The following is a 144179-nucleotide window of genomic DNA, read 5'->3' as shown; positions in this document are numbered from 1 at the left end:
TATTAAGCATGTTTCAGCTGAAAGGCCTTTGTGTAGGTGCTTTGACTCTCAGAGAAAGGTAGTCATTGTTTGTCTCTAGTATTTGAAGATGACCTCACCGATAGGGTTGTATCTCCAAGTGACTGAAATGGCTATGGTCTCAGAGGTGTGTGGGAAGGCTTTTCTTTGGTTTGTGGTGAGAGTCTGTTTGCAGGGCCTGGTATTTGTAGCACAACCTTTCTTTAGGCTGCTTGTCAAGATGAGTTGGCTCATGTCTGTTAGCTGCACACCAGGTTCCTCTGTTAGTGGGTGTTCTATTCCAGAATTCCATAGTTATCGAGAAATGGACTATGTCAACACAAGGTTTTATTGTGTTTTGAAGCACTTTGGGGCCTCTGACAGCTGCTCTCATTTTTCAGAGCAAACTGCTGCTGAAGGTTTGGCAAAGGTTAATTTTTAAATGGATTCTATGCTGCTATATGTGGCATCTCCCTCGGTATTTGAATCATTCAGCACATAACCCCACTGTTAAGTCATTTTTGTTTTTTGAAATTTTTGTTGGTCACCTTTAAAGCTGCATCAATCTTGGTAATGGAAAAAAAGTCGATGTAATGATCTGCTTTGAAAATAAACAGTATAACTTGACTTTGGCGTCGAGAGCCTATTATCATGTGGTAACATCATTCTATTCCAATGACATTATCTGCTAAGGATATTATGATGGTGGAAAATATTTCAATTTTGTTATCGGAACAATGAAGCTGTGATATTTAATTATAGAGAAGTGTGCTTAATTTGGGGAATCTGGTATGTTGACTGTCAACAGTTTACTTATAAGAAGCTTGGGCAGTGGTAATCAAATTTGAATACAATATTATTGGGTGACCCACCCATGTTATGCATTCAACACTTTTTCTCACTTTCTGAAGTCTTATCCTTTGAAATTTGAGTTCTTTCATTGTTTGCTGATTATCAAATTAATTAATGAGCTCATTTACAAACTGTAATGGTGGGTAGTGATGAATAGCTAAGGAGTAGAGAGTAACATGTCACCAGTTTTTATTCTGTGAGGGTGAAACCTATATAAATGACACGGCAAGAAATGTATTTGCAAACTGAAATGTTAAAAAATTAGGGAAAGTGCATTCTCTCTCTCCATATAGGCACACACACACACATACACACGCACTCTCTCTCACAGAATGGTGAGGAAATTAAAAATAAAACAGAGTCCTACAACTACATTGATTAAACTGTTACGTGATGAATAAAAGTTGTCTTTAAAATGGTGGTAAAGGTAGCATTGGGAAAAAATTTGAAAGGCAGTTCAGGGTACCTCCTGTTCTGTGGTAACTTTCCCGCTGACAGTCAGTTGTGCCACTCTATGCCTTATTGAAATATTAGTTGACTCACAATTTTAGTTTCAGGTGTACCACACAGTGGGCTTCCCTGGTGGCTCGTACAGTAAAGCATCTGCCTGCAATGCAGGAGACCCAAGTTCGATCCCTGGGTTGGGAAGATCCCCTGGGGAAGGACATGGCAACTCACTCCAATATTCCTGCCTGGAGAATTCCATGGACGGAGGAGCCTGGCGGGCTACAGCCTATGGGGTCACAAAGAGTCACACACAACTGAGCAACTCACACACACAGACAACATGGTGATTTGATATTTTTGTGTACTACACACCATAGTGAAAGAGTGACAATATTTGTTGCTCAGCCATATCCTACTCTTTGAGACCCAGTGAACTGTAACCTTCCAGGCTCCTCAGTCCATGAGATTCTTCAGGCCAGAATACTCGAGTGGGTTGCTATTCCCTTCTCCATGGGATCTTCCTGACACAGGGATCAAATCTGGGTCTCCTGCAAGGCAGGCAGATTCTTTACTGTCTGAGCCACCAGGGAAATCCCATAAAAAGTTATTAAAATAATACTGACTATTTTTTCTGAATAATATTTGAATATTGAAAAGTATTGAATAATATTGAAAAATATTGAATACTATTTCAATAATATTGACTGTTTTTCCTCTTGATTACCTTCACTATTTCACTCATCCTCCCATCCCTCTCCCCTTTGGCAACTATTAGTTTGTTCCTGTATCTTTAAGTCTGCTTCATTTGTTCACTTGCTTCAGTTTTCATATTTTACATATAAATAAAAATGTGTAGTATTTGTCTTTCTCTGACATTTCACTAAACATAATACCCTCTAGGTCCATCCAAGTTGTCAAAAATTAAAATTGTGATATTCTGTTTCTACATGCACAAGAGCACGTGCACATACACACACAATTTCTTTATTCATTCATCTGTTGATGGACACTTAGGTTGCTTTCATATCTTGGCTATTGTAAATAATGTTGCAATGAATATTGGGATGCACATATTTTTTCATTTTTTTCCTTTTTTGGCTGTGCCATGTAGCTTGTAGGATCTTAGTTCCTCGACCAGGGCACTCAGCAGTGAAAATGTGGAGACCTAACCATTGGACAGGGAATTCCTGGAAGGTAATCTTTTCAAATTAGTGTTTCTATATTCTTTGCATAAATACCCAAATGTAGACTTGCTGGTTTTTATGGATGTTTTTTAGACTCCATGTGTTTTGTTTTTCTTAAATTTTTTCTTTTTAGAACTGATTTCTATTTTTATATATTGTGGTTTGATAAAGATGCTTACTATGAGTTCAATCTTCTTAAAATTATTAAGACTTGTTTTATGGTTTAGCATGTGATCTATCCTGGAGAATGTTTCATATGCACTTGAAAAAAATGATGTGTATTCTGCTGTTTTTGGTTGGGATGTTCTGTAGATATCTATTAGGTTCAATATGACATTTAAGGCCATTGTTTCCTTATTGATTTTTCTGTTTGGAATGATGTAAGTAGGGGTATTATATTTGTATTACTGTCAATTTCTCCTTTTATGTCTATTTGTATTTGCTTTATATATTTAGATGCTCCTATGTTGGGTGCATATATATTTACAAATATTCTATTGTCTCTTGCATTGACCACTTTTGTTATTTGATGTTCCTTTTTTATGTTTTGTTAATAGCCTTTGTCTTAAGTATATTTTTTCTAATATGAGTTTTGCTGAAGCTTTTTGTTTGTTTCCATTTGCATGAACTATCTTTTCACTTTCAGTCTTTGTGTGTCTTTAGCTCTGAAGTGAGTCTCTTGTAGGGGGTATATATATGTGTGTCTTGTTTGTTGTTTTTTTATACAGCCATTCTTTGTCTTTCGATTAGAGCAATTTGTCCATTTATATTTAAAATGATTGTTGATAGGTATGTACATTTTGTTGATTGTTTTCTGGTTTCTTTTTTGTTTTTGCAGTTCTTATGTGTTTCCTCTGCTAGTCAATTTTTGTTTGATGATTTTCTTTTGTGCTGTGTTTGGGTTCCTTTGTCTTTATTTTTTGTGTGTCTATTGTAGGTCTTTGGTTTGTGGTTTTCATGAAGTTCATATATGTTGACCTATGTATATAGCTATTTGTATTAAGTTGTTTGGTTATTTAAGTTCAAACACACTGTAAAAGCTCTACATTTTTAAAATCCTCCCCTTCAATTTTTAAAAAAAATTTTATTGGAGTATATTTGATTTATAATATTGTGTGAGTTTTAGGTGTACAGCAAAGTGAATCAGTTATACATATGCATATATTAACTCTTTTTTAGATTCTTTCCCCATATAGGTCATTATAGAGTATTGAGTAGAGTTCTCTGTGCTATACAGTAGGTCCTTATCAGTTATCTATTTTATACATAGTAGTGTGTATATGTCACCCTAGTCTCCCAGTTTATCCTTCCTCCCTTTCCCCCCCGGTAAACATTTTATGTTTTTGACAGCATATTTTACATTTTTTTATTTTGTGTATCCCTTAACCATTTATTATAGTTATGGTTGGTTTATGTCTTTTGTCCTTTAACCTTCATATTAGCATTTTAAGTGGTTGATCCACTTCCTTTGTATACATTTGACTTTACCACTGAGATGTTTGGTTTTTTCCCCCATATAGTTCTTATTTCTAGTTATGGCATTTTCTTTTCTTTTCTTTTTTTTTTTTTAAATGAAGACTCTTTAGCATTTCTTATAAGTCTGCTTTAGTGGTGATGAACTCTTTTGTTTTTGCTTGTCTGGGAAACTCTATCTCTCCTTCAGTTCTGAATGATCAACTTGCCTGGTAGAATATCCTTGATTTTAGGCTTTTTTCTTTCAATGCTTTAAATATATCATGCCACTCCCTTCTGGCTGGCAAAGTTTCTGGTAAAAAATCAGTTGATAGCCTTTTGGCAATTTCCTTGTGTGTGACTTGTTTTTCTCTTGCTGCCTTAAAAATTCTCTGTTTTTAATTTTTGGGCCTGGTTATCCTGGACCTGGATATCTCTTTCCTTTCCCAGGCTAGGGAGGTTTTCAGCCATTATTTAATCAGATGCATTTTCTGACCCTTTCTCTCTTCTGCTTCTGAGACCCCTATCATGCAAATGGTGGTATACTTGGTGTTGTTCCAGATGTCCCTTAAACTATCCTCATTTTTTAAAATTAATTTTTAATGCTCTTCTGATTGGGTCATTTCCATCATTCTATCTTCCAGATCACTTATACAGTTTTCAGTATCATTTAATCTGCTGTTGACTCTAATGTATTTCTCATTTCAGTTGTTCTGTTCTCCTACTCTGGTTGTTTTAAAAAATATTTTCTAAACCTATTGAAGTTCTCACTGTGTTTCTCTTTTGCTGAGTTTAGTGTGCATCATTAGGACCATAACTTTGAACTCTTTATCAGATAAATTACTTATCACCATTTCATTAGGATTTTTCTTAGGTTTTATCTTATTCTTTCATTTGAAACTAATTTCTTATTTTGTTTGATTTTTCTGTTTCTATGAGTTGGGTAAAGCAGTTACCTCTATTGGTCTTGAAGGTGTGACTTTGTGTAGGCCACTCATATGCAGAAAGCATGTGCTTTAATGGGAGGGCTGAAGTGAGCACAGGCCAGGGCTTTTGTGGGAGACACCAGGTGCTGCCATCTTGGTGGGAGGACTGGAACTGAATTTTATATGGTTTGGGGATTTTCTAGGGTGAGATAGGGGCTGCTGACTTGGTGGGTTTGTTGGAGCTAGAACCAGGTGTGGGCCAGGGGGCTGCTGATACATTCTTGACAGGATAGCTAGAGTGCCAGGTGCTATTCAATCTGCTGCTTCTGTACCAGAACCTGGAGGAAATGAATTTGTGTTCAACCCCTTTAAGAGCAAAATATTTGTTTCCTACAGCTCTTATGGCCTTAAGCCCTGCTCATATTCAGCCAGTTATGGGAGCTCACCTTCCTGGTGTCGGACCCTAGGGATGTGGTGCCCACTATGAGGCAAACCTTTACTTTTTAGAGAGGACCTTTGAGTTTGTGATATCCCTTCTTTTTTGTGGGTCCCTGTGCTGGGGATGTAGGTACTGTCTAGATTACTACTCTGCCCCTGCTACTCATTCCAATATGGTTTTAAAAACGTACTTAATTGTAGAGTGGTTGTTCTGCCAGTCTTCAGATCATTCTTAGAGTTGTTCTGTGTGTAGTTGTAATTTTGATGTTTCCCTGGAAGGAGATGTGCTCGGGATCTTGCTATTCCACCATCTTGATTCTGTGCAGCCATCCTGCCTTCTTAAATGGTCTTCAGTTATAGCCATTGGTTGGCAAGAAATAGTTGAGCCTCTTTTGCTGAGTATCTAGTATGTGTAAGGCATCATGCCCGATCTAAAAGGAATGTAGAAATGGATAAGGCACACATTATCCTCAAGGAGCTTTATATTTCATGGGAGACAGACACAACAAATAGCTGTGCTTGGTGTTCACGTGTGATCAGGGATAGGGAAAGGGTCATTAGAAATGGGAAATAGTGAAGAAGGCCCCACCACATTTACTCCTGTCTAACTGGTACATTAGCAAGGACTGGTTAATCATAAAATCAGAAAATTCTCTAATTCCTGAGCTATAGGAAACTCATAAAACATCAAGTCCATCTTACTTCAACAAATGAACCTGCTAAACACCTGGGGGTTACAATGGTTTCCCCAAGGTCACAGGGCAAGGTGATGGCAGAACTAGCCAAAGAGCCTAGTCTCCTGGCCACTGTTCTGCCTATTATGTAAAATTCCTTCCAAAGTTCTATTTCTAGCTTGAGGTCAAGAAGATTGGAATTCTGATGTTGAAGGAGTTGTAGGGGGAGACTTGATCTACTTCCAATTTTCCTTGGTCACAAGTCCTGATGTGAAATTTTGTTTTCTTCTAGTTTACCAGGGGGAAAAAGATAGATTCCAGAGGTAACCTGGCTAATGGCAGGCTGTTTCTGCATCTGGGCCCTAGGTGTTCAGAGCCCTGATTTTGGCTGTTGAAACATTCTGAGTCACTATTTGGCATGTCCCCAGATTTACAAAAGTGCCACAGGGACCACAAAACAGAACCTTTGTGTATATGGAGGGCTGGAAGGAATAGAGAGAGTTGTATTGAGGGCTACCACCAAATTCACATGGAGTTGTATTCTCAAACAGAATATAAGAAGAAAAAAATATCTTTTGTTTCTGGCAGGGGTCCACAATCAGCCTCAAGTCTGGTGACAGTAAACTGTGAAGAAAAGTAGCTCAGGCTACATTTGAGTTGGCACTGAGAAATTTGGACAGTTGACAGAAATATGACCTTTCTTGCTTGTACTTCTCTACTTCAGCTCCATGTCTTTTGTAGGCTCTTTTAGTATATACAGCAAACTGAAAGCTCTTCTTTCATGGACTTCTATGGTATTAAGAGAATGTGTATCTGAAAGAAACCATTCAAGAACTGATTTTACATAACCCACATGTTTGATTATAGGTGGGTGGTAAGTAAATATTGGTGTTGTTAAATTTTAAAGGGAATCTTTACCTTGATAATTCTTTATGACTTCATTTTTAAAACACCAATTCATAGAATTGTCTCTAATAATGAAAGAGTCCTCACTCAAAACCAAAACAACCAAAGCTAATCACAAAAGCATGTGCATCACTGGTAATTCTTTATAGGAAACAAAATGAGAAATAAATATAGGTCTGGTTACCACAAGCTCATTTCAGGTCAACACATGGCTTTGTGACACAGAAATCAGTATATAGGTCAAAAATGCTTTGGAAAAATACAGACTCTTTAAATATAGAATACATAGTACTTAATCCAGTCAGCAACATTTTTATATTGATGTGTGAATGTTTTATGTTTGCATCTATTTAGGAGGCAGCATGTTGAAAGTAAGGCATGTGAGTCAGACCTATGAAGGTTAGGATCCTTATTCAAGCCCTGGGAAGGTTACTTAATCTTTTGAATCTCAGTTTTCTCATTGGCAAAAGGAGAAATTTGCTCATGTAAGAGTCTTGGCATAGTACGTTTTGCATTATGGGCACTTTGTAAGTTTTAGTCCAATTTTCCCTCTTTATTCCTGTCAAAATAAACCACTGGGGACATGATTTTGGAAGCTCTCATTAACTATCCTCTTTTTTCATACCCAGTAAATTGCTCTCTTACAGTTGGGTATCTTGGTGGGCATATCTCGAATTTATTATAAACGTCTAACAAAGAGACTGATGTTGAGGCTGAAACTTCAATACTTTGGCCACCTGATGCGAAGAGCTGACTCATTGGAAAAGATACTGATGCTGGGAAAGATTGAGAGCAGGAGAAGAAGGGGATGACAGAGGATGAGATGGTTGGATGGCATCATCGACTTAATGGACATGGGTTTGGGTGGACTCTGGGAGTTGGTGATGGACAGGGAGGCCTGGCGTGCTGCGGTTCATGGGGTCGCAAAGAGTCGGACACGACTGAGTGACTGAACTGAACAAAGAGAAGCTGTCAGAGGACCAACTTAGAAGGGAAGCCCCAAGAAAGGCTGTAGTCACATGTGACAAGGAAAGGAAAATCAGCTGAGGGCAACATTGTGGAGAGAAAGAAAGAAACCAAGACACATTTTTATCTTTTGTGGTATCAATCAGTGTTCCAAAGGCAGGGTCATCCTATTTTTTATTAATAAAACTGGGATGCTTTTGAGTATGAAAAAGGACAGGGGAAAAATCCCATATCAGATGGAATAGGCATCCATGTGGACTGTCCAGAGTAAACCAGGATGTGTGGTCTCCTTGTCTCTAGGAGTCCTGTGGACCTCGAGCAGTGTGGTATCACACAGACCTCGGCCAGAATCCCCGCTGGGTTGTTAGACACACCATGATCAGTTGTGCAACCTCCCTGAGCCTCAGCTTATTAATTCAGGGAGTACTTGGTACAAGATGGTGTGCAGAAAATAGGGATTGTTATTTTAAGTATATAAGAAGTACAGAAAGCCTGCATGGAAAGGACCTGAGAATACAAGTAAATCTCTCAAGGAAAGAATCTCCCTTGTCCCTGACTCAAATGTTACAAAACTTGGAACATGGGCCAATGGGAAAGAGAAAGAAATTTACCAGCATCTTATGCTGGTTTCTGTTAATTTTGGACTTTGTTAGCCAACTTCACTAAGTATTTTTGTTGGATATATTAACTGTCATATTGTTTTTCAATTTAATTAATAATACTAATATATTTTTAAAAATGTGTATAGATCAGGTATCAAGAGAGAGGAGATGTATTTGAGGGAAGAACTATTGACCCATGTGTGGAGTGCTGGCAGTGAATTGCCATAGGTTAAGACAGTTCAACTGTAAAGGTTTGGGATTAATTGCTTCCCTTCTCTAGAAGCTCCAGAACCTGGCCACACGTGTTATAGAGCTTCCTTTTGAGGAGAGTAGCAGTTCTCTCCTTTGCCCATCTCTTCTACAAGTAGGAAAAAAGCTTTCCATTTATGGATAAGTAAGCACACACATCTCACACACACACAAAAACAGATACTTTTTTAATTTCAAATTTTATTGCCATTTTTTCTGTTGTTACTGAATAAACAAGTTGTTTAAGCCTTATACATGCTAATTTTACTTCTTTAAAAATTCAAGCTCATTTTTCATATTCTTTTCTTAAGTATATTAATATTTATATTCACAAGTACTACTTTTGATTCATTTTTTCAAGCCATCCAGGCAGCACTTTTAAAAAACAGCATTTGTTGAGACTGCTAAGCCTTGCATAGATATCCAAATCCTGCTGAGTATAATTGTCATTATCTCAGACATCACCCTGCTGAAAAGCAGTAGTTGTAAAATAATGGGGGAGTTCAGTCAGACATGTCTGACTCTTTATGACCCCATGAACTGCAGCACGCCAGGCTTCCCTGTCCATCACCAACTCCCGGAGCTTGCTCAAACCCATGTCCATTGAGGTGGTGAGGCCATCTGAACATCTCATCCTCTGTCATCCCTTTCTCCTCCTGCCTTCAATCTTTCCCAGCATCAGAGTCTTTTTCAGTGAGTCAGTTCTTTTCATCAGGTGGCCAAAGTACTGGAATTTCAACATCAGCATCAGTCCTTCCAATGAATATTCAGGACTGATTTCCTTTAGGATTGACTGGTTGGGTCTCCCTGCAGTCCAAGGGACTCTCAAGAGTCTTCTCCACACCACAGTTCAAAAGCATTAATTCTTCGGCATTCAGCTTTCTTTATAGTTCAACTCTCACATCCATACATGACCACTGGAAAAACCATAGCCTTGACCAGATGGACCTTTGTTGGCAAAGTAATGTCTCTGCTTTTTAAAATGCTGTCTAGGTTGGTCATAGCTTTTCTTCCAAGGAGCAAGCATCTTTTAATTTCATGGATGCCGTCACGTTACCATCTGCAGTGATTTTTGAGCCCCCCCAAAATAAAGTCTGTCACTGTTTCCATTGTTTTCCCATCTATTTGCCATGAAGTTATGGGACTGGTTGCCATGATTTTAGTTTTTTGAATGTTGAGCTTTAAGCCAACTTTTTCACTCTCCTCTTTCACTTTCATCAAGAGGCCCTTTAGTAGTTCTTCACTTTCTGCCCTAAGAGTGGTGTCATCTGCATATCTGAAGTTATCAACATTTCTCCCAGCAATCTTGATTCCAGCTTGTGCTTCATCCAGCCCAGCATTTCACATGATGTACTCTGTGTATAAGTTAAATAAGCAGGGTGACTATAGCCTTATTGTACTCCTTTCTCAATTTGGAACCAGCCTATTGTTCTATGTCCGGTTATAACTGTTGCTTCTTGACCTGCATACAGATTTCTCAGGAGACAGGTAAAGTAGCCTGGTATTCCCAGGAGGATATGCTAAATAGTATGTCATGCATGACTGCGTGACCATTGCTATAAAAATGTATGTTCACTTTTGCTGTATTTGTATTAGCAAGCTAAAGAAGACATTCAAATCTGGAATGTTTTAATTGCTTTGGTGGATACAAGTTGGATTATGAATAGTTACTGAAATGAGACTGCAGTACATTTGTATTTAGAACCACATAGTTTACATGAGGTCCTGCACTTGGTGACCTACTTACTGACATTTTGTCTTAATGCCAAAACACTTCTAAAGACCTGACTTGTGTTCCCTAATGTCCATGGCTGATTCATGTCAATGTATGGCAAAAACCACTACAATATTGTAAAGTAATTAGCCTCCAACTAATAAAAATAAATGGAAAAATAAATAAATAAATAAAGTAAAAAAAAAAAGACCTGACTTTCGTGAGGGTGCGTATTTTCTACCTGCTGTTCAAGAAATAGTCTTTTGTTTTTTCATTTCATTATTTTTACTCTGATAAACAACTTATTTCTCCTAGGGTTGTTGAGTATTTTCATCTTAAGACTAAATCAACTTTTATTTATATTTTTGTTGAGACTTTATGTATTATTTCAGTAAAGACATGATATAATATTACCAACCCATATACATGACCAAGGTACAGGTTTTCTGGGCATTTCTTCTCCCAAATTTGCCCTTTAGGTAGTCATGATATATCTAAAAAATGCCTAGTTTTGTGGTCTTTATAATGGTAAAGTTAACTTTGAAATCAGAATTGAGCAATAAATTGAGGTCTTTATTTCCCAAAAGAAACAACATTCAGTTTGACGTATTTAAATCAGCAATAGGTAAGTGCTCCATTCCCTTGGTAGGAAGGAAAATCATCCCAATCCCATATAAATACTACCTTGTAATTGGTAGGGCTTGGTTTGGCAATTAAGCTTGCCAAGAATAACGGAACCTGGCTTCTCTGAGTGGGCTTTTTTTTTTTTTTGGCAGTTCTTATCCTGGCAAATTTTTTGGAAGTTCTTTTGTAATTCTTGGAGAACACCTTCAGTAATGTGCTGGTGTGATTAAGAGACACATCGTGGCTAGACAACTTAATACATGTCTGGTCAGACAATCTAGCATGGCTAGAAGTTGTTGGCAAGCTATTGTCTATTACGAGAAAGTAAAGGGAGTGAATAAGAAATTTCCCAACCACTTCCCCCTCCTCTATTTTATTTTAATTTTTGATTAACAAAGTAAAATTGATCTTTTGGTGAGCAAATGAATTTTACTGTATGCATAGATTTGTATAACTATCACCACAATCAGTATACAGAACTGTTCCATTGCCCCCAGACTCTTTCGTACTATCCCCGATAGTCACTTTCACCTCATCCCTAACTCCTGGCAGCCACATCTGTTCTCTATCATTATAGTTTTATCATTTCAAGAATGTCCTATAAATGGAATCATATGATATGTGACCTTTTCAGATTGTCTCCTTTCACTTAATGTAAAGCCTCTGAAATTTATCCAAGTTGTATGCTGCTGTTGTTCAGTTCTTAGTCATGTTGGACTCGTTGCGACCCCATGGAATGCAGCACGCCAGGCTTCCCTGTCCTTCACCAGTTCCCAGAGCTTGCTCAAACTGGTGTTCATTGAGTGGGTGATGTCATCCAACCATCTCGACCTCTGTCGTCCCCTTCTTTTCCTGCCTTCAATCTTTCGCAGCATCAGGGTCTTTTCCAGTGAGTCGGCTTTTCACATCCGTTGTTTATTTCTTTTTATTGCTAAGTAGTATTCCATTATACAGATGTGCTGCAGGATGTTTATCCATTGAAGGACATTGAATTCCTTCCGGTTTTGACAATTATTAATTTGCTATAAACATTAATGTACAGGCTTTTGTGTGAATATAAAATTTCTCAAGGGTAAATAGTGAGGAGTGGGTTTGCTGTGTCATATGGTTAGTATGCGTTATTTACATTTCGAAGTGTGAGAGTTTCTGGAGAAGGAAATGGCAACCCACTCCAGTATTCTAGCCTGGAGAATCCCATGGACAGAGGAGCCTGGTCGGCCACAGTCCATGGGGTTGCAAGGAGTCAGACACAACTGAAGCAACTTCGTACGAGAGTTTCATTTGTTCTGTAATCTTGACAACTCTTTGTATATCCATATTTCTAATTTTATTTTATTTTTTAAAAATTATTTATGTATTTGGCTGCACTGGGTCTTTGTAGCTACACACAGGTTTTCTCTAATTGTGGGGACTGAGGGCTACTCTTTGTTGTAGTGCAAGAGCTTCTCATTGTGGCAGCTTGTTGCAGAGCACAGGCTCTAGAGCACAAGGGCTTCCATGATCATGGTGCACAGGCTCAGCAGTTGCAGCCCATGAGCTCCAGATAGCAGGCTCAGTAGTCAAAGCCCATGGGCTTAGTTACCTCATGATATGTGGGGTCTTCCTGGACCAAGGATCAGACCATGTCCCTGCTTTGGCATGTGGATTCTTAACCGCTGGACCACCAGGGAAATCCTATATTTCTAATTTTAGTCATTCTAAATGTGTGTACTGGTATCTCACTTTGATTTTAATTTGCATTTCTTTAATGGCTAATGATGTTGAACATCATTATGACGCTTACTTGTCTCTCTTATATTCTCTTTGATGAAGTTTTTGTTCAAATCTTTTGCACATTTTTCATTTTTTTTTTATTAGTTGGAGGCTAATTACTTCACAACATTTCAGTGGGTTTTGTCATACATTGATATGAATCAGCCATAGAGTTACACGTATTCCCCATCCCGATCCCCCCTCCCACCTCCCTCTCCACCCGATTCCTCTGGGTCTTCCCAGTGCACCAGGCCCGAGCACTTGTCTCATGCATCCCACCTGGGCTGGTGATCTGTTTCACAATAGATAATATACATGCTGTTCTTTCAAAACATCCCACCCTCACCTTCTCCCACAGAGTTCAAAACTCTGTTCTCTATTTCTGTGTCTCTTTTTCTGTTTTGCATATAGGTTTATCGTTACCATCTTTCTAGATTCCATATATATGTGTTAGTATGCTGTAATGTTCTTTATCTTTCTGGCTTACTTCACTCTGTATAATGGGCTCCAGTTTCATCCATCTCATTAGAACTGATTCAAATGAATTCTTTTTAATGGCTGAGTAATATTCCATGGTGTATATGTACCACAGCTTCCTTATCCATTCATCTGCTGATGGGCATCTAGGTTGCTTCCATGTCCTGGCTATTATAAAAAGTGCTGTGATGAACATTGGGGTGCATGTGTCTCTTTCAGATCTGGTTTCCTCAGTGTGTATGCCCAGAAGTGGGATTGCTGGGTCATATGGCAGTTCTATTTCCAGTTTTTTAAGAAATCTCCACACTGTTTTCCATAGTGGCTGTACTAGTTTGCATTCCCACCAACAGTGTAAGAGGGTTCCCTTTTCTCCACACCCTCTCCAGCATTTATTGCTTGTAGACTTTTGGATAGCAGCCATCCTGACTGGCGTGTAATGGTACCTCATTGTGGTTTTGATTTGCATTTCTCTGATAATGAGTGATGTTGAGCATCTTTTCATGTGTTTGTTAGCCATCTGTATGTCTTCTTTGGAGAAATGTCTGTTTAGTTCTTTGGCCCATTTTTTGATTGGGTCATTTATTTTTCTGGAATTGAGCTTCAGGAGTTGCTTGTATATTTTTGAGATTAATCCTTTGTCTGTTTCTTCATTTGCTATTATTTTCTCCCAATCTGAGGGCTGTCTTTTCACCTTACTTATAGTTTCCTTTGTAGTGCAAAAGCTTTTAAGTTTCATTAGGTCCCATTTGTTTAGTTTTGCTTTTATTTCCAGTATTCTGGGAGGTGGGTCATAGAGGATCTTGCTGTGATTTATGTCGGAGAGTGTTTTGCCTATGTTCTCCTCTAGGAGTTTTATAGTTTCTGGTCTTACATTTAGATCTTTAATCCATTGAGTTTATTTTTGTGTATGGTGTTAGAAAGTGTTCTAGTTTCATTCTTTTACAAGTGGTTGACCAGTTTTCCCAGCACCACTTGTTAAAGAGGTTGTCTTTTTTCCATTGTATATCCACTCTCACCAGTACTATTCAACATAGTGTTGGAAGTTTTGGCCACAGCAATCAGAGCAGAAAAAGAAGTAAAAGGAATCCAGATAGGAAAAGAAGAAGTGAAACTCTCGCTGTTTGCAGATGACATGATCCTCTACATAGAAAACCCTAAAGACTCTTCCAGAAAATTACTAGAGCTAATCAATGAATGTAGTAAAGTTGCAGGATATAAAATTAACACACAGAAATCCCTTGCATTCCTATATACTAACAATGAAAAAACAGACAGAGAAATTAAGGAAACAATACCGTTCACCATTGCAACAAAAAGAATAAAATACTTAGGAGTATATCTACCTAAAGAAACAAAGGATCTATACATAGAAAACTATAAAACACTGATGAAAGAAATCAAAGAGGACACAAACAGATGGAGAAACATACCGTGTTCATGGATTGGAAGAATCAATATTCTCAAAATGGCTATTCTACCCAAAGCAGTCTATAGATTCAATGCACTCCCTATCAAGCTACCAACGGTATTTTTCACAGAACTAGACCAAAGAATTTCACAATTTGTATGGAAATACAAAAAACCTCGAATAGCCAAAGTAATCTTGAGAAAGAAGAATGGAGCTGGAGGAATCAACCTGCCTGACTTCAGACTCTACTACAAAGCCACAGTCATCAAGACAGTATGGTACTGGCACAAAGACAGAAATATAGATCAATGGAACAGAATAGAAAGCCCAGAGATAAATCCACGAATCTATGGACACCTTATCTTTGACAAAGGATGCACATTTTTCAAATTGAGCTATTTGATACTTTAGTACATGAGAATTCTTTTTATATTCTGGATAAAAGTTATTTGTTAAGTATGTGATTTACAAATATTTTAAATATTTACCCCAGTCTGTAGCTTCTCTTCACTTTCTTAAGAGTATCTTTTGGAGGGCAAATATTTTTATTATTGATAAAGTCCAATTTATTAATTTTTATTTTATGAACTGTGCTTTTGGTCTTACATCTAACAACTCTTTGCTTAACCCAAGATCAAAAAGACTTTCTTGTTTGTTTTTGTCTTGGACATTTATAGTTTTATGTTCTACATTTAAATCTATTAACATGATCCATTTAGAGGTAATTTTTGTACAAGGAGTGATGTTTAGAGTAAAGTTCATTTTTGTTTCTGCATATATATTTCTGAATTTGTAATACCACTTATTGAAATGATTATCTTTGCAAAAATAAACTGGTTGTATCTGTGAAGGTCTATTTCTAGACTTCATTGTACACACTGACCTATGTGTGTATCTTGTTAACAACACCACACTGTTATGATTACTGTAGCTTTATAGAAATTTTAATTTTGAGTAGTGAGATATTTTGATTTTATTCCTATTTCTCAAAATTGCTTTAGCTGTTTAGTTTCTTTTTAAAATATAAGTTTTAAGATAGATTTGTCTATTGCTACAAAAATTGCTGGGATTTAGTTAAGATTGCATTAACTCTGTAGATCAATTTGGGAAGAATTAACATCTTTACTATTGTTGAGTCCTGCAATCCATGAATATGGATATCTGTTAGGTCTTTTATTCATTTATTTTTCAAATTGTTTTTTCTTTCATCAGCGTTTGTAGTTTTGGAAAATAGACATTGTATATTTTGTTAGATTTGTATTGAAGTACCTCATTTTTAAGCTATTATAAATGACCTTGTGTTTTAATTTTGATTTCCAGTTCTTTATTGCTTGTACAGTGTATAGGAATACCATTGATTTTTGAGTTTTACTTTTTATGCTGTGAACTTGCTAAACTCAAAAGTTCAAAAAGTTACTTTTTTGGTAGACTTCTTGGGATTTTATATATAGAAAAACATGTTGTCAGTAAATAGGGATGGTTTTATTTACTTTCCAATCTGTATGCCTTTTATATAGTCTTTATTGTACTAGCTAAGACTTCCAGTGTGATATTGAATAGGAGTGGTGAGAGTTGACATCCTTTTATTGTTTCCAGTTTTATGAAGTTTTCCCTATTCTCTCTGAGTGTTAGGGAACCCCTTTTCTGCTCCTTGATACAGAGCTAGAGGGCCTCTCTTCTAGCTTTCTCTTTCCACAGTAAAGCTCCTTGTAGGTTTCAAATTGCCTTGTGTCCAGAACAGGTCATAGCAGAAAAAAATGAAATTGTGAACCCACTACTAGTTTGGTGATACTTTGAATTCTGGTGTTTTTCCTCCAAATCCTATATTCTTTTACAAGTTTTCAAGTAGTTGCTCCAACTGTGCTGTCCAGGTTTTATAGCTGCATTCAGTGGAAGGGACAGGATCAAGTGTGCTTCCTCCATTTTACTTGGAACCAGAATCATTTTATGTTTCTAAGAATAAGAGATTTTTTTTGTTTGTTTCTAGACATGCTTTTTAACTTCAAATTTTGGGAGTAATTTTTATAAGAATTTTCTGGGGGAATGTTTAAATTCTGAAAATAAGAAGGGTATTTTTAAAAAATTTTTCTCCTCTTTGCTTTCCTTTCTCTGTGCATTTGTTGAAGTGTAGGGCTTTATATGTTTTATTTCTTAATATTTAAGACAAGTGAGATTATAGGCTGCAGCTGTAAAACAACTTTTTCTTCTTACCACTTAATGCCAAATAGACACACTTAGAGTGCCTAATTCTTTCCTTGTCTATCAATCAGATCTTGGGCAGGCCTCCTTTGTTATCTGGTTCCTCTTAGATTAAAAAAAAAAAATGTCCCCCACACTATACAAATAGGACTTGTAAAGTGGTAGTGTGTGTCTCTTGGGTGTGAGTCATACCATGGGTGTGAGTATGATCTCTTGGGTGTGAGTAAGTCTCTTGGGTGTGAGTCATACCCTTAATCTACTGTATCAAGGGTAATCTACTGATTAAGGGGTCTAGTATCCCCTTAATCATTCAAGTTTTCTTGAGTCTTTCTGGATTAGCTTCACACCTGGTGGGTCTCATAGCATATCAACAATTCTCACCAAAGAAAGACTATAATTTCCTGCTAACTTGCCCCAGACTCCTCAGACTGTTTTATAGAGTAAAGATTAATGAGGACGTCACAGAATGGTTTTCCACCACTTTACAAGCCCTATTTGTATAGTGTAGCAACTGGCCGTGGAATGTGAGTAGGTGGCCTAACCAAAACCAAGAGGGAGGAAGAATTCCTTTTGAACACCCTATTACATGTATAAATGACCCTTTTGAGTTTTATATGCCTGATATCATGTATTAGCTGAAAGAAGACAAGTCATGTATCAAAAGTAGCTGGTGACTTAGCAGAGAGGCAAACTCGCTGTATCCATATAACAGTACTAGTTAGATTCTTTTACCATGAATTTTTTTTTTCTATTTAAAAAATTTATCTATTTTTCTTTGGAAGATAATTTCTTTACAGTACTGTGTTGGTTTCTGCCATACATCAACATGAATCAGCCATAGGTATACATATATCCTCTCTCTCTTAAACCTCCCTCTTAACCTCCTACCCCATTCCACCCCTCTAGGCTGTCCCAGAGTACTAGATTTGAGCCCCCTGAATCATACAGCACATTTCCACTGACTATCCAGTTTTGCATTTGGTAATGTATATGTTTCAATGCTCCTCTCTCAATCCATCCCACCCTCTTCTTCCCCGCTCGGTGTCCACAAGTCTGTTCTCTATGTCTGCACGTCCATTGCTGTCTTGTATCTGTAACATCTTTCTAGATTCCATATACATGCATTAATATAGGATATTTGTCTTTCTCTTTCTGATTTACTTCACTCTGTTTAATAGGCTCTAGGTTCATATACCTCATTAGAACTGAATCAAATACATTCCTTTTCATGGCTGAGTAATATTCCATTGTATATACGTACCAAAACTTCTTTATCCATTCATCTGTCAATGGACATCTAGGTTGTTTCCATGTCCTGGCTATTTTAAATAGTACTGTGATGAACATTGGGTTACATGTGTCTTTTTCAATTATGGTTTTCTCAGGGTATATGCTCAGGAGTGGGAATCCTGGGTCATATTTACCATATATTTTATAATTCTAACGGATCCAGGAGTGAGGACTTTCTGCCTTCATTGTCCTTAGGATTAGATGTTACTGCAGAAATGAAGAGAGAAAGCCTTTTGAAGGTTTCAGCCTTTTACATGGGAGAAGGAAATGGCAACCCACTCCAGTATTCTTACCTAGAGAATCCTGTGGATGGAGGAGCCTGGTGGGCTGCTGTCCATAGGGTCATACAGAGTCAGACACAACTGAAGCGACTTAGCATGCATGCATGCATTGGAGAAGGAAATGGCAACCCACTCCAGTATTCTTGCCTGGAGAATCCCAGGAACAGAGGAGCCTGGTAGCCTGCTGTCTATGGGATCACACAGAATCGGACACGACTAAAGCGACTTAGCAGCAGCAGCAGCAGCAGCGGCAGCAGCAGCAGCAGCAGCGGCAGCAGCAGCAGCAGCAGCGGCAGCAGCAGCAGCAGCAGCAGCCTTTTACATCATTCACCAAAATGTGGGTAAATGCCTATTGATACATAAATGATTTTCCCACCATGCAGAGAGGCAAGAGAGAGAAACTAGATAAGAATAGGAGACATAAGAAAGGAGGTTTGGGAGAAGGTGAAGGGATCACATGACTCCCTCTATCCAAATCTGGCTTAGAAGATAAACTATAGATCAATTTTGGGGACCCAAAAGCAGAGATTTGTGTCTTACTCTGAAGGAAGGACATGGGAAGTTCTGTCCATCTTTTAGACAGAATAGAGCAGTGGTTGGAATAGTAAAGCAAATAGGTAGGGGATATAAAGACCTGTTATAAGCCCCTAAACTCTAGTGATATGGGACAACATTCAACATTTTCCCATGGTCATGAGAGGGAAAAGTGACAGATGGTTCAGAAGAGCCTTGCAGGACACAGACTCTGTATCTCTGATCTTGGATGCCATGCAGCCCCATAAGTATCAGCAGCTTCCAGAAACAGTGGGTCCAGAGGCTAGCAGCCATGACCAAACAGGAAACATTAAATCTCAGCAGGGAGGTCAGATGATTACTACAGACTGGGAATGGACCATCTGTCCCAACTGTCCATCTGTCCCAACCCCACAAGTTCCAGGATACCAAGGTATCTGAGCTTCCTTCAAAACCAGACAGCGGCCAAAAGAAGGGAAAGGATAAGCAGAGTAAGATTCCCGAATTAACTGACTTGTTAACAACAATGATGTGTGTGTGTGTGCGCGCGCGCGTGTGTGCACGCGTGCTCAGTTGTGTCCAACCCTGCCACCCCATGGGCTGTAACCCACCAGACTCCTCTGACATGGGATTTTCCAGGCAAGAATATTGGAGTGGGTTGCCATTTCTTACTCCAGGGGATCTTTCCTAATAACAATGATACTAATCTAGAAAGAAACTAGAAGTTCTAACTAGAAATATCTCAAATTGGCAAGATTAAGCTTTCCACTGCTGAACTGGATCCAGTTTTGCACAACTGAATCTATGACTGTGAAGTTAAAATCCACTTATACATGTATACTTGTTCACTAAATTGTGAACAATGTGAGGGCAGAATCCAGTTTCAATAGATTATTTTATCCCTGCGACCTAGTAAAGTTGCCTGAAATGGTAAAAATTGAGGAAGCAGGTATCATATTAAATTAATATGAAAGAAATAAAACTCTTAATTTGTAAACTGGTTAGTTGTCCCCTGTCCTAGTCAATGTAATTGCTACCACTTAATGAACATTTCAGCTCTCCAGGTTCTTTCCATCTGAGATTGGGTATGATCTCCTTTTCATGATAGCAGGTGAGCTTCTGTGATAATTTCTCTGATAAAATGTTTTTCTTGCTGTATTTTTTTCCAGTCTATTATTTGAAGGTGAGAGTCACATCCATGGCTCATCCCTCTCTCTTATTATAAACGCTTAACAGAGGAATGGAGGAAAGAGAGTCAAAAGCAGAAAAAAAAAAAAAACACACACATACACAGGAAAAGGGCTTGACAAAAGGAAATTACAGTAATTCATTGCTATAAAAAGTCTCTCATAAAAATGTGTTTGTGCTATAACATGATTCTTCCATTAGCATTTGGAAATAGTTTCCACATATAGAAGATAAACCTCTCCTAGATATTTCTGAACAAGCAACAAAACTTTGCTGCCATGTCAGGAAACCATTTTTCAGTGCCACTGATTAGTGATTTCTCTTTCACCTCAGTTATCTCTTTTCTGAGAAAGAATGGAAACAACTGGCAGGAGACAGAATTCCACATTAATCTTTGATAAGACAGCTTGTTAAGTAATAATTTCCTACTAAGTGCTTAATTCTAAGTGTAATTGTTAGAAAACCAAGATTTCATTGACAGCAGGACTGGTTAATTCAAGAGCTGTCTTTCGCTTTTTTTTTTTTTTCTTTTTTTTTTTAACCAAAGCTGAGAATCTTCAAAAACCTAAGTTACCAAAGAGTATTTCCAAAGTGTTGCCTAGGTTTACTGGACTTCTCTAGTGGCTCAGGCATAAAGAATCTGCCTGCAGTACAGGAGACCTGGATTTTATCCCTAGGTCAGGAAGGTCCCCTGGAGAGGGGAATGGCTACCTGCTCCAGTATTCTTGCCTGGAGAATTTCATGGACAGAGGACTAAAATGTTTCTTGCAGAGTTTTTTTTTTTTTTTTTTTAAATATAGCTTGCATAATTCTGAGCATGAAAGTTGATTAAACATTAATTACCTGGAATTTCTTCATTCAGAGAAAATTTGATGGAAGTATACAGGAATGCCCTGGTACTCAGATTTTCTTCCAATTAGGAAAAAGACAAAATAGATTAGATTTAAATTAGGAAGTTGTACTTCTTTATCAAACAAAAGCAAGCAACAAAAATCCAAAGAATTGTAAAACTGCTGTAGTTTGTAGAAAACCTAAAAGTAGGCTGCAGAGATGGTAGCAATGATGGTAAATTTTAGTGCTTTTTTTCTTTTCTTTCCTTTTTTTTTTTTTTACTCTTTATGCCTTTGAAGTTGTAGGTTAATGATATGACACTGCTCACCTTAGATGGACAAGTACTTCCTAATAATGAGAATAGAAAGATAATTCTCTACACTGAGGGGAAGTTTAAAAAAATAATGAAAATGTCAGCTCTAAAACTGGACTGCCATGGTTGGAATCCAGTTCCTGTGCTTTTCAGTGATGTGGCCCTGAAAGTGAAAGTGTTGGCCATTCAGTCATGTCCAACTCTTTGTAAATTCATAGACTATAGCCCATCAGGATCCTCTGTCCACAGAATAGGGAAGCTGGATGTGACCTTGTGTGTGATGTGCGCTCGGTCATGTCTGACTCTTTGCAACCCCACGGACTATAGCCCTCCAGGCCCTCTGCCCATGGGATTTCCCAGGCAAGAATACTGGAGTGGGTTCCTCCTCCAGAGGATCTTCTCAACCCATGGGTCTAACCAAAGTCTTTTGCATCTCCTGCATTGGCAGGCAGATCCTTTACCACTCTACCACCTAGGAAGCCCGATGAGACCTTAAGCAAGTGAAATAATCTCACAATACTTGAGTTTCCTTATGTGTATCATGGAGATAGTAACTTACCTCAAGAGTTGTGAGGAATTAGTTAAAATACGTAAAGACATTAGAACAGAGCTTGGCACATTGTAAACCACCACCAATACCAGTCATTTTGACTAATTACTGATGAGTGGATTTTATCATTGTGTCCTAGCAATAACCCCCTATTCAGTTAGTCTTTCTATGTATTATTGCCAGAAAGGATAGTTTAAGATCAGTACTCTGATATACAAATAATCTAAGCTGAGAGGTGTCAAGTGATATTTAATTGGTTTATATCCAATGGTTCAACACAACAAGATAAGACATTTATTTACCCCTGGGGTACAGAAAATTTATCTCAAAAACTACATGCATATAACTGTATTTTCCAAAATTAGAAGCCATCTTTATAATGAATCATTAGAATTGACTTTCTATTGTTTTGGGAGATGATTGGCAATTCCTACCTAAAAATTTCCAAGTTAAAATTCTTATATGAAAGTCACTCAATTGTGTCCAACTCTTTGGGACCCTTTGGACTATACAGTCCATGGAATTCTCCAGGCCAGAATATTGGAATGGGTAGCCTTTCCTTTCTTCAGGGTATCTTCCCAACCCAGGGATCAAACCCGGGTCTCCTGCATTGCAGGCAGCTTCTTTACCAGCTGAGTCACAAGGGAAGCCCAAGAATACTGGAGTGGGTAGCCTATCCCTTATCCAGGGTAACTTCCCAACCCAGGAATTGAACCAGGGTCTCCTGCATTGCAGGCGGATTCTTTACCAACTGAACTATCAGGGGAGCCCTATAAAATTCTTATAGTTGCCATATAGATCTTGAGGTTTGAGGTTTGATTGGCCATTCATCCATCTGCAGCTTAAAATCAAGCCTGCTATCAGAGGAAAATGTAAGTAAGTTGGCACTGCATGTAAGTAACTTTTTGGCCATCCAAGTGAAGTGGCCCTTCATTCAGATATGTATCTTGATTAGATTTTTCATAAGAAAATGTTAGCTTTATTTTCTGCCTGGTTGGTTGTTAAATATGTAATGATATTTGTGTTGAATGCTTCCTCTGGGGATTGTTCTTTGAACCTTTTAATGACTAGCAATTATTCAAGAAAGAAAATTCCTTTGTGATAATATTTATGAAAAACTACCCAAAGCACATGAAGTATTCAAGATCAGCCACATTTTCTCTTAGATTAAGTAACAACACCAAAAAGAGCACTAACACTATATTGTTTGAAGTCATTATAAAACTGATATTATTGAATAGCACTTCACTAAATTTATATTGTGTTTACCATAGGTACATTGTTAAAGGCATTATCCACTACATAAAAGAGAACACAGGAAAAATTATTCTCAGGTTTCACAGAGAAAATTATGATTCCTCTATCATAACAAATCTTTTTTTTTTTTTTTTTTTAAAATCTTGTTCTGGGTTCTTATTTACTTTGGTCACAAGGAATCTTGTTTTTACCTAGCAACTTCTAAGGTACTATGTTTCTAAACCTTTATCAGGTTATACACAGAAAGCAAATGCTAATATTTATATGGTATACTGAAGAAAAGAGAAGAGGTAGCCAGCCTAGGATTAGAACTTCCAACCACCCCTGGCTTCCCTGAAGGCCAAGAGTTCAGGATGTTTGCCTACCAGAAAATCATTCTTGGCATGCCACTGGAAAATCTTTCACATTGTATGAATGATTGAAATCAACCTTAAAATCTTTGTATAAGGAGACGAGAAATAAAAAATGAAGTAATCAGATCACTGATTAAAAGCTGAGAAGTAGAGGATACCCAAGGAGTGCCAAGATTATAGTAATATAGAACAGAGGTTTAGCAGCAGTCAGGCTGTCAGCATTTTGCAGAGGACTCTAAAGAGAAAGAAGTCTCCTCAGAAATCCTGGGTCTTGGTATACAAGTGAACTAGGGTCCAAAGCACAGACAAAACCTAAGACATATCTGAATTGCAAGGGCCATGATATGACAAGACAATTTCCAGTGCATAGTAGTAGGGAAAAGACTAGGGAGATGAACAAGCAAGTTTTCAGAAACTGGAAAACACAAGGAGAAATGCACACTATAACCTACTTTCTTAGGCATAACTAGATAAAGGTTTTCACAAATGTTATAAGGAGACACTAGAAACTGACATCAGAAACCCACTAATGATTTACTGATATAAAATTATCTTTGAAATCTACATTTGAGTCAGCATTGTAGTAAAATATAAGTAATATTCAATATATAATATGTTTTTCATCATTTAAAATTATTTTTTGTTATAATCTTTAAGTACAAAACTGAAGGATCCTTCACTCTCTTAAAGCAGGATTCTTGAATCCAAGATGGAATAAAATCAGGCCATTTATACTCCTTAGAAAATGTTTTAAAAGTCTTCTCTCTCCCTCAGGAGATGATGCACAGCATAATTTCAACAAACAAATAGATTCTGCCATCTATCTGCTGACAATTCCCACATTCACATCTTTAGCCAGATGAAAGTCTAAATTTGTATGTACAATTTTCTACTCAATATCTCCACACTTGGATATCTTTTTAGACATTCTAATTTATAAGTGTCAAAAATGATCTCTAGATCTTGCTCCCACCCCTCTTTCATCCAGAAACTTCCTTATCCTAGTTGATAATACCAGCTTTCCAGATGATCAGATCCCAAGTTTAGGAATCTCTTTGTCTCTTAAATCATTATATTTAATTCATCATAAAACCTTTTGGCTTTACATTAGAAATATATCCAGAATTTAACCCTTTTTCTTTATCACCACCATGGTCCCAGCCACACTTATCTCCCACTGGATAACTGTAATAGCCCTTGTCTCCCTCCTGTCACCCATCCCCCCGACCTTATAGTCTATTTCCGACAGAACAACCAGAGTAATCCTTTAACATGGAAGCCAAATGATATCACTCTTGATTATTATTGCATTATATTTCTGAAAGCTTCTAGAACAGTGCCTGCTATATATTTTGTGCTTGGGACTGAACACATGAAAATCCATTCTTAGAGGAGAATACTAACAGAAAATAACTTACTTGCTCAATATCTCATAGACAGTAGCAGAATTTAACTCAGGTGTTTGAATTCCACACTGCTGTTCTTTTCACTGTGCTATGTCTCCTCCTAGATGTGTTGCTAGAATCCTCATAATGGATATCAGGATTTTCCTGAGGAAGAGTGTTGAACTGGTGGGAGTCTGAGTTCAAGTCCTGACTCTGCTGCTAAGCAGGAAGAATCTGAGTACAACAGCTTCTGGCTTGCAGAAAGAAGTTGAACTAGATCATTCCTAGGGTTCATTCTAGAGCCAAATAAGTTCAGTGACATTGTAAAAGTTTCCCATTTTTTCATCATCAGTTGAGAGTATCAGCAGGACAAGAGCGCCTACCAGATGTGCCAATCTGATTCTTAGATTTTCAAGGACAGCCAGAAGTAGTAATCTTGTTGAATGAGACAGGGTTTCCCAGGGCTGGTTGCTAACACAGTGACATTTGGCTCAGTGTGCACTCTCAGTGGTGATGCAAATGTGGATTATTTGTGTAAAACTGAGTGTGACATCGATCTATTTACTTATTTATTTAATGTATTTATTATGTGAAATCAAACCCACATCCAAATTCATGGTGTGATGCCTTAGAGTTTATAACAAGCCTTTGTGTGGTTTTTCTAGCTCGTTAGGTTAAAGTTCATTGTATACATATTTGTACATGTATTTGTGTTTATTCCTTTACCTCAAATGTAACAAGATTTGTCTCAAAGTACACTTTCCCAACCCCAAGCATCTCTTTATTCCAGCCAAGACAGTTTTCCTACAATTTTTTCTTTAATCTCCCTTTTATTTGAGCCTTTTCGTTTGTCTTACTTCCTCCGTCCCTCCCTTCGTCCCTCCCTCTTTCTTTCTTTTCTTTCTCTCCTTTTCTTTTCTTTCTTTCTGGCTTATTTTCTCCACCACTTTGGCTCAGAATATTTTTCTTAAAATGTGTTTTATCCATGCAGGATACAAGATGAATTTTAGTTAAATTGAATGGAATAAGATATTAGTTTCTGATTTTTAGCTTTAGGGTCCTATGTTTCTGTTTATGTGCTTTAGGATTTGAGGGAGTTTGCTGATGTGTGCTACATAGGGAACTAGACAGTCTATCTTAAGGTTTTAAGTTAGAATATTGCTATTATCTCTTGGGTCTTATCCTCACCCACTAAACTGGAAGTTCTTTAAGGTCAACACTATGTCCTATTCATCTTTATTTTCCTACAGCTATAGTACCTGGGACACTTTATGTACCCAATAAATATTGAATACCCAACCCTCTGTAGTAGAGTTTCTATGCACATGGAACCACTTCTTCTGTTAATCTAATTCTGATTTGACCACACTGGGAATTTGAAGTCAAAACAGGCTATTGCAGCTTCCCAGAATCTCGAGGAAAAATTTGGCTCCTTAGGATTATTTGTCCAATTGCATTTTGGGTGAATCTTTCTATGCCTGAATCAACCCACTGAAGCTTCCCTATTTACACTGACTTACCTGTAGTTTTAGGAATTGCTGATGATAGAATTTTTTTCCAAAGTTCTTGAAATCAAATATATTTTACTGAAACATTTCTGGATATGGAATGAATCAGAAACATGTGGATTAAATCTCCCTGAAAGTTTCTTTGGTTATAAAAATTAAGGGGAAAAAGTGTTTGGCAAGAAGCATTATGGGTGATGCCAAACTCAAATTGTTTGAAAAATGTGTGTGCTGGTTAGATAAACAAACAAACAAGTTTTATTTCCCTCTTGCCTTGTAAAATCTCACACTCATTATAAAAAATCTCAGGTCAGGTCACAGCCAAGTTTTATAAAGTTTTTTGAGAAGTCTGTATTTTTCTACTTTGCTTCATCACTGAAGGCAAATAGCTATATAGGTGAATGTTCTTGAGAATGCAAGTATGCAATGCTGATGTTTCTCAATAGATTTTAATGGATTGAGTGATGTAATATGTATTTGTAATATTTATTTGATTTCTGAATGTTAACTGCGGAGTTAATCTGAAATAGTTACTTTGTAAGAGAAGCAGTTAACTTGTTCAACTTAAACTGTTCAAAATTTTTGACATCACATGACTTGTGAAAAGAAAAAAATGCCTTTATCACTCAAAAAACAAACTTTAAAGTAAATTAGTCCCCAAATCCTGCTTAGTAAAAGGAATTGTTTTAGGTTCAAAACACATTTTATTGTAATGTCCTTATCATTCTTTTCATCCTCTTCATCAAAAAGCCATCAAATAATTTGTTAAGTAACTATGCCCCTGTACCAAGCACAGTTTAAGGAGAATCACATAAATATGGTCTATGGTTAGATATAGATTAGATATACATGGATATGTATACCTTAGTATAGCAGAAGAAAGACATTAAGAAATTAATGGGCCATAAAATATTTCTGTCGATGGCTCTTACATGTAAGACTGAATTATTATCACCTGGAAAGGTTATTAAAAATTCAGGTTGCAAAAGTCTCCTTCTCAGCACAGAGGTTTTGACTGAACCAAGGATCAGGAGTCTTCATTTTCATCATAGATCCAAGTGGATTCTAATGGTGATTATCCAAGTAGTACAAACATGGATTTAGATGAAGAAAAAGCTTGAGGTTGATATCAGGCAGAAGCACTAAGGAAATTCTACTTCAAGACATAGGAAGACAAGGACAGTTACATCACCTAATCAGCACCCGTTTGTAGACATTTTTAGACTATAATTATGAATTTCCAGTAATGCATCTGTTCATTTAATACATATTTATTAAATGGCCAGGTAAGTTTTTTTAAAAAATAAAAATACAAATCCATGTCTTCATGAATTTTACATTCTAGTTGGGGGACACATTCTATAAAAACTAAATAAAATAGCTTGTATATCAATCAGGTAATGGTAAGTGTTAAGAAGAAAAAGTAAGGCTAGAGTTGAAATTTTTAGGAAGAATGGAGAGAAAAGGCCTTGTTAAGAAGGTGATATTTGAGTGAAACTTAAAGGAGGCAAGGAAACAGGGAATAGTCACTGGAATACCCTAGAAGGAAAGCTTCCAATATGAGGGAACAGCAACTGCAAAGGTCTTGAATTGGAAGCATGACTGGTGTAGTTGGAATGCAGTGGTCTCAGAGAGTAGACAACAAAAAAGTGAGAGAATGTAATGGGGAAGGAGGTTTAAAGAAGATTTTGGCTTCTCTGAGAAGTATGGGATGACATGAAAGGGTTTGAACTGAGGAAAAAACAATACAAAAATGTTTTCACTGTAAATGAAATGGAAATAAAGTGACAGCTTACTTCTTCACTCTGCAGTGCTTTCAGAGATAGCAGTGTGTAGTATTTGTGTTGTGGGGCTATTTGGATGGATGATGGCATCCACTCTTATCACTTCATGGCAAATAAATGGTAAAACAATGGAAACGGTGACAGACTTTATATTCTCGGGCTCCAAAATCACTGCAGATATTGACTGCAGCCATGAAATTAAAAGACGCTTGCTCCTTGGAAGAAAATCTATGCCAAACCTAGACAACATATTACAAAGTAGAGACAGGCACCTTGCTGACAAAGGTCCATCTAATCAAAGCTATGGTTTTTCCAGTAGTCATGTATGGATATGAGAGTTGAACCATAAAGAAAGCTGAGCACCGAAGAATTGATGCTTTTGAACTGTGGCGTTGGAGAAGACTCTTGAGAGTCCCTTGGGCTGCAAGGAGATCAAATCAGTCAATCCTAAAGGGAATCAACCTTGAATATTCATTGGAATGACTGATGCTGAAGCTGCAGCTGCAATACTTTGGCCACCTGATGCAAAGAACTGACTCACTGGAAAAGACTCTGAAGCTGGGAAAGATTGAGGGCAAGAGGAAAAGGGGGAAACAGAGGATGAGATGGTTGGATGGCGTCACTGACTCAATAGACATGAGTTGAGCAAACCCTGGGAGATAGTGAAGGTCAGGTAAGCCTGAAATGCTGTAGTTCATGGGGTCACAAAGAGTTGGACATGACTTAGCAACTGAACAATAACATCTTCAAATATTTGTTCATGACTGATATATATTATTTCTTGGGAACTGAATCTTGGATTTTAAAGTCCATACTATTTCTATGATAAAGAAAATGAGATTAAAGATACTGTCCATATTTCATAGTTTATGGATGTTAAAGATACTGGACCTACTTAACATTATTCTAGCTCAAGGAATGTTAAATAATATATAAAAATTTTATAAAGGGTCATAAGTATAATGAATAGTGAGTATTTGGGAATCAAATATTAGAAGTATAAGGATTAGTCTCATTTTCCAGATAAGGAAATGAAACTAAGTTAGCTTGCTGATTTTTACATAGCTACCAATATTAGAGCTAGGTCAAGCTCTAACAGTTTATCTCACTTTCAGCATTGGGCTCTGGAATGTTCTACAAGATTAGAGATAATTCTAACAAGAATTGCCTAAGAATTGGTGGATGCTATCTATGATTCATTACTTAAAGCCCCTACTCAAGATAAGTGATCTGTCTAGTTCCATGCATCCATTTAACATAAAATAGGATCATAGAATGTTAAAATGAGAAGGCACAGTGGAGATGGTAGTCCAACTCTCTCATTTTTAAGATAAGAAATGTGTTCTGTGAGATTTTTGTTCTTCAGCTGTGTCCTCCGTCTAGTTCATTTCTTTTTCAAGCTGATGCTATTTTCTAACTCAGTGCTCCTCTGTAAACCACTGCAACTGGATTTGCCTAACATGATTATTTGAATTATGCCCGTTTATTCTCTTCATTGGCAGCAAAATAAAAATGTCTAGGTCTTCTTTTTTTTTAAGTTAAGTTTTCTGGTAGCAATCTCAAAATCTTTGACTATGTGCCACTTCTGCTGCTTTGCTAACCAGCCATTTAGAAAATAAACTTTTGGATCAGAAATATAAGGAATTCAAAGAAAAAGAAGTAATACTTGGTTGAGTTGGCTTGGCTTTCTTTGCTTCTTTAGTATTCAAGTGGACAATTTGTACAATTTCCCTTGCTTTGATCTTAGCTGCCCACACTACCAAGTTGTAGGCACAATTACTTGCCCATCTCTACATCCACAGACTTTGAAGGACATGGAAAAAACACCCAGTGTGAAACGTTCAGACTAAAAGTGCCTGTAGTTGCTGCTGGTGATGATTTGGGCCGTATGAGGTGAGACAGTGCTGGCCAGGCCTGCCCCAAAGCCACCTACACTGCCAAACCTCTCTGTCTTGCCAACATCGTTTCCTGAATGATGAAGTGCCCCAAAGTGTGTCCCCTGACATGCCCTTGGAAGAGCAGGAATGCCCAATCAGGAATTAATTAATGGGAAGAAGAAGGCAAGAAAGAGTTTTCTATTTAACTTGGAACCATAATAACCACGAAATGGCTCTTGGTATGTTGTGAATCAGATTGCTGTCAAATCCGTGTATTTTTTGATTTGGATACACTTCAGTGATTGTACTGTTTTTTGGTAAGAACTATTTGATGTTCATGACTTTGAAGTCATTTAGACTATGTTCTTTCCCCCTTTTCAAATAGAAGTTTTCATTTTGTCCACCACATAGAAAATGTAAATGCCAAAAGGTCTGAGTTCACTTTGAAAGTCCAAACCCACAAGCTCTTATTGGCTTCTATACTTGGACAGACTATCCTTCAGAGTTCCAGACCTTACATCGAATGGGACAGTATGATGTCACAATGAATACTACATACTGTGGAGCAGACTACCCAAATTCAAACCCCTCAAAGGTATCTTCAAGGAAATTACCTCATTTTGTTTAGCCTGTTTACTTCTTCCAATGTGGTAGTAAAAGTACCAAGTTCCTTGTCATACTGTACACTGAGCATTTGGGAGCCTGACACACATTAAGTAATTTATGAGAAGACTGGGACGAACTAATTTTTGGTAAGGTTTATTTGCATTTTAGTATTTCCTTTTCATGCAGATGATTTGAAATGAATTCCTTATTGATAAAGGAAACTAAGTAAGCAATTACACAATGTTACAGACTGTTAGTTTTTAAAATATAATTTTAAAATATCTTAAATAGGTATTGGGCTTCACCAGTGGCTCAACAGTAAAAAATCTGCTTGAAATGCCAGAGGCACAGAAGATACAGATTCAATCCCTGGGTGGGGAAGATCCCCTAAAGGAGGAAATGCCCACCCATTCCATTATTTTGCCAGGAAAATCCCATGGGCAGTGGAGCCTGGTAGGCTGCTTGTTCACAGGATCACAAAGAGTTGGCCATGACTGAGTGACTGAATAAATAGGTATAATTTATATAACAACTTCTGTCCAACATATTGAAATACTGCTACTTATTATTTTCCTCTCTTCTTTTGTAATGCTTAAGCCCAAACTAAAGTCTTTTTGTATTTTTACTAAACCCAAATAAATATTTCCCTCTATTTCCCTTCATCTCCATACCCCTGACTATATACTAAGGGCATTTGACATTATCTTAGTTTGATTTTAAGAATATTTTCTGGATAAAATTCACTAAGAGTGGCCAGAGATAAAAAGGGAATAGGAATGCAATTGCAAAGATAAGAAGGCAAGAGGAAACGAGGAGGAATAGGTCCAGAGAAGCAAAAATAATATGCTAGAAAGTCCAATTATAAAAATTCTTGTAAAAAAGAGGGAAGAGGTATCAAATTTACCTATCAGCTGAATGCTAGTATATTAGGTGCCACAATTTTAGTTTTATTCACATAGCTCATCATGATAAATGAGATGTATAATTATGGAGGTTTTTGCAGAAAATGCAGAACAGAACTTTAGTAGCAACCAGGCTGTCAGCACTTTGCACAGAGACCCTAGCGAGAAGGAAAGCCCTCTGTGATATTGAGACTTGGTATGTAACAGCGAACCCTCAGTTGATTATTGTAAATAAAGATAGCTGGAATTGGTCAACTTCATCTGACTATTGGAGAAGGAAATGTCACCCACTCCAGTATTCTTGCCTGGAGAATCCTGTGGACAGAGGAGCCTGGTGGGCTGCTGTCCATAGGGTTGCACAGAGTCGGACACGACAGAAGCGACTTAGCATGCGTGCATGCATTGGAGAAGGAAATGGCAACCCACTCCAGTATTCTTGCCTGGAGAATCCCAGGGACAGAGGAGCCTGGTAGGCTGCCGTCTATGGGGTCGCACAGAGTCGGACATGATTGAAGCGACTTAGCAGCAGCAGCAGCATCTAACTATATGTATTTATATAGAGCGATAGAACAGAGAGATTTAGAGTAGAATGAGGTGATCTATTCTGGGCACTTGAGAACTCTTTCCTGATTCAGTATCACTTGAGCACTGACGGAAAAGTAGGAATCAGTGAGGCAAATGTGGGGACTGATGGGGAGCATTTAGAAGAGCACTTCAGGTAAAAGAAGGCATGTGCAAAGGACTTGAGATAGGAAGGAGCAGATGAAGGCGACATTTACTTTCTTCTGTCTTTAGTCTGAAGCTTAACAATTCAGAGCATAAATGTCACCAAGTCCTATGGATTATCTTCCGTATGTCCTTTAATTCTGGTGGAGTCAGTCGTAATATTACCAAGGTCCTTTTTGTTTTAAAGTAAGTCCTGCAAATGGAGAAGCTAACATAGAAGCAGCTGCTTTCACATGTGATCTTGATTTGGGAGTGTCAGAAACCCTGCCCCCCCTTGCCCCACACTGTCTGAAAGGTACCTGCTATTTGATTAGTATTAGATCACCTAAAATTCAACTGGTTGACTTTTGATGACCTCTTGGTTTTATAGAGAGTCATTATTTAAAAAGTAGGCATCCTGAGGGGCATTATAGTTAAGCAGGAATTTAATTTTCTTACATATGATCTAACAGAAAGAGCCTGGACCTCTTGAAAATGGATGCAAAGAGCCCTGGAGGGAGGGAGAAAGTGGAGATGGGAAACCAGATCCTCAGGGAGGGAATGAAAAAGTGTAACAGAAAAAATTTATCTACTTGATAATTCAGCCTCAGAACTTTTATTACAAGGAAAATGTCACTGCTGATTTCTAAAGTCTTTCACACTTGGGTTCTCCCAGATCTTATATTGGGAGCACTGTTAGTATAGAGCGACAGGAGAGAGTCTCAGCAATAAGGAGAATCTTATGAATTAACTTCACAGTCATGTTCCTGGGAGAGACTGTGGGCACATCATTGTATGTGTCATGATGCCAAGATTTGTAGTAAAATGAAAGGAATGCCCCCTGCATTCCTGTTTTTACTGCTTTGAAAAAGGCTAAAGAGAAACTGGCATCAAGTGACAAGCTTCTGTCCTCCATACTCGAGTTTCCAGAATTGATGGTAGTGAATGATCCAGGCACACACTCCACTCTCCCTCGTGTGCCTGTTGTCCTCAATATACTCCATGAATCTTGCATCAACTGTAGAGTCTATAGTTTGAAAGTAACTCACATATTGTTTATAAAATGTATGATGCATTTCATTGTTTGAATACTTTGGAGCAGTGGTAATAAGTGAAAAGGCTTTGATGGTGGAGATCTAGACCAATTGCTAGATTTTATATATTCTCATGGACATAATTCCCTTTGTACATGTTTACTTGATCGTGGTTTTGAAACTAGCTTTGTTAATGGGAAATCAATTTCATTACAGCTTGATCTCTCTGTTCCTTAGTTTCATCATCTGTGACCTAAGGAACCAAAGGATGGACTCATGAAAGCTCTTCTGTTCCAGCTTGAACATGTTATAGCTCTTGTTCTCTCCCATGGTAGTTCTGTCACTGGCTATCAGTGCTGGTTGGAGTACTATAAAGGTTTGCTTCTGTTTGAAGCTGCTCAGTGAATCTATCCACTACCATGAAGTCTGTCCCTACAGGCTAAAAATGCACTGAAAATACTACATATTCACTGAAACAGCCCAGGAAGTGCCATGGTAATTGAAATGCCACTCACCTTTTCAGCTCTGAGAGGAGTTACATTTGCTATTTTTTGCTGAAATGGGAAAGAATGGTTTCTGATTTTGTGCAATGGTTTGATTTTTAGATGGATTAATGTCACAAAACAGACACAATAGAGAAGTTTTAGTAACCACCCAAACAGTTTCACCCAGGCAGCAAAATGTAAGCCATGATCATGAATCATAATTGTTGGTACCATTGTCCAGGGTTTATAAAGATGATAATGCCATGGGCAGCCGAGCGTCACATCAGAGAACACAGTAAACCATCATCTCCCTTTGGCAAGTGTTCATTTCTAAGAAAGAAAATTGTTATATATTTGTTATCAGTTCTAATTCTATAGGTGAAGAAATTGAGGCATAGAGAGCTTATACAGTTATCAAGTGGCAGAGTAAGTATTCAAATCCAGAAGTTATAGTTCTACTTAACAAATGTTGCTACCTCTATAAAACACTGCTTCCCAGGAATAAAAACTAGCTAACAGAAACTAGGAACTCTGAGTAATAATTAAAAAACATCCAAAACTAAGCACAGTAGCTTAAAAAAAAAAGCAGTTATTGAAGGTTGGAGGTCTGGGAGTATTGACTTTCTGAATGTTCTAGACTTCTCTGAATCCCATATGCATGTACAGATATTGCATTGATCATGTAACTTGGCATGAGAGCTGAGACCTGTCCACTCTCCACAACTTCATCACTAAAGAAGTGAGTGGTCCACCACGATGTAAGCATTAAGTTGCAGTGCAAGTTGGATGTTGGATGAGCCAGTGTCACAGCTCCCTATGCTTTTTGTCTGTCTCTGTGGAATGGATAACTTTATGGGTGGGCATCCTCCCTGGCTTTCTAGTCAGATCTTAAATTTAGGTCTTGCCCTGAGAAAGTTGAAGTTCTAAGAATTAAAGGCAGTTTCAGGTTCCGAAAGAGCAGTTATTCCCATACATGTATGCTCTTCTAGTTTAAAGCTAGATTAGTCTGCTAAATTAGTCAAAACATTATGAAGTGCACTTATGTTCAAAACTTGTTTTTGCTAATCCTCTAAACGTCACACCTTTGTTAGGGACCACATGACTCCATGGGAGAAATGTGAAAGGTAAAAGAGTCTATGCTGGATATAGAGATAAAAAGTGTTTGCCCTCTGCTGCTGCTGCTTCTTTAAATAAAAAAAAAATTTGTTGGAAACCAGTCCATTTGTCATAGGGATAGGGAGGTTTATCTATTCCCTTGCTATTTCACTGGCACGTAATAGAAGGTAGTATTCATTTGTGTTAGTGGACACATTGTAGTTTCAACATCTGATGTTTATTTTCATCTGTCCTGACTTTCCCTAACTGCTTTACTTTTCTTTAATTAACCTGAAGAATCTGGCATATAATGCCCACAAAAGAAATGCTCACAGAATTCTTTTTTTTTTTAACTATAAAAATTTAGAATTTCCAGGATGCTAATGCAATAGAAGAGCATAGATCCCTAACATATATAAGATTTTCAGATCATAAAGAAAATTTCCCATGGTATTTTCTCTGTGGGATAGCAGGTTGGGGTGGGCCATGGGTAGATAAGGAAAGGAAACTAATATTTGTTAAACATCTGCCAGCAAGTTTCATATACATTATTTCATTTAAATCTTCAACAGTTTTGAGAGGTAAATATTTCCACACTATTGTATATGTGTGAAAAATTGGGCTTTAGGATATTAATTTGCTTAATATCGTACCCTTTTTGATAAAGCTGAAGTTCAAAGTCAGGTATGTATGTATCAAGATTTGTGCATACTCTTTCCACTGAATCCCATATCTCAGAAGGATATCACTTAGTAGGATCATTCAGCTTCCTAACGACACATGCAGCACATTTATGACAATATTGTTAGATACACTAGTAACTCTTTGGAATCCTTGTCTGATGCTATGGTGTTTTCTTCCCTTCTTACCCCTTTTTTACCCATACTCTTCCTTCTTGATACAAAACCCTTAGAGAAGAGAGAAAGAAATTTGGCTAACATCATAACATGTTGAAGCAATATTATGAGCATAGTTGATATCAACAAGAGGAAGTGTTTTGTTTCAGTTTGAAGATTCCAAAGAATCAGTCTTCTGAAGCCCTTCCTTATTCCACTGTGCTCCTCCCTTGGAGCCTGATCCTTGGCAAGCTGATGGAGATGGAGCTGGTATCAAGGGGATTGTGAAATTGGAGGAAGGAAACTGCAGATGCCCAGCTCATTAATATTGATGAGTTTCTCCAAAGCAGAACTTGAGAAAAGGCCATGGGTGCATGAATGCTAAGTTGTGTAGGTTGTGTCTGACTCTGAGGGACTCTATGGACTGTAATCTGACAGGTTCCTCTGTCCTTGGGATTATCCAAGCAAGAATACTGGAATAGGTTGCCATGTCCTTCCTCTTCCAGGGGATCGTCTCAACCCAGGGATCAAACCCGTATCTCTTATGTCTCCTGCATTGCTAGGCAGGTTTCTTACCACTAGCGCCACCTGGGAAGCCCGGTCTATTTTTTTACAGAATAGACTTTTGGACTCTGTGGGAGAAGGCAAGGGTGGGATGTTTTGAGAGAACAGCATCGAAACATGTATATATTATCAAGGGTGAAACAGATCACCAGCCCAGGTTGGATGCATGAGACAAGTGCTCGGGGCTGGTGCACTGGGAAGACACAGAGGGATCAGGTGGAGAGGGAGGTGGGAGGGGGGATCAGGATGGGGAATACGTGTAAATCCATGGCTGATTCATGTCAATGTATGGCAAAAACCACTACAATATTGTAAAGTAATTAGCCTCCAACTAATAAAAATAAATGGAAAAAAAAAATAAAAGATGATCCCAGAAAACGTTAAGTGGGGAAGTATGGAAAGTGAGGCAAGGAAGTGCAGAGAGCCAATACTAGGTATTTCAATGAACACGTTACTGCTGGGGGCCAACTGGACTCAGTTCCACTAGGGGCCCTTTGAGAAAGTGAATGTGATGGGAGGCTGGGCATTAATTTCCATTTTGTATTAGTTGAAATTTATTCCTAGGGTCTTTAATTCTCCTGTACTTTAAGTTGTTCCTGTCTTTCACAGGTCCTGCTTTCATAGTTCGTGAAAGAGCCTTCAGGCAGTGTCAAGAGAAACCCGGGTAAGAAGTTGTCTATTTGTCATGAATTTTACTGTAGCTATTAGTGAAAATCACAGCACCAAAGGGATTATCTCAGCAAAAATACTGGAGCGAGTTGCCATTTCCTCCTCCAGGAAATCTTCCCAACCCAGGTATCAATCCCAAGTCTCCTGTGGCTTGGCATTGACAAATGTATTCTTTACCACTGAGCCACCTGAGAAGCCCTAGGTGTTAGTGAAGTGGGAGCCAGAGAAGTATGGAGCAGGATGTCAACAGCAGCTGCTACAGACATCTCTGTGAATTGATAGGAGTACAGGGTGATTTGCACCATTCTGTAAACTCCTTGTAAGTGTGTGATTGATTAGTGATTGGATACTCTGGAAAGAGGCAGTATAGTGCCCTGGGTCTGAGCATGGACTCTAGATTCAAATCATCTCTGATACTTCTAGCTGGGTTAACTTGGTCAAGTTATTTAACCTCTCAGTACCTGTTCTCCCATCTGTATATAATGAGGATGGTGATGATAAAACCTACCTCAGGTATGTTGGTGTCAGGTTGAAATGAGCTAATATAGGTAAAGCATTTACAATTGTTCATTATCATTCAGTTACCAAGTCATGTCCAACTCTCTTCATGACCCCACGGAATGCAGCATGTCCCGCCTCCCTGTCCCTCACCATCTCCTGGAATTTGCCCAAGTTCATGTCCTTTGCATCACTGAAGCCATCCAACCGTCTCATCGTCTGTTGACCTCTTCTCTTTCTGCCTTAAATCTTTCCAAGCATCAGGGTGTTTTCCAATGAGTCAGCTGTTTGCATCAGATGGCCAAAGTACTGGAGCTTCAGCTTTAGCAACAGTCCTTCCAGTGAATATTCAGGGCTGATCTCCTTTAGGATGGACTGGTTGCATCTCCTTGCAGTCCAAGGGCCTCTCAAGAGTCTTGTCCAGTGCCACAGTTCAAAGGCATCAGTTCTTCAGCACTTTGCCTTCTTTATGGTCCAGCTCTCACAACTGTACATGACAACTGTAAAGACCATAACCTTGACTATATAGACCTTTGTCAGCAGAGTGGTTATCTTTGCTTTTTAACACACTCTCTAGGTTTGTCATAGCTTTCCTGCCAAGAAGCAATCACCTTGTAATTTCATGGCTGCAGTCACCATCTACAGTGATTTTAGAGCCCAAGAAGAGGAAATATGTCACTGCTTCCACCTTTTCCCCTTCTATTTGCCATGAAGTGATGGAACCTGATGCCATGATATTAGTTTTTTTTTTTTTAATATTAAGCTTTAAGCCAGCTTTTTTTTTTCTCTCCTCCTCTACCCTCATCAAGAGTTTCTTTGGTTCCTCTTTGCTTTCTGCCATTAGAGTGGTATCATCAGATTTACAACAGTACCAATCTCAAAATAAGCACTTGAGCACTCTTTTTTTAATTCATACAAACCTATATTGCCTCCTGAATTTTGCAAATATAGAACTGAAATTTCAAAGATCTTCCTAGTGAATTCTTTAACTAGAAAGCTTTCTTTTATGTTCTATCATCAAATTCTACTTACCCAGACCTGAGACTTCACATATATCTTAACACAAAATCTGTCCAAATTTTGAGAATCAGAGAATTCAACTTTTAAGGGGTAAAAGTTTACAAAACAGCAAGAGGTTCTGAAAACCAGAAAGGACTGGTATTGCTATAAATGGTTTGGACATCTTCAGAACTCCAAATAAACAATACCTACTATTACATAGATTCCTTTGTATTGAAGATGAAATACGGCAGTGGGTTATGACTGAGGGCGCAAGTGCTAAGTGTGCTAAATTCACCATCTCCTTTAATCTTTATATCAAATCCATGGGGTAGATATCATCACTCAGTTCTTCAGATGAAGAGACAGATTCAGAAAGCTAAAATAACTTGCTCAAGATCCGAAACTAGTAATTTGTGGGCGTTGGGAGTCTGACACCAGTGCATGTTTTTTTAAACCACTATGTGCAATTGAAACACTGCAACAAGCTAAATGTTATTCTCTCCTGACATTCACTTGAGATACTGTATACTCAGGGTGGCTTGGAATCGAAGCCTGTGTTGAGTTCTGCTCTATTACTTATGGCATCACTTAATCTTTCTGAGCTTGTAATATTGTATTTTCTGTATGAGAGGAATAATGGTTTTTGCTTCATGGGGCTATTTTGGGAATTCTGTGAAATTAAAGAAGTACTTTATAATTCAGTAATGTATAAATTTAATCATGTAAAAGGATAAGGGTTTTGGAATGAGAGGCTGAGAGTCTCAATAAAAATAGTAACAAGGGAATTCAGATTAAAATTTATTTAGTCAACTTTATATTCATATAGTTAAGCTTTTAATTGATATTCTTTTTCTTTTTTCATCTTATTAATTCACATCACAAGCCTGTATTAATTACTTACTATATAAGGCATGTTTTATGAGCTGGGAATATAAAGGTGAAAGTGACATGGTATCTACTGATACATTCAAGTTGCTTAAAAGTCTAGGAGCATAAAAAATATCTCAGAATTTTTCTCAAAATAGCAGCAAGAAGATTATGGTTATGAGATTTCATTTTGCCCATCTTCTTTTTTCTCCTTCCATCCTTCCTACCTTCCTCTTTTCTTCTTTTTTAAAATTCTACTTTGGATCTTAACTGAGAAAAAAAAAGATAACCAGCTCACCATTTTGTCTGCCCTCAAACTTATTGTTTGGAAATAGTTAAGTAAATGCTTTCATTTAGACATGTGCTCATTTATACATAGATATGTCTATCTGCAAATAAGGTCTTCCCAATGCTGTGAAATATTAAAGTCTTTAAAACCATTAAGACTGTTAGCTTTGGCTACAGATAAGCAGAATAAACAAACCCCTTTCCAAGTGAGACTTAGTTTTGCTGCCTTTATTGGCCTTTGAAGCTCAAGGAAGCCACAGTTTCAAAAAATAGCTTATCCCTCAACTGATAATTTTCTGATGGGCTTCATTATTTTGTGTCTAGTGTTTCTCACAGGTGCAGATAGCAATATTTCTGTGTTGGCTGTGAATGGCCTTTAATGGTTTCCTGATTTGTGTTAGTCTTTCTGCTTGTATATAATTAGTTATCTACTTACTCATCTCTTGGCCCAATACTGGCCTTAATAGCTAATATACACAAGTGTCTTTTTACTCAAATAGTCAATTAATGTATAAGTGCAAATAGAGCTCGAAAGGTCTTTCTGAATTTCCCAGGGAAATTTGATGGGTTTTCCTGTTAATTCAGTAGTCTTAATTCCTTCTTCAGAGCCCTGGTTCTTAAGGTGTGATTCCAACCCCCCACCCCCCCACCCCGCCCCCAGAGGACTTCTTCCAATATCTGGACAGATGTTTGGTTGTTACAACTACTACTACCATCTAGTAGAATGCTGCTCACTATCCTGCAAAGCACAAGGCAGTCTCTACAACACAGAATTAATGGGAAGAGCTGACTCATTGGAAAACACCCTGATGTTGGGAAAGACTGAAGGCAAAAGGAGAAGGGGTGTCAGAGGATGAGAGGGCTAGGTAGCATTTCTGACTCAGTGGGCATGAGTTTGAGCAAACTCTGGCAGATAGGAGAACAGAGGAGCCAGGTGTTCTGCAGTCCATGGGGTCGCAGGGTCAGACACAACTTAGTAAGTGAACAACAACAGAAATATCTGCATTGCTGAGATTGTGAATATAATCTCATTCTTATGTAAAAATTAAAAACTTTGGGAGATTAACTGCATTCTCTAAGGTTAATTCTGCTAGCCGTAGGCCTGGATTTCCCAGTGGCAGGATAAGGAAGATCTTGTAAACTTAATCCATCAGCAAATTACAGGAACCAACAACACCACATCCAAAAGATTTATTATTCCAAAATGAAGCAAATCAGAATTTTAACTTCTTTGAGTCATTTTAAAGACCCTCTTCCTTTTATTTTAAATGTATATATGATATGTGTGTATCAATGAGAACACCACCTTAATCTTTTTAGTGTCTAAGATCTCTAATTAAATAGAAAGGTAAAGAATAATGAATGCAACTATCACTTGTTAAAGCACCAGAATTTGGGCGACCATTGTAAATTATTCACTTTTTCCAAACTGTCCATCGAGTTTTCTAATTTTCAGACCTTTGCTCATACTGTTCCACTCTTTTCTAGCTATTAAAATTCTATCCATTCTTTAGAACCAGCTCTCTGTAAAGCTTTTCTCGATAAGTCCATAAAAAATGATTGCTTCTTTTTTACATGAATTTCACGGATTCCAGCAGTCTTTCTGTAGTCATGATCTTGGAGGGAGAGCAGTAAGTGGTCCTGAAGAGAGATCTTAGCTCCCTGCCCAGGAATTAAACCTAGGACACCTAGATGAAAACCAAGAGTGCTAGCCACTAGACCACAAGAGGCTAGGGCCAGAAGCAAAGTGCCCTGGATCTTGCCCCTATTTGAAAGCAAGAATGTTTCAAGGAGGCAAAAACTATAAAAACAGTTGCAAGATTTATTATTAGAGACACAGCATAATGTATGGTGGAGCACACAGGAAAACAGTTTGTTTATCCAACTCAGAAGCAGGACAGAGATACACACCCAGAAAGAAAGGGTATGGGCATCCTCTCTAATGAGGAGAGGCACAGTAAGTCAGAACTTAGGCATAGATACATGCCTGGAGAGGACTGTGGGCGTCCTGAGTGAAGAGGAGTGCAGTACAGAGGTGATGTAAATCACTTGCACAGAACAGTCTTTTTGGTCTTTGTTTACTATTGGCCAGTTATCTTGTTTCTTCACACCTGACTGGTCCATGGATCCTCCCCAAGATGCGTGTGGAACTTTTTGCTAAGATAAATCCCACCACCGAAGCCTATGGGTGCATTTCTATACTTATTATGGGGTGGGGCCTCCTCCCTCTTTGACCTTCAAGGAACCTCCCTACACATGTGCAGACAGGGAAGTCTTCCCTGACCTCAGGAGTGGGCACCTTATCTCTGTTTTAGCAGAGCTCAGCTTTTACCACTAGCTTTGTCCTTGGAGCGTCTGGATGAGAACAAAGCTTGAATTTTACTCTGCTTGACAAATACCAGGTGTCCAGCCCAGAGGTCCACTGTCTCCTACCTCAGGCCTCTGTCAAAAATTTTATATGTATGCATTTATAAATATGTGTATCTTATTTAAGGTATATGGCATCTTCAACTCAATTTTAAATATTTTATATTTAAAGGTAAGACACTCTGTTTTATACCTTTCATTTTTATCATAACACCTATCTAGTGAACATAAATTTAACTGGCATTCAAAAGATTCAGATTGATACTCTGGATTTGTAGACTATAGTAAAGATATTACCAAAATACTATTTCTTACCAAAATACTATTTCTTATTGTAGAGGAACTGTGTCCATAACATGCTAAAGGAAATTCCTTATTATTCCTCCTTACTTTGGTTATCTCTCAAATACTGTCATTCAAATTTATTTCACAGTGTTGTAAATTACCAGAAAAAAGGTAATTTATTAGCTAATACTGGAAAGACAGAAAGCTACACCAACATAAATTTTCCTGTTTAGTTTGGTATATTTTTAAAGCATTTAGAGTTTCTAAAAACCTTTTTCCCACAGAATGTTCTTTCTTGTTAGTGAAAACTCTGGAGGGAGAGAGGTGGAGGGTAAAAGGTGAGGACAGATAAGAATTCAGATGTGTGTTTCTCACAGGGCAGCAAGTGGTGTGACTTTGATTTGGATGCCTAGAGCTTATCTAACATACTTGTGAATCATGTGGAAGAGGGAGCACACAGATTTCAAACTGTTAAATGCAACAAAACCCACACATGTGAGAGGGTAGCAATGAAGCATGAAAGTAGGGAACCAAGTTTTGTAATTTTTCATTTGTGTTTTAAAAAATTTTCCTAACTGTGTTCATACCATACAGAACAAATCAGAATATGATGAGGTATGTATTCTATATATGCATGTGATGCGATCACATTTAAATACTAACATATTTCTTTCCAGCATTCCCTTGAAAGTATTTTCATCTGTTGCTTTCCAATTCACAAGTAGCTTTACTCTTCCCATCTCAGTACTAAAAATTCTTTTGGACCATTCAGACTTTCTTTTCCAAACAAAACATAAAATTATATATTGCAGATGTGAATTCTTTAGATTAAAAATGGGATCACAGCTTAAGGTTTAAAGATAAGGTATAGCAGTTTAAATATTTGCAGGGTATACTTTATCAATTATATATCACTTAATATCCCCAATGTGCTTAGTCTGTTGCCCACTATACAAAATAATTCTTGTTGAATTATTTTGCTCATGGGGAAACCTATTCATTTTGAGACTCTCTGCTCAATATTAACCTGGAAACAAGCTTAATTTTACTGTAGGGATGTTGTAGTTTTAAAGTTTGATATGTCTAAAAAGGAGATTTTATATTTGGAAAATACCAATTACACCCTACTTCAAACAAATGCATTCTTCAAATGCAGGAATAGTACATAAGAGTTACATAGTAGGTCAAGCATACTTTAAACTTTATGTATACTCTAAACCACAGAAGAATAATCAGTGCATAATGGAATCACTCAATAATGTAGCCAATTGACTTGATGACTCTAGATATTAAGAACTACTTTACTGCAAACTAGAATAAAGATGATTTTATTGGCAACAATTAAACATCTCATCCATCCTCCTTCATTAGCCTTACTGATGACACCAGACAAAATTCTTTTGAAATGATAACATCTCATATTCTATTATACATTACATCATTTTCTACATTATTTACATTATTATGTATCTCTAATGCATTTATTTTTGATAAAATATTATTTGCATTTGTGTCTATATTGGGGAAGTCAAGAGTGCTATTGTGTGATTTAAAATGAAATCCTCAAATTAAGTTTCACTCTGAATTTCTCTCTTATGATTCAAAATTTATATCATGCACCTTTTTATTTCATTTATTTATTGTCATTTTGTTGGCTTACATGTGTAGCAAAAGCTTAGATGCCTGATCCTTTGATGGGCTGTTGGAGAGCTGTTTTCAGTATTATTGTTTGCTATGTAAAAGCCGTGCTTGAGTTATTTATTTATTCTGTGTAGGATCAAGTCATTTTATTGGTGCCATTAAATGTGGCATTATTTTCTCACTACTTTTCAAAGGATTTTTGACAGCTAAAGGTGGGAGTGGCTGAGGAGGTGGCTGGGGCCAGTGACCTGATGGCTGAAAAATGGTTGAGAATCTGATATGGACTGTGGTGATATACAATGTTATCATCCTTCTTAGCTCTTGAGTGAAGACAAGAGGCTATGGCAGTGAGATTTCCATTTGTTTAAATGTATGCTGTAAAAATTTAATGTTTTTTCTTTGCTGGAACCCTTATATATATACAACCTGTCCATTAGTCACTTTATACATTTTATTATCACTTCATGCTTTATTTTCTTCCTTTGACCCCAGGAAGATTCCCAAGCAATTCTAAAACCCATTAGTTCTCTGAACACTCACAAAAACTCCATAAATGATTTTTAATGGTCTTTACTAATCGGTATTAAGCAATCTTGGACAGGTTAGACGTTATCTTATGGAGACTTTACAAAAAATATTTAATATGTGAATTCTCTTATTCTCTTTTGTTAATACTATCATTTCCCTTTTGAGTATCTAAGAATGATTCAAAAATTTTACTATGCATTAAAACCAGTATAATAAATGAGCAAATTCCATTTTCACTCTCCATTATTATAACATGTTGGATTTAAATAAGGAAGCTGCTGCTATAATCTACAAAGAAGGTGAGAAATCCTTCTGATTAGTCTCCTCACCCCCACTCAATGCACACTTCTGTTGGTTCCTTGAGTAACAGCAGCTGTAGACAAAGTGCTTAGTACTACTGAATTTAGATATGGTTTCTAGCTCTTGTGGGCACCTGTGCCATCTGAGGAATGGTCTATAATGTTGTGGGATACAGTATAACGCAGAAACAGGGGGTTTAATACAGATGGAGTTCAAATCCTGGCTCCACCACATCCTAGTTGTGTGTTTGGGCAAGTCTCCTGTGAAGTAGCATTGATGCTAATACATACCTTGTATGATTGTTAAAGAATAAGTGAAAAATGAAAGTCACTCAGTCATGTCTGACTCTTTGTGATCCCCTGGACTGTACCTCTATCCATTGAATTCTCCAGGCAAGAATATTGGAGTGGGTTGCCATTCCCTTCTCCAGGGGATCTTTCCAACTTAGGGATTGAATCCAGATCTCCTATATTACAGGCAGATTCTTTACTGTCTGAACCACCAGGGAAGCCCAAAAGAATAAATGGATAATGAATAAAATCTTCCAACACAATTCCTATTATGCAGTAAGTACTCAATAAGATTAATAATTACTCTTATCTCCACTTTTGTGTCCAAGAAAGTATATTGAGAAAGACTTCTCACACTCAAAGGGGAGGACCCCTGTGCACTATGGAAATACAGCTAAAGAGTTAAAAGCAAATTCCCCAAAGGAGAGGTCAAAATTTTTACCAGGGCCTGCAGAGTGAGCAATGGTGCTGTTTATTTGGACTTACTAAGAGGTACAAGTAACTATGTGAATAAAGTTTCACAGAAGGGTTTGCAGTTTTATTCTCTGAGTTGTGCTCAGTATTGTTATTTAATTTAGTACATTAGCAAACAGTCTGGTCAAAAATGAAAATTTCTACCTTCAACAAATCCCATTGCTGCAACCACCCCTGTTTAGAATATAGAGAGCTAATTCAAACCAATTTGTCATCATTTAGAGTTATAAACATAGCAAAAGGATCTTTCAAAGATACTATCTATTGTAGTCCATAAAAGTTGGGAGTCTTTATCCTCCTAAGTATGTTTAATCACAACAGGCATGATGAAGAGGCTTGTCTAATTGCTTTCCATATTCACCATAGAAGGTTGGCATAGTGGAAACAGTGGGATGTCTTTAGGAGAACTGGTGTAATAGAAGACTTTCCACTTTCCCAAATTTGATTAGGAACATATAGAAGGTGGCTTCCATGGTGACTCAGATGGTAAAGAACCTGCCTGCCAATGCAGGACATGTAAGAGACTCAGGTTCAATCCCTGGGTCAAGAAAATCCCCTGCAGGAGGGCATGGCAACCCACTTCAGTATTCTTGCCTGGAAAATACCATGGACAGAGGAGCCTGGTGGGCTACAGTCCATGGGGTCTTAAGAGTCAGATATGACTGAGCAACTAAAACACACTCACATACAGACAAGTGTGCTTCTACTAGCATGCCACCATGTAGTGTCTATTAGACCAGTTACTCTTAGCAAACCTATTATGGAGATTGGGCAAAAGGAGAGACTGTCACAGTGTATTCTGTGCATGAGGAGAATGAAGCCTGAGAAAGAACTTGACATTTCTGGATCCTATCATTTTTGGCTTAGAACTTCTTTGGAGTTAGTTTCTTCCTCAGTTATATCATCAAAGAAAATAGTCAGGGACACAGTATAGCCTGGTGAGTTGGTTAAGCATTCTCTTTCTGAAGTCAGACTTTCTGGATTTAAAGTCTGTCTTAGTCACAATTGTGCCTGTGACCTTGGTAAATCTTTTAGCCTTTTAACTCTAATTTCTTCATCTCCAAAACGATACCTACCTCATAAACTTTTGGGGGGTGGAGGGGTGGAGGTAGGGGTGGGAGTAAAATCAGATAATGAAAGCAAAGAACTTAGCACATTTGTTGAAAAATGAAATGCTCAACAAATTAGGGTTTTTGTTTGGAGGGCTGTTGGTTCCATATCAGAAAGTTATTCTAGTAAGATAAAATTTTCTCTGAGTTAAATGTAGTAGCAGTGGGATCCTTAGGGAACCAGAGACCTAAGAACATGGAGGAGCATACCCTAGCTAGCAATTTGGGATAAAAGAGTGGTGGAAAGAGGTTACAGTGCCTAAGGAACCCAGAAAATCAAACAATGTGTTAGGTACCTTGGATTCTCAGAAGAGTGATGAGACATTGTCCATCAACCCAGCAAAACCCCTTTGTCTATAACCTTGGATACTGTTACAGGAAGAATTGCGTCCCCCAAGGACCTCAGAATGTGACTTTATTTGGATACAGGGTCTTTACAGAGGTAATCAAGTTAAAACGAGGTCATTAGGGTGGGCCCTAATCCAGTATGACTGGTGTCCTTATAGAAAGGAGAAAATTAGAGATAGAGATAGAATAGAGGGCACATGCCATGTGTGGAGAGTTATAGGAGAAGACAGCCATCCACGGGCCAAGGACAGAGGCCTGAAACAGATCTTCCCCTTATAGCTCTCACAAGGAACCTGTCTGGTGAGGTCTTAGATTTTGAAATGTGAGACAATAAAATTTCTGTGTTTTAAACCTCCCTGTTTGTGGTTTTGTTTGTTTGTGAGCTTTGTTTCTTATTTTTTATGGCATCCCTAGAGAACTAATATGGATACTTAATAAAAAATACTACCCCCCCAATGTCCTAAAATGGAGTTGGTGAAAATATTAGAGGTAGAGGTAGTGGCATGTGAAGGAAGCAGGGCCTCCAGGTTACAAAGTCATGGTCACGTATACCAAGCCTGGAAAGTCACCTCAAAGTAAGTGCCGGTTTGGATATGGTTTAATCTTGTTAAGTAATTTGGGAAAAAGAGGATGCCAGGACCTTCCCCACCTTTAGTTTTCCAAAGGCTTTTGTATCACAGTGGGAATAACCCTCCCATTATTGGTGCTAAAAGCATGCTCAAAGGACTCAACCTATTTTGGTAGGAACTCATATTTGGTTTAAGACTGGGAAGGGAAAGGTATACTTCTTCACTCTTCCACTTTTCTTAATCAAACTCAAGTGATTGGAAACATCAGATAGAAATATTTCTACTTTCGTTTTGAAAGACAGGCCACCAGAGTTGTAGATAGTTGTATGCAAATTAGTAGCATTCATCTAGTCTTTTGTCAGATATTTACTGAGCTCTTACTGTATATCAGGCTGCATTGACATTAGGGCTTCGGTGGTAGATAACACTTGGTTCCTGTTCTCAGGGGACTTACAGTCTAAAGAAGAATGCAGTTGAATAAACAAGGCCATGCCAGACTGTGACAGTTGGCAAGTAACTCAGGGATGCTATGAGAGCACACAGAAAGGGCATTATCCTAGCCTGCATAGGACTGGGGAGCCTTTGAACAGCTTCGAGGACTAGGTAATGCCCAAGCCAAGTCTCACAGACCTTCCTCACTAGATGAATAAAGGTAGAAGGAAATGAGAGACAATCCAGAGAGTGGGCATCACAAAGGCACTGTCATAGGGAGGGGATTGGGAGAACATGGCACGTCTACAGAAAGTGTCAATGATTTTTTCAAGAAGGGGTTAGGTACAGAGGGAAGGAAGAAGGATAGGAGGGTTGGATACTGTAGGGGAAAGGTTATCCTTAAGAAGAGATACAGTAGCCAAATGGAGTGGAAAATGAGCTAATTTAGAAGTTAGAATTCATTCATTCATTAAATAAGTATTTATCGAAGTTCTAAATATGTTAGGCTTTAGAATGACTACATGATGGCATCACCAACTCAATGGACATGAGTTTGAGCAAGCTCTGGGAGATGATGAAGGACAGGGAAGCCTGATGTGCTGCAGTCCATGTGGTCGCAAAGAGTTGGACACGACTGAGTGATTGAATAACAGTCATTTTGACCTCATGGAAAAGGCCTCTGTGTGCCTCATGGCCATGTCATTTCCTTTTTGTGTGGATTCTGAATAAGTTACCAACCTAGATTGAGAAACTCAGTACTTAATTCCCTTGTTGGCAAAGTGGGAGAGCTGGACCAATGCGGTTCTTAGTTCTGAGATGATTCTGCCATGAACAGTAAGAAGAACATGCTCTCTGAGTTGAAATAAGTAGAATGACGAATTGACTCAGAGTACCGTGGCCCCAGGTATACTGCTAGTATTAATAATTCCATATCGGGAAGCAGATTGTTCATATAATAGTCCTGTTAGGCAGCAGTTCCCTTCTCCCAGAGTAATAAAAGTCACATGTTTATGACTTATATGAAGTAAAAACCATGAGCTTTGGTTGTTTCTGTGAAAAACCTGTCATGTCTCTGTGGAAACTGGTTTTTATCATTCAGAGTGTTACTTTAATAACTGTAGACTATTTTTATACTCGTCCTGTCTCCAAGAAACAATGGGATTTTTACATCTTCGTTTATGAGCAATCATGACTCCATTGTGAAAATGTTAAGCATTAAAAGGAGAGAAACGTAGCTGGTCCTGGAGAAATATCTCAAGCAAATAGAATTTGTGCTGGCATCTCCTTCTCTCCCTGACCTTGCTAAGTACTCCTCCATTGTTTCTCTTCCCCATCTCAACTTGTCTTCTCATTTAGATTGGTAACCAATGAATGACTGATACTTATCAACCACTAGTTATATACTTAAAAAAATGATCTCTTGTATCCTTTATAATCATCCATGAGGGAGATAGCATTATCCCCTTTCATAGGTAAGGAAACTGAGACTCTGAGATATAACTTTCCCAAGATTATACAACTAGTAAATTGTATTGGGATTTACTAGTCCAATCTCAGATTGGGATTAGAACCTAGATCTGGTTTCTCACCAGTTCTTGTTATTCATTTTCTTTGTCTCTCTCCACTCCCTCACCCTCAACTCATCACTACACCCCCCTTTCTCCTACACTCACCTCCCTTCCTCTGGAAGAGTTAGCCTGGTACTCAGTGAACATGCTTGTTGTAGATATCAGTTTGGTGGTAGTTGTATTAATATTGCTTTCTAAACAATAATCCATGCTCTCTCATGGAGCATGGCCACCCTCCCTCTACTCTGCCTCAGAGTTTTACACCACCATGTAGAACTTTAGGGGAACTAAGCCTCTTGTTTTTCCTGCCATAACTTTAGGCATAAACCTTCCAACGTGTGTATTTTTGAAGCAATTAAACATTATTTAGATCAAGTGAGTATTTGATATTTTATTTGATTTGATTTTAATAGGAGGATCACTTGTTATAAATCTTGAAAACAAGTATCTTTATGGGAAGTGACTATAAGCCAAAGACAGAAAAAGAATTTACCAAGTGAAAAAACAAAAAATGCAGTGACAAATTGAGGCTCCTCATTGACATTTCATATGGCCATTGAGAGGAAAGAAAGTGTGTCGGCACAGAGCAGACAGCAGGCAGTTGGGAGAATTGTCATGGCCATATGACTTAACATTCTGGTGGAGGAATCAGGACAGAAGCAGAATAACTGGACAAAACCACAATAATAAGCTCTCCTCCCTGCCCCAACTCTGAACAAAATGGTATTTAACAAGTGATAGCTGATGAAATAAGCAAAAATCATGTTTTGGCTCTTGTAGAATGAGTTGCTTAGCATGTTCTAGCATTATTTAGTTAAGTTCAACCAAATATTCCTCTCATTTTCCACTTATAAATTGTTGCTCCTTCCCTCTCTAAAATGCATTAAATTTTTTGGAAAGAAGTGTTTGTCTTGTGGGCCTGTTGAAGCTTTTGAAGATGTCCTGCAGAATAAGGCTGTCCATGCCAATTGAAAGACTATTCAGCTTTGCCAAACCAGTACCTTTGTTTATGGTCAGCCATTCAGGTTACCCCCTTTATTTTGACAATATGGCTGATTTGGGGAGTATTGTCCATTCTAACAAAACCAGGACTACAGTCTTCTTAAAGTATACAGGGAGAGTTTCCTTCAACTTGACATTATAGCTGACCTGGACACCTAGCTTAAGCCCTAGAAGCTTGGTGATGCCAGTGGGTCTGTACAGTATTATATCCACAACACCAAGGGTCTCCAGGATGAACTAGCCTTTAGAGTTTGAGCAGTTACCGGTGATCCGGGAGTCCTGCCCCTAAGAGTGCCTTTTCACTCTGGTCTGAAGGGATATCAGTAGATTCCTTTCTTTTTCTCAGTCACCATTGTAGCTGGTCTTCTGTACATATTCATCTTTACCTCTAGCCCTGATTCTCCAGCCTTGCAATATCATGTTGCCAGGCCCTGTTATATGTCTTCAAATTGCAAATATATCAAGGCCAAATCAAGTCCTTCACCTTCCCCACTCAGTTGGCTGGCCTCTTTCTGAATCTGGTTTTTTTGTTGTTGTTGGTATTGTTTTTAAGCAATCTTCAACTTCTCCTTCAAATTTCTCTCTCTCTCTGCTCAATATCAACTGAATTAAAAAAAAAATTATTACATCACCCTCCACAGTGTATCTTGTCTCAGGTTTTGTTTGTTTGTTTTTCCATTGATGCTCTCTGAGCCTTTACACCCGAGAAATTAATCATGCCCTAGCTGATATTGCTGTCTCTAGTCTTTTTCCTTCCAATCTTTTCTGCTTGTCATGTAGTTACATTTTGCTTAAGACTATGTTGTCCTTGGGTGTCTCCTCTGTTCAGAAGCCTGAAGCATGATCATGAATCAGCTCTAAATGCATTGCTAATTTTTAAGGTATTGTAGAAACTTCTTCAAATTTACTAAAACCTCACATCCCCTACTCCCTTAAGCACATCTCTATGTTAGACAAGACAATTCTCTTTCACCTCACCAACACTGGGTTTATTTTCAACTTCCATATCTCCTCCTCACTTCCATATCTCTCCTCATACTTTGTATGAGTCCTATTCATTAAAATTCAAATCTCTTCTTTTTAAAAATTTATTTAGTTTTTAATTGAAGGATAATTGCTTTACAGAATTGGTTGGTTTCTGCCAAACATCCACATGAATCAGCCATAGGTATACATATGTCCCCTCCCTCTTGAACCACCTTCCCACATCCCTCCCCATCCCACTCCTCTAGGTTGTTACAGGGCCCCAGGTTGAGTGGTTTGAGTTCCCGGAGTCATACGGCAAATTCCCATTGGCAATCTATTTTCCATATGGTAATGTAAGTTTCCATGTCACTCTAAATCTCTTCTCCTTCATGAAGCTTTTTCTGCTCTGGCCTGCAACCTTGACTGATTTTTTACTTCTCTGAATTTCTGTTAGTTTCACTCTTCTTATTGAATATTTACTTAGTTTTCTTGACTACTAATAATTATCCTCATATTTCTAATTAAATTATAAACTTATCAAGCTAATTTTTGTGATGTCTATCACTCATTCCTTGATAAAAGATAAAATTTTCTGCCATTTCTACTTAAATAGCCCTTTGATATCTGTAGAGTCCTTTCATGTACATCATCATTAAATCAGAAAGCCTACCAGAATTTAATTAATTTGTACTTTCAATCAGAGAAAGTAGGTGCTGTCACTCTCTGTAGAGTCACAAGGTCATCCTGGAAACAGCCTTGATGCCTGTTTGGGTGAGCAAATGCCAGATAGAGCATTGCAGTGACAAAATGTTGCAAGGAGACCTCTATTTTATTCATCTAACCTTCTATCAGCCTGAAGAACTTTTAATGGGAGTGGGTTAGCCTGCATGAAGAGCCCACAGAGTTGTCTGGGAGAAAAGCAATGTATTTCCCTCAGCCCCTGATCCCTGAGATTCAGCATTGGGGAGCCCTGCTTAACTGAGCGTGATCCTGACCAAACACCACTGGTGAGAGAGGGTGGTAAAAGCCTTTAACATTAACACAAGTTCAAAGAAAGATGGCCCTTAGAAGGAGGAAAAGAGTGAACATGGTTTTCTATGTCTTGAGGCAGCAAGCACTGCAATCAGCTTTAACTGAACTCTTCTTGGGAATGACCTGCCCTGAGGAACAAAAGGTCCCAAAGATCTGAAAACCAAGGCCATATTTAGGGGTCAACCCACACTGAGGCTCAGCACAATACCTCTGTAAAGAAACCCTGAAGACAGCAGTGGGCAGCATACAGGGATTTTATTCCCCATCACATCTCTGGGTAAAGTGATTGGAAACCTCTTTGCCTAGGACTAACACTGCCCAAGTTTCATTCAGGCCTATTGCCTGATACAGTATATCCTATGGAAGTGGCTGAGTGAGAGAAGTGAAACTGCTTTGATCTTGGGAGTCCCAGCCCTCTTGAATGACTGTTACACTGAGGAATGGATCTACCCTTCCTCAAAGAATGGCAATGAAGGCAGAAGACAATTTGTCTCGGTTCCGTGTTTTGGCCACGACCAGTCAAGTCAAATCCAGCTTCTGCTCAGTAACTCTCTACCATATTAAATACTTTTCTTTTCTGTATAATATTAAGCACAAGAGCTTCCTTGGAATTAAAATTTGGAGAGGGTTAAGGCTTTGAAGAAATAAAAAACAAACCTCCTGCTACTCCTGACATATGAAAGTTCAGCATAATTATATTTTGGAGTTTGGTTGAGGCATATTCTTCATTCTACATGCATGCAGAATGTAAAGACAGTTCCATATTATTTTAATCATTACAATAGACTTGTAAATTAGAAGGATCATATATTACTTTCTTCATTTGAAATATTGGATCTTTGTAGCTAATAGTCAAGAAATGCTTATTGATTGTATAATTTAAAATATCTAATCATCTTGGCCAGGAATGGTAGGCAGAATAATGCCCCCTACTTCCTATTTCTGGAAACTGTGAATATGCTATTTTACATTTCAAAGAGACTTTGCAGATGTGATTAAGTATCTAGAGATGGGAAGATTATCCTGGATTATCTAGTTGAGCACAATATAATCACAAAGATCCTCATAATAAGAAAGTCAGACTCTAAAAGGAGGTGTGATCACAGAAGCAGATGGAGAGAGAGAGAGAGATTTGAAAATGCTATGCCAAGTGGCTTTGAAAATGGAGGAAGGGGCCATGAGCCAGGGAGGCAAGTGGTATCTAGAAGCTAAGAAAAGGAAAGAAACTTTCTCTTCTAGAGCCTCCTGAAGGAAGGTAGTCCTGCAGACACCTTCATTTTAGGAATTTAGATGTCCAGAACTGTAAGATTAGTGTTGTTTTAAACATTTGTGCTAATTTGTTAAGACACAGTTAGTGGCAAATCTTTAGCAACAAAGATGATAATGTAATCTATATTACGGCCTATATATTTTCTGATGGAAAGCAAAGTTTATAAAACAATTGATGGGAAGGGAATTATTTAGTGTTCACTTAACTTGAGAGGGCCTTTGTATTCCTACTGTCCAATTATCACAAACTTCTGTCTTTGCAGACACATTCTGCTAATTCAGCCTGACTGAATATACTTCTGTGTACACATGTCTGCACATTTCCTGCTTAGTCATGAAAATAAAACTGTGGGTAGAGCCAGTGCACGTACTGAAGGGTCAGTGAAAACTTTTGCTTGCTTAAAACTTTTTCAAGCTATTTTCAAGGTCCAGTAATACCATGTCATTTCACAATTTTTAATTAAAAATGAGGATATGCTTTTATGACCACATGGAGAACTCTGCTCAGAAACCTCTATGTACTTTTCAACTTATTGTAAGGGTTCAAGTTCAAAGTTTTCAGGGTTGTCTGTTGAACTTCATCGGAGAGAAATAACCTTCACATTAAATCTTTTTAACTGAGACTATTTTGTTGTTAATATGATTCTAGGATAACTCAGGTTCTTCATGCTGATTTCCTCATTGTTTGTTTTGCGGTTTTTCAAGAGGTTCAAACTAAGTCAACTCAGGCATAAGTAATAAACTTTCAATAACTTTGTGAAGTTTCCAAAGTCTCTACTATTGAAAAAATTTCTCAAGAAATAAACGGTCTTGAATTCAGACATTGCTGTAATTCCATGTTGTTGTTGCTGTTGTTCAGTTGCTCAGTAGTGTTCAGTTCTTTGCAACCTCATGGACTGCAGCATGCCAGCCTTCCTTGTCCTTCACCATCTCCCGGAGTTTGCTCAGATTCATGTGCATTGAGTTGGTGATGCCGTCCAACTATCTCATCCTTTGCCCCCTCTTCTTCTTTTCCTTCAGTCTTACCCAGCATCAGGGACTTTCCAGTAAGTCAACTCTTCACATGAGGTGGCCAAAGTACTGGAGTTTCAGCTTCAGCATCAGTCCTTCCAATGAATATTCAGGGTTGATTTCCTTAGGATTGACTGGTTTGATCTCCTTGCTGTCCAAGGGACTGTCAAGAGTCTTCTCCAGCACCACAGCTCAAAGGCATCAATTCTTCAATGATATCATAGCCGGTACCCTCTCTGTGTTCTCACCTGGAGGAAGGGGCTAGGAATATCTCTGGACCCTCATTTATAAGGCACTTATCCCATTCATGAGGGTTCCCAAAGGCCCTACCTCTTAATACCATCATCTTTGGGCATAAATTTTAGGGAGATACATTCCTGACTGGAACATCCCTGAATCCACACCCTTTAGCAATTTTTTTCAACACTGACTCAGGGTTTGACCATGTCACTTACCCTGACCCAGATAGGCTAAGGCAAATTTGATGCAAACAAAGATTTGAAAAAAAAGTGCTTGTATGTTTCTCTTCTGTCTCTTGGACTTCTGCCACCACCAGTGAACAGGCTGGCCCAGCTTTCTGGGGAGAAATGAGATACATTGGAGAAGAGCCAAGATATCCCAAGCAAAGCCATCCTAACCTATCAGCCCCAGCCAGGTGGTTGTAGAAGCCCAGTTGAGGTCATTCCAGCCCAAATTTTGAGAAATAAGAAATGCTGATTAGTGTAAGCTGGAAGTTTTGAGGTGGTTGGCTATTTATACACATAGATACTAATATGTATCAGTTCAGTTCAGTCATGTCTGACTCTTTGTGACCCAATGAACTGCAGCACGCCAGGCCTCCCTGTCCATCACCAACTCCTGGAGTTTACCCAGACTCATGTCCATTGAGTCGGTGATGCCATCCAACCATCTCATCCTCCATTTTATGTGTAGGTAAACTAAATTCCAGAAGGATTGAGTAACTTGCTCAAAACTGATTCTAAAGCTCATGAACATAACTGTATATAATCAAACCACACTTTGCAAAACTTTGAAGTGAATTCTTCAGCCTAAAAATGGAGAGAATAGTTCTTTTATACTCACACACACAGTATTTCCCTTTTTTTTTTTTTTTTATTAGTTGGAGGCTAATTACTTCACAACATTTCAGTGGGTTTTGTCATACATTGATATGAATCAGGCATAGATTTACGCGTATTCCCCATCCCGATTCCCCCTCCCACCTCCCTCTCCACCCCATTCCTCTGGGTCTTCCCAGTGCACCAGGCCCGAGCACTTGTCTCATGCATCCCACCTGGGTGATCTGTTTCACCATCTGTTTCACCATAGATAGTATACATGCTGTTCTTTCGAAACATCCCACCCTCACCTTCTCCCACAGAGTTCAAAACTCTGTTCTGTAGTTCTGTGTCTCTTTCTGTTTTGCATATAGGTTTATCATTACCATCTTTCTAAATTCCATATATATGTGTTAGTATGCTGTAATGTTCTTTATCTTTCTGGCTTACTTCACTCTGTATAACAGGCTCCAGTTTCATCCATCTCATTAGAACTGATTCAAATGAATTCTTTTTAATGGCTGAGTAATATTCCATGGTGTATATGTACCACAGCTTCCTTATCCATTCATCTGCTGATGGGCATCTAGGTTGCTTCCATGTCCTGGCTATTATAAACAGTGCTGCGATGAACATTGGGGTGCATGTGTCTCTTTCAGATCTGGTTTCCTCAGTGTGTATGCCCAGAAGTGGGATTGCTGGGTCATATGGCAGTTCTATTTCCAGTTTTTTAAGAAATCTCCACACTGTTTTCCATAGTGGCTGTACTAGTTTGCATTCCCACCAACAGTGTAAGAGGGTTCCCTTTTCTCCACACCCTCTCCAGCATTTATTGCTTGTAGACTTTTGGATAGCAGCCATCCTGACTGGCGTGTAATGGTACCTCATTGTGGTTTTGATTTGCATTTCTCTAATAATGAGCGATGTTGAGCATCTTTTCATGTGTTTGTTAGCCATCTGTATGTCCTCCTTGGAGAAATGTCTGTTTAGTTCTTTGGCCCATTTTTTGATTGGGTCATTTATTTTTCTGGAATTGAGCTGCAGGAGTTGCTTGTATATTTTTGAGATTAATCCTTTGTCTGTTTCTTCATTTGCTATTATTTTCTCCCAATCTGAGGGCTGTCTTTTCACCTTACTTATAGTTTCCTTTGTAGTGCAAAAGCTTTTAAGTTTCATTAGGTCCCATTTGTTTAGTTTTGCTTTTATATCCAGTATTCTGGGAGGTGGGTCATAGAGGATCTTGCTGTGATTTATGTCGGAGAGTGTTTTGCCTATGTTCTCCTCTAGGAGTTTTATAGTTTCTGGTCTTACATTTAGATCTTTAATCCATTTTGAGTTTATTTTTGTGTATGGTGTTAGAAAGTGTTCTAGTTTCATTCTTTTACAAGTGGTTGACCAGTTTTCCCAGGACCACTTGTTAAAGAGGTTGTCTTTTTTTCCACAGAAACAAACATTGTGAAATAGATGTAATATAATGGGGGCAGTAGGTGATCATTCTTGATCTGTTAATTTCACATAGGTGACACTCTTAACATTTCTGGGAGGGATGTTTTGGGTCTGAAGCATGTTTATAGACTTTTCCCCTATAATTCCTCTCCCCCCTCCAGTAATAATGACCACTAAAAATGAGCTCATTATAATTTTGACTACTTAATTTTGGCATTATCCATCACCCCAAATTTTCAAACCCCCTAGATGAGGGAAAAGGGCTGGGGAAAGTGATTCTAGTTGACAACCACTGTTGGAGTTTACAAACTGTAAGATTTATTACTGAATATATGTGGGGTTTTTTTGGTGTAGACATACTAATTTTAAGAAATAATTTAATTATTAAGGCTAATAATTTAATTTTCTTATATTTCTTATTTTATAAGAATATAAGATATTCTTATAAAAGAGTATCTTTTATTATTTCAGGCCTGAGGCAGTGAATCTGTGAGGTGAACACACATTTGTGTTTGGAATAAACTATGTCAGCATCATTTATATAGTCAGCTCTTGTGCAGTTTATTCAGTCTGTCACTTCTCTGCATTGGTTCAGGAACATGTTGTCATTTTGGCACAGTTGTAGCCTGAGATTATGACTTTCTTCAATTAGCATCAAGGCCAAGGAATGCATTATATTAAACAGTGAAGTTAATAATTATTTCTCAAACAGCAGGCCTTGACTGCTTCCAGAGAAGTTATTAACAGATCTATTCCTCCCATACCTGTTCAAGAATGATATCATCACTTTAGCCATTTATATAGTACTTTTTCAATCAAGAATATCAAAATGCTTTTGCTTCAATGCTTTCTGTCTGTCCAATTGCTATTTCATGACATTTTCCTCTCAAATTAGGAAAAAGATAATCAAAGCCTAGTCATTATGTAGGATCATAGTGCTACAGATATTAGGCTGTGTTTATTTTTCTCCCTTAATTCTATACTTCAAGTCAGGATGATTTTAGAATATCAGTTTACAGAATAACAGGAAAGGTAAGAAGCTACTTATCCCTTTGAGGTTAAAAGGTTAAATTGATTGCCTGGAAGTCTAACTGCTATTTAAAACCAACAAACTTGCTTTCTGATATAATACCAGTGCATATTCATTATAGGAGACTTTGGGAGAAAACAAAAAATACAAAGAAAAATCATAAAAATTAGAGAATGGTGTCTTATTGATAGAGTTCATTCTCCTAATTTTTAAGGTCATTTGTTTAGTTGTCATTTTCAGGAGTTACGTGCTACTGCCATTGCCCAAATACTGTTCTCAGTGGGGGCTGCCCGTATGAACTGATGTGCTTTCCCTTCTCCTGCCATATATTTTTGCTGCCACTGTACTCAAGGTTGATAACTGTGAGATATAACCCATCATGGGAATTCATCCACAATTTGGTTTTGTCCATAATCCTGCATGGGACTTGTCTTCTGTCCTGCTCTGTAGATCTCCCCCTAAGATTTTGGACTACAGTGAGCATTTCTGCAAAATAAGCAGTCTTGTGCAACCAATGGTTCCTTGGGTCCACCAGTCTAGATGGTCAATTAGGATGTGAAATAACACTAACTCATTAATTTGCCGCCCAGGCCAATAGTCTTCCCTCTAAGCTTTCCCTTTTATCACTAATTGGGGAAGATCTGATCATTAAGAGATTTAATAAACTTCACTTCATCTTTATTTTCCATGGGACCTCATAACTTTGTAGGTCTTTGAGAGAAAATTCAGTTGCTCTCAGGGGATACTGTTATGTTATGGTAAGGTATATGTTATGTTATGATGTAAGAATAATGAATAGTTTGTATTTCACCCAGTACCTGACACAGTGAAAACTCAAATTCAATGAATGTTAGCAAATACAACAATTAGTAGCAGATATTTTAAGTTGGAAGATCCATGTATCATTCAATGAATATGTTCACTATACAGTTAGAAATAAACAAACAGAGTTTAAAAAATACAGAAGCATTTAAATAGCTGAGTGACATGACCTATTCTTCTTTAATAGTTTGAATGCTCCCAGAGAGTCATTGGTGAGAGCATGGGGTGGAATTCTGTGACTTCATCTTTTCAATTATAACTTGAGGGAAGGATGATTCACTGAAATATTAATTTGTACAGATGCATTTATTTCATCCTTCCTTTTTAAGGAGAGAACTTGAACTTTAGCAATTTCTTGCCACATGGATTTTTTTTTTACAGTGTGAGGAAGAAATTCTTTGAGTTCAAGATACTTTTATATATACCTACCCTCAATTTGAAAGAGTTTATGCCAGGTGTTCTTGAAAGAGATGAGGGAAAATGAGGCCCCTTTGAGATCTAGAAGAAAATAGTTTGGTTAGGCTGGAGAGAAATTGGAAGCCTATGATCAGAAGTATGTATTCAGAGAGGAAGCTTGCACATTTTCTAACGGTATCCTGGAGATATGGCAACATCTCTGAAATTGGAGTACCAAGCAAGAATGGTCCATGTATGGGGCCTCCCAAACTTGCCTATGATTCTCACACCCTCACATGTTCCATGGAAGCAGCAGAGCAATCAAGACTTACAGGAAGCTTTGGAAATGGGATAAGGAAATACTGAATAATGACTAAGGGACTCCCCTCACCCCCACCCCAAATAATCCTGTGCTATGTAAGATTTTGGCCCTCTAACAATTGTGGAAAAGGGATGTACCATAATACCATAATGGATATCTTGTCAGCTAAACAAAAGAGAGGCTTAAACAAGGATTTAAATAAAAACAATGATAGTGAATAAATGTTATTTCTTATACATCTGAGTTTGTGGATTCAGATTTATACGTGCCTCTCATGGTTAATATCAACAACCTCAGATATGCAGATGATACCAGTCTAATGGCAGAAAGCAGAGGAACTAAAGAACCTCTTGATGAGGGTGAAAGAAGAGAGTGAAAAAGCTGGCTTTAAACTCAACATTCAAAACACTAAGATCATGGCATCTGGTCCCATCACTTAATGGCAAATAGTAGGGGAAGAGTAGAAACAGTGACAGATTTTATTTTCTTGGGCTCCAAAATCAATGTGGATGGTAACTGCAGCCATGAAATTAAAAGATGTTTGCTCCTTGGGAGAAAAGTTATGACAAACCTAGACAGCATATTAAAACCCAGAGACATCCCTTTACCAACAAAGGTCTATATAATCACGTATAGATTTGAGACTTGGTCCGTAAAGAGAGCCAAGTGCCAAAGAATAGATGCTTTCCAATTGTGGTGCTAGAGAAGACTCTTGACAGTCCCTTGGACTACAAGGAGATTAAATCAGTGAATCCTAAAGGAAATCAACCCTGAATATTCATTGGACGGACTGCTGCTGAAGTCCAATACTTTGGCCACCTGATGCAAAGAGCTGACTCATTGGGAAAGACCTTGATGCTGGGAAAGATTGAAGGCAAGAGGAGAAGAGGGCAGCAGAGAATGAGATGGTTAGATAGCATCACTGGCTCAATGGCTGTGAATCTGAGCAAACTCCAGGAGATTGTGGAGGACAGAAGAGCCTGGCATGCTGCAGTCTATGGGGTTGCAAAGAGTTGGACATGACTTAGCAACTGAGCAAGAACAGAAACTTGGTCAATGTGGCAATTGTAAAACTATTTTAAGAGAAGCTATGAAACCAGGAAACCACTACTTTATATGTCTTCCATGAATTTTCAAGGAAAAGGCTAATAAACATCACACTTAACATAAACTCGAGAAATATTTAAGTTGAAACAACTGTATCCATGCTAAATATTCAGTTTAGAATGCAGGCCATAGTACACTGTAAGAAGCAGTGTAGTGCTGTGGTTATGAAAATAGGTTCAGTAATCACTTGCTTAAATTTAGCTATATCATAGGATAATTATACGGCCTTGGACAAGTTAGCTAAATGTTCTTCCCTACATTTTACATTTGAAAAATGAGTATAATCATAAACCTCTCATGATTTTGTGAGGACTAAGACAACAAAGTCTTTGGATTTTTAAATATAAAAATTCAATTTGCTGCATCACCTTGCCTGGGTGGGTGTTTCATAAATGAATTTCAAATAAACATGAATGTCCCTTTTAGGGTATAGTCTATTTGAAGACTCAGAATTAAGAAACTCAAAAAGCCCAGAGTTTATTGTTGCTGTTGTTAATAGGTTATCTGTTTCAAGGCATGATAAACTGAGCTTCTGTAAAATAGTCAGTGCGTTAACAGTGACAGTTTTACCGTTGGGATAGAAACACTCTGAAGATATTTAAACTTTAACTTGATTCCCTTTGGACTTAAATGCTGTTTTTATTCATTTTTGTCCTTTATAACTCAGGTTATAAAAATATTCACTCCCTGAGATAAAAATACAGGGCATCCACACATATTCCAGGTGTTGTCCACTGTAACATTATACTGGAGCATGAATGTAGGGGTGGGTTCTTCTTATTTCGTCATATTAACCAACTGTGCACTTTATTTTAACTTACATTACAGCTGGCTTCCTTGCTTACAGGCATGCAGAATACCTTCTCCCACAAACAAGCTCTGTTTCTTGTAACTCACCATCTCCTTTTTGATTTCTTAATTCCACTGGCAATTTGGAGCAGCCTGCTTACTCATGTTGTGTCTGCAGCTCTGGAGTCTTAGCCCTTGAGTCATGTAATTTTGGAAATCTTTGCTATCTGCATTATGTATTAACAGCAATCAGGCAGCCCCGTAAGACCTTTCTGGAAATATTCCAAAAAACCTTGGTTTTTATTTTGTATGTAGTTTGAAGGAATTCCAGTTAAGTTAGCCTTGGGTTCCTAATTTTGACTGGCCATCCAACTAAAGACAGCCTCGGAAATCTCGTTTGGCAAATCAGCACCCTTGGTGAGAAACTGTGGATTTCCTAAATGTCACACAATCAATTTGTGATATTAAGCTTCCAAAATCATAATTTAACTTTTTATTCCTAGGAAAACTTTTCCTGCAACTAATATTTACTGTAAGTCATTCCTTTCTTTCCTATTTAGTTTATTAATGAAAGTCTAGATTCCAATGTAGAAAACATAAAGGATTAAAGATTCATTAAATATAATTATATTTTAAGGAAACAGTAGTAGTATGTGAGGAATGGAGTTTATAGGTCATTTGTTCATACGTTTTTTTTCAATAAATTCTAACTAACATACTTCATGCAGGGTACATTACTAAGTCACTGGGAAAGCAAGAGCTACTAAGATCCATTTGCTGTTCACAAGGAGCTTACAGTCTAGGTTGAAGGGCAGAAAAATAAACACGTAATTTCAATACGGTGTGTTAAGTGCTGTATCAGGGGTAAGTACTGAGTATGGTAAGAGCACAAAGAGAAGGCATCCTGGAGGTGATTACGTCTAAGCCATGATAACAAGGATATAAACAGATATGAAAGTGTTTTGAGCATTCTAGACAGAGGAAACAACTGTACAAAGATTTGACTTGTTCTAACTAGTGATGGGCTTGTCTTAGAAGATTTCTCTCATGTATTATGCTAGTTATGGTGGATTGTAAAAGTCACCACAAATTCTTCCCCTTTTTGCATTCAAGTCTTTTTAAGGTAATGTTACAGATCCTCCCGTAAGAGCTGTAGTATTTTTCTCCACCTCTTGAAACTGAGTAGCCCTTGTGACTTTGGTCAAGGAGACATAAGCAAATGTGATACTAGCAGAGACAGGAGGAGTACTTGTTTGCTGGAGCCTGACCTCTTGCTGAACTAGAGCCCTGAGTCATCATGTTTTATGAGCCTGAGCTGTCGTGCTGGGGGAAGAGAACCCAGGCATCCTGACTGACAGGCTGACAGCTGCCAGAAATGTGAGAAAAGGCATCTGTGGGAAGCAAAATAAGCCCCCTCCACACAAAGATATCTACATCCTAACCCCTACAGCCTATAAATATATTACCTTAAGAGACAAAAAAAGCTTCAAGTATGTGATTAAATTAAGGATTTTGACATGAGATTATCCTGAATTATCTGGGGGGGCGGGGTTCATTGTAATCTCATTATATCTCTTATAGGAGAGAAACAGAAAGGTGAGAGCTAGAGAGGTGAGAATGGAAGCAAGGGTGGAAGTCAGAGACTGATGATACTCTCCTTGTGGCCGTGTGACAAGGAATGCAGGCGACCTCTTGAATTTAGAAAAGGCAAGGAAACAGACTCTCCTCTAAAGTGTCCAAAAGGAGTGCAGTCCTGCTAATACCTTGATTTTGTGTGCTAAATCACTTCAATCGTGTCTGACTCTGTGCCTGCATGGATCATAACCTGCAGGCTCCTCTCTCTGTCCATGGGATTCTGCAGGCAAGAATTCTCGAGTGGGTTGCCACGCCCTCCTCCAGGGGACCTTCCTGACCCAGGGATCAAAACTGTCTCTTATGTCTACTTCATTGGCAGATGAATTCTTTACCACTAGTGCCACCTGGGAAGGTGTAATACCTTGATTTTAGTCCAGTCAAAACGTCCCTTCCTAGCCACAAGATAGTAAATTTGTGCCGTTTTAAGCTACTAAGTTTGTGGCAATATTTAGAGCAGCAAAGGAAACTAATACACCATACTGGATTATCTAGCTGCCAGCCAACTGGCCAGCTGCCCACAGCTGCATGGCAAAACCCAGCAGAGATCAGTCAAGCTGGTACTGATCAGAAGAACCACAAAGACTACCTACTGGATTGTGAGTGATAATAAACAGTTACTGTTTTAAATTACTATTTTGGAGTGATTTCTTCCTCAGGAACAGCTACCTGATACACTGATCCATATAGTCAAAATGAAAAAATAGACCAAAACATATTTTTGTGTTGTTACTTCAAGTTATTTCTTGCTGTATACCTGCAACTAATACAAATTGCAAATCAACTGTAGTTTAACAAAATATTTTTAGAAGTTATTTCTCTAACTCTCTTATGGACTTTTATGTGGGTTCTTTATACTGCCTGAAATTTTAAATGAGAATTTCATCCACTCTTTGATCCAATACAAAATGATTATCCTCTGCCTATATTGTACTAGGCTAGACCCTGCGGTAGAAACTTAAAACTTGTTTCTGCTCTCAAGGAGCATATAGTTCTTTTTCTAAAAGTCTGATCTTGACCAGCTTGCTCAAATCTATACATTTTAGTATCTATCTCTTCAAAAAAGGGATAAAAATGATATTTGATATGTTCAGTGGCTGTCATGTCCTACTCTTTGTGACTCTATGGACTGTAGCCCACCAGACCCCTCAGTCCGTGAGATTCTCCGGGCAAGAATACTGGAGTGGATTGCCATGCCCTCCTCCAGGGTATCTTCTTGACCCAGGGATCAAATCTACGTCTCCTGTGTCTCCTGCATTGCAGGCAGAATCTTTACCTACTAAGTCACCTGGGAGGCCCTAATACTTGGCCTAGAGGAGTGTTTTGAAGATTAGATGAGAAAATGCTTGTAAAATATTCATCTTTGCATGACATACAATAAATATCCAATAAATGTCAACCAAATAAGAAGATGAGGGAAAACTAAGTGGCAATATACAAAATAGAAAAGACAGTAATATGAGAAATAACGATAACTGCTACTTATTGTTTACATGTTCTGGACTTTATGCTTATTAAGAGTTACTATAACCCCGAAAGATAGGTGTTGGTATTTGCATTTTCCAGATGCTTATTAATCTAAAATTAAGATTCAGAAGATTAAGTTTCTTCTTTAACATCATATAATCAGCTAGTGGCATAAGGCCTCTAACCCCACACTCTCTGATTCTAAAGCCCTTCATCCTTCAGTGCCCAGTGGCCCACAGGTGGTTGTGACTAAATCAGCAGCAGCTAGGATTATCTTTAAAAAGCTGTATCTGATCCGATCAGCTACTCTTACAGCTCCCTATTGCTTACAGAATCAAGTCCAACATCCTTTACATGATCCATGCTTTTCACTGACTTTCCCATTTCATATCACTTTACTCTGCTCTGGGTATACTGACATCTGTTGTTGTTCAGTTGCTAAGTCACGTCTGACCCTTTGCAACCCCACAGACTGCAGCATGCCAGGCTCCACTGTCCTCCACTATCTCCCGGAGTTTGCTAAAATTTACATCCATTGAGTCTGTGATTCTACCTAACCATTTTATCTTCTGCCCCTTTCTTCTCCTTTTGCCTTCAATCTTTCCCAGCATCAAAGTCTTTTCCAATGAGTTGGCTCTTCACATCAGGTGGTCAAAGTATTGGAGCTTCAGCTTCAGCAACTGTCCTTCCAATGAATATTCAGGTTTGATTTCCTTTAGGATTGACTGGTTTAATATTCTTGAAGTCCAAGGGACTCTCAAGAGTCTTCCTGAGCACCACAATTCAAAAGCATCATTTATGGACCCCCTTTATGGACCAACTCTTACATCTGTACATGACTACTGGAAAAATCATAGCTTTGACTATGTGGACCTTGGTTGGAAAATGATGCCTGTGCTTCTTAATATGCTGTCTAGTTTTGTCATAGCTTTCCTTCCAAGGAGCAAGTGTCCTTTAATTTCATGGCTGCAATTACCATCCACAGTGATTTTAAAGCCCAGAAAAATAAAATCTGTCACTGCTTCCACTTTTTCCCCTTCTATTTGACATTAAGTGATGGGACCAGATGCCATGATCTTAGTGTTTTTGAATGTTGAGTTTCAAGCCAGCTTTTTCACTCTCCTTTTTCAGCTCATCAAGAGGCTCTTTAGTTCCTCTTCCCTTTCTGCCATTAAAGTGGTATCATCTGCATATCTGAGGTTATTGATATTTCTATGAGCAATCTTAATTCCACCTGGTGATTCTTCCAGCCTGGTATTTCACATGATGTACTCTGCATATAAGTTAAACAAACAGGATAACAATATACAGCCTTGTCCTACTCATTTCCCAATTTTGAACCAGTTAGCTGTTTTATGTGGAGAAGGCAATGGCAACCCACTCCAGTACTCTTGCCTAGAAAATCCCATGGATAGAGGAGCCTGGTAGGCTACAGTCCATGGGGTCTTGAACAGTCAGACACGACTGAGCGACTTCACTTTCACTTTTCACTTTCATGCATTGGAGGAGGAAATGGCAACCGACTCCAGTGTTCTTGCCTGGAGAATCCCAGGGACGAGGGAGCCTGGTGGGCTGCCGTCTATGGGATCGCACAAAGTCGGACATGACTGAAGTGACTTAGCAGCAGCAGCAGCTGTTCCATGTCTGATTCTAACTATTGCCTCCTGTCCTGCTTACAGGTTTCGCTGGAAACAGGAAAGGTGGTCTGGTACTCCTGTCTCTCTTAGACTTTTCTACAGTTTGTTATGATCCATACAATCAAAGGCTTAAGCGTAGTCAATGAAGCAGAAGTAGATGGTTTCATGGAATTCCCTTGCTTTCTCCATGATGCAACAAATGTTGGCAATTTGATCTCTGGTTTCTCTGCCTCTTCGAAACCCAGCTTGTACATTTGGGATTTCTCAGTTCACATAGTACTGAAGCCTAGCTTGAAGGATTTTGAGCATAATCCTGCTAACATGTGAAATGAGAGCAATTATGCTACTGTACAAAGACTGTTTGAACATTCTTTGACATTGCCCTTCTTTGGGACTGAAATGAAAACTGACCTTTTCCAGTCTTATGGCCACTGCTGAGTTTTACAAATTTGCTGACATACTGAGTGCAGCACTTACCAGCATCATCTTTTAAGATTTTAAATAGCTCAGCTGGAATTCTGTCACCTCCTCTAACTTCGTTTGTAGTAATATTTCTTAAGGCCAACTTGACCTCTCACTCCAGCATATCCAGTTCTCAGTGAGTGACCACACTATTGTGTTTTATCCAGGTCATTAAGAACTATTCTGTACAGTTCTGTGTATTCTTTCCACATCTTTTTAATCTCTTCTGTTTCTTTTAGGGCCTTGCTGTTTCTGTCCTTTATCATGCTCATCCTTATATGAAATGTTACCTTGATGTCTCCAATTTTCTTGAAAACATCTCAAGTCTTTCCCATTTTGTTGTTTTCCTCTATTTCTTTGCATTGCTAATTGAAGAAGGCCTTCTTATCTTTCCTTACTATTCTCTGGAACTCTGCATTCAGTTGGGTATATCTTTTCCTTTCTCCCTTGCTTTTCATTTCTCTTCTTTTCTCAGCTATTTGTAGAGCCTCCTCAAACAACCACTTTCCCTTCTTTCATTTCTTTTTCTTTGGGATGATTTTGGTCACTGCCCCCTGTACATGTTACATACCTCTGTCCACAGTTTTTCAGGCACTCTGTCTACCAAATCTAATCCTTTGAATCTATTAAAGGACTATACCTTTAATAGAATCTATACCTCCACTGTATAATCATAAGAGATTTTATTTAGGTTATATCTGAATGGTCTAATGGTTTTCCCTACTTTCTTCAATTTAAGACTAAATTTTGCAATAAGGAGCTCATTATCTGAAACCACAGTCAGCTCTGGGTCTTGTTTTTGCCTGCTGTGTAGAACTTCTCCATGTTTGGCTGCAAAGAACATAATCAATCTGATTTCAGTATGGATTATCTGGTGATGTCCATCTATAGAGTTGTCTCTTGGGTTTTGGAAAAGGGTGTTTGTTGTGATCAGAGAGTTCTCTTCACAAAACTCTTGTTAGTTGTTGCCTTGTTATTCTGGGTATCTCTTAACTTCCTATTGTTGCATTTGAATCTCCTATGATGAAAAAGATATCTTTTTTTGGTGTTAGTTCTAGAAAGTCTTGCAGGTCTTCATAGATCTGGTCAGTCAGCTTTTTCAGCATTAGTGGTTAGAACATAGACCTGGATTACTGTGATGTTGAATGGTTTGCCTTGGAAACAAACCGAGATCATTCTACCATTTTTGAAATTGCATCCAAGTACTGCCTTTTGGACTCTTTTGTTGACTATGAGGGCTACTCCATTTCTTCTAAGGGATTCTTGCTCACAGTAGTAGGTATGATGGTCATCCGAATTATATTCATCCATTCCCATCCATTTTACTTCACTGATTCCTAAGATGTTTATGTTTACTCTTACTTGACCACCTCCAACTTACCTTGGTTCATGGACCTAACATTCCAGGTTACTATGCAATATTGTTCTTTACAACATTGGACTTTACTTTCACCACCACCCACATTCACAACTGAGCGTCATTTCCACTTTGGCCCAGCTGCTTCATTCTTTCTGGAGCTATTAGTAATTCCCTCTGCTCTTCCTCCTTAGCTTTTTGGACACCTTCTAACCTGGGAAGCTCATTTTCCAGTGTCATGTTTTTGCATTTTCGTGCTGTTCATGGAGTTCTCCTGGCAAGATTACTAGAGTGGTTTACCATTTCTCCTCCTGTGGACCAGTCAGAACTCTTCACTGTGACCCATTCATCTTTGGTTACCCCCTACATAGCATGGCTCATAACTTCATTGGTTTACCCAAGCCCCTTTGCTACAAACAAGGCTGTTATCCACAAAGAGGATACTAACATCTACCAGCAGGTAAAATGTCCCTCTCCTTCCTACTTCCAAACTCTTTGCACATGCTGATATCCCTCCTTGAATGCTCTCTTTCCTCTTGGACTCAACCCTCCTTTATCCTTTCCATCTCAGTTTCAGTTTAGTTCAGTCACTCAGTCGTGTCCGACTCTGCGACCCCGTGGACTGCAGCACACCAGGCCTCCCTGTCCATTACCATCTCCCGGAGTGTACTCAAACTCATGCCCATTGAGTTGGTGATGCCATCCAACCATCTCATCCTCTGTCATCCCCTTCTCCCCCCGCCTTCAATCTTTCCGAGCATCAAGGTCTTTTCAAATGAGTCAGCTCTTCACATCAGGTGGCCACAGTATTGGAGTTTCAGCTTTAGCATCAGTCCTTCCAGTGAATATTCAGGACTGATTTCCTTTAGGATGGACTGGCTGGATCTCCTCGCAGGCCAAGGGACTCTCAAGAGTCTTCTCCAATACCACAGTTCCAAAGCATCAATTCTTCAGTGCCAGCTTTCTTTATAGTCCAACTCTCACATCCATACATGACCACTGGAAAAACCATAGCCTTGACTAGACAGACCTTTGTTGGCAAAGTAATGTCCCTGCTTTTTAATATGCTATCTAGGTTGGTCATAACTTTTCTTTGAAGAGTAAGTTTCTTTTAATTTCATGGCTGCAAGTCACCCTTTGCATCTCAGTTTAGGTACCATCTTTTCCCTTGATACTTAGATTACTTTAATTCTCTTTGTTATCTATTTTTCTTTAACATTTTCTTCTTTCCTTTCTTAGCCTTCACCTTTGAAGTTCCTTGGCTTATTGCCTGTCTTTCTCAGTAGTATAAATTTCTAGTGGCTCTTTGGTTCTAGAGTTCCCTTTCTTTGTCCCCAGGACACAGGAATGGTCTCTCAGAACCATATCTCTATTTCTAAACTTAATTACCCCTCCATCCAGCCCTTGATCCAGGGGTGAGCATTTAATTTAGGCTGACTATTTGGTTTCATTCTGCTAAGAATTTGAACAAAGAGATGTACAGCCTCAGGGAATTGGAACTCTGCCGTGTTGATAGCAGCTGTCTAAAGCAAAGACTCATGAATTCTGCCTCCTAGTCCCCAGTCCACCCTGATTCTTACCCTCCCCAAGATCCATTGTTCAACTCTTGTTTGTATTTCTGTTTCCTTGGGCCTCCTTCAAATATGGTCCCCTTTTGACTTAAACCAGCCAGAGCTGGTTTTTGTTAATGCTAGACTGTGAGCTTCATGATGTAATTTGAGAATTCCTTCTCATTACCCAGCTGTTATAAATCTGTAGATACCCCAATATTTTAGAAGCATGATAGGAAAGATATTCACTCATTTCTGGATTTATCTTTTAAATTTTTGGAGTTTTGAAGACTCTAAAATAAAGATTCTATATTGATTATTATCTCATTGAAACATGTCAATGTAAGCCTAGAGGTGCTTAAAGAGAGCCTCCGTGTCTAAGACCATTACTTGTCTTGCTCTCTACTCAGCTGAGACTAAGTCATCTCTTTGGAATGCCATGAGAAGACATTCTATCCTTTGTTAAGGAACTTGCCTGACCACAATTGTATTATTATGCCTATGTCTGTTGAAAAATTCCAAGGAAAGTTAGAAAGAATCACATGGGATTTTGGCTTGAGTCAATGAAACCAGTTTGGAATGAAAAAGCAAAGATAATATGCGCAGTAAAAGAAATTTCACAACTATTAAAAGTGCCAATTTTCCTGCAAAATTTTCTTTCCTTAAATGTCCTATAAATTGTATATACAGTGTTGTACTTTTTAGAAGGTGATCAAGGATCTTGGTGTTGTAAAACATAACTTCTGTTACATGGTATCTAGCTCCTTTGAGTCCCAATATTACATCAGTTTCTTGTATTACCTAAGTATATATAATACAAGAAATTTATATATATATATATATATATATATAATGATGACTCTATCCTTCTGGTTGTTCAGGCCCCAAATTTTGGCGTCATTCTTGCTAGCTAAGTCATTATCATCTCTTGTTTGGATTATTGTAATAATCTCCTAGTTTGTCCTTTTTTATTCTGCCCTTGGAGCCCTACAATCTATTCTCAGCACAACATCTGGAGTCATTCTGCCAAAATTGTAAATCAGATCACATTCTCTACCCCAACCTTTCCACTGTCTTCCTATTATATCCTAAAGTGAAAGTAAAGTGAATGTGCTAGTCACTAAGTCATGTCCAACTCTTTGTTCCCAAAAACTGTAGCACTCCAGGCTCCTCTGACCATGGGTTTTCCCAGGCAAGAATACTGGGGTAGGTTGCCATTTTCTTCTGTAGGAGATCTGTCCTACCCAGGGATTGAACCTGGGTCTCCTGCATTGTAGTCAGATACTTTACCATCTGAGCCACCAGGGAAGCCCCATTACACCTTAAAGAAAAGCCCAAGTCTCTACAATGGCCTATAAGACTCTTTACCAATGGGACTATTGCCTTTAAGGTTGACTGCTCTTCTCACATATCTGCCTCCTTGCTCTTCCTTGAATATGATGGACTTGATTTGGCCTTAGGACTCTGCCTTGTTGCTCTCTGCCTGCAACAGTCTTCCCCAGGTTATTTGCCTGCCTTTCCTTTTACTTATTTCAGGTTGCTGTTCAAACATTTTCTTCTCAGTAAGTCCTTTCTTATCACTATATTTAAAATTGCTCCCACCCATCTAATCCTACTGATCACTATCTATTTCCCTTTCACTTCTTATTTTCTCCATAGTGCTTACCACAATCAAACATTTGGTATATTCACCTCTTTTTTCATTGTCTGTCTCCTCCCTCTAGGATGTTGTTATAGTGTTTTCAGCCCATAAATATAGTTAAATATCACTAATATCTCTTACAAAATCTTTCCTGTGATTTCCAGTTCAAGCTGAGATTTTAAAATACAAGGAACACAAAATGGGATTAAACACATTATAAGAAATGAGGGTTGGGCTAGATGTCAAGAGTGAATTTCAAAAAAAAAAAAAAATTAGTAATAGGAAGAAAATGGGAGCAAGTTTAAAGATGAAATAGAAGCTGAGGGTAATTGTAGCCCAGAAGGAGGAAGGAGCTTTAGTACGTGTGTGTGCGTGGGTGAGGGGGTGGGTGGCCAGACACTGTTAGCTAATATCCTTGGTGATCCCTAGAGAGAATATGGAACCCTAACTGATAGAGAGCAAGGTCAGGAATGAGAAGTAAAACCAAAAGGAGGAGATTTTTTGACATATGTTTATAGAAAGCTGCATCAGTCTGTTCACCCATTTCCTCTCCCCATTGTTAAACACACAGCTGTTCACAGCAGAGTTAGTGAGTATGCCAAGACATAGTGTACTTTTGAATGTTTTAGATCATGAGCATATATTACTTTGACTTAGATTTTTAAAAAGATGGAAAATGATTAAAGGCAGTAGGAAAAAGGCAGTGTGGAGTTAGCACTTGACTGAATCAGCCCAGGCACCAGACTGCCTGAGTTTGAATCACAGGTGTGCTACTTCCTAGCTGGATAACCTTGGGTAATTTACTTAGTTTGTGCCTCAGTTTTACTGTTTGTAAAATGGACATAATAGAGGTGTTTTCCTTACAGGTTTGCTGTGAGGACAAAATCAGTTGGTAAGGTACTTAAACCAGTGTCTTATGTATGTGATAAATTGTAATTATGTGCTTGGGAAGGGAAAAAGAAAAAAAAATTATGAACCAATTCAATCTGTTTTATGTACTCTAAATTGACCCACATCTCATTTCTCTTGTAATTCTGGGTTTGGTAGTCTCTTGAAGGAGAAGAATAAGGGTTTGAGTCTGAGCAATTGTTTGGGATTTCTGAAAAAGGAGCAGGGAGTGGGGGAAATTTTAATTTGATTGGATGTTTTAAAAATGCAACTAGTAGAGTGCCTTGATCAACATTCCTTTTGTCTGTTTTGTTGGTATTGTAACTAATTTTAAGGAAAAAGCAAGGCTTACTCCCTCCACAGAGCCCTTTGCGAAATCCCTGGCCCACTCAGAACTCTCTTTATCCCTTTTTTAATTGCATTTAGCCCCATTTTATATTGCATACTTTAATTATTGAGACAGAAATTGTTCTTTATTATATGATACTACTAAGTAGAACATATTTTACTAATTACTATGGGTTTATAGAGGATATTTATTTAGTATAGCAATTTTTATAAAAGAATATTAATTTTCCCTTCACCTAACCTTTCCTGTAACACTTTGTACTTTCTTCTTTTAATGGCTAAATCATTAGAAATGGAAACCTGCATTCTATAGTAGTGTGGTTTCCATTTCTATAGCTGATTTACTCTTTAACTCTCTACAGGTTGCTTTAATCCCTCTACTCTGCTCAGACTCTCGTTGGGGTGTGCACCGACTTCCTAGTTGCCAGGGCAGTTATCTATTTCAGTCCTTATTTTGCTTAAGCATTCAACATCAACATCTTGACCACTTCTTGAACTTTGAATCCTCTTGAAGCTTCTTGAATCTTCTCTGTTGGATTTCAGGAAAGTCTTCTCAGCTCACATCCCACCTCCCACCATTCCTTCTCTCAGTCTTCTTCATCAGCATCCATATTTAAGAAGACCCTTTGTAGATCTTTCATTCCTCAGCTGGCAAATATAAATATTAGAAATTGAATAGTAAGTAGGGCTAATGTATTTATTAGGGAATATTATTAAGAGTTTAAACATTGTAGGATATTTGACATATCAAATAATACATTCTAGGGAATGATTATTATTGAGGTAATAGCATGGTTTGAAGCACCCAAAATTATGGGAAAAAAATTCTGTGATAGAGTTAAACAACAATTATTTTGGTATACAGAGGTAAATTAAAAAGGACAATTACAAAGTGACTTACAAAGCCAAAAGCATCACTAGAATAAAATTTTAATTTAGTTCTTAGAGAACTAACTTCCATGGAAGCTCTCCATTATTCTCCTTCACTCCCACAAACACTTTTCTGAAGAGCAGATACTCTCAAGAGTGCACCAATTGTAAACACATAATCTGGTGGTGCTGACAGGGATAGGGACTGCTCTTACTCATTTCCCACTCCTCCTTTCCTTCAGAAAGGATATTTTCCCTTCTCTGTTTCTTTCCTTTCTGTTTCTTTGGCAGAGTAGAATGATTTAAAGCTTGGTGAGTTTCAGAGGAGGACCTGGCAAGTGTGGTTCCTTCCTGTCCCTTTAGTCTTTAGGATCTGCCTGCCTGTAGAGAATCTGCCCTGATGGATCACATGGAAATCAGTGGTAAAGGTCTCAAACTTGCTTTTTAGTCAGAGTGAGTGGGAGATAACATATGCTTAATTCTAGGACTCAGAATCAGGAAGTCTGTTCTCACCATATATTCTCCAAGAGTCCCCTTTTGTTCTCCATCTGCCTCATTCTTTTGTCCATCTCATTGATTCAGAATTCAGGAGGGGAAAACTGGGGAGCTACTTACTAATCCCCTCAAAACTAATATTAACTTCCACAGCGAGTTAACTCTCCGTTATTTGTAACAATATGCATCAGAGAACAATCATTTCACAGACATATTGTTCTACCTGGCAGTAGATATAGATAGAAATCTTTCTATGATTTTTAAGGCAAGATATAACTACTTTTTGGATGATTTAATCATCTCAAAGAGGCCAAAATACATCCCTCTTCGGTATGTTCATAGTATCCATCTCACAATAGTTGATTCAACAGAATTCTTGTGGTCACATGATTTTATTCCCTATTTTTATCATGTAGATAACAAAACAAAGAAGATTCTACCACCCAACAAAATAAAAAATTACTAGGAACAGGTACAAGAGAAATCCCGCCTTCTTCATTGGGAAATAAAATCTCCTCTAATAGTCCATGGGGTCACAAAGAGTTGGACAGGACTGAGTGACTTTCACTTTCACTTTCAATATCACATAATTCTCCAGTTTTCTACGATTTTATTACAACTTATCTGAATGAAAACCAATTTTTTCCAAACTCTAGAATTTTTTTTTGTCCTGCATCCATTATTATATAAAAGATAAACTTGAAATTAGGCTCAGAATCCATGACAAATGAAAGCCTTTTTCTTTTGGGTTTTCTCTGCTACATGATAGTCATGAAATATATTTTATAGTATTAACTTGAATTATTAAAATGTTACAGACTTTTATACACAGTTTCAGTCAGCCTCCCTAAGTTATATGTAAGGGAAACCTTCAGTCTTTCCAGGTTAGAGGGAGAATGCCTGGCACAGTTAAAAACTGAAACTGTAAGGTTATAATCCTGAGATATATAAGGTCTAGTCAGTTCAATCAGCAGTGACTTACAGAGTTAACATGTATGAAGTACGATGTTAGAAACTGGGGAATCCAAAGATTAATTGGGCCTGGTCATTTTCTATGAGGTTCTAACTCATAAATGAGAGGGGGAATATGTGAATTCAACCAACTGACTGTCAAATTCTCCTCTTCTGAGGGACCAGGATAACTAGCCTGGGCTTTTGGCAAAATGAATTAGGTCTAGGGCTTCCCTGGTAGCTCAGACGGTAAAGCTTCTGCCTACAATGCGGGAGACCTGGTTTCGATCCCTGGGTCGGGAAGATCCCCTGGAGAAGGAAATGGCAACCCACTCCAGTATTCTTGCCTGGAAAATCCCATGGACTGAGGATCCTGGTGGGCTACAGTCCATGAGGTTGCAAAGAGTCAGACACGACTGAGCAACTTCACTTCACTTCTGGATAGTTGAAGGTTAGATCTTGTGTTAGTAACTGCTCCGAAGCATTCATGAGTGGGCAGACCTAGTTTATGAATAAGAAAACAAAGCAACAAAAACACATTCTTGGAGAATTCTGAAGTCAATTACTTTCAGGCTTTTAAGAATGAAATTTCGTTGCCGTAAATTAAAATTCAAAAGACCAGGAGTCTCCTAGACACCAGGACCAAGTAGAGAATGAGAGCAGACAGAAGGAAAATAAAAGATCCAAAATCATTACAGAGAACAGACTGGCCAGCCAGTGATTCATTTCTGGTGGCTTCTGGCCATGTAAATTGTGAGCTAAAGGCCTGAGTTCGGAAAACACCAGCCAAACGCTAGATCGTCATAGTGCAATGGAAGGCAGACAGGGATTTCACCAAATCATACAAGTTAGTTGTTATTTTCAGTTATACTGATGCATGGGCCTGTCACTAGAAGAAGCAGGGTTATATAGACATGGGATACCTAAAATAAGCCGGAACAGCAGCATATACATATATTTTTTGGACTTCCTGTGCTTGCTTTCTTTTATATCAGGTGTTTACCTCTAGATCTGGGGGTGACTGAAATCAGCCCAGCTTCAAGCTATTAGGAAATAGAAGCATAGGTTGGTCTCTAAAGGGAATACTGGAATGCTGTTTCAAATTTTAAGAGAAACAGATTTCAGATCAGCAAAAACAGATGTCCACAAAGAGGAAAGTTAAAATATCAAATGCGACAGAAGACAAGAATTACGAGGAGGAAAGAAAACCTCTGAATTTTGCAGCCAGGTAAATGTCAATCTGCATCTTGGCTCAGCCTCTTAGTAATTTTGTAATCTCTGTCAAGTCAAATAATTTCTCTGAGCCTCAATAGTAAAGTCAAAATTCTGACTCATCATTAATAACTTGAAGATGAGGTTTTGAAAACCCTTTAGTATATAACTAGTTATTAGTATTAACAGTTTTTAAGAAAATAGTCATTTCAGCAAAATTGTGCCATTTACAGAGATGTGGGTGGACCTAGAAACTGCCATACAGAGTGAGGTAAGTCACAAAGAGAAAACTATATGTACAGTAGCTCATATATGTGGAATCTAGAAAAATGGTATAGATTAACTTATTTCAAAAACAGAAATAGAGACATACACATAGAAAACTAGCTTATGGACACCAAGGAGGGAAAAGAAGGCTGGATGAACTGGGAGGTTGGAATTCACATATATACACTTCTATGCATAAAATAGAAGAGAAATCCCCTGGAAAAGGGTATGGCTTCCCACTCTAATATTCTTGTCTGGAGAATTCCATGGACAGAGGAGCCTGGTGGGCTACAGTCCATGGGATCACAAAGAGTTGAACATGACTGAGCGACTAATGCATCACTTTCACATATATAAAATAGATAAGTAATGAGAACCTACTGTATAGCACAGGGAACTCTACTCAGTGCTCTGTGGTGACCTAAATGGGAAGAACATTTTTTCAGAAGGGTATATATGTATACATGTAGCTGGTTCCCTTTGCTGTACAGCAGAAACATACAATTTTGTAAAGCAACTATACTCCAATAATTTTTTTTAAATAACCATTTCAATGGTGGGAAATGCAAGCCAAAACAATGAATGGAGAGAAGATGAAAGTAATACATATATAGGTGAAAGGTAAGGAATGTAATCAGATGAAATACTTAAGAAAAATCAGATGATAGCTAGAACATGACATCAAGTTCAACCTATTTAACTATCTATCCTCTCCCTACCCCAAGATAGGGCAGATCTGTGAAAATAAGAAAGCTTGGTAGTTATAGCCAACTGAGGAAAAGATTATAGAGAACGGAGAGAAGTGAAAGAAACCAACAAGTCATTCAAATTTAATGTAAGGAAAAGACCATTTCTCTTCCAAAACTAAAGACATGGATAAGATAACAGCCCCTTCACAGGCCATCTCAAGTATTAATTCTTCTGTAAGTTCCCACTGTCTTCGATATGCCGTAGGCCACCATACCTCTTTTCCACACTGTAATGTGGTCAATTTATATGTCTCTCTGTTATTGCAGTATCTATATCCTTACTGCTAAGTGCATTTCTTAACCTGTATTACCTACTCACTAAATGTTACTTGAATGAATGAATATATGAATGAGCATAAGCAGTTGCTTTCTTTTTCTCCTATAACCAGCACTATTGCTAGTGACTTTACTCTCTTGGGTGATTCAGCTAAGAAGACTAGTATCTGGCCAATTGTTTTTTATACCAGGACATATGAAAGATAATCCTATCTTAATAAGCTTGATTGTTAAGGCTACATCTATTGAATGGACTCAGAAGAACCATTGTTCTCCTTCTTGCTCAATTGCAAGTTTACAAGTCTCTCTCCTTTATTTAACTATGAGCCCTTCCAGGCTAGAAGCCAAGTCTCATTCATCTTGGTATACAATACCCAAAACTTCACTCATACCCTTAACTCTATAGTAGAAAACTCACTCAGTCTCTGATACTCAGAGAAACCCTATAAATATTTGGGTAATTACTAAATGAGTATAACCCAGGTAAATAAGATTTAAACAATGCTTAGTGTCATATCATTTAAACCTACAGTTAAATAGCCTCTATTATAGTGCACTTGTTTATAAAATGATTTAAGTGCATCATTCACACATCATAAAGCTGCCCCCTTTTAGTCCCTTTGTTATATTGCATTGTGAAATGGTTAGCAGTGATATCCCCACTGAGAGTATTTAGTGTAGGTAACTCAGTTCATTGAGAGAGGAAAACAGATTTTAACTATTTCTTATTTCATATATTTGTAGCTCAGTTTGCCATGATAAAGAAAAGCTACAATCATTGATTTTCTTATATGTTACATATGGAACATGAAAGATTGTCTGTGGTCAAGGGGAATAACTAAATAAAGGGGTCCATCTCTGTGATGAAATGTGGTTTACTATTAAGAAGAAAATCCTTCATTTCCAAAGACTGACTATGATGATACTTTGAAAAAAAAAATCCCATATAGTTAAATGTAGGACCATGAAAGAATTCCACCCAATGACCTCCTCTGTAACATTTCATTTGATTATGATTTGGAAATATTTTCCCCTTACTTTAAACCTTTCTCTTGAAATCGCCTAATTCAAAGTCCTTAAGTCAGTGGCAAGAGATTTGTTGGCCAAAATTAATGCCTCCCTTATACAAATGGTCTTTTTAAATTATGTGGTTCCCATTTAAAAGTGGCTCTTTGTGACTAAGATGGTTTTAGTTTGTGATTGTGCAAGAATGGCTTCATGATTTTTAGCTCTGAACTTGGTCTTTTCACGCTTTCTCTTGCAAGCTTTGTCTTTTCTCTTTTCTGAAGTTATTTGAGGAAGATAAAGAGGCTTATAGACATTGGCACATTGTTTTTGTTGTTGTTGTTTTAAGTTTAAAATTTACTCAGAGAAAAGAGATATTGTCGTAGATCACTGCTTATTGCATAGAATTTTTATCGCCATTCCACAAACATTTATGGAGGGCTGACTGGAAGCCAAACATCAAAGGTACATATGCATTCACATGTTTAAGGAACCATGTCCTGTGAAGAAGACATTCAAGCTTGCTGACATTTCCTGATCAATGTAGTTAATCTGTAATGGTAAGCAGAAAGGGCTTCCCTGAGGCTTATCTAACTCCACATTGAAGGGAGTATCTTCCTTTCTCGGTGGATGACCCAGTCCTTAGAAGAAGAGTGGAAGTTTCCAGGGAAAAGGAGGGAGTAGTAAGACAGATAAGACTGACAGGCTGTTAACAAGAAAGGGGTTTGTGGCACTGCAAGAAGTTCTGTCTACCTTATAAGGAGAGTGCAAAGAGTGGAGAAATAAGAGATGAGGCTGGTGAAAAGAATATAATTACATTATAAGATTTACCATCTTTCATCTCCAATATTCTATGAGCTATAGATACCAAAGAGAGTAGTCCTTATTTTCTGAGTAGGGTGAGAGATAAAGAAACTAAGGATAGCTTCATACACTAAAAAATATGGGTAGACCCGTAGGGAGAGCCAAGAATTGGGAGATGGAGCTTAGAGTCTCAGATAATCTGGATGAAGGAAGATGCAGGTGGAAAAGTTGAGGAGATAGTTGTAGGATAGAAGGAAAAGGGGAGATTAAAAATGACAGATTAAGATGAACAAAAACATGCACACAAACAAACACACCTCAGACATAACTCTGAAAGACATATGGCATATGACTTGCTGTCAATGGATGAATGGCTCAGATGATGTCTGACACACACACACACACAGACACAACACACACAGACACACATACAATGGAATACTATTCATCCATGAGAAACAAAGAAATCTTGCCAATTGTGACAGTATTGATCAACCTCGAGGGCATTATGCTAAATGACATAAGTCAGACAGAAAAAGACAAATACTATATGATGTCACTTATATGTTATTGTGTTGTTGTTCAGTCACTAAGTCGTGTCTAATGCTTTGCAACTCCATGGTCTACAACACAGCATGATCTTCTGTCCTCCATGATCTCCTGGAGTTTGTTCAAATTCACATCAATTGAATCAGTGATACTATCTAACCATCTCATCCTCTTCCAACCCCTTCTCCTTTTGCCTTCAATCTTCCCTAGCATCAAGGTCTTTTCCAATGAATCAGAACTTCACATTAGGTGGCCAAAGTATTGGAGCTTCAGCTTTAGCAACAGTCCTTACAATGAATATTTAGGGTTGATTTCCTTTAGGAATGAGCAGTTTGATTTCCTTGCTGTCCAAGGCATTCCCAAGAGTCTTCCTTGGCATCACAATTCAAAAGCATCAATTCTTCAGTGCTCCACCTTCTTTATGGACCAACTCTCACACCCATATATGACTACTGGAAAAAACATAGTTTTGACTATGTGGATCTTTGTAAGCAAAGTAATGTGTCTAATTTTTAATACACTGTCTAGGTTTGTCATAGCTTTCCCTCCAAAGAGCAGGCGTTTTTTAATTTTACAGCTTTAGTCACTATTCCCAGTGATTTTTAAAGCCCAGGAAAATAAAATCTGTCATGGCTTCCACTTTTCCCCTTCTATTTGCCATGAAGTGATTTAACAGATGCCATAATCTTAGTTTTTTGAATGTTAAGTTTTAAACCAGCTTTTCACTCTTCTCTTTCACCTTCATCAAAAGACTCTTTAATTCCTTTTCACTTTCTGTCATTAGAGTGGTGTCATCTGCATATCTGAGGTTGTTGATATTTCTCCCAGCAATCTTGATTCCAGCTTGTGAGTCATCCAGTCCGACATTTTGCATGATGTATTCTGCATATAAGTTAAATAAACAAGGTGACAACATATAGCCTTGTCTTACTCCTTTCCCAATTTTGAGCCAGTCAGTTGTTCTCTGTCCAGTTCTAACTGTTTCTTCTTGACCTGCATACAGGTTTCTCTGGAAACAGAAAAGGTGATCTGGTACTCCCATCTGTTTAAGAATTTTCCACAGTTTGTTGTGATCTACACAAAGGTTTTAGCATAGTCAATGAAGCAGAAGTAGATGTTTTTCTGGAATTTCCTTACTTTCTCCATGATGCAACAAGTATTGGCAAATTGATCTCTGGTTCATCTGTTTTTTCTAAACACAGCTTGTACATCTGGAAGTGCTTGGTTCACATAGTGCTGAAGCCTAGCTTGAAGGATTTTGAACATAACCTTGCTGGCATGTGAAATGAACACCATTGTACAGTAGTTTGAATATTCTTTGGCCTTGCCTTTCTTTGGGATTGGAATGAAAACTGTTCTTTTCCAGCCCTGTGGCCACTGCTGAGTTTTTAAAATTTGCTGACATATTGAGTGCAGAACTTTAACACTTTAACAGCATCATCTTTTAGGATTTTAAATAGCTCAGCTGGAATTCCATCACCTCCACTAGCTTTGTTCCTTGTGATGATTCCTAAGGCCCACTCGACTTCACACTCCAGGATGTCAGACTCTAGGTGAGCAACAACACCATAGTGGTTATTCATGTCATTAAGACCTTTTTGTAGAGTTCTTTTGTGTATTCATGCCACCTCTTCTAAATCTATTCTGTTTCTGTTAGGTCCTTACCGTTTCTGTCCTTTATCATGTTTATCCTTATATGAAATGTTCCTGTGATGTCTCCAGTTTTCTTGAAGAGATCTCTAGTCTTTCTCATTCCGTTGTTTTCCTGTACTTCTTTCCATTGCTCATTGAAGAAGGCCTTCTAATCTCTCCTTGCTATTCTCTGGAATTCTGCATTCAGTTAGATATGTCTTTCCCTTTCTCCCTTGCCTTTGGCTTCTCTTCTTTCCTCAGCTATTTGTAAAGCCTTCTCAGATAACCACTTTGCCTTCATACATTTCACTCATATGGAATCTAAAAAGCCAAATAATAAAAACAGAAAGTAGAATGGTAATTACCAGGGCTGTGGGAAGGGGGAAATGAGGAGGTGTTTGCTTTTTTTTTTTTAAATTAATTTATTTTTTACAGAAGGATAATTGCTTTACAGAACTTTGCTGTGTTCTCTCAAACCTCAACATGAATCAGCCATAGGTACACATATATCCCCTCCCTTCTGAACCCCCCTCCCGTCTCCCTCCCTGTCCTATCCTCTAGGTTGACACAGAGCCCTGTGTGAGCTTGCTGAGCCATATAGTGAGGCAGTGTTTTTTAAGGGTACAAATTTGCAACTGATAAATAGGTGCTGGAGATCTAATGTAGAGCATAGTGGTTATAGTTCACAATAGCATATTATAAACTTCAAAGTTGCTGAGAGACTAGATCTTAATGTTCTCAGCACAAAAAAGAAATGATAATTATGCAACATAATAGAAGTGTTACCTAATGCTATAGTGGTAATCATATAGCAATGTGTAAATGTACCAAATCAACACATTGTATACCTTAAACTTACAGGGTGTTTTAGGTCAATTATATCTCAATAAAAATAGAATATACACCCAGACAGAGACAGAAGCAGTAAGAGAACAGAGAGACAAAGATAGAGACATATAAAAAAGACAGACATCAAATGGTACAATAGAGAGAATGAGATGTAGTAGCTACTACAGTTACTAGAACTTTGGCAGAAAAGGAGTGCTTATAAAGGTTTCTAAGGTTTTCCTGTCCTTTGAATGTATGGTGTTATGTAATGCTCTTTGTTTCTCCACAGAAAGTTTATTAAAACTACCCTATTTATCAACATGTTTAGAGTTTTTGCTTTAAGATGTATGAATATGGTCAAATTGGCCCCACAGACACCCAGCAGGTACCCTAGAGGTGAACAGTGACGAGAGCAAGGAAGCCCGTGTGCCCCATTAGTGAGTTGGAGACCCCTACTGTGCCTTGTTGTGGTCAGAGTGACTTTTCTCAGTTCCAGCACCAGGACTCATGCCTAGAGAGCTCTGGGAAATATAGCTGCATCTCAGGAAGAGCTGTTGTGCATCACCTCCCCTAGGAAGTGCTCCCAGTCCTCCCAGATCTGGTCAGGTGCCCCTGCTCTTTGTTCCCACAGCACCTAGTCTCACTTTATTTACTCCAGGTAGAGCATAGGTAAACTCTAACCACATGGGGCCACATAGCCTCATTCTTCCTGGTTTATTTTTTAGTTTTAGAAAAAGTTTTGTTTTGTTTTTTTTCCTGAAGTTTAATAAGCTTCAAGACCAGGATTTTTTCCTTTGTGCTAAAAACATGTCACTTCCTAAAGGGAAGTAAGAGCAAGAAATGAGTTAAGCAGGAGGGTCATGGTGGAGACCACCAGCTACTTGTCCTGGATTAAACCAGACCATTTTATCCTCTGAGCAAGACCATCTGAAACCAGGTCAATAAGTGGACCCGATAGGGGTAGCAGGGGGATAGGAGTCAAGCATGTCTGTGGAGCAGGTTTCTCTGTGTTTTCTTTAAAATAGACATTGTGAAACTTGATATCCATAGAAAAACTGGAATCTGACTTTTTATGGTGAATGGGTACAATATACATGCAGGAAACTAGCCCATGTCATGGACATGCTTTTACACAAACACGTCCTAGAGCATAGCGCAAGTGGAGAGAAACCTTCAGTTATTCTCCTCAACCAGGCCAAGCTGGGACAAATTCTTCTTCATGTATTTATTGAAGTCTGTAGTTTACCAAAGTCAAGTCTTAAAGATTTGATGGTTTACAGGCACTGCTAATGAACTGTTATTGTTCCCACATTCCCTAGGAGGACAGCTAGGAGATGTTAAGAGACTGCTCAAGGTGAGGGTATAGTAGTAAGTGGCAAATCAAGATCAAGATCATAGATTTTTCTGTTTATTTCTCTGCCACTTCTACTCTACAATATTGCTTCTCACTGCAGAGAAATTCAGTAACTTGAAAGAATAGTATAACTGCCTCATCCAAAAGAGTCCACATACTTAACCTGTCTAGAGATTATCAGGAGGCCAAGTAAAAATTGCAGATGGTTGGATCTAGCTTAGCATTTCTTTTTTTCTGATAGACTATACAGATTCTATCTTCCATTAAAGATCAAATACCATGATATCCTTGTTTTTTCCCCTTATGTTAGGAACAACTAACTGTGGATAGTGAATTCCAATGGGACAGGCCAAGTTGAGAGGGTCCAGGATTTGGAACTGATTTCTCCCACTGTTTCTCCCACATGTCCCATTTACAGGCAGGGAAATAAATCCAATTTGGCAATTGGAATATGGAAGTCAGTGTGTGAATGATTATATAAAAGTAGCTAGACTAGCAGCCTGGAATGGTAGGAATGGGGTGGGAGGAATGTAACAAGGCAATTGTTTCAACTAGGGGAATATCATAGTGACAAGGGGTGTGAGAGCAAGTGATCTTCTGGAAATCTGGAATCCTGGATACTGGAATGGGTATCAGGGAAAAGAGTAGCAGGAAGCAAAGCCCCAGCCCTGGGGTACAAGGTTGAGATATCCTGGATCAAGAGAGCAGCAGAAGACTAAACAATGCAAGAAAGGTTTCCGTCCCAAAGATTTCTGAGTACACTAATAGCCTAGGAACTCAGACACTAAATATGTAGGAAGGCTGGACTACAGAAAGAGTAATGAGATCAAGTCAAAGAATGGTGAATGGAGATGCTTAGAGCCTATTTGCTTAAACTCGACATCCTGAGAAAATGTGGTTACTTAAATGTGCAGATTGGAGTCAGTATGTAAAGAGGCAGAGAGGTTTCAGGGTCTAGGGAATAGCAAAGGCTTAATACTTGTTTATTGAATAGATAGCAGTACTATTTTTAAGCATCTGACTCAGGTGCTCATGCAGATATGTGTAGCCAGATGAAGAAGGTACTCTAAAGGGTACTTGATTCAAAACAATATGCTTGCACACAAAAATAATAACATAAAATATTTGTTAAGATATGAAATACCAGGGATGATGCTAAAAATATATCATTAAGACTAGGCATAAGGAATAAGTTAACTTTTCACCTGCCTTTGCAAAAAAAAAAAGAAGTTTGTTTTTATTGCTGTGATGTTGAGTAGAAGACTGTGGAGAGAGAAGAAACTCACCACGTAACAAATATTAAAATGATTAAAAACAATCAAATCTTTAGGCACAGATTTTACTTTCCAATTGAAAGCTCTTTTAAGAGGGAGTCTGGTTATATGTTCTCTCAAAGAGCCACATGTTCAGAAACTGATTTCCTGTATTTATTAATCAGATGGCAACATAGGTGTTTACCTAACATTAACTTGATAGATATTATTTGTTTAATAGCTAGATCACCATGTAGAACTAGTGACTACAAAAACTTGAGTATCAGTGCACAATGATTCCTGAAATATTTAAAAGCATTGTAGTCATGAATTAGGTCAGAAGAAACTGATGATAGTTGGTTTCAGGAGTGTAATTTGAGTGTTAGCCTTGCTGGGTCATTCTTATCCTATTCACTACTCCCTTTTAAGGCTATAGTCAAACTGAACCATAGCTTTTGGACATAGGCGTGGATGTAGAGGAAGACTTTCTCTTGTCCATCTAATCTACTACATAAAATCATGCTAATGGACCCCTGTCTGACGTTACACTGTGGCTACTTCTGTCCTCAGTATTGAGGGATGGGAGATTAGACAACAGAAGGAGGAGGATAATACAGACTTCATAAGACATGTTGTAGTCATATCCCATCTCAGATTTAAGGGCTTTAACATTTTAAAGACTCAGTGGCTTAAAATCAACAACCAACTAAACAGAATCCTTTCCAAATACTGTATTACATTTACCACATTATGCAGCATTATCAATAATTCAGTGCAGTTGGCACTTCTTGTGAAAATGAACTTAGGCCATTTCACAGCATTAACTCTGATGATTTTTTTCATATTTATTTTCTAATCCAATCTTGATTCATCTGTAATGGGCTTCTTAGGTCATCTGTTTAAAACAGCCAGGTTCATCCTGCACTCCCACAGAAACAAATGGCTATTTCTCAAATTGATAGTTTCAAGGAGAGGTCTAATTTCCCAATATGGATTGATTTTTTTGGTGCAGTAAAAAGAGATCTGTGTATTTTTCAAAGCAGCCAGTATCACAGCAGCTGGAAGCTAGTTGGTCTAGATTAAAAACAGATTTCATGTCCTAGAATGCTGAGTACAAATTCTAGCTATCTGACAATTCTACTTTTTTTGAATAGGCAAAAATTTACCAGTTTCTCAGGGATGCAAAAAGAATAAATTAACATAAGATTGTTAAGCATTTTTTGTCAAGCTAGAATATTACAGTAAAATGACTTATTTTCCTTTCTTAATGTCTGATGATGATGGTGGATTCAGTGATTCAGTTTTTTCAGCTAGATGTATTAGTTGATCATTCCAGAGGAAAAATTTCTCTTATTTATTTTCTTCTCCAAGGTCAAAGATGCAATCACAACAACAGATTGTGAGAAGTTAGTTTCAGATGGCAAGGTTGTATAACACGTGACTCTGTGCCATGTGATCCACTGCATCCAGGTGATGAGACTTGGTGGGCAACTGAGCCAAGGTTGGCAAATCCATGGCATGGGCAACAACCTATGTGATATTGTCCCAAAAATCTGTTCCAAAAAAAGATGAACGGTTATTAGTTGAGCCCATTAGATTTCTGCTCTTAGGACTCTGCACTGCCAAATATGAAAAAAGTAAACCAGAGGGCCTCAGGGAGAGAAGGACACAGAAAATAAGAGGTATACAGAGAGTAGCGGAGTCAGTTAAAGAGCATAGATCTGGACTGAATATCCATCGCCTCTTGATACTAGAGCTGCCTTAGATTCTGAATAGCCTTTTGATTCTGACTTCCATGAGTTCTATTCTGATTTCTACCCTTCCTGATATCTGGTTCTTTAGCTTCCCTTGGCTTCTAGGAAGATAATCTGTATGAAAAAAAGTCTTGTTTCCTTATTTCCATAAGTAAATTTGAGTTAGTATTACATAAAATAGTTTGAGTTGCTATCCATTGTTATTGTCCTTATGACAATAACAATAATAAAAGCATAATTAGAGATTTTGTTCAGAGAAATTCTGAAAAGTCTGTTTTAAACTAGGGTCACTTCTGTTCTAACAAGGAAAAAAATGGTGCTCCTAGATTTTAAACCACAGTAGAATACGTCTCTTCCAGTATTCTTGCCTAGAGAATCCTGTGGACAGAGGAGCCTGGTGGGCTGTCCATAAGGTCACATAGTCAGACACAACTGAAGTGACTCATCATGCATGCATACATTGGAGAAGGAAATGGCAACCCACTCCAGTGTTCTTGCCTGGAGCCTGGTGGGCTGCCCTCTATGGGGTCGCACAGAGTCAGACACGACTGAAGTGACTTAGCAACAGCAGCAGCAGCATACATTTCAAAATTAATGTGACAGTGTGGATCACAACAAACTGTGGAAAACTCTTAAAGAGACAGGAGTACCAGACCACCTTACCTGTCTTCTGAGAAACCTGTATGTAGCTCAAGAAGCAACAGTTAGAATCTTACATGGGACACCTGACAGGTTCAAAATCAGGAAAGAAGCACATTAAGGCTGTATATCATCACCCTATTTATTTAACTTCTACATCATGTGAGTGCATCATGTGAAATGCCAGGCTGGATAAATCACAGGCTGGAATCAAGATTGCTGGAAGAAATATCAGGCACCTCAGATATGCAGATGATACCGCTCTAATGGCAGAAAGTGAAGAGGAACTAAAGAGCCTCTTGATGAAAGTGAAACAGGAGAGTGAAAAAGCTGGCTTAAAACTCAACATTCAAAAAGCAAAGATCATGGCATCTGGCCCCATCACTTCATGGCAAATAGAAGAGGAAAAAGTGAAAACAGTGGCCAATTTTATTTTCTTGGGTTTCAAAATCACTGCTGAAGGTGACTGTAGCCATGAAATTAAAAGATGTTTTCTCCTTGGAAAGAAAGCTATGACCAACCTAGACAGCATATTAAAAAGCAGAAACATTATTTTGCCAATAAATGTCTGCCCAGTCAAAGCTATGGTTTTTCCAGTAGTCATGTATGGATGTGAGAACTGGAGTATAAAGAAAGCTGAGCACTGAAGAATTGATGCTTTTGAACTGTGGTGTTGGAGAAGATTCTTAAAAAAAGAGTTCCTTGGACTGCAAGGGTATCACATCAGTCAATCCTAAAGGAAATAGGTCCTGAATATTCATTGGAAGTACTGATGCTGAAGCTGAACTCCAATACTTTGGCCACCTGATGTGAAGAACTGACTCATTGGAAAAGATGCTGATGCTGGGAAAGATTGAAGGCAGAAGGAGAAGGGGAAGACAGAGAAATCAGATGGTTAGATAGCATCACTGACTCAATAGACATGAATTTGAGCAAACTCCAGGAGATAGTGAAGGACAGAAGATCCTGGCATACTCCAGAGGAGCCTGGAGCAAACTCCAGGAGATAGTGAAGGACAGAGGAGTCTGGCATGCTGCTGTCTTTGCATGGGGTTGCAGAGAGTTGAACTTGACTTGGTGACTGAACAACAACAATGAGGAAACACAGAGGGGTTAAACAACTTGTCCAGGACCACATAGCTAGTTTGGTGGCAGAGCAGGGCTTCAACAGGCCTGTTACAGAGGAAGAAAATGGCAGGGGCAGTCAGATTTTACACATCCTGTACCATCTAGGGGTTGAGCCAGGCTTTTCTCATTGCTGCCATAGAAGACAGAGCAAACCTCTCAAGTCTCATTCACCTTGGATGGGTTACATGTCTGTTCCCGAATAGGTCATTGTAACCAGGATGAGAGGCTATGCATACAATTAGTTAATACATATCAGGGTGGGGGCAACCCCACTTAAGCAATAGGACTGAGAAAGGAGGAGGAAAAGGAGGCATTCCCACAAAGCAAAACTTTGGTTGCTATAGCTAGAAGATGGGTAAATGGAGGTTGGTGGCAAAAATAACTACTGAATACCACGAACAGGAAACAAAGCAGAGGATTTCACTCCTAGAAGGGGCATTAGAAGCTGCTGAATAGGAAGGGGAATAAGGGACCACAGGATGGACAAGAGAACAAGTAAGAGCACTGCTTGGGGGCTTCCTGAACTGGCTGGGGCTAGAGCTCTCCCATTGCAATCGGTACCAAGACAGGAAAACTCTGATTTGTCACTATACTATGGCCACATTTTTACCCTTATATTGTTCACTTGGAGGAAACACAAGTTGACTCTGGAGCTGGAATCTGTGCCATGAAAGTTGAAACATCATTTCCCCTGGCTGTCTCTTGAATTAAATATATTTATTTCACTTGCATGCTTCTTTTTATCCTCACTTAAAGCATAAAATCAAGAAGTAGGATTTCCATATCTATTCATATCTTTATGTTAGACCTCATGTCTTTATGTTTCAACTTTAAAAAAGCAACTCTTCCACCAGCATGACCTTATCAAGGTTAAATGAGGATGGTATGAGAAAAGACCACTATCTAACTTTCTCCTGAGTTTTGCCCCTCATCTCTCCTCTCTGAGGTTGAGTGTGATCAGTATCAACTCAGCCTCAATTCAGTCATTCTCTTGGATGACAGGTGCTTGAAACCAAGATCTGAGCCTCAAGAGTAAAGGAAATATAGGTAAACACCAAGTTGCTGTAGATCTAATTTTAACTAATTAGAAATAAAGACTTCAAAGATTATGGAAATACTTCACTGCTATATTTAAACATCGATGGATTATTGCTCTGATAGGTAACTTGTCAGGTGGCCATGCTTAAAGTAGACAGGAACTGACTAGCTATTTCAATAATAATCTGGTAATGATAAAGAAAGTATCAAGTTATTGACTAGTAAAATTCAGATCCCTTAGATCTGAATTTTTTAATGGTTTCATTCATTTCCCCTTTGTATACATAATTTATAAAGGTAGCATTGCTAGCTCTTGTTCATCTCTGGATTGTGCAATGTGGAGTCTGACCCTCCGCATCTTTCCTCTTCCTCATATTTTGCATATGTATTTTTTTCTCTTTAATATGAAGGAAACTACATGGCTAGTACCTCCTCCCTTCATACTGAGAAGCAGAACAACACTGTCATCTGCTTCATTTTGTAGATACTAGTGATTTTCCTTTAGAGGGATAACTGTTGATTAAATATTTTCCATGCTCCCTCTACATTTCCTGGTTCTGCAGCTCTTGTTTCCCTGACCTAAAGCAAAAATATTGCTTGGTTAAAACACCATGCTCTATTTCAAGTAAGTCTGCCCCCAAACTTTGGTTATTGAAATATCATTTAAAATACAAACTATCCACATTTGAATATTAATCACATGACCAAAAATGAACCAGGGCACTTTCTCAGTGAATTTATCAATTGACTTTTAATAATAACTTAATAAGTGACTTTTCAAAGAGCTGTTTATAATTGTACTGCTTTTAGAAATATAATCTGTAGGTTGGTTTCTAGTTATGTTGTAATAAACTCCAGTATTCTTGCTTGGAGAATCCCCATGGACAGAGGAGCCTGGCCAGCTACAGTCCATAGGACTGCAGAGTTGGACACAACTGAAGCAACTTAGCAAAAAAAAAAAAAAAAAAAAAAAAACTTATTAAAATATGTACAGATATATAAAAGTGTATTCTTATTACCTGCAACATTTACATTTTTCAGCTAGAGAAACTATGATCCCTATTAATTGCTATATTGACAATAGGGGTTGGTAGGTATTATTAAAGAAACTATTTTCACACATCACAGCAACACTAATAAACAACAATAGCAACAATAGCACCAACTCTATTGGTCCTACTATCACCTATCAGTAATTCTGTGTCTGCTAGCTTTATGAGGTAAGCCTGATAGCTATACTTGTTCCTATCTTAAATGAAGAACATGAAGCTGAGCATATTTCAAGGGCTTGTTCAAGGTCAAAGGACATACCCAAAACAGAAGCAGGGAAAGACACAAGTTTCTTTAACTTTCAAGAATACACATCTAGTTTGTGGGTATTTTGTTACATTTGGCAACATCTTATATATCAAGAAAGTTTGCCTCTCATCAAAGTAAAGTAAGTAAACATATTTATACAGAAATACCACTTAACATTTTTTTTACATCAGTCCTGACAATGAAAACTTCTTGGTCAATGCAACTAGCTTTCCCCATCCTCTAAAACTTTGTGATCCTACTTAGTGCTAAAGCACTGGAGAAATTTATATGGACACCAATCAATATTTTGCATTGCAACATTAATTCAGTTCACATTGTTACTTCAGGTCTGGAGCTCTGCTGTTTATGTGCTATACTCAGGTGCACTGAAGAACTTTTATGACCTGGGAATCTTGGTGTCTATGATCCTGGCTCCTTATATACACCATGCAACCATTCCCCTCTAAAGTCTCGCCACCTTCTGACATTGCTGTCACAGACTATGTATGGACATTGCTCAGAGGATTTGTAGACCTCTCTCCCTTTTCCAACTACGTTTAGTTTTTCAGAAGCACCACCTCTCCTTTCTTCTTGAACTTGACTTCCTGAGCCGCAAAGCACCATTTCCTCTGTTTCTCACCTTGCCAAAGTCTCTAGGGCTGGCATTACAAAATATTAACAATCGGTTTGAGAAGGAGTGGATATGGGGAGGATTTACACATGTTATCCTGCCAAACAAATTACCATAAGTTAATCATCATCAGTCCTTTTAGTTATTTGAAAAATTTACAGGGCCACAAAGCTTTTGCTTCCGATTCTGGACTAAAATGTAGGGGCTATTGGGCTAGTGACCTGGCAGGGCTTCCCAGGTGGCATTAGTGGTAAAGAACCTGCCTGCCAACGCAGGAGACTTGAGACATAGGTTCAATCCCTGGGTCAGGAAGATCCCCTGGAGAAGGAAATGGCAACCCATTCCAGTATTCTTGCCTAGGAAATCCCAGGGACAGAGGAGCCTGGTGGGCTATAGTCTTTGATGTTACAGAGTTAGACACGACTGAGCACGCACACACACACTAGCCACTGATTTGCACTGGCCATGGAAAGGAGTAGAAGGAATTCATCTATCCTCTAATTCTTGGTCATAAGTGGAAATCACCTGTGACTCTGGGCAGTCTCTTATTTGGAACACTTGCGTATTTTATTTTTTGTAACTTTATAAGCGTCAATGTAATATTTTCAAAAGCAGAGGGAAATATACCCACTTGTGTACTTTTTATATGGTCAGCTTATCATTAATATCCACAAATCAAATGGAAGTGCCAATTATCTCTAAAATGAAAGGATGGAACATTCTCCCCAGAAATGAGCAGACCCATTTCTTTTCCTCATATCAATTTTTCCTACATTAAAAAAAAATGCTTACAATAGACTCACAGACAAGATATTCACTCTCAATTTGGGTAGATTATTTGAACTGTTATAAAAATTCCTTATTTGTTCCATGGAAAAAAATATGGTATTCTTATTCCAGTTTAACTCCTCTATGTACAAATGGCCGGCAACTCTGATCATTCTGGTTCCATGTTCAACACTTACTTCTGAGCACTAAGTGTTGAATCAGAAGTATCGTCTGCTTACAGAATGATTTACCTTGCAAAGTCTTTGGAAATAAAGGAGTGTCTTAGTTTAATCTAGTATTATCAAGCATCATGTAGCATAATATATGAAAGCTTTAGGTCATTACCAGAATTTTGTTTCTAAGTCTCCCATATGCTGTTATACTGTGTGGTTTTGGCTGAGTCTTAATGTACCCTATGATATCACTTCCCTCTTTATAAAACAAAGATCATAGTGATGTATAGTAATACTGTAAACTTAATTTCCTTACTTTAACTGTGTCCTCACTACCCACAAGACCCTTAATAAAAGTGTTTCAATCTTTTAGAAACAGATTAAGGAACTTTGAAAATAATTACATCCAACAAAAGGTAAAGTGCAAGTGTTCTACACTTTTGTGGAAGGTCTGGAGACAGAAATCTATAAAAGATGGATGAATTCACTGGTTTGTGAGATATTACCAGGAAGTTTCTTTCTCATCCCCATGTTCACTCTAGCATTAACCCAGCAATATGGAGAGAATGACTTGAAAAGTAGATACATTTTAGATTAAAGCAGGGGAAAATGAAAAGAAATAAGAAAATAATCGCAATGTAATTGACTTATAATCCTTTCAGATCTATTTTAAACTTCAAAGTCCTTTTAAGATCTTGATGAAAGTTCCAGAAAATGGCCAATTAACAACAAAGAACCCTGTAGAAATTAAGAGAATATCATACCTATGCTTAGTGATGATGTTTTTAAAGTGCATGTACAGTTGAAATAATAAGATAAAACTCTTCATTAATCCTGTCAAAGCTATGTATTTGGAAACAGGAAAGGGTCCTGGGACCTGATAAGCGTCCACAGGAGTCTTGGTTGAACATGGTCAAAATATATGACCTAATTTACTGGCCGAGACAGGTGATGACTTGTGCTCATTCTTGAAAGTAGTTCCTTTTATATTTGGCTAGGAGTTATCTAATTGTTTTTAAAAGGTGCCTGCAGCTGGGTTCAGGGTAGAGCCAAAGGTTAAAGACTAGCTCAGGGTCACAGAGTATCTTTGGTTTTTGGTTCTCCTGAAAACAGGGTTTCCATTCAGCTACATTGCCCACTGGGCTGTATCAGCTTGTTGCCAGGCTGAGAGGGTCCCTCTGGGCCAAGAGCAGTCATCCTGTTTCTGTTTGTGGTTGCATGGAAGATGTTCACATGGCTAATGATCCCTGTTACCCAAACAAAAGCAGGTGAAGCTCAGGTTAATACAACACTGAAGTGCTAAGAGGCTTTTCACAACTCAGGAAACTCTCTTAGCTGAGCTGGTTCTCCTGAAATGTTGAGTCCTGTTTTCCGTGGCATGGCGTAGCTGATGTTGTCACTCTGTGGTCAGGAGCAGGAAAGCTGGTGGGGCAGAGAGAGATTAGTGGTCTGAAAATATGTAATTGGTATTGCATGGCAGCAGGGAGTTGACAGCCCTCGGGGACCGCAAACAGGAGAGGACAGACAGCTCAACTGAATTAAAACAAACTGTGATTTTAAAAAAGAGAGAGTAACATATTTCAAGTATTGAAGAATTTGACAAAATGTAGATGAATTCCATATTGTTAAATGAGATAATGTATGTAAGTAAGTTAGTGTCAGGATCATAGTTATTAATCAATTAAAAATCTGGCTGTTTTAATTGTTATTAAGTATAGGGAAGTAGGTTAGTATACCTTCATCTTAGAAGCAGTATCATTTCATTGGAACTTCCCCCCATTTGCACTAGAGAATTTTGATACTTGGTTCATATCCTGTACCTGACATTGTGGGTGGAAAAACTCCACTCATGAATTGGAGAGGGCAGGCACACTGCTAGCAGCAGTTACCATCCAACTGAGTGTGGTTAGTTTGTATAATTGAAGCCAAGCAAAGCTAAGGCAGTGCCTGGTGCATGGATCGTTCTGTTAGACTAAATAAAGAACAATGAGGCCATTTTATGGGGTGGGATGGGGGGAGGAAAAAAGTGTTTTAAACAGTAGGGAATGGCTTGAGTTTAGCAACCTCAGGCTATGTATAAATGTTACCAAATATTGAGATGAAGTTGCATAAAATTCTACTCAGTCATCCAGATATTTCCAGAAATCCAATCTTTGACTTCATTGTAGATGAAATCAGGGGAAGATGAGGTTTTATTTTCTGGCACTGTGAGATACAGTCTCAGTATCTCTCTGGTTGGCTTGTGGCTCTCTCTATTTAAGACTACGTCATGGATTCAGCCCGTATGAGCATAGCTGCTTTCTGGGGTGTGAATCCACTTCTAGGACCCCTCTTTGATCTGTAGAGGACTCTGTTTTGTGCAAAGCTCACAGAGGGATGGAGCCCAGTTTGATATTTGGCTCACTGGAATGAGCCAATTGAGTTTAGTACATTGGTGGTTTCAAGTCAAAGGATTAAAATGTACAAAGCACTGGCATTAACATCCCCCCCACCCCGTACCTCAGATATATCTGAAAGAGATCAACCGTGATCCTTCCAAAGCTTAAAAAGGTTAAATCAATTCAAATCTGTAAAAGTGTCATGTCCTTGAGCATCTGGGAAGTTAAGCAAGATCAGTTCTTTGCGCAGGATAAGATGATAGAGAACGAGCAGAGTAGCAATAGGTTTAATATGACACTTGACATAAAGTAGATGCTCCAGATATTGGCTGTTGAGTGAATGAATGAGAATATTTCAAATAGAAATGATTTTAACATGAAGATCAAGATTTAATTAAACACAGCTCAACTTCATGTATATTATGTAGCAGAAACATAAATGGGAAACCATGATCTCAGTAGTCTGAAGGTCATAGATTCAACTCATATGTCATTTATCTTCTTCAAGTTACCTAAACCATAAGAGAAAATTTATAGCCTGCAAGAATGTTATGAAAATGAAATCAGATATTTATAAGGAGCCTTACCTAGTTCATAGGAGGTGCTTAGTAAATATGAGTTCTCTCTCCCCGTTTGTTCTTTTAACCCTCTCCTAAGACTGACTTTAGTTTCAGGCATAGATGCTTAGCATGCAAAGGGATAAAAAGAAAATCCCGAGACAAATCTTTTGGAGAGAGTCAATTCTAGTGGTCCCCTTCATATTTATTTTTCATGATGTCGCTAGATGGACTAGACAGCAATGAGCAGCGCACTCAGAGGAGTATTGGCAATCAGTTCAGTTCAGTAGTTCAGCTGTGTCTGACTCTTTGTGATGCCATGGACTACAGCATGCCAGGCTTCCCTGTCCATCACCAACTCCTGAAGCTTGCTCAAACTCATGTCCATTGAATCAGTGATGCCATCCAACCTCTGTTCTCCCCTTCTCTTCCTGCCTTCAAACTTTCCCAGCATCAGGATATTTTCCAATGAGTCAGTTCTTTGCATCAGCTGGACAAAGCACTGGAGCTGCAGCTTCAGCATCAGTCCTTCCAATGAGTATTCATGACTGATTTCCTTTAGGAATGACTGGTTTGATCTTCTTGTAGTCCAAGGGACTCTCAAGACTCTTCTCCAATACCACAGTTCAAAAGCATCACTTCTTCAGCACTCAGCTCTCTTTATGGTCCAGCTCTCACATCCATACATGACTACTAGAAAAATCATAGCTGACTATATGGACCTTTGTCAGCAAAGTGATGTCTCTGCTTTTTATATGCTGTCTAGGTTTGTCATAGCTTTTCTTCCAAGGAGCAAGTGTCTTTTAATTTCATGGCTGCAGTCACCATCTGCAGTGATTTTGGAGCCCAAGAAAATAATCTGTCACTATTTCCACTGTTTCCCCATCTATTTGACATGAAGTGATGGAACCAGATTGCCATGATCTTAGTTTTTTGAATGTTGAGGTGTGTTTTTTTTTTTAATTTTTTTTCATTGAAGGATAATTGCTTTACAGAATTTTGTTGTTTTCTTGTCACACCTCAACATGAATCAGCCATAGATATACGTATATCCCATCCCTTTTGAACCTCTCTTCCATCTCCTGACCCATCCCACCCCTCTAGATTGATAGAGTCCCTGTTTGAGTTTCCTGAGCCATTCAGCAAATTTCCTTTGGCTATCAATTTTACATATGATAGTGTAAGTTTCCATGTTGCTGTTTCCATATGTCTCACCCTCTCCTCCCCTGTCCCCATGTCCATACATCTGTTCTCTATGTCTATTTCTCCATTGCTGCCCTGAAAATAAATTCTTCAGTACTATTTCTCTAGATTCTGTATATATGCATTAGAATATGGTATTTATCTTTCTCTTGTGACTCTCTTCACTCTGTATAATAGGTTCTAGGTTCATCCACCTCATCAATACTGAATCAAATGTGTTCCTTTTTATGGCTGAGTAATATTCCATTGTGTATATATACCACAATTTCTTTATCCATTCATCTGCCAATGGACGTCTAGGTTGCTTCCATGTTCTAGCTATTGTAAATAGTGCTGCATGAACAATGGGATACATGTGTCTCTTTCAATTTTGGTTTCCTCAGAGTAGATGCCTAGGAGTGGGATTGCTGGGTCATATGGTGGTTTTATACCTAGTTTTTTAAGGAATCTCCTTACCATCTTCCATAGTGGCTGTATCAATTTACATTCCCACCAACAGTGTAAAAGTGTTCCCTTTTCTCCACACCCTTTCCAGCATTTCTTTTTTGTAGACTTTTTGACAAGGGCCATTCTGACTGGTGTGAGGTGATATCTCATTGTAGTCTTGATTTGCATTTCTCAAATAATGAGTGATGTTGAGCATCTTTTCACGTATTTGTTAGTCATCTGTATGTCTTCTTTGGAGAAATGTCTGTTTAAGTTTTTTCCCCTTTTTGATTGGGTTGTTTGTTTTTCTGGCATTGAGATGTATGTGCTGCTTGTATATTTTGGAAATTAATCCTTTGTCAGTTGTTTCATTTGCTACTATTTTCTCCCATTCTGAGGGTTGTCTTTTCACCTCATTTATAGTTTCCTTTGCTGTGCAAAAGCTTTTAAGTTTAATCAGGTCCCACTTGTTTACTTTTGTTTTTATTTCCATTACTCTGGGAGGTGGGTCATAGAGGATTTTGCTTTGATTTATGTCATTGAGTGTTCTGCCTATGTTTTCCTCTAAGAGTTTTATAGTTTTTGGACATACACTTAGGTCTTTAATCCATTTTGAGTTTATCTTTGTGTATGGTGTTAGGAAGTGTTCTAATTTCATTCTTTTATATGTAGCTGTCCAGTTTTCCCAGCGCCATTTAATGAAGGTGCTATCTTTGCCCCATTGTATATTATTGCCTCCTTTGTCAAAAATAAGATACCCATAGATCCATGGGTATATTTCTGGGCTTTCTGTCTTGTTCCATTGGTCTATATTTCTGCTTTTGTGCCAGTACCCTACTGTCTTGATGACTGTAGCTTCGTGGTATAACCTGAAGTCAGGAAGGTTGATTCCTCCAGCTCCATTCTTCTTTCTCAAGACTACTTTGGCTATTTAGGTCTTTGTATTTGAATGTTGAGTTTTAAGCCAGCTTTTTCACTCTCCTCTTTCACTTTCATCAAGAGGCTCTCTAGTTCCTCTTTTCTTTTTGTCATAAGGGTGGTGTCACTGCCTATCTGAAATTATTGATATTTCTCCCTGCAATCTTGATTCCAGTTTGTGCTTCATCCATTCTGGCATTTTGCATGATGTACTCTGCATACAAGTTAAATAAGCAAGTGTAAATTGGTAATAATTTTCCAATTTATGGTGATAAGTATACTTTGTAGTGATTTTAGCAAGTTTTTCAAAACTCAGGAAATATCTACATAGTTCTATAAGATCTACTATTGAAGTTGTTTATTTTGAAAAAAATGTCAAAGGGCAATGGGATCGTCCTTCTTCCATCGAAGGAAAGCCAGAGAATGAATGCTATGGCTAATCCAAGAAACTATAGTATTTGTAGAATTAGCTAGTCTGCCTAAAAATCCTATAAAGCCATCTTTATTATACTCAAAGGCAAATCAAGGAAATATATTCCAGAGTAAGACTCTTATGTTGTACCAGGACCTACCTGGTAGAGTCAGTATACAGTTAGAGTACTCAGTATCTACTGGAAATTCTAGCTCCTGCTTTTATTATCACATGACCTCAGAACATTGAGCCTCCAGTGTTGAGCTGCTATATAGTACTGTATATTGAAGAGTCTTGGCACTGTGAAATGAGGGACTTATTTTGAGCACAGGCTTTAATTAGGGAGCATATCTTCAGGACAGCTGGAGCTGAATGGAGCCATCCTTCACCATGGCAGGAGAACACATCCAGAAAACAATAAGCTTACCGAGACAGCCATGCAGGCATTTTAAAGAGAACATTAGAGGGAAACAAAACTCAAAAGCAAATAATGATAAAGATTTTACCTCAAAAAGACTTCAGATAAGTTCTCAGAATGACATCATCCCAGGGTAGATTGTATGGGACAAAAATAAAACATTATGGGGGAAAAAAAAAAAAAAACATTATGGGACATACAAAAAATCAGCAAACCTAGAAGAATAAGAATCCCAGTTGAGATCAGAATAGACATTATTGTCTTGGCTACTCTTCTAGTCATTCCTTAAATGAGTAATAGTCAAACACTGGATTAAGATAGGGTGTGACAAATTGCATAGTTCCAATGTCAATGACTAAGTTCAAACATTTTCAAATTTTCTTACTGTTTTCATAAAGTTCCAAGTTAAAGACTTTGTAAACAAGGTTGCCTGGGCTTTGTGAATCCAACTTGACTACTGCATTTAAATATTGATACATGGATTTTTCAAAATTATATTAGCATCCCTCATTAGCAGCTTTCAACAAGAATGTTATCAGCTGTTGTATTATAATTATTTTCATGTCTGTGTTTTTCATACACCTTGAGCTTAATGTGGATTGAGTTGTGTCTTATTCTTGTGAATACACCCACCATCAAAGAAGGGTTATCTGTTCTGTGATGGCCTAGAGGGGTGGGATATGGTGGGGTTTGGAGGGAGGCTCTGGAGGGAGGAGTTATGTATATACATATATCTGATTTGCTTTGTTGTACAGCAGAAATTAACACAACATCATACAGTAATTATATGCCAATTTTTAAAAAAAGAGGGGCTATCATTGGTATTTCATGAATTTATTAAATAATGGCATGTGTGTGTGTGTGTGTGTGTGTTTTCCTGTATTACCAGAGAGAGAGAGCATTGCCCAAGATACAAAGTGTGTGGTCAAGCTGTATCACTTTAGAGGGGCACCACTCACCTTGTCATCTATGTGTGTTGTGTTCTATGAAAATATGCAGCAGACAACCTGTGAGTTCATGTATGCAGCCCTGGAGGGGAGCTGGATCCACATGTGTAGCAGATGCTATCATATCGCTCAAATGTCTCAATTTGCTCTGCCAGACTTCTAACTTCCAGATGAGCCCAAGAACTTGTCTTCTTCATCCTCTTACCCCAACTGTGAAAATGGCATGCCAGAAGTACTGAGTTAATACCCACAAACAGCTCCTGACAAATGAATCTGAACCCCAGCTTCCTTGCATCTTGGGTGGGATAATTCTGAAGCATGTGTTTTGTACCATTTCCCAGAGGTCCCCTATGGGAATAAGCTTCAGTTGCCCACTGTGGTGGCTGGAATACTATATCCTTTATTGATTGCCTTCCACTTCTTGGGTTACCTCCACACTCTTCTTTTGGTAGTCCCTCTACTTGCCAAATAAGTCACTCAAATTTGGATTATTATCCCAGGATCTTCTGGGCAATCTGAAACTAAAACAAGGTGCAGTGTATATCTGCTTAAAATTTTCCAGAATGTGGTTGCAATTCTGATTCCTTTTTAGAGGCCTCTTCCTTGTCTACCGAAGTTGGATTATTGGCCCTGAACAGCTGCCAAGGTACAATGGACGTTCCTGCAAGAGGTAGTCTTCTACTGCCATAAGTTGAATAAACAATTTAAAAATCCCAATTAAAGGACTGTAACAAGTCACAAAGTGCTCAAATGAATGTTGCTTCTGTTTCTACCCAATATTACAGGTTCTTTAAAGTAACTCTAGTCACAACCTTATTCTCTTTTCAGAGTACATGGAAATGAAACGTGAAAACCACAGTTTTTTTTATTAGCCATATAGGGAGCTAAATAGCAGAAAAATTGAAACTTAGAAGAGGTTGCACAGAAACTCAGAGGCTGTGACGCAGCAGTCAAAAATACATTAGGGGCAGCATTAAAAAGAACAAGATGGCGAAGGTGTAGGTGGACATGGAGTACATCTCTCTCCACAGACACAAGAGGAATACACCTTCAGACACAGAAGTGCATGCAGAACACCAGCTGAGAGCATACAGGAGGACCTGACCAGTGGAAAAGGATATATAGAACCACAGAAAAGGTAGGACGAAGGAACTAGGGGGAAAAAACAGGAGTATTAGTAGTTATGGACCTACCTTCTGCGGGTGGGGGAACTGAAGCAGGGGTCCGATGCCCACAGCGGGTCAACTGTCTGAGTCAGAGGAGACACATTTAAGACTGAGAGTGAAACGGCTGATCTGTGACAGCCTAAATGGAATGAGAATCAGACAGTCCTTGCCACAGCCATACATACACTGAGAAGGAACCGTGGTCTCCTGGAAGGGTCAGTGGCTGGGAGCTGGAGTTTAGGGATTGTGGAGCAATTCCAGTGCGAGCACTGCTGTTGACTGTGGAGAGTCGGATCAAGGGGATGTGAGGGAGGAGACTGTGGTGGGAAATGCCTGTGGAGGAAAGCCAGGCAGTCATGGAAGCAAGGCAATACTGAGTCACACGTAGGGGGTGGAGCCATCACCATAGCCTCTCTCTCTCCACATGCCAGCATCCGCAGCTGACAATAGAGAGGCCATCCCATCAAACGCCTAACGCACTGAACTACAGAGCAGGGCCCCACCCAGGGTGCCCCTTTAAGTCCCTGATGGGCCGATCTACAGAGTAGGACCCCAGTCAGGGGGGCCCTCTATGTGTCTGACGCGCAGAACAACAGAGAAGGACCCCAGGCAAGGGACCCCTCTAAGTGCCTGAAAGGGTGGAACTACAGAGAAAGACTGGCCAAAGAGGCCTTCTGATCGCCAGCTACAGAAGGCTCAAAAAAAGACTCTTACAGGGCTAAAACTCCTGCTGCGGAGGCAGTTTGTGTCCCTGAACACTTGGCACCGCCAGGGTCCCTGCAAGCCAAGCAGCTGCACCACCTTCACATTCAACTCTCACTGAGGTAGTGATGCCACAGGCCAAACAAAAAAGAGTCCTGTCTGACTCTTTGTGACCCTGTAGACTGTGGCCTGCCAGGCTTCTCTGTCAGAGAGGGGGTTCTCCAGGCAAGAATACTGGAGCATATTGTCCAATACTGGTTGCCATACCCTTCTAGAGCATATTTCCTACTGCCCTAGCTGCCAACCCCCCTGAGGACCTGGTGCTGCCAGAACCCCTGTGACCCAAACAGCTGTACCACCTCCACACTGGCCCTCACAGGGGCAAACCCAAGCCTTCCAGGGCAGCTTCAGAAGCTAAACCCCAGAGGACAATGCACATGTAGAGGTGGAAATAAAACCACAATTGAAACCCAGGCTAAGTAAGAAGACCCAAAATCTTCCCACCATCTGTACAAGCTGCACATTAAATCCACACAATCAACTAAGCAGACTCTGTGTCTATGGAATATATAAAAGGCCATTAAGAGCTCCCATAAAAGAAGACACACTAGTTCTGATAGCTGTGACATTGGAGGCAACAACACGCAGAAGTAGAACCAGATTAGAATCTGACCGGCCCCCACAGCAGATCCAGAGATCAGTACAGTGTTGGAGGGCATCCTAGGGAGGTAAGGTGGACTGTGATTCCCAGCTTGGGAAAGGACTCTGATAGCAGTGACTAAAGAAAAACATTTATTATTCTTATTTTTTGACTTGTTCTGTAGATTCTTTTGGATTTTTTCCCTTTTTTCTCTCCCCCCCCCCACCCCATTGTAGTTGATTTTATTGGCACTAAGAAATCCAATTAAGCTTTTGAGCTTTTTAAATGTTTTATTTTTCTTTTCCCTCAGTCATATTTTTTATTGTTGTCATCAACCTCTGCCTCTACATTGGGCTTTTGCTGTTCTGTGGAGTTTCCCTCTTCTCTTTTTTTCTTTTTTCTTTTCCTTTTTTATTTTAATTTTTAAACCTATTATTATTTTTTCTACATTTATTCCTTTGTTTGCTTTTCCTACTGTTCTTTTCCCCTTTACAGTTAATCTTTAATGTATATAAATCTTCTTTATCTACCTCTATTTAAATTTGCATATCTATTCTTTCTTTCTTTTCTTCCTCTCAACATATTTGTTAGTTTTATTTTCATTGCTTTATTCCCCAATTGGCATCTTGCTTTAGTTTTGTTTTCCAGTTTGTGCTTTAATTAGTTTTGTTCTGGTAGATATAGTTTTTGGTTTCCTTTGTTGCCCGGGTCAATCTATTGTACAGATTGAAAAAATAAAAACCATATGACCATCTCAGTAGATGCAGAAAAAGCCTTTGACAAAATTCAGCACCTATTTATGATTAAAACTCTTCAAAAAATGGGCATAGAAGGAACCTACCTCAACATAGTAAAGGCCACTTATGATAAGCCTACAGGAAGCATTATTCTCAATGGTGAAAAACTGAAAGCATTCCCGCTAAGATCAGGAACAAGACAAGGGTGTCCACTTTCACCACTATTATTCAACATAGTTCTGGAAGTCCTAGCTACTGCAATCAGAGAAGAAAAAGAAAGAAAAGGACTCCAGATCAGAAAAGAAGAAATAAAGCTCTCACTGTTTGCAGATGACATGATACTGTACATAGAAAACCCTAAAGATAGCATCAGAAAATTACTAGAGCTAATCAGTGAAAATAGCAAAGTTGCAGGATACAAAATCAATACACAGAAATCACTTGCATTTCTGTATACTAACAATGAAAAATCAGAAAGATCAATAGAGAAATCCATCCCATTCACCACTGCAACAAAAAGAATTAAGTATCTAGGAATAAACTTACCTAAGGAGACAAAAGAACTGTACAAAGAAAATTATAAGACACTAATGAAAGAAATCAAAGATGACATAAACAGATGGAGAGATAGTCCATGTTCCTGGGTAGGAAGAATCAATATCATGAAAATGACTATGCTACCAAATGCAATCTGCAGATTCAGTGTAATCCCTATCAAATTACCAATGGCATTTTCCACAGAACTAGAACAAAAAATTTCACAATTCATATGGAAACACAAAAGACCCCAAATAACCAAACAGTCTTGAGAAAGAAGAATGGAGCTGGAGGAATCAACCTTCCTGACTTCAGGTTATACCACGAAGCTACAGTCATCAAGACAGTAGGGTTCTGGCACAAAAGCAGAAATATAGACCAATGGAACAAGACAGAAAGCCCAGAAATATACCCATGGATCTATGGGTATCTTATTTTTGACAAAGGAGGCAATAATATACAATGGGGCAAAGATAGCACCTTCATTAAATGGCGCTGGGAAAACTGGACAGCTACATATAAAAGAATGAAATTAGAACACTTCCTAACACCATACACAAAGATAAACTCAAAATGGATTAAAGACCTAAGTGTATGACCAGAAACTATAAAACTCTTAGAGGAAAACATAGGCAGAACACTCAATGACATAAATCAAAGCAAAATCCTCTATGACCCACCTCCCAGAGTAATGGAAATAAAAACAAAAGTAAACAAGTGGGACCTGATTAAACTTAAAAGCTTTTGCACAGCAAAGGAAACTATAAATGAGGTGAAAAGACAACCCTCAGAATGGGAGAAAATAGTAGCAAATGAAACAACTGACAAAGGATTAATTTCCAAAATATACAAGCAGCACATACATCTCAATGCCAGAAAAACAAACAACCCAATCAAAAAGGGGAAAAGACTTAAACAGACATTTCTCCAAAGAAGACATACAGATGACTAACAAATACGTGAAAAGATGCTCAACATCACTCATTATTTGAGAAATGCAAATCAAGACTACAATGAGATATCACCTCACACCGGTCAGAATGGCCCTTGTCAAAAAGTCTACAAAAAAGAAATGCTGGAAAGGGTGTGGAGAAAAGGGAACACTTTTACACTGTTGGTGGGAATGTAAATTGATACAGCCACTATGGAAGATGGTAAGGAGATTCCTTAAAAAACTAGGTATAAAACCACCATATGACCCAGCAATCCCACTCCTAGGCATCTACTCTGAGGAAACCAAAATTGAAAGAGACACATGTATCCCATTGTTCATGCAGCACTATTTACAATAGCTAGAACATGGAAGCAACCTAGACGTCCATTGGCAGACGAATGGATAAAGAAATTGTGGTATATATACACAATGGAATATTACTCAGCCATAAAAAGGAACACATTTGATTCAGTATTGATGAGGTGGATGAACCTAGAATCTATTATACAGGGTTAAGTGAGTCAGAAAGAGAAAGAGAAATACTGTATTCTAATGCATATATACAGAATCTAGAGAAATAGTACTGAAGAATTTATTTTCAGGGCAGCAATGGAGAAATAGACATAGAGAATAGATTTATGGACATGGGGAGAGGGTAGGGGAGGGTGAGATATATGAATGAGTAACATGGAAATTTTCATTACGATATGTAAAATAGCCAACGGGAATTTGCTGTATGGCTCAGGAAACCCAAACAGGGGCTCTGTATCAACCTAGATGGGTGGGATGGGTCATGATATGGGTGGAAGGTTCAAAAGGGAGGAGATATATGTATACCTGTGGCTGATTCATGTTGAGGTGTGACAGAAAACAACAAAATTAAGTAAAGCAATTTTCTTTCAATAAAAAAATTAATTAATTAAAAATAAATAAATAAAAACATTAGGAAGTGATGAATATGCCTAGGTCTTTGCCTCATTACCTAGGAGAATGCTATCCACAGTTGTTAAGATACTCATTCCAGAAAATGTCACTAATTTGGAAATGGGTGGGAACATGTGATATTGAATATAGTTTAATATGGGGAGTTATGACAATTAGGTAACATTACCCATATTGCTTGTACTATGGTAGCAAAATACTTTGAAAGAAGGAATTAAAAGAAAAAATAGGCAGAAAAATTATTAACTGACTGTTTTAAAAAGAGATACAAATTGTAAAGGACTCATCTGAAAGGTAGAGGAATAGTGAATGTGAAATACTAAAGGGGAGGATATTAAAAGGGAGAATTACCATTGAGAGGTAAAAGATATCAGAACTGGATAGCAGAAATGGAATGTGGGAGGTCAGTAAATGAGGAGAACATGTACAGGATACCAAAACCCTTGAAGGATTACTTTTGGGGACTCTAAATCACTTCATGTCACTCCTTCAGACAAAACCCTCAGAATAAAAGCCAGAATCCTTCAATGGACTTTTCCATGGTCTTTCCCCTGACTTCTCTACCCTTATCTCCTCTGATGCTTCTTCTTGTTCACTCGTTTCTAGATATTCTGACCTCTCTTCAGGGCCTTAAATGTGGCAGGCCCAGCCTATCCTATCCTAGTGTCTTTGTGTAGGCTATTCCCTTTGTCCATGGGGATATGCACGTGGCTCACCCCCTCTTCTCCTTCAAGTCTTTGCTCACATGTTACCTTCCCAATAAGGCCTACCATGATTTTTCTATTTAAAATTCCAATCCTTCCACCGACCACCTCGCTATATATTTTTTCAAATAGTATTTTTCACCTTCTAACAAAATGCGCAGTGCATACTATGCTTATCTTTTATTTAATTCCCCTTCTCCTCTGAATAAGAATGGTGTAAACACCTCGAGGGCTGGAATTTTGTCTAATTTTTTTTCTTGATATATCTCAATCATCCAAAACAAGGCCTGACTCATAATAGGTAGCCAGTGAACATTTATGGGATGAATGAATGATGGCATTGCTTGCTTGCTAACCCCATCAGTTGGCACGAAATAGTTGCTGAATATCTGAATTAAAGAATCAGTGAAACTTCATGGGCTTGACTAGAAAAATCTTACAGGTGTTGAGATAAAATTTCAAGTTAACAAGAAAATGTAAATCAAAACTTTGTTCAAAGGCCAACTAGTTATTCCTTCCAGCTACTGGGCTTCCCAGGTGGTACTAGCGGTAAAGAACCCTCTTGTCAAATGCAGGAGACACAAGAGATGCCACTTTGATCCCTGGGTCAGGAAGATGCCCTGAAGGAGGAAATGGCACCCCACTCCAATGTTCTTGCCTGGAGAATCACATGGACAGAGGAGATTGGCAGGCTACAGTCCATAGTGTTGCAAAGAGTCAGACACGACTGAAGCGACTTAGCATGCACGCATGCTAGGATGATACAGCCTGGAGGGAAGGGAATTCAATCTAATTTATCTTCTTTCCATCTCAATGATTCCAAAAATAGACACTCAAATCTTTATTTTCATAAAATTTTAAATACTCATATACAGTTTATAAATACTGACCATGAACATAAAAATTTTAATCTTCCAAAATAAAAGGTTTTAAAATAAGGAAAATTAACATGTAAAATGCATTATGTATATCAGTAAGCTAGAAGTGCTATTCTAAATAGCACTTCTAAAATATTCTAAAATATTTGGAAATATAGTAGCTTAAATTTAATGTGAAAAAATTGATTTTTGGCTGAAGTCAGTTTCAAAACAACCTTGATATTTTAACCTTTTCTGAAACAAATGAATCATGTGCAATCTGACCAGATGAATTTTTTCCAGAAATGGCTCAATCTCTAGCCATGTTTCCACCATTATCTCTGGCAAGAGGGGATATTGACACATAATGACAGTTACTTTGACTTTGTATTTTTGCCACAAAATTCATCTTTCTGTGTTAATCAGCATTTTATTTTCACTTGGCCATGCTGCCAAATGTGGCTAATTGGCTTTGGAGCCATGGGATTGGATCAGCCTAGGTCTTCTTAGGACTTTCCTATTTAATAAGACTCAAGTTTAAGGATACATTCATATAGATGAGTTGTGACAAGCTACAGTGATCCAAGTTTTGACATTTTATTTTTATTCTTTCTATCACCAGCTTGCAGTGGCACCAGAAATTTACCAAAGCCTTGAAAGAGATCATAGTAGAGAGTACTTTGACCATGGTTACATGTATGTAGTTTTCAATAAGGAGGTCAGTTTTCATGCTACCTTTCTCCTGGAGAAGATGTTCCCTAACAGCCACGTCTCTTTAACTAAAAACAAAGCATTGGACTGGGCATCAATCCTCTACATTTTTCAAAGAAAGGCTGTATCTTAATCACACAGTAGAAATTCTTCTAGGATATTAAGTGAAGAGTACACAGATGACAAAAAGAATAGATTTCAATATAAAAATATATTGTTGTTGTTCAGTTGCTCAGTCTTGTCCAACTTTTTGCAACCCCATGGACTGCAGCACTCCAGGATTCCCTGTCCTTTGTGATCTCTCGGACTTTGCTCAAACTCACAATTTTGGCTTTTAGGTAACTTAGTTTTATATTCAGTTCAGTTCAGTTCAGTTCAGTCGCTCAGTAGTGTCCGATTCTGCAACCTCATGAATCGCAGCATGCCAGGCCTCCCCATCCACCACAAACTCTCGGAGTTTACACAAACTCTCGGAGTTTACGTAAACTCATGTCCATGGAGTCGGTGATGCCATCCAGCCATCTCATCCTCTGTCATCCCCTTCTCCTCCTGCCCCCAATCCCTCCCAGCATCACGGTCTTTTCCAATGAGTCAGCTCTTTGCATGAGGTGGCCAAAGTATTGTAGTTTCAGCTGCAGCATCAGCCCTTCCAGTGAACACCCAGGACTGATCTCCTTTAGGATGGACTGGTTGGATCTGCTTGCAGTCCAAGGGACTCTCAAGAGTCTTCTCCAACACCACAGTTCAAAAGCATCAATTCTTTGGTGCTCAGCGTACTTCATAGTTCAACTCACATCCATACATGACCACTAGGAAAACCATAGCCTTGATTAGACGGACCTTTGTTGGCAAAGTAATGTCTCTGCTTTTTAATATGCTATCTAGGTTGGTCATAACTTTCCTTCCAAAGAGTAAGCATCTTTTAATTCATGGCCACAATCACCATCTGCAGTGATTTTGGAGCCCAAAAAATAAAGTCTGACACTGTTTCTACTGTTTCCACATCTATTTCCCATAAAGTGATGGAACCAGATGCCATGATCTTAGTTTTCTGAATGTTGAGCTTTAAGCCAACTTTTTCACTCTCCTCTTTCACCTTCATCAAGAGGCTTTTTAGTTCCTCTTCACTTTCTGCCATACGGGTGGTGTCATCTGCATATCTGAGGTTATTGATATTTCTCCCGGCAATCTTGATTCCAGCTTGTGCTTCTTCCAGCCCAGCGTTTCTCATGATGTACTCTGCATATAAGTTAAATAAGCAGGATGACAATATACAGCCTTGACGTACTCCTTTTCCAGTTTGGAACCAGTCTGTTGTTCCATGTCCAGTTCTAACTGTTGCTTCCTCCTGCATACAGGTTTCTCAAGAGGCAGGTCAGGTGGTCTGGTATTCCCATCTCTTGAAGAATTTTCCACAGTTTATTGTGATCCACACAGTCAAAGGCTTTGGCATAGTCAATAAAGCAGAAATAGATGTTTTTGTGGAACTCTTGCTTTTTCGATGATCCAGTGGATGTTGGCAATTTGATCTCTGGTTCCTCTGCCTTTTCTAAAACCAGCTTGAACATCTGGAAGTTCACGGTTCACGTATTGCTGAAGTCTGGCTTGGAGAATTTTGAGCATTACTTTGCTAGCATGTGAGATGAGTGCAATTGTGCGGTAGTTTGAGCATTCTTTGGGATTGCCTTTCTTTGGGATTGGAATAAGAACTGACCTTTTCCAGTCCTGTGGCCACTGCTGAGTTTTCCAAATTTGCTGGCATATTGCATGCAGTACTTTCACAGCATCATCTTTTAGGATTTGAAATAGCTCAGCTGGAATTCCATCACCTCCGCTAGCTTTGTTCATAGTGATGCTTCCTAAGGCCCACTTGACTTCGCATTCTAGGATGTCTGGCTTTAGGTGAATGATCACACCATCATGATTATCTGGGTCGTGAAGATCTTTCTTGTACAGTTCTTCTGTGTATTCTTGCCATCTCTTCTTAATATCTTCTGCTTCTGTTAGGTCGATACCATTTCTGTCCTTTATCAAACCCATCTTTGCATAAAATGTTCCCTTGGTATCTCTAATTTTCTTGAAGAGATCTCTAGTCTTTCCCATTCTGTTGTTTTCCTCTATTTCTTTGCATTGATCACTGAGGAAGGCTTTCTTATCTCTCCTTGCTATTCTTTGGAATTCTGCATTAAAATGGGAATACCTTTCCTTTTCTCCTTTGCTTTTCATTTCTCTTCTTTTCTTAGCTATTTGAAAGGTCTCCTCAGACAATCAGTTTGCCTTTTTGCATTTCTTTTCCGTGGGGATGGTCTTGATCCCTGTCTACCCTACAATGTCACAAACCTCTGTCCATAGTTCCTCAATTAACATCAGGGAATGTCATCCTATGCTGCTGTTTCTGTTATTGTTGTTGATGATGATGAATATCATTCCTATTCTTGTTAGATTCTCGTAAAAGAAAACCACTGTTATTGTTAGCTCTTTCTATATTCCATGTAAGCCAATCTATGGGATACTCCAAACAAAAGACAACACACCCTCTCGTGGAGAAATGGAAGGCTGTATTCAAAGAAATGTGTTCTTAAGCCCAATGATAAATTGTGAAGAGGCTGGGACAAGACAAGGAGTAAGGGTGATAAAATATTCAAACATTTTGCCACTAATTGCAAAAACAAATGATGGAGACCATGAATGCAAAAGACATTTTAAGGCAGTAAAAACTTGTTTAAAAAGTAAAAAGTGATAGGGTCTGCATAAGTTAAATTCCCTAGCAGGTCATGGCACTAGAGCAACATTTTCTGTGCAACTGAAGAAGGTGATTTAGACAAGGGCTTTCTAACAAATGTTTAAGATTTCTTTTTAAAGTAAACATATTTTAGAATTTCTATTTGCAATGTTTTAAAACTAATTCAGTACAGTTTAACTCTTCGCCTTAAACCTATATTTCCTATAGCACCTTGAGCGTGCCAGTCATTGTTTTGTCAATCACAATTCTTTTAGGAATACAACCCCTAAGTTTAGAGAGATATTTCTGTAAAATTTATAGGAAAAAAAGAAATATTCAGAAATGTAAACAATGCTTATCTGTAAGTGGAGAGATCATAAAAGATCATGCTACTGCTGCTAAGTTGCTTCAATCGTGTCCCACTCTATGCGAACCCATAGACAGCAGCCCACCAGGCTCCCCCGCCCCTAGGATTCTCCAGGCAAGAACACTGGAGTGGGTTGCCATTTCCCTCTCCAACGCATGAAAGTGAAAAGCGAAAGTGAAGTCGCTCAGTCATGTCTGACTTAGCGACCCCATGGACTGCAGCCCACCAGGCTCCTCCATCCATGGGATTTTCCAGGCAAGAGTACTGGAGTGGGGTGCCATTGCCTTCTCCATAAAAGATCATACGAGGGGTTTATTTTTGTGTTCCTTTCTGTATGTACCAATTTTTTAAAATGTGTACTTACTATTTTCGAAAATAGAAAAAGTACTGCTTATAAAGAACTACAATGTTCTGGGAGACCAAGAGAAAGGATCACTTGGTGGTTAGTTTATTGAATGCTAACACTGTGGCTGGCTTAGTACTTAAACCCATTTATATGTTCATATGTTGAAAGTCTTTGCTCATACTTACTGTTAGTTTGTTTCAGGAATTTTTGTTGTCATTTGGTCAGAGGGCATATACCTGGACTAGAATTGATCAGAAATAATTTCACTTGGTATATAAGAAAAGGCAAACAGCTGAAATAACTAAAATGGTTTAGATTCTCTCACACATGCTGATTTCTTAGAGAAAGAGAGAGGGTAATAGAATGGTAGGATTTGGACTTGCATAAGCCAGGTGACTCATCATTAACCCTTTGTAGACATAAGCTCCCCAAATCTTCCCTCTAATATACTCTTACTGCATTCATTCCCACCTCAATAAATGGCATCCATTCATTCAGAAATCTAGAAGTCATTCTTGAAAACTTCTTCCTCATTCGTTACAACAAAGTCATCATCAGCCAACTGAAGAGTAAACAAAAAGTGATATATTTATATAATGAAATATTATTCAGCCAAAAAAGGAATAAAGTAATGATACATATTATAACATGGATGAACCTTGCAAGCATTATGCTAAGTAAAAGAAACTGGACACAAAAGACCACATATTGTAAGATTCTCTGTATAAGGAAATATCCAGAATAGGCAAAACTATAATGATAAAAAGCAAATAATTGGTTGTCATGAGCTGAGTGGAGGAAAGGAAAGAAGCGTACATTAGTTTGCTAGGCCTGCATAACAAAGTATCACAGACTGGGTGGCTTAAACAACAGAATGTATTTTCTCACAACTCTTGAAACTAGGCCTCTGAGATCAAGGTATTAGCAGTGTTGATTTCTTCTGAGTCCTATGTCCTTGGCTTGAACATGGATGTTTTTTCCCTGCTGTCTTCATATGATCTCTCCTCTGCAAGTGTATGTCCTAATCTATTCTTCTTAGAAGGACACTGGCCATATTGAAGTATGGCCTAACATATGACCTCATTTTACCTTAATTTCCTCTTTAAAGATTCTGTCTCCAGATATAATCATCTTCTGAGGTACTCAGAGATGGGGCATCTACATAGGAATTTGGGGAGAGTATAATTCAGCTCATAACAAGGAACAACTGCTTAGTGGGTATGACTCTTTCTTTTAGAATAATGAAAATGTTCTGGAACTTGATGACGGTAATGGTTGCAAACATTGTGAATATACTAAATGCAGCTTCCCTGGTGGCTCAGACAGTAACCATCTGCCTGCAATGGTTTATTTAGTATGGCAGGAGACCATACTAAGTGCTACAGAACTGTACACTTAAAATGGTAAACTTTATGTTGGGTGTATCTTACCACAGCAAAAAATCACCATCTAGTCATACTGATTTTATCTCGTAAAATGCCTTGAATCAGTGTACAATTGTCATCCTAATTCTACTATTCTAGTCCAAGAGTGAAAGTGAAAGTCACTTAGTCATGTCTGACTCTTTGTGACCCCATTGACTGTAGCCTGCCAGGCTCCTCTATCCATTGGATTCTTGAGGCAAGCATACTGGAGTGAGCTGCCATTTCCTTCTCCAGGAGATCTTCCTAACCCAGGGATTGAAGCCGGGTCTCCTGCATTGCAGGCAGTTTCTTTAGCATCTGAGCTATAGGGAAGTCCCATTGCTCTGCTTCAGTTTGTTCTCTGCCTTGAAGCCAGATTGGTCTTTACAAATATGGATTAGATTATATCACTCCCCATGTCAAAGCCTTTTAGTGGTTTATCATTTTATTTATAATCAAATCCAAATCTTCCAGTTGTGGCTACAGGCCCATCAAGCTCAGATCTTGGCCTACATCTTAGTTTTCTTTCTCTCCTGCTGCTTAATTTTGTGTAGTCTCACTCTTAATCTTTGAGCAATCCAGAATCATTCTCTTCTCCATGCTTTTGCATATGCTATTCTCCTCAACCCCCACTGCCTTCCCTTCATTCTTTGCCTACCTTTGCATACCTTCACCTTCCATCATTCTCCTCTTAACTTAAATGTTGTTTCTTCAGAGACACATTCTCTGATTTTTCATCTAAATTATTCTCTTTTACTTTCTTCCAACTTCATAGAACAATTATAATCTACTTATCTGTTTATCATGAATTATTGGTCTGTTTTTTCCATCACACTGAAGCCTTGCAAAGGTAGGGACAATGTTTATTTGGTTAACTGATACATTCTTAGCACAGTATAGCATGTAGTACATAGTGGAAATTAAATATTTTTATATAAAACGATATTTGAATAAATACAAATGCAGTAAGACTGAAAGATTTCATAAGCTCTATCCATCCAGAGAGAATGTGATTCGTAATTAAATTTACCTGATTTTCCATAATATCAATGAAAAAGCTCTCATAAACTGAGAGAATCTCACATAAAAAAGTCTCATGGTGCTGTAGTGTGCTTTCAAAAACTTCCAGTAAAGCATACACTAAGGACCAACACCTGCTGAAATGAGGACAGGACTCAATAAAGAAAGAAGTGGACATTTATAAAATGTATAATAGATTTAATCAAGAAAATGAGAACTTTAGATTTTTCTTTGGTAAATATATTGAAGGAAAAAAGAGAAAAGATAAAGTAACTTGAAACAAGAAAAAATATAACTAGGAGCATGCAATGTCAAGAAGTCGTGATATAATTCTATGAATAAATTTTTGCTCAAAAAAAAAAAAAAAAAAGGGACTTCCCTGGTGGTCCAGTGGTTAAGAATCTGCCTTCCAGTACAGGGAACACGGGTTTTATCTCTGGTCAGGGAGCTAAGATCCCATATACCTTGGGGCAACTAAGATCGCACCCTGCAACTGCTGAGTCCTTGTGCTGCTAGGAAAGATTCCACATGTTGCAACAAAGATCCCGTTTATAAGAAAATAATTCAAAATGAATTTATTCAACTTTGAAAGATAAGATAATGACTCCATTAAATAGACTTACCAAAGAATTTTAAATGTTTTCAAAAACTTTAAAATTCATTTCGTTAAGTTGCGTAACCCTGTTACAAAACCAGAAACAAAAGAACAAAAACTGGGAAGAACTATAGATTAATCTCATTTACAACCATAAGTACGAACATCTCAAGTTACATGTTCACAAATTATAACAAGTAACTTTTTCACAGAATAATAAAATGACTAGGATTTATTCTAGAAGTGTAATAAGTTTCACATGGAGAAATCTGTTTATAAAATTCTACTAGATTAACACATTCAGAGAATATTATACACCTATCTTGTTATAAAAAAAAGGTGTTTCCCATGAATCAATACTATTATTAATAAAATCAAACTAGGAATAAATAGGTTCCTCCGTAATTTAATTAAGAAAATTGTCACAAAAACTTAGTAAACATGGTAATGGAGAAACATTAAAACACTTCCTAGTTAAGTCCTGACCAAAATAAGAATGCATAATACCATCATAGCTAATAAAACTAAAACTCTACCAATGCAACAAAGCAATAAAGGAAAATAGGAATTTGGAATAACAAACTCAAACTTTTATTATTTGCATATAATGGAATTATTACTAGAATTAGAGGGAAGGTAAAAATAGGTTTATACAGTTTCAACATACAAAAATCAATCACTTAACAAGTAAATAGAAAAATAGATTTAAGGGATTGGATTCGATAGACAGAGTGCCTGAAGAACTATGGATGGAGGTCTACGACATTATACAGGAGGCAGTGATCAAAACCATCCCCAAGAAAAAGAAATCCAAAAAGGCAAAATGGTTATCTGAGAAGGCCTTACAAATAGCTGAGAAAAGAAGTGAAAGGCAAAGGAGAAAAGGAAAATACCCATCTGAGTGCAAAGTCCCAAAGAATAGCAAGGAGGCATAAGAAAGGCTACCTCGGTGATCAATGCAAAGAAACAGAGGAAAACAATAGAACAGGAAAGACTAGAGATCTCAAGAAAATTAGTGATCTAAGGGAACATCTCATGCAAAGATGGTCACTACAAAGGACAGAAACGGTATGAACATAACAGAAGCAGAAGATATTAAGAGGTGGTGACAATACACAGAAGTATACAAGTATACAAAAAAAGATCTTCATGACCCAGATAACCACGATTGTGTGATCACTCACCTAGAGCCAGACATCGTGGAATGCAAGGTCAGGAGGGCCTTAGGAAGCATGGCTATGAACAAAGCTAGTGGAGGTGATGGAATTTCAGTTGAGCTATTTCAAATCCTAAAAGATGATGCTGTTAAAGTGCTGCACTCAATATGCCAGCAAATCTGGAAAACTCAGCAGTGGCCACAAGACTGGAAAAGGTCAGTTTTCATTTCAATTCCAAAGAAAGGCAATGCCAAAGAATGTTCAAACTACTGCACAATTGCACTCATCTCACACACTAGCAAAGTAATGCTCAAAATTCTCCAAGCCAGGCTTCAACAGTATGTGAACCAAGAACTTCCATATGTTCAAGTTGGATTTAGAAAAGGCAGAGGAACCAGAGATCAAATTGCCAACGTACATTGGATCATAGAAAAACCAACAATGTTCCAGAAAAACATCTACTTCTGCTTCATTGATATTCCAAAGCCTTTGGTGCATGGATCACAACAAACTGGAAAATTCCTCAAGAGACAGGAATACCAGACCACCTTACCTGCCTCCTGAGAAATCTGTATGCAGGTCAAGAAACAACAGTTAGAACTGGACATGGAACAACAGACTGGTTCCAAATTGGAAAAGGAGTACATCAAGGCTATATATTGTCACCCTGCTTATTTAACTTATATGCAGAGTACATCATGAAAAATGCTGAGCTAGATGCAGCACAGCTGGAATCAAGATTGCTGGGAGAAATATCAGTAACCTCAGATATGCAGATGACACCACTCTTCTGACAGAAAGCAAAGAGGAACTAAAGAGCCTCTTTTTTTTTTTTTTTTTTTTTTTTATTATTATTTTTTTTTTCCAGTGGGTTTTGTCATACATTGATATGAATCAGCCATGGATTGGGAATACATGTAAAGAGCCTCTTGATGAAAGTGAAAGAGGAGAGTGAAAAAGTTGGTTTAAAACTCAACATTCAAAATACTAAGATCATGGCATCTGGTCCCATCACTTCATGGCAAATATATGGGGAAACAATGGAAATAATGACAGATTTTATCTTCTTAGGCTCCAAAATCACTGCAGATGATGGCAGCAGCCAGGAAATTAAAAGGTGCTTGCTCCATGGAAGAAAAGCTATGACCAATGTAGACAGCATATTAAAAATCAGAGATATTATGTTGCCAACAAAGGTCCATCTAGTCAAAGCTATGGTTTTTCCAGTAGTCATGTGTGGATGTGAGAGTTGGACCATAAAGAAAGCTAAGTGCTAAAAAATTGATGCTTTTGAACTGTGGTGTTGGAGAAGACTCTTGAGAGTCCCTTGGACTGCAAGGAGATCAAATCAGTCAATCCCAAAAGAAATGAAACCTGAATGTTCATTGGAAGGACTGATGTTGAAGCTGAAGCTACAATACCTTGTTAAACCAGTGTGAAGAGCTGACTCATTAGAGAAGCCCCTGATGCGGGGAGGGATTGGGGGCAGGAGGAGAAGGGGACAACAGAGGATGAGATGGTTGGATGGTATCACTGACTCGATGGACATGATTTAGAGCAAGCTCTGGGAGTTGGTGATGGACAGGGAAGCCTGGCGGGTTGCATTACAAGTGTACGCAGAGTCAGACACAACTGAACAGCTGAATCGATCTGAGGGGATTATTTCGGCATTGTGTAGCTGAGGTGATCTATGAATGACATTAAATCCCAAAATCATTTTTTTAAAGTAGCAATTTTCTAAATAAAAATTAACTATTTCTGCACAATGTATGATGTAGCAGCAAAGTTAAATGGCAATTAACAGACTGGAAAAAATATTTGCTACAAATATGACAGAGAAAGAGAACCATCTAAGAGTTCTTACAGTTCAATAAGAAAAAGCAAATAACCTAAAAATGAAAAGAAACAATAGTTATAACCTGGTAGTTCTTAGAAAAAATAAAAAGGGCCAGCATACATCCAAAAATATGCCTAAATTTACCAGTAGTCAGGAAAATTCAAATTGAAGCATCAATTTTTCCCCATCAGATTAGCAAAACTTTAAAAATCAGTGATAGCCATTGCTGACTAATATGCAAACTGGTGTTCTCATGAACTGTTGGTTTGTATATAACCTGGTTCAACATTCTTGAGGTCAACTTGATAATATTTTTTAAACTTATGATTTAAAATATTCTTCAACCAGCAATTATATATTAAAAAATCCATGTTTGATGTCCTTGTCCTCTCCTGCAATAATGCCCTTGCTAGATCCCCACACTTTGTGTGTGAGATAATCTCATAAACCCAGTCCAACTAAGTACTTCCCAAGGTCACAAGTCAGTTTTTCTCCACATGTTCAGTCACAGTTTCTCAAGCATATTCCCAGGTGGCTGGCTTATAAAGGCTGCCAATCTCAGCCCTATTCTGTAACAGACTTGGTAACCTATCCCCACAACCATCTTCAGTTCAGTTCAATCGCTGAGTCGTGTCCAACTCATTGTGACCCCATGGACTGCAGCACACCAGCTTCCCTGTCCATCACCAACTCCTGAAGCTTGCTCAGATTCATGTCCATCAAGTCTATGATGCCATCCAACCATCTCATCCTCGTCTTCCCCTTCTCTTCCTGCCTTCAATCTTTCCCAGCATCAGGATCTTCTCCAATGAGTCAGTTCTTTGCATCAGGTGGCCAAAGTATTGGAGTTTCAGCTTCAGCATCAGTCCTTCCAATGAATATTCAGGACTGATTTCCTTTAGGATTGACTGGTTGGATCTCCTTGGAGCCCAAGGGATTCTCAAGAGTCTTCTCCAACATCACGGTTCAAAAGCATCAATTCTTCAGTGCTCAGTCTTCTTTATTATCCAACTCTCTTATCCTTACATGACTGCTAGAAAAACCATAGCTTTGACTAGATAGACCTTTGTTGGAAAAGTAATGTCTCTGCTATTTAACATGCTTTCTAGGTTTGTCATAGCTTTCCTTCCAAGGAGCAAACATCTTTTAATTTCATGGCTGTAGTCACCGTCTGAAGTGATTTTGGAGCCCCCCAAAATAAAGTCTCTCACTCTTTTCATTGTTTCTGCATCTATATGCCATGAAGTGATGGGACCTGATGCCATGATCTTAGTTTTCTGAATGTTAAGCTTTGAGACAACTTTTTCACTCTCATCTTTCACTTTCATTAACAAGATCTTTAGTTCTTTGCTTTCTACCATAAGGGTGGTGTTATCTGCATATCTGAGGTTATTGATATTTGTCCTGGCAACCTTGATTCCAGCTTGTGCTTCATTCAGCATGGAATTTCACATGACATACTCTACATAGAAGTTAAATAAGCAGGGTGACAACATACAAACTTGACGCACTTCTTTCCCAATTTGGAACTAGTCTGTTGTTCCATGTCCAGTTCTAACTATTGCTTCTTGACCTGCATACAGATTTCTCAGGAGGCAGATAAGGTGGTCTGGTATTCCCATCTCTTGAGGAATTTTCCACTTTGTTGTGATCCCCACAGTCACAGGCTATGGCATAGTCAATGCAGCAGAAGTAGATGTTTTTCTGGAACATTGTTGCTTTATCTATGATCCAATGTACGTTGGCAATTTGATCTCTGATTCCTCTGCCTTTTCTAAATCCAACTTGAACATATGGAATTTCACAGTACACGTACTGTTGAAGCCTGGCTTGGAGAATTTTGAGCATTACTTTGCTAGTGTGTGAGATGAGTGTAATTGTGCAGTAGTTTGAACATTCTTTGGGATTGCCTTTCTTTGGAATTGAAATGAAAACTGACCTTTTCCAGTCTTGTGGTCACTGCTGAGTTTTCCAGATTTGCTGGCATATTGAGTGCAGCACTTTAACAGTATCATCTTTTAGGATTTGAAATAGCTCAACTGGAATTCCATCACCTCCACTAGCTTTGTTCATAGCCATGCTTCCTAAGGCCCACTTGAATTCGCATTCCAGGATGTCTGGCTCTAGGTGAGTGATCACACCATCATGGTTATCTGGACCATAAAGATCTTTTTTGTATAGTTCTTCTGTGTATTCTTGCCATCTCTTCTTAATATCTTCTGCTTCTTTTAGGTCCATGCCATTTCTGTCCTTTTTTCATCTTTGTATGAGATGTTCCCTTGGTATCACTAATTTTCTTGAAGAGATCTTTCCCAATCTGTTGTTTTTCTCTATTTCTTTGCATTGATCACTGAGGAAGGCTTTCTTATCCCTCCTTGCTCTTCTTAGGAACTCTAAGTTCTTAGAAATTCTACTGCATTCATATGGGTATATCATTCCTTATCTCCTTGGCCTTTCACTTCTCTTCTTTTCTCGGCTATTTGTAAGGCCTCCTCAGACAACCATTTTGCGTTTTTGGATTTCATTTTCTTAGGGATGGTCTTGATCACTGCCTCCTGTACAGTGTCACGAGCCTCTGTCCATAGTTCTTCAGGCACTCTATCAGATCTAATCCTTTGAATCTATTTGTCACTTTCACTGTATAACTGTAAGGGATTTAAGTTATACCTGAATAGTCTAGTGGTTTTCCCTACTTTCTTCAAAGTATGTCTGAATTTGGCGATAAGGAGTTCATGATCTGAGCCACAGTCAGCTTACAGTCTTGTTTTTGCTGACTGTATAGAGCTTCTCCATCTTTGGCTGTACAGAATATTATCAGTCTGATTTTGGTGTTGACCATCTAGGGATGTCCATGTGTAGAGTCTTCTCTTGTGTTGTTAGAAGAGGGTGTTTGCTAATACCAGTGCTTCTCTTGGCAAAGCTCTGTTAGCCTTTGCCCTGCTTCATTTTGTACTCCAAGGCCAAATCTGCCTGTTACTCCAGGTATCTCTTGACTTCCTACTTTTGCATTCCAGTCCCCTATAATGAAAAGAACATCTTTTGGGGGTGTTAGTTCTAGAAGGTCTTGTGGGTCTTCATAGAACCATTCAACTTCAGCTTCTTCAGCATTACTGGTTGGGGGATATACTTGGATTACTCTGATATTGAGTGGTTTGCTTTGGAAATGAACAGAGATCATACTGTTGTTTTGGAGACTGCATCCAAGTACTGCATTTCAGACTCTTTTGTTGACTATGAAGGCTACTCCATTTCTTCTAAGGGACTCTTGCCCACAGTAGTAGATATAACGGTCATCTGAGTTAAATTCACACATTCCAGTCCATTTTAGTTTGCTGATTCCTAAAATGTCAATTTTGACCACTTCCAATGCGCCTTGATTCATGGACCTAACATTCCAGGTTCCTATGCAATACTTTTCTTTACAGCATTGGACTTTACTTCCATTACCAGTCCCATCCACAACTGGGCATTATTTTCGCTTGGCTCCATCTCTTCATTCTTTCTGGAGTTATTTCTCCACTCTTCTCCAGTAGCATGTTGGGCACCTATCATGTTGGGGAGTTCATGCCTTTTCATACTGTTCATTGGGTTCTCAAAGCAAGAATACTGAAGTGATTTGCCATTCCCTTCTCCAGTGGACCACATTTTGTCAGAACTCTCAACCATGACCTGTCCATCTTGGGTGGCTCTACATGGCATGGCTCATAGTTTCATTGAGTTAGACAAAGCTGTGGTCCATGTGTTCAGTTTTGATTAGTTTTCTGTGATTGTGGTTTTCATTCTGTCACCATCTGATTGGTAAGGATAAAAGGCTTATGGAAACTTCCTGATGGGAGAGACTGACTGTGGGTGAAACTAGGTCTTTTCTGATGGGCGGGGCCATTCTCAGTAAGTCTTTAATCCGGTTTTCTGTTGATGGGCGGGTTTGTGTTCCCTCCCTGTTGTTTGACCCCAGACCAAACTATGGTGGAGGTAATGAAGATAATGGTGACCTCCTTCAAAAGGCCCTATGCATGCACTGCTGCACTCAGTGCCCCTGACCCTGCAGCAGGCCACTGCCAACCCACGCCTCTGCCAGGGACTCTTGGACACTCACGGGCAAGTCTGGGTCGGTCTCTTGTGGGGTCACTGCTCCTTTCTCCTGGGTCCTGGTCCACACAAGGTTTGTTTGTACCCTCCAAGAGTCTGTTTCCCCAGTCCTTGTATAATTTCTGTAATCAAGCACCACTGGCCTCCAAAGTCAAATTCCCTGGGGGTTCTCAGTCCCTTTGCCAGATCCCCAGATTGAGAAATCTGTTGTGAGTCCTAGCACTTTCTTAACAGTGTGAGAATTTATTTGGTATAATTGTTCTGCAGCTTGTGGGTTGTCTGCTCACTGGCTCTATGGTGGGGTGACTTTCTCCAAGAGGGCTTATGCCACACCCAGGACTGCTGCACCCAGAGCCCCTGCCCCTGCAGCAGGTAACTACTGAGCCATACTCCCACAGGAGACGCTCAAACACTCAAAGGCAAGTCTGGCTCAGTCTCTGTGGGGTCTCCTGATGCACACAAGGTTTTGTTTGAGCCCTCTGAGCATATCTGGCAGGTATAGGCTTTGATTCTAAACGTAATTTTGCACCTCCTACCATCTTGCTGGGGCTTCTCCTTTGCCCTTGGACATGGGGTATTTTTTTTCGTGGGATCCAACTTTTCCTGCCAATGGTTGTTGAGAAGCAAGTTGTAATTTTGGAGTTCTTTCAGGAGAAGAGCGCATGTCCTTCTATTCCACCATTTTGAAGAAAAAGGGGCTTCCCTTGTGGCTCAGCTGGTAAAGAATACACCTGCAATGTGGAGACCTGGATTTGATCCCTGGGTTGGGAAGATCCCCTGGAGAAGGGAAAGGCTACCCACTCCAGTATTCTGGCCTGGAGAATTCCATGGACTGTGCAACAGAGTCCAGGTCGCAAAGAGTCAAACACGACTGAGAGGCATTCACTTTCACAACCATCTTGGCAAAAGGCAAGTAACTCAGTTGCCTTCTGTGTTCCAGAAAGTTAGAGAAATGAGTAAAGCAGGGAGACTAATAGTACATATGTGAGTGGTAGGCTTTTGAGAAAACTGCAGAGCATGTGCCCTGGCTAATGTAATTCATATTTATATGTGAAATATTCTAACTGTTAAACAGTTCACTAAGTTTTATTGGTTTTGTACCTTGAAACAAAGAAAACATAGCTTAGCTCATAAGCAATTTAATGATAAGCCTCTAATCTAGCCTTGGCCACCAGTCCAGTATTATCCACATTTGTGGTTAGTTTCCCATGGTAGCTCCTGGTATCCTAACCTGCCCATGTATCTTCAGTAGGACCATCACAATCCATCAGAGGCTCTAGAAATATTCCTCCAAAAGCAAAGAGTCTGATTATGGTCACTGAAAAGGCCTCCTTGGTTCCACTGTAGATACACACCTCTTCCCCAGTGACAAGTTCTGCATACCAAAGGGATAGAGTGGTGGTGAATACCTTTAGTTAAGCAACTTAAAGATCCTGGCACTCTTCCCTTAGACAAGAGTGCCTGTTCATTTTTCACCACAAAGTCACTGAAGTGATGCTTACCAGAGCAATGAAAATCTGTGCTCTCTCTCTCCCTCCAGAAAGAGATGCGTCTGGTAAATCATACACTGAAAAACTCAAATGACATCTGTCTACTAACCCCCAAACACATGACGACTATTGGAAAAACTATTCATTTAAAGAAATGTGGAAATATATAACAAATATAAAGTGTGTTCTGCTTTCTTATAGAGAAAGAGTTAAGAGACAACCACTTTCAACTTAAAGAAGAAGGTTACTTTATCCACTTGAGAGAGTAGACACTGCTTTCACAGAGTAATGAACCACATTTTTTCTGCCACACAGAATTCTGATGCTGTCAAGTATGGTATGACAGATGATCCTATTTAAAATTTTATTTTACAAAGCAAAATAGATATAGCTCAGCAACTCTGCATCTAATTGACTTAATTGCCTCATTCATCACATGACTTAAGTGAGCTGATGTTTTCTACTCTGCTTCACCCATGTAATTCTTGTAATATAAGAGCTGAGACATGGTGCCAGGCATGAGCGAGAAATTGTCTCTCCTGAGAAAAGATATCATTGGAGTGATGTTGGCTTTGGGTTCCAGTTTATTGAAAAATCAATGTCCATTTGTGCGACCAACACATATGGCTTTCTTCCAGCCTGATGATGGCTTTGGGAGGCTGGCTATCACCTAATGAAGTCAGATCAGCTTACCCAGCACCCGAGTTACAATTGGCAAAGTGACTTTGTCATTAAAACCCAGTTTATCATTCCTGTTGGTGTTTTTCTTCCCATTTCAAACCCTCCTATCAATTTCTCCTGAACCCACAGTATTGTTTTTCTCTCTGTAGATAACAGACCAATGGCTCCAAATTTTAACATTTCAAGGGGATTCAGTATGATGTTTGGTGCTCATAGGATAAACAACTTTCCCACCTGTCTGTGTCTTTCATTAGAGACAGGAAAATACACTTATACATATACAGTCCTACTTAGTCATGACTCAAAATAGACATTTTTATAAGTCAGAGCCAGCCTTGTAACAGGTTCCATTGAAATTTGTCAGTTTAGCTGTCTTGAGTAAATCAACAAGGTTAGTTTTGTCTAATGTGTTGGTATGTTCCAATAAACAGAATCCAGCTGACATTTTACAAAGGCTTTAAAAAATTAATTACCAGTAAAGTAATACCATCTCCCCATTTATTAAATGCAATGGCAATCTAAATTGCAAATGCTGGTTTTATTCCCCCTGATGTTCTCTTTCTCTGGAGAATACCCCTAGAGTGATAGTCACTGGCAACAGAAGCTCTGGCAAAGCAGTTGTGTTTTTTCTCCCTGAAATCTGCCAAGAGTAACAAATAATTCTGTTAGGAAGTGCTAGCTTAGCCACTAATCATGGTGACATGGTTCTTACTTGAGTGGATCATGTGAAGACCTCCCTTTCTATTAGTTTGGAAGGTTTTGATTACAGGTAACAGAAACTAACTGGCTAGTGTTAGGAAAAAGGAAAAAAAAAAGTATATAAATTTGCAAGGATACCAAGGATGTCACAGAAGCAATGTGAGGATAGGGAACCAGGCATAAAGACTGGGTATGAGTAAAGGCACTTCTGTTCTTTTATGCCAAGAGGGAGGAAGTCAGGATCTTTTAACTAAGCAGGATGGTCTAGAGCTGCTGCTGCTGCATGTAGGACATCACGGATGCTGCTGTTGCTGCTATGAATGAATCTAAATGGTCACTTTGGTTTTGTGTCCCTCACTACAGTCACTGTCCCATGTTGGAGCCTCTGGTTGATTGAGAGTGGGATATTTGCATCTGTTCTGTCAGATGCCACTCCAAAGAAAAAAGAAAGATCATCGGATGGTACTCCAATGATCTCTGGTTTCTTGCTAGGAAAGGGTGTTGGTGGAGAACTGCCCTATATGATAAATGTCCTCTACACTCAGAAGACAAGTACCTGAACTAGAAGACGCGGATGAAACCTGCCAATCTTCCAGCATATACTTAGAACCCTTAGAATTTGGAGTCAAAATAAGATGATAGAAACAGAGTATATGGTCATTTGTGCTTGACATTCCTAAAAAAAATGAAATCTGAAATAAGAACCTAAAGTTTGCAATGATTACAGCAGGTCTGAACAGGTAAATGTTATAAACTGGAGAGGTGATCCATGGCATGAACATTTCAAGGTCATGGAAATCTTGACCAATGAGGAAATGTAGTCTACTGACAGACATGTAAAAATTCTTACCTAAAGAGACATGTAAATGGTTCCTGTAGGAAACATAGGAAATAGGAAAGAAAAAAAAAAAAGCAGAGGAATAAGCTGGTTAGGAAGTAGAGTCTCCAATAAAAATCTCAAAGTTAGGATTAAATATAAATTCTCTCCTTCTTGAAACACTCTTGCCTTAGCCAACTTGGGCTCTATAACAAAATGCCATAGATTAATTGGCTTAAACAACAGAAATGTATTTTCCTACAGTTCTGGAAGCTGAAAGTCCAAGATTAAGTTACTGATAGTTTTGATTCCTGATGAGAACACTCTCCCTGGCTTTTAGAGGTTCACCATCTCACTGTCATCATCATCAGATGGTCAGTACCAAAGTCAGATTGATTGTATTCTTTGCAGCCAAAGATGAAGAAGCTCTATACAATCAGCAAAAATAACACCTGGAGCTGACTGTGGCTCAGATCATGATCACCTTACTGCAAAATTCAGGCTGAAATTGAAGAAAGTATGGAAAACCATTAGGCCACTAAGGTATGACCTAAATCATATCTGTTATGATTACATAGTAAAGGTGATGAATAGATTCAAGAGACTAGATCTCTTGACTAGTATATCAAGAGTCTGGTATATCTGGTAGTCTTATAGATTGCCTGAAGAACTGTGGACAGAGGCATGTAACATTGTACAGGAGGTGATGAAAAAAAAAATCCCAATGAAAAATAAATGCAAGAAGGCAAAGTGGTTGTCTGAGGAAGCCTTACAAATAGCTAAGAAAAGAAGAGAGGTGAAAAGTAAAGGAGAAAGGGAAAGATATACCCAGCTGAATGCAGAGTTCCAGAGAATCTCAAGGAGACTTAAGAAAGCCTTCTTAAGTGAACAATACAAAGAAATGGAGGAAAGCAGTAGAATGGGAAAGACTGGAGATCTCTTCAAGAAAATTGGAGATACCAAAGGAACATTTCATGCAAATACAGGCACAATAAAGGACAGAAATGGCAAAGATCTAACAGAAGCAGAAGAGATTACAAAGAGGGGGCAAGAATACACAAAAGAACTATACAAAAAGGTCTGATGACCCGGATAAAACATGATTGTGTGGTCACTCACCTAGAGCCAGGCATCTTGGAGTGTAAAGTGAAGTGGACCTTAGGAAAGCATTACTATGAACAAAGCTAGTGGAGGTGACAATTCCAGTGGAGCTATTGTGCTGTGCTTAGTCACTCAGTCCTGTCCAGCTCTTTGTGTCTCCGTAGACTGTAGCCCTCCAGACTCCTCTCTCCATGGGATTCTCGAGGCTAGAATACAGAAGTGGATTGCCATGCCTTCCTCCAGGGAATCTGCCCAACCCAGGGATCGAACCCAGGTTTCTCACCTTGCAGGCGGATTCTTTACCAGCTGAGCCACCAGGGAAACCCAAGAAACTGGAGTGGGTAGGATATCCCTTCTCCAGGGGATCTTCCCAACCTGAGAATTGAACCAGGGTCTGCTGCATTGCAGGCAGATTCTTTACCAGCTGAGCTACCAGGGAAGCCCCCAGCGGAGCTATTTCAAATCCTAAATGATGATGCTGTTAAAGTGCTGCCCTCAATATGTTAGCAAATTTGTTAAACTCAGCTGTGGCCACAGGACTGGAAAAGGTCAGTTTTCATCCCAATACTAAAGAAGGGCAATGCCAAAGAATGTTCAAACATACAATTGCATATGCCAAAGAATGTTCGAACTACATACAGTTCATATGCTAGCAAGGTTATATTCAAAATCCTTCAAGCTAGGTTTGAGCAGTATGTGAACTGAGAACTTCCAGATGTGCAAGCTGAGTTTAGAAAAGGCAGAGGAACCAGAGATCAAATTGCCAACATTTGTTAGATCCTAGAGAGAGCAAAGGAATTCCAGAAAAACATCTGCTTCTGCTTCATTGACTATGCTAAAACCTTTGACCATGTGGATCACAGCAAACTGTGGAAAATTCTGGAATACCAGAGCACCTTACTGTCTCCTGAGAAACCTGTATACAGGTCAAGAAGCAACAATTAGAACTGGACATGGAACAACAGACTGGTTCCAAATAGGAAAAGGAGTACGTCAAGGCTGTATGTTGTCATACTGCTTATTTAACTTACACGCATAGTACATCATGCGAAATCCCAGACTGGATGAATCATGAGCTGGAATCAAGGTTGCCAGGACAAATATCAACAACCTCAAATTTGCAGATGATACCACTCTAATGGCTGAAAGTGAAGAGGAACTAAAAAGCCTCTTGATGAAAGTGAAAGAGGACACTGAAAAAGCTAGCTTAAAACTCTCATTCAAAAAACTAAGATCATAGCATCTGGTCCCAACACTTCATGGCAAATAAATGGAGAAACATTGGAAACTGACAGATTTTATTTTCTTCGGCCCCACCATCACTGTGGATGGTGACTGCAGCCATGAAATTAAAAGATGCTTGCTCCTTGGAAGAAAAGTTATGACAAATGTAGCATATTAAAAAGCAAAGACATCACTTTGGTGACAAAGTTTTGTATAATCAAAGCTATAGTTTTTCCAGTAATCATGTATGGATGTGAAAGTTGGACCAGAAAGACAGCCGAGCACTGAAGAATTGATGCTTTTGAGTTGTGGTGCTGGAAAAGACTCTTGAATGTCCCTTGGACAGCAGGGAGATCAAACCAGTCAATCCTAAAGGAAATCAGTCCTGAATATTCACTGGAAGGACTGCTTCTGAAGCTGAAGCTCCAATACTTTGGCCACCTGATATGAAGAGCCAACTCATTGGAAAGATCTGATGCTGGGAAAGACTGAGGGCAAGAGGAGAAGGGGGTGACAGAGGGTAAGATGTTGAATGGCATCACTGACTCAATGGACGTGAGACATGGTGAAGGACAAGGAAGCCTGGCATGCTGCAGTACATGGGGTCGCAAAGAATTGGACACGCCTTAGCGACTGAACAACAACAAATCTTACTGTGTCTTCACATGACCTCTTTGTTCAAATTCAGGGGAGAAAAAGAAAAGTTCTGGTGTCTCTTTCTCATCTTATAAGAGCACTAATCCCATCTGATGCTCCACCTTCATCAGTTCAGTCACTCAGTCGTGTCCTACTCTTTGTGACCCCATGAATCGCAGCGCTCCAGGCATCTCTGTCCATCACCAACTACCGGAGTTTACCCAAACTCATGTCCATCGACTTGGTGATGCCATCCAGCCATCTCATCCTCTGTCATCCCCTTCTCCTCCTGCCCGCAATCCCTCCCAGCATCAGGGTCTTTCCAATGAGTCAACTGTTCACATGAGGTGGCCAAAGTGTTGGAGTTTCAGCTTCAGCATCAGTCCTCCCAATGAACACTCAGAACTGATCTCCTTTAGGATGGACTGGTTGGATCTCCTTGCAGTCCAAGGGACTCTCAAGAGTCTTCTCCAACACCACAGTTCAAAAGCATCAATTCTTCAGCACTCAGCTTTCTTCACAGTCCAACTCTCACATCCATACATGGCCACTGGAAAAACCACAGCCTTGACTAGACAGGCCTTTGTTGGCAAAGTAATGTCTCTGCTTTTTAATATGCTATCTAGGTTGGTAATAACTTTCCTTCCAAGGAGTAAGTGTCTTTTAATTTCATGGCTGCAGTCACCATCTGCAGTGATTTTGGAGCCCATAAAAAAAAGCCTGCCACTGTTTCCACTGTTTCCCCATCTATTTCCCATGAAGTGATGGGACCAGATGCCATGATCTTAGTTTTCTGAATGTTGAGCTTTAAGCCAGCTTTTTCACTCTCCTCTTTCACTTTCATCAAGAGGCTCTTTAGTTCCTCTTCACTTTCTGCCATACAAGTAGTGTCATCTGCATATCGGAGGTTATTGATATTTCTCCCGGCAATCTTGATTCCAGCTTGTGCTTCTTCCAGCCCAGCGTTTCTCATGATGTACTCTGCATATAAGTTAAATAAGCAGGGTGACAATATATAGCCTTGACATACTCCTCTTCCTATTAGGAACCAGTCTGTTGTTTCTTATCCAGTTCTAACCATTGCTTCCTGACCTACATATAGCTTTCTCAAGAGGCAGTTCAGGTGGTCTGGTATTCCCATCTCTTACAGAATTTTCCACAGTTTATTCCACCTTCATGACCTCATCTAAATCTGATTACTTCCCAAGACCCCATCTCCAAATATCATTACCCTGGGGATTAGGGCTTCAGCATGTGGATTTTCTTAGGACACTCTCAGCCTATAACTACGCTCTTCTTCAGGGTGCCACACCTTCATGGTTATCCTCCTTTGTCCCTGACAACTCTTATTCTGTTTCCTTTCAATTGTTATCCATTCTTTCTTGCATTCCTCTCTTTCTATTCTTCTTGCTATTCCTGGATAATCTTATTATCCATGCCCACATTTAATAAGCACTGAGGAGCAGATGTCTCATGAATCATCACTATACCACTCTTCTAATTTTTAAGTTTGGTCTAATCCACAAATTACTTATTTGATATCACTTCTTGGGATATTAATGATACTTCAAAATGAAAATATAAAAACTGAACTTTTAACCTGCTCCTTTCACCACCTCAAACCCCCCTAACCAACATACATGCATACAAGTATGTATACATATATAAATACCCAATCTTTTTCAGCATATTGTGTTACCATGATGGTACCACTGTGAATTACATTGCAAATTTACATTTGTTAGCATGATTAGTTTATTATTAGTTAATAAACTAATAAACCTGTTAGTTTATCAGTCAGTCAAGACAGTTACTTTACATCTCCTAACTGCTCCAGCATTGTTCAAAACTCTGGGAAAACAGCTGTCAGCCAGACAGACAGAGCCTCCACTATGTTAACAATATGATACAGTGATGTGCTGGCCTCAGATGCTCAGATGTGTTCAACTCTTTGTGACCCTGTGGACTGTAGCCCAATAGGCTCCTCTCTCCATGGTATTCTCCCGGCAAGATTATTGGAGTCGGTTGCCATTTCCTCCTCCAGGGGACTTTCCCAACCTAGGGATCAAACCCATATGTCTCCTACTTTGGCAGGTGGATTCTTTACCTCTGAGCCACCTGGGAAGCCATGATATAGTAATGGAATACATAAAATAAAAAATAAATAGGGTAATGTGGTAGAGTGTGACTGAAAGGCTGATATAGCTAGGGGAGCCCACTGGGAAAAGGTACCATATGATTTGAGATGTGAATGATGAAAAAATGACCTTGTTGAGACAGAATGTTCAAGCAGAATGAGCAAGGTCATTGAGATTCTGAAGGTCATTCTGAAGGTCTTGAGATGGAGGTGAGTTTCACATGTTCCTGTAGCTAAATGTAAACCAGTGTGACTAGAGTATAGTGTAAGAGAGGGATAATAGAGGGAGGTGAGGCTAGGAATTTCTATGAAACAATGATAGTCATATTAGATAGAACAAGAAAGAATTAAAACAGACAAAAAAGAAAAAAGAAAGTGGACTTGGCAGTTGAAGGAAAATACTTTTTATTGTACCTCCTGAAACATAAAGGAAAGAGAACTGGCTTGGAATATCCTCAGGCTTGAAATCTTCTTTCATACTGTTTGGAGGCAGATGTGGGCCTTTATATGTCTCTAAAGACACTCAATGGTAAAAGGACAAAAACTGATGTGTTCAGAAAATTGTGAGAGGACTGGGAATTTTGGTTAATATGTTCCTTGTATACAAAGGATTGAACATAGTAATTCTATTGACATCTAATTGCTGGCATGTGCAGGCTGATAAGTGTTACCAAATGCCTTCCTAAATAAGTGTGGGGTGGTGTGGACAGAAACATTTCTCTATTGGCTAAATGGTGAAAGGAGTAATCTATTAAGAGAATTATTCTCACAGGCTGAATGCTAATTGATTTTATGTGCATGTCAAGAAGCCAATCAATGGCAGGTTTGTAGTAAAATAGCAGAGCAAAGAATAATATACGAAGTAGATTGGAGTCAAATGTAGAAAACATGTGACCTTATCACTGAAAATATCTAGTTAAGTGAACATAATTTTCACCAATTTGGTACCCATGAACTTCACTGGAGTATCTTCAGTTTCATTGTGAACATGTACACGTGTGTGCATGTAAAATAAAATTTAAAGAAAATCAACATTATAACTTCATAACCTTAAATTTTTTTATTGAAGTGAAATTTATGTAATACAAGCTTAACAATGAACAAAGTGTGTATTTCAGTGACATTTAATATATTCACAAAGTTTTGTAATTATCACTATCCTGTTTGAAACTATATAGTTCCCAAAATTGAAAACAACCCAAACGTCCATCAGTAGATAAATGAATAAACAAAATGTGATATATCCATATGACTGAATATTATTCAGCCATAAATGTTGAAGTACTGATACAACCAGCAATGTGGATAAACTTAGTAAGCATGCTAAGTGGGAAAAAAACCAGATACAACAGGTCACATATTATATAGTCCAGAGTAGGCAAATCCATAGAAATTTTATAATTTCTTATATTATGAGTGATGTCTGATTTTTCCTGTAAGAATTTTGTACAGGGTCTGTACTTACTCATTGGTTTTATCAGTCCATAACATAGAGAGCCACCTGAATCAGTTAAGCTTTTTATCAGATTATCAGAGAAGTAAGATAACCAGGATAAATATATGTGTATCTGTAAGTATATGTACATATGTGCTAACTCACTTCAGCCATGTCTGACTCTTTGTGACCCTATGGACTATAGCCCACCAGGCTCCTCTGTCCATGGGATTCTCCAGGCAAGAATGTGGAGTGGGTTGCCATTTCCTCCTCCAGGGGATCTTCCCAACCCATGGATTGAACCCATATCTGCATTGGCAGCCGGGTTCTTTACCACTAGCGCCACCTGGGAAGTTCATGCATATATATATATAGGCATTGATCGTAAAGGTTTAACCTTACATAACTATGGAAACAGAAGAAACAGTGCATGGGAGGTTTAGTGTCTGAATCTATGCTGGAACCTGATACCACAGGCAGATGTTTAGGAAGAGAAGATGGCTGTGGAGTGAGGAAAGGCCAGCTGCCTGTGCAGATGCAACAAGGCCAAACTGCATCCTGCAAGTCTGAATTGGGACCCTCAAGAATGAACTGGAACATGTGTTGGTTCCTTATTGCCTGCAAGTTTCAAAGTTTGATGCTAAGGGTTTTCTTCAGGAGAAGCTGCTGCCCCTTTGTCACACTGCCAAACACAAAACTGAGCTGAGAGTTGGAGAACTCGGAACAGGAGATACAATAGAATCTGGAGGAGTTAAGTACCTGGCTGCTGCCAGTCTCTAGCCAAGAAGCCAGGGGGCAGCACCACTGGCAGGAGCTGCAACAGTACCTTGTCTGCACCAACCTTCTCAGCTCCAGAAGCCAGCTAGGCTTTCCTTCGCACTTCTGAGCCTGGGTTTGAACTGATTGCATGAGGAAAAGGTGGATTCTGGGAAGTGTCCCAGCTTAGCTAAATTGACACAACACAAATCTCCCACAATTACCAGGAACACTTAAGGGAGAAATGAGAAATGTGTAAAAAAGTGCAAGAAACAATGCTTCAGCAAGCATTTTTGTGCCTTTCTTGCCTGCAGAGTGAATGAGAAGTATTTTCTAAGACCAGAAAATGGATTGGGCACTCAACTAGCACTGTTGTTTCATTATATCTTCACTAGATCTCTATGACATAATTTTTATATTTATATATTTTATAATTATGATTTTTATTACCATGACTAAGATGAAGTGACAGGTGCACAGATTGTTAAATAGCAATAGGTACTTAGCCTCCCTAACAAATAACCCAGCTAGAAAACCAGATTTAGATCTATCCCATTATAAAGCCCATGCTCTGTCTACTGTACCACACTGCCCCCAGCAGGCTCACCTTGACCTCCATTTTGTGCATAGTGAAGCTTTCTGCTTTTTTCTCCTCTATCTTCTTCCTTGCCTCTCCCCTGTCAAAAAAAAAAAAAAGGAGCATCCTTTTCCTCCTACTACCTTTATTATGGAAGATCCAGCTTTTTCAGTGATGTGCCCATCAAACGTGTTATGAGGCTCAGCATCAGAAAATAGGGCCTTTCCTTTTATTCTCTAAGTATATTATTCTATCCCTCCTGGTCTCTGTGCTCTGGCCTCTGCTATAGATCCACTTCCATCCCCTACTACCAATAAGCTGCTGCTGCTGCCGCCAAGTCACTTCAGTTGTGTCCGACTCTGTGCGACCCTGTAGACGGCGGCCCACCAGGCTCCCCTGTCCCTGGGATTCTCCAGGCAAGAACACTGGAGTGGGTTGCCATTTCCTTCTCCAATGCATGAAAGTGAAAAGTGAAAGTGAAGTCGCTCAGTCGTGTCCGACTCTTAGCGACCCCATGGACCGCAGCCTACCAGGCTCCTCCGTCCATGGGATTTTCCAGGCAAGAGTACTGGAGTGGGGTGCCATTGCCTTCTCCGACCAATAAGCTACCAAGAAAAATGAGAAATTTTTGTCTATTTGTTTGTTGATGAGTCATACAAATCTCCGTCAAAAAGTATATCATTTTGCCATTACCAAAATACTTGGTACTATCACAGAAAGGCTTAATAGATACTTCATGTGGCAAAGAAGATTAGATTAAAGAATTGTGTACATCATTTGCCTAAGATGAGGTGTAAAATGTTAGTAGCTAATGTTTTTTAGCACTTTAGAACATGGTTCTGAGCTATGAGTTTTATATTAATTCTCTTTTTAATCTAAGTGAACACCCAATGGAAGAAGTAATTATATACTGAGATTTCTTTTAATAAAAAAAAAAAATCTGAGACTTAAAGAAGTTACAAAAACCTGCTGAAGGATATAGTGAGTTAGATCCATCTGATCTCAGAGCTTGATCTTAATTATTATGAAATGTTAAATTATGAAATCATGAAAGGTTTAAAAACTCCCTAAAAAATCCTTTCTATTATTTAACAAATATCCACTGAGTCCCTTCTAAGTATTCAAGTAATAATAGCAGATTAAAAACACCACAGCATGGGATATAATAAGAAAGAGATGGGAATACCAGACTACCTGACCTGCCTCTTGAGAAATCTGTACACAGGTCGGGAAGTAACAGTTAGAACTGGACATGGAACAACAGACTGGTTCCAAATAGGAAAAGGAGTACATCAGGGCTGTATATTATCACCCTGCTTATTTAACTTACATGCAGAGTACATCATGAGAAACGCTGGGCTGGATGAAACAAGCTGGAATCAAGATTGCTGGGAAAAATATCAATAACTTCAGATATGCAGATGACACCACCCTTATGGCAGAAAGTGAAGAACTAGAGAGCCTCTTGATGAAAGAGGAGAGTGAAAAAGTTGGCTTAAAGCTCAACATTCAGAAAACCAAGATCATGGCATCCGGTCCCAATACTTCATGATAAATAGATGGGAAAACAGTGGAAATAGTGGCTGACTTTATTTTGGGGGGCTCCAAAATCACTGCAGATGGTGACTGCAGCCATGAAATTAAGACACTTACTCCTTGGAAGGAAAGTTACGACCAACCTAGACAGCACATTAAAAAGCAGAGATATTACTTTGCCAACAAAAGTCTGTCTAGTCAAGGCTATGGTTTTTCCAGTAGTCATGGATGGATATGAGAGTTGGACTATAAAGAAAGCTGAGCGCCGAAGAATTGATGCTTTTGACCTGTGGTGTTGAAGAAGACTCTTGAGAGTCCCTTGGACTGCAAGCAGATCCAACCAGTCCATCCTAAAGGAGATCAGTCCTGGGTGTTCATTGGAAGGACTGATGCTGAAGCTGAAACTCCAACACTTTGGCCACCTCATGCGAAGAGTTGACTCATTGGAAAAAACCCTGATGCTGGGAGGGATTGGGGGCAGGAGGAGAAGGGGACGAAAGAGGATGAGATGGTTGGATGGCATCACCGACTCAATGGACATGAGTTTGAGTGTACTCCAGAGTTGGTGATGGACAGGGAGGCCTGGCGTGCTACAGTCCATGGGGTCACAAAGTATCAGACACGACTGAGCGACTGAATGGAACTGAACTGCCAATCATAAGAAATTTTTTTGTATTCTAATAGCTGTCTTTAAAGTTAGTTTCTGAAAGACATAGTAACATTTGATGAATGAAAGCCTTTTTGAAAGATCTCGCCAAAAATTTGTTGATTTTGTTTTAGTAGGCAGGACTTAAGTAAGTCTTACAACTGCAAGTTTAATTGATTGAAGTTTTTGAATTCGTGTTTTCTCTGCAAAATTTATGTACACAAAACAAGCTACCAAAAAACAAAAGCTTTTATTTTCATAAATTTTACCTCTTTGATACAGTGCACTGTGAAGATAGGGACCACAGAATAAGAGACTCCAACTTAAGCTAGCAAAACACTCATGGAGATTCTGCTGCTAGGACAGCAGATCCTCTCTCAGACTATTTCATTTTGTGCTATCATTTCCACTCTCTCTTTTATAATATTCTTGTTTCCTTTTTATCTTAGATCTTTAGTGTTTCTACAGTGGAAAGGCTATGAACTTCTACTGGACTTGGAAATTAGATTACTTAGAGAATGCAAAGTGCAAGAATGCTGGAGACCTGGCCGACGTGATCTTCTCTAAGGTCTGTTATCTATTTTTTTTCCACACCACATATCAGATTCTTGATGGCAATTGCCAGTGGATTGCCAATCCACTGTGTCTAGGACTCTACTAGAGTGACTGTTTGTTTGATACAGTAGTCACAGAGATGACTCCTGCACAGCATAGGATAAGGAGTGTGTCTGGTTTAACATGCTTTTGTGGATAGTGCGTTATGTATGACAGGCAGATGGGTTCTGATACAGATATCAATTCCTCCTTTACTACATGAATTAACTGGGTTTGGTGTGACTCAGCATAATCTTTTTAATGGTATAGGTTTTGTTTTCTTTGTACAGGATCTATTCCTCTTTCTTGTTTTTGTTTGATTTTCTTTAAATGTTATTACTGTACTTTTATTTTGCAAGTATACTTAAATTTTTACTTTATCCATTGAATTGCTTAAAGGGAAGTTACTACCTTCAATATTTCTGAAGGTGAGCTACTACCAGTTATCCCTTGCCATGGAGATAGGTCCTAAGTACCTGGGCTCCGTGTCTTTCTGTATGCTTATTTCCCGTTTTAATCCTGATGGTCTGTGTCTTGTCTGTGCTGGGGTAGTACTTTCCATGTATTGAATGACTACCTGTACTACCTCTCACTTTCACAGTAATCTTACACAGTGGTATGATTACATCTGGTTTACAAATAAAAAAGTAAGACTCCAAGAAGACTTTTCTAGGGCCACACACTAGGATTTAAATCTATATCTATGTGACTTTAAAGCTCAGAGTGATTTTGACTGAGAAAAGTAACTATTAGAATGGCAGGAAATATATAATTGTCTTAAAGTGTGAGATTCTGCAACTGGACTGTTTGGGCTCAAATCATGGTTCCACCTTTATTATCAAACTAACTTTGAATAAGTTACTTGAACTTTCTGAGGCATAGGTTCTCCATCTGTAGAATGGACCTAATCATATTAATTAACTTTCTGGACTAGTGTGGAGACTAAATATACTGCAGGTGACATCAGTGTTTAATACAGTGGCTGGCATATGGGAAGAGTTCAATATATGCTGGCTGCTATTATTTTTAAACTGAAAGTGGTTTATTAACAGAACTATTGGTATCATGATGGTTATTCTGAAGCATCCATGAAAGTCCTTCGTGACTTTCAAAGGACTATTTGAGTATTGAAGTGTTTCATGCTTATTGTCATGTAGGGTCATATCTCTGCTGGAAAGAAATACAATGTTTTTAAAATAGTGCTTTCCAAGCTTTGGTAATATTGCTACATTTTTTTTTTTTTTTTTTTCTGTCTTGACGCTGTTCTTAAATACAAGGTGGAGTATTCACCAGTTACCATACAATACATGAAGTAGCCTCATCCGATAAAGCCCTATGCCTGGAAGACAACCTTGGCTTGGGTTTGGCAATTCTAAATGTGAGGATTACAGTCCAAAATTGACTCCCTGGAAATGCTGACCAGACAGCAGTTAACAAATCACACTCCAGCAGAAGGAGTTCCCGGACAATCTGGGCAGGATCAGGGCTTTCACTTCCCATAAATCTTCCACTGGCCGTTGTCCTTCTTTCTGGGAACCACGTTATTGTTTTCCATTTTTTCACCCTTCCTCCCCCCCCCCCCCCATTCTCTTTCCTTCCTTTCTTTTCTTCTATTAGGGAATTAAAGCAGACATCAAAACCAACCCTTTGGTATGCCCTGTATTTTTCATACTGCATGTGCTGTGTGTATATAAACTTGGAAAATTAGGACTTTAAGGGCAAGGACTTGGTCTAGTCTTGCTCTGAATGGTACCTGAAATTTCCAGAACTTTACACTCGGCCACAGAGTCACTGAGGATGGTCATGCTCTCAAAACAAACATTTATTCACAAATGTTAATCTTAGTGTTCTATGGCATTGGCCATAATACCTCAGATATGTTTGGGGAAAAAATTATACTAAACAAATAACTAAAAAAGAAGTAAAAAATTGGTCCTTAGATTCTGGTTGTAAGGATGATCTCTGCAAAAGAAAGAGAAGGCCTGGGTGCCTGGACCAGCACTCTCCTGTCTGCTTTGCTGCACAACACCTATTAACCACTTAAAATACTGATGTTAATCCTAAATGGTCCTTTTTGGATTGGGTATTTCCTTGTGTTTTTCTATACTGGAACATTCCTCACCTTGGTGAGGTGAGTCAGCCTTTCCCTGTTCTCTATTTAGCTCATTAACATAGTTGCCCCTCTGTCAGTGATTTTCAAATACCAGTATGTGACAAAATTTCACCAGTATGAGGTAAAATGAAAAAAAAAAGGAAGTGTAGGGCCTTTTCATTTGGGATAAATTTATTTAACTAGAAAAGCAATTCAATCTGAGATTACGTAATTCCTATTTCATGAAAAGATCTGCAAAAGATGAAAATCAAGAAGCCATGACTTTCAACTTTAGGAAATGTAAAATGGAGAGCTGCTCTACTCCACATATGATATGTGCATGTGTATATGTGTGTGTTATGGCCAGACACCCACCTCAAGGGGCCATGTGACTGGACAGTCTCTTAAAGGAGGCTTCTAATGGGGACTCCATGGGACATGCTAGCAGCAGTCAGATGATTGCTAAAGCAAAGGAATTCCTGAAACCGAAGAGGTACCTATTCCATCTTTATAGACAAATCTTTAATATCGTCATTGCTCTTTGGAATGTATTATCTTCCTCTAAGCTGTACTTGGTGCCCCTTTTAACCTGATTTCACCTGAATAAAATTGTTTCATAAGGATAGCCTTGATGAAGAGTCAACAACTTAAAACAGGAAATGAATGAAAAAAAAAAATACTGTGATCCTGTTCCTCATAATAGTGGTTCTTTAAATGAACGCCAAAGCTCAAGTTTTTTAGAAAAGAGAATACACAGCAAGACTTGATTGATGATGCTTTTTTGGGAAGTGCAATCTCAGGATATCAAAAAAGAGAGGAAAAAGGAAGTGCTTACACACATCATCATCTCAATAGAAATAAAACAAGTTAATGATCTAATTAAAATTTTGCTTTTAAGTGTCATTTTTGGATGTCCTTAGTAATTCCATAGTAAAACAATGAATGCAGTCCTCAGGAAAGTGAATGGTCCAGGTCTGTGTGTCTGTGTAGTTGAGGAGTGGCAGAGCTGGATTCAAAATCAGGTTTAGCTCCTGAACTAATTGGTTTTCATCATTCCTGCAGATTGGTGGCATAGGACTTTTAGAAAAATATCTGGTACAAAGATTTTTACTCTAGTTTTAGAGAAAGAGGACATAAATGCATTGGAGAGTCTAGTAACCTGTCTAAAAACAAACTAGCAAACTGAATCCAAGAGAGTGTAAAAAGAATTTTATAGGAAATTCCCTGGTGGTCAAGTAGTTAGGATTTGACACTTTCACTGCTGGGGCCTGGGGTTTGATCCCTGGTCAGGGAACTAAGATGTCGCAAGCTGGGCAGTACAGCCCCCCCTCCCCCCCAAAAAAAGATTTTTATACCTTTTCCAAAGAGGATTTAGTTCACATGTGCAAAGATGGTTCAGCATTTGAAATCAAGTGGTTATAATAGGTGTAGAAAAGAAATTGAAATAATCCAAGACACTTGCTCCTTGAAAGAAAAGTTATGACCAACCTAGGCAGCATATTCAAAAGCAGAGACATCACTTCATGGCAAAAAGACGGGGAAACAATGGAAACAGTGAGAGACTTTACTTTTGGGGGCTCCAAAATCACTGCAGATGGTGACTTGCAGCCATGAAATTAAAAGACACTTACTCCTTGGAAGAAAAGTTATAACCAACCTAGACAGCATATTAAAAAGCAGAGACATTACTTTGCCAACAAAGGTCTGTCTGGTCAAGGCTATGGTTTTTCCTGTAGTCATGGATGGATGTGAGAGTTGGACTACAAAGAGAGCTGAGCATCAAGGAATTGATGCTTTTGAACTGTGGTGTTGGAGAAGACTCTTGAGAGTCCCTTGGACTGCAAGGAGATGCAACCAGTCCATCCTAAAGGAGATCAGTCCTGAGTGTTCATTGGAAGGACTGATGCTGCAGCTGAAACTCCGATACTTTGGCCACCTGATGTGAAGAACTGACTCACTGGGGAAGACCCTGATGCTGGGAAAGATTGAGGGCGGGAGGAGAAGGGGACGAAAGAAGATGAGACGGTTGGATGGCATCACCGACTTGATGGACATGAATTTGAGTAAACTCTGGGAGCTAGTGATGGACAGGGATGCCTGGCGTGCTGTAGTCCATGGGGTTGCAAAGAGTCAGGCACGACTGAGCAAGTGAACTGAACTGAATACTCATCCACAGTGGAAAAAAAAAACAACTTTACCGCTTTATTTTAACATTGTACTAAAAGTCCTAGCTAATACATTAAGATGAACCTATTTGTAGGGAAGGAAAGGAGATGCAGATGTAGAGAATGGACATGTGGGCACAGGGGAGGAAGGAAAGGGGAGTATGAATTGAGAAAGTTGCATTAAGATAAAAAAGGAAGTAAAAGATATACAAATCAGGATGGAGGAAATAAAATGTCTTTGTTTGCAGGTGACTTGATTATTCATGTAGAAAATCCAAAAGAATTGACCAAAAATTGTCTGGAGTCAATATGCAATCATAGCAAGTTTGCAGGACACAAAGTTAATTTACAGAAGTCAGTTTCTTTTCTATATCCCCAGCAATGAACAAGTAAAATTTGAAATTAAAAACAAACTTTTATATTGAAACCTCAGTGAATATTTAGGTATAAATCTAACAAAATATGTACAAGAGGTTTAGAGACAAAATACAAAACTGATGAGAAAAATCAACTAAATGAATAAATTAAGAGTTGGTCTATATTCATGGTGGTAGTTGTTTCTGACTCTTGCAGCCCTATGGACTGTAGCCTGCCAGGCTCCTCTGGTCATGGGATCTCCAGTCAAGAATACTGGAGTGGGTTGCTATTTCCTTCTCCAGAGAATCTTCCCGACCTAGGAATCAAACCCACATCTCCTGCATTGCAGGTAGATTCTTTATCGACTGAGTTATGAGGGAAGCCCTAAATGAATATCCTACATTCATGGATAGACTCAATATCATCAAGTTATCAGTTTTTTCTATCTTGATCTGTAGATTTAATGCAATCCCAATGAGAAACCCAGAAAGTTATTTTGCAGACTCTAAAGTTTATATCAGTAGGCAAAAGGCCCAGATTAGCCAATACAATATTGATGAAGGAAAGCAAAGTTGGAAGAATGACACTACCCAGATTCAAGACTTGCTATAAATCTACACAAACCAAAATAGTGTGGTATTGGTGAAAGATAGACAGATCAATGGTACAGAATGGAGAACCCAGAAATAGGCCCACAGAAATATAGGTGACTGATCTTTGACAAAGGAGCAAAGACAATACAGTGTAGCACAGATTGTATTTTCAACAAGTTGTGCTAAAACCAGGGCTTACCTGGTGACTCAGATGCTAAAGAATCCACCTGCAATGCAGGAGACCCAGACTCAATCCCCGGGTCAGAAAGATCCCCTGGAGAAGAGAATGGCTACCCACTCCAGTATTCTCGCTTAGAGAATTCCCTGCACAGAGGAGCCTGGTGGGTTACAGTTCAGGGGGTCACAAAGTCAGACACAGCTGGGCACTCACATGCAAAACAATGAATATAAACGGAGAGTTTATGCCCTTCACAGAATTAACACAAAATGGATAATAGACTTAAATGTAAAGTAAAAAACTATAAAACTCCTAGAAGATAACAAAGGAGAAAATATAGATCCTGAGTTTTAGCTATGACTTTTTAGATACATCAAAGGCATGAACTAAAGAACTAAATTAAGTTCTTTTTCAATTTTAAGTTCTAAGTTCAACTTTTCTAAGAATTTAAAACTGCCCTAAAAAAAATAAAATCTGTTTAAAAAAGCTGCAACAGACAGTGAGTGGGTGGGGATAATTTTATTAAAAGAGTAGTCGACCCATAGAGAGAGCACTACACAGGGACCATGGAGAATTGCTTCTAGACCCTGCTCTGTGACTAGTCAGCAGTACTTTGGGAAAATAACACCTTCTCTAAGCTTTAGAGAAGCTCATATGAAAAAAGAAGTAAGTGGAAAAAGTGTTCTCTAAGGCTCCTCTCCTGCTCCCATTTGCTTAGTTTTGGAACAAAGCAATTACAGCTACTTTTGGGGAGTTCATATAAGTGACGGGCTTCCTGAGGAACTGAACAGGTCCTCTTGACCCAGATTGTCACCTTCTCTGCCTGGGAATGAATCTGTTCCATCTCCATTAAAATTTTTTCATCAATCATTCATTTAATAAGCAATAACCATGTGCCTGAAACTGCACTCAGCATCAAGGATTCAAGGATTAGTGAATAAGAGGGAATGATCTCTTTCTCACAGAACTATTTGACTTGTTCCTTACTAAATGCCCACACAGCAGAGCAGACACCAGACATCCACCCACTTTCCTACTCTTGACATCCTTATGTACTCACACTAAATTCAAGAAAGAGTGTAAGTGTTCCTTTCATCCAACTTCTCAACCTTTACTGCTTTGAAAACTAGCTAAAATAAAAACTGTTTCTTGGTTTCCTTATTATGAATAAATGCTGCCCCCTTCTGGAATATTGACTTCTAGCAGTGAAAATTATAATTCTTGAAAGGTTTAAATTTAACTTTGGTTAAATCTCACTGTATTACCAGTGGGAAGTTTGATGCGTGGGAAGCTCAGCTTGTCTGTCTATATCTTGGAAGAGAAGAGAGTAGTAACAACAGGGAATGAAAAAGAGGACTGAAACCTATGCTTTCAGACTCTTAGTTCATGGTCCCTCCTTTTAAGTTTACTTGATTGGAGACATGGTAATAGATGTTTTTATTGCTTCTACATATGTATTTGCCTGGACATTCCCTGGTGGCTCAGTGGTAAAGAATCTGTCTGTAGTGCAGGAGACCCAGGTTTGATCCCTGGGTCAGGAAGATCCCCTGGAGGACGTCACGGCAACCCACTCCAGTATTCTTGCCTAGAGAACCTCATGGACTGAGGAGCCTGCTGGGCTACAGGCCATAGGGTTGCAAAGAGTCAGGCATGACTGAAGTGAATGAGCCCACACCCATGTGTATTTGCCTGTACATTTCCCCTTCATTTTCCATCACATTCAGTCCATGATTTCATCTCTTCCCTATTTCCCTTTCCATAGTGTTGTGATAGATTCCTCTTAAGTAGTTAAGAGGAAGTTAAGTAGTTAAAGCAGGTTAAGAACTGTCTCAACCAGTCACTCTCTGTGTATCTGTCTTCTGAACTTTTGTCTGTCTGACTGATACCTTCTGTAGATTTCTGGGTAAGGGAATTTAAAGTGCACACATTTATGATTTTAGTTCTATACGAACAAACCACACATTGTCTTCTCTTCCACTCAGCTAATTATTTAGCAAACATTCACTGCTTATCCCCTACATGTTAGATGTCATGAATACAAAAATAAAAAAGGCAAGCTCTCTGCTCTCCAGGACTTATTTTGGGGGATTACAGAAAAATAAATAAATGATCAGAGGCAGCAGCATGATGAGGCCTCTCAAAGAGGGAATCCCAGAGAATGGAGGAGGCATCTAACACAGCTTGAAGGAAGGTGAGGTTGCTTAGAGGTAGTGGTGCCTTACCTTCCAGCTTTTTGATGATTCCATGTAAGATGAAGGGCAAGCACAAAGGTCAAACTGCAAGCAAAAGTTTCATAGACATTGGTATTCAATTCTTCATTTCTTAAGAGGCCTCAGAGATTTATAAATCTCAAAATAAATGTATCATCTCAGTGATCGTTGAAGCTCAAGCATATAAATATCTCATAAAATATATGAGACCAAACTTTACAAATAAATCATTCAGAAACATCACTTTTAATAAAATTGTGATAATATTTAATTGTCTTTCCATCTACTTCTGTAATTGATATTCACATATTTATATAGCTTAAAGTAGCCCCATAATTTGTAAATCCCTTTACTTTATTGAAGATTTGTATTAACTTGTGATGAGCAAACTCTGTAGGCTGTTCAATAAAGAAAAAACCAAAATAAAACTAGGAAAGTATCTAAGAGTGGGACTGGAAATCAATGAACTTGTGTTTGTAGAGTGTTCTGGGACTACTGTGTTAACAATGCCTTGAAGCCTATTTTAATGTATTATAATGGCTCGCAAATTTAATTAGAAGAAATTTGATTAGGAGAGAAAGATAGTTAATTTCTGAATGAATCTTGGGCAGGTTGTTTAATCCCTCCAAGATGAAGATACAGGCCTACCTGAAGCCCACATGGTGCCTTTGTGCAGATTAGAAATGGCACACCCACTCTGGGTGGCTATAGACCCCACAGATACTAGCCTTGGTTTTGAGAATACCTTATTTCTTTGCTCAGAAAAGGCACAGTATTTTTAATCATGTTCATGTTTACCATTCATTTTCCCTATTAAGTTTTTATCTTCTACCAGCCAACTGCACTTTGACTTATAAGAATCACTTGCTCACTGTTACAAAATGTTACCAAACAATATAAACAGCCAGGTAGTCAATCAGACCTCTTTAATTCTTCTTTTGTGCTGAAAAACACAATCTTGATGATTTCATAAATATAAAACAGTAATATTTCTTTAGAAAAAGTTTTCTTTTTCAGAGAGACCATGGCTGAAGTTATTGAGAAGGAGAGGAGAGTATGAACTATAAGATTCCATTGTCTGGGAGCTGTATGTGTGTGTATTTTAGTTTACGTTTAATTGATTGATGATTGCTTTACAATATTGTTTTGATTTTTGTAATACATTAA

This window comes from Dama dama, chromosome 21 (assembly GCF_033118175.1).
Source record: "Dama dama isolate Ldn47 chromosome 21, ASM3311817v1, whole genome shotgun sequence".
Lineage (NCBI taxonomy): Eukaryota > Metazoa > Chordata > Mammalia > Artiodactyla > Cervidae > Dama > Dama dama.
Note: the sequence above shows the minus strand (reverse complement) of the source record.